The following is a 112,748-nucleotide window of genomic DNA, read 5'->3' as shown; positions in this document are numbered from 1 at the left end:
TAAGCACTGACTCCCCCTCGCCCAGCCCCAGCACCCACCAGCTACTTTCTGTCTCTATGGGTTTGACTCCTCCAGGGACCTCATATAAATGAAATCAGATAGTATTTGTCCTTCGGTGTGACTGACTTATTTCGTTAAGTATGACGCCCTCAAGCATCATCCGTGTAGCAGGCATCAGAACGTCCTTCCTTTTTAAGACTGAATGATACTCCGTTGTACGGATGGATCACGTCTTGTTCATTTGTTTACCTGTCAGTGGACGCTCCTGGCCGCTTCCACCTTGGGGGCGTTGTGAGCAACGGTGCCATGAACACGGGCATACACATATCCCTGCTTTCACTTCCGCAGAGTGTGGACCCAGAAGTGGCATTGCCGCGTCATACGGTCATGCTTGGTTTAACTTTTTGAGGAACTGCCACACTCTTCTTCACGGTGGCTATACCACTTGACCTTCCCACCAGCAACACACCGGCCTTGGGAGGTTTTTGAGTGGGGAATAGTCAGATCTGTGTCTCCAGAAGGGGGTGGCTCGCAAGGGACCAAGGAGAGATGACTGGGGCAGCGGACCCAGGGAGGGGAAGGAGGGACAAGGTCTGAGACATTCACAAGAAAATTTGCCAGAATCCAGAGTTTGATGCACACCGGGGGGCACGGCGCAGGGGACACCAAGGAGGACGAGGGCACCGTGGCATAGGTGACCAGGGAGGGGCCTCTTTGTCAAGATGGGACGTGGAGAAAGGAACAGGAGTGGGGGGTCATTCTGGGCTCTGTTCTGACCACGTTCAGTGTGAGGAGCTTGAGGGGCCGTCCGAAGGGAGATGGTGGAGGCTCTGGACCTTTGGGTTGGGGACTTAAGAGAGATTTGTGCTGGGACCAGTCAGAAGCACCAGGGCAGTGGTGGAGATTGATGACATGGGGATCGATGACGTTGTCCAGAGAGAGGCTGTGCCGAGCGAGAACAGCCCTGGGGCTCATGTATACACTGTCTTCTAGATACTTATCTGAAGCTCCCTTCCTCGCCTTGAAGGGGCCCAGGGACGGCTGGGGTGGGCCGAGCCCCCTAACAGTGACTCTGTGGGCTTGGAGAGCACTCCTCTTCCAGGCGGACCCAGGGCGAGCTGGAGTTGGGCCGGAGCTCCCCACCGTCCCCAGGTATATTGCTTTGCTGCGGCCACCATAACAAAGTACCACAGGCTGGGGGCCTTCAACACAGACCTTTGTTTCCCAGTTCTGGGGTCTTTGAAGTCAAAGATTAAGGTGCCAACATAGCTGGGTTCTGGGGAAGGACTTTTCTGGGTTCCAGGCTGCCGACTCCCTGTCGTACCCTCGTTTGGCAGAGAGAGGGTGAGAGATCTCTCTGGGGTTTCTCTTATAAGGGCACTCGCCAATCCCACTCGTGAGGACTCCACCCTCGTGACCTCCCAGAGACCCCATCTGATGCCATTACATTGGAGGTCACCACTTCAACATACAAATTGGAGCAGGGGACACAAACCTTCAGTCAGGGAGTCGAATGCTCTGTTGTGCCAATTCCCGGATTATGTGAAGGAGAGAGCTGTCTTTCCTGGGCTTTGGCTCACATGATTTTCCTACTGCTTCTGAAATTAATCATCACAAACTTGGTGCTGAAAGCCACACGTGTTTATTATTTTACAGTTCTGGAGTTCGTAAGTTCAAAATGGGTCTCTCTGAGCTAAAATCAAGGTGTCTGCGGGGCTGCATTCCTTCTGGAGGCCTTAGAGGAGAATCTGTTTTCTTGCCTTTCCATCTTCTGGGGGCACCTGCATTCCTTGGCTTGTGGCCGCATTGGAAGCCAGAGGTGGCTGGCTGCATCTTTCTTGTGTTGCATCACTCTGACCTCTGCTTCCAGTCTCCATCTCCTTCCCTGACTCTGACCCTCCTGCCTCCCTCCTGTAGAGACGCTTGTGATGACATTAGGCCCACGTGGGTAATCCAGGATCATCTCAAGATCCTCAGTGTAATCACTTCTGCAGAGTCCTTTTTGTCAGGTAGGGGGACATTCACAGGTTCTGGGGACTAGGGTGTAGGCATATTTGGAGGAGGCGGGCATTATTTTGCCCAAGCACACGGGCTGATCCGATAGAAGACCTTCAATAATTAGTCATTTTTGACATTCTGACTATTCGTATCTGGAACACCAGAGCCTCGAAGGTAGGGAACTTCATCTCCTGTACCCCATTGGGAACCTGGTCTCAGGGTGTCAGCACCATGGACAGCGAGAGAGCTGTCCCGGGTGCTGATAAGTCCCCCTGTCTCTACCTTCCCATCCAAGACCGTGACATCGCTGTCCTCAGCAAATCTCTAGGTTTTAAGAGGCACACTAAGCTGAAGATTCAGTCCAAGGTTGCCCCTTGTCAAAATCTCCATCCTAATGGCCTTTCCCTCCACCCTCACCCATGCTGTTCCAATTACACCAGCATTCTTTCTTTTTCTCAAACTCTCCTGCCTTCAAGCCCTCTGCTTTTCAGTCTTTGTGTAGCTGAATAAGTCTGTTCTCAAATATCACTCCTTCAGACTGTCTAAAGCTACTGTCTAAAGTAGCTTTCCCACCCCCGCCTGCCCCGTTTCCTGGCTTTTATTTATTTATTTTTTTAACGTTTATTCATTTTTGAGAGACAGAGACAGAGCATGAGCGGGGAAGGGGCAGAGAGAGAGGGAGACACAGAATCCGAAGCAGGCTCCAGGCTCTGAGCTGTCAGCACAGAGCCTGACGCAGGGCCTGAGCCCACGAACTGAGAGATCATGACCTGAGCCAAAGTTGGACGCTCAACCAACTGAGCCACCCAGGCGCCCCAAAATCACAATCTCTATCCACAGTTGTTTTACTTGTTTATTTAGTTGTGTATATCTGTCTGAATAAGACACGCTTGAATAGAAGTTCCATCACTGGGGAAACTTTGCATAAAAGAGCTCCTGGCTCATAGTAGCTGCTCAATAAGTGCTTGTTGAATGAACCCAAGTTCTGGAGATAAATCAAAGATGCTTGAGGTGTCTCCCACTCTGTTGGGAGTCTTGGCACCCCACCCTGAGACCACATAGTTTCCCCTTTCCTTTAAGCACAAATTAACACCATCAGCAGCAATAACAATAACAATGAGCTTATGGGAAAATTGCTATAGATCAGGCCTTGCACTGATGCATGCATGTTCTCTCTGAATTCCTACAGTAGCTCTATGGAGGGCGAGTTATTATCATCCCATTTTATAGGAGAGAAAACAAGCTTCTGAGGGGCTTAAGTTACACAGTTGTTAATAGATGTAGCCAGGATTCATATTCATAAGCTTACTCAGCACCCAATGTTATTTCCTCTGGAGGTAGACTTGTTGAGATTTCCATTTAAGGCTGCAATCCTGGGGGCAGCACTTAATCCTCAGGGAAGAAGTCCTCCATGGACCTAGAAGGAACTCCCTGATCACTAGAGCCTAAGATGCCCCAAGCCTCACCAACTTAGACTGGCATCAATCTTTCCTACTTTTTCTCACCGATCCTGGGCAGGATGGGACTGCTGGCACCTCGAAGCTGGAATGGAGCCTGCTATGGTCTGAATTGTGCCCCCCTCCCAAATGTATATGTTGAAATCCTAACCCTCAGGACAACAGAGTGAGACTCTATTTGGAGATAAGATTTTTAAAGAGATAATAAGCCAAAATTAATCAGTCATGACTAGTGTCCTTATAAAACGGGGACATTTGGACACTAGGACAGATATATAGAGGGAAGACAACGTGAAGACACAGGGAGAACATCAACTACAAAGCCAAGGAATGCCTGAGTCCACCAGAAGCTAGGAAAGCGGCATCGGACAGATGCTCCCTCACAGCCCTCAGAGGAACGAACCCTGTTAACTTGGATCTCCGACTTCTAGCCTCCAGAACTGGGAGACAATAAATTTCTGTTGTTTAAGCCACCCGCTCTGTGATCCTTCATTATGGAAGCCCTACCAAACTAATATAAAGCCCTCGGCTGGACCCAGGTACCATGATGTGGATGGGATGGTGTCTCTGCCAGGATAAATTAGAATATGCTGCTGTAAAAAATGACCCCAAAGTCTTGGGGGCCTAAAACCATACAAGATTAATTTTTTTGCTCTCAAGATGTATCTATTACAGATCATCTAGGGATTCTTTCCCATGTGCCTCACTCCTCACCCCACGTGATGAAACAGCCACTATCTGGAATGTTTCAGATCACTGTAGCGTAGGAAATCTCTGGGGGGTCTTGCATGGCAATTAGATACTCTGGCTGGGAAATGATACATTTCCACTCACTACTCATTGCTCAGAACAAGTCACATGGCCTTACTCAACCATGAGGGGGCAGGAAAGAACAGCTCTGCTGTGCACCAAAAAGAGAGAGCATTGGAAATCTTTGGAGAAATCATTCATCACTTAAGAGTTAGTGGGGCTTCCAATGGAGCTTCTTGGGCGGTCCAGACTACTTCTCCCTGGTTCTAGAGATTAAGGCTCAGCTAATGCTAAGAAATCTTGGGGTTCCAGTGAGGGCCTGGGTTCTGGATCAGGAGGTTTACCTGAAGCTCAGGAGCTGACCCAGTGGAGTGGGAGCAGAGGAGACCGATGGAACCAAGCTAACAAGAGGGTTTGCTTTACATGTTTCTGGCCAGCTCTCTGAAAATGGCCACATAGAGGTCAGAACCCCAGGACATCTGGAAAGCTGAGTTAAAGGGTCTCTCCTGTATGGAACGATCTCCTAGGATCTCTCCCTCCCCCAAAATAAAAACAGATGTCCACCAAAATCTTGTCCACAGAGGTTCATCTGAGCATTATTCATAATAGCCAATCAGATGCCCACCCACTGATGAACAAATGAACAACCTGTTATACCCACACAATGGAATATTATTTGGCCACAAAAAAGAAGTGAAGTACAGACACATGATACAATGTGGATGAAACCTGGAAACTTCATGCTAAATGAAAGAATGTAGGGGCACCTGGGTGGCTCAGTCGGTTGAGCATCCGACTTGGGCTCAGATCATGATCCACATTTAGCGAGTTCGAGCCCCGCGATGGGCTCACTGCTGTCAGCACAGAGCCCACTTCAGATCCTGTGTCCTCGCTTCTCTCTCTGCCCCTCCCCGACTCGCACCCATGTGCACCTGTGCATGCACACACACACACTCTCTCAAAAATAAATAAACGTTAAAAAAAGAAAGAATGTATAGTGTGATAACTTGATATACCCATACACTGTGAACGGATCCCCCACTGAGTTAATGAACATATCCATCACCTCACATGTTTACCATCCCCCTCTCTGGTGAGTACATTTAAGTTCTACTCTTGGCAAATTTCGGTTGTAAAATACAGTGTTATTAGCTATAGTCTTCATATTATATATCAGCTCCTCAGACCTTATTCATCTTAGAACTGAAAATTTGTGCCCTTTTACCAACCTTTCCCTATTTCCCCCCATCTCCCAGCCCCTGGCAACCACTTTTCTCTTCTCTGTTTCTATGAAGTCAACTTCCCCCTCCCCCACCCCAGGTTCCACATGTAAGTGATGCCTTGCAGTATTTGTCTTTCTCTGGCTTATTTTGCTTAGAATAATGCCCTGCCATTTCATTCATGTGGTTACAAATGACAGGATTTCTTTCTTCTTAAAGGACAAATCAAGTGGCTCAGTGGGTTAAGCATCTCACTTCTGTTCAGGTCATGATCTCGCAGTTTGTGAGTTTGAGCTTGAGCCCCGCGTCTGAGCTGACAGCTTGGAGCCTGGAGCCTGCTTCCGATTCTGTGTCTCCCCCTCTCTCTGCTTCTCTCTCTCTCTCCCAAAAATAAACATTAAAAAATAAAGGATATATAATATTCCATTGTATATATACACTATATCTTCTTTATCCATTCATCCATCCATGGACACTTGGGTTGTTTCCATACCTTGGACATTGCAAATAATGCTTCAGTGAACATGGGGGGGGGGTGCAGATATCTCTTTGAGATAGTGATTTCATGTTCTTTGGGTAGGTCCCTAGAAGTGGAGTTCCTGGGTCATAGGGTAGTTTTACTTTTAATTGTTTGAGGCAACTCCATCCTGTTTTCCATAGTGGCTGCATCACTGTACGTTTCCACCAAAGTGCACGAGGATTCCCTCTTCTCCACGTCCTGTGTTGGAAACGTTTTCGCGCTGATAGTGGTGATGGTTGCAGACCTCTATGAATACACTAAAGTCCACTGAATTGCTCACTTTCACCGGGTGAATTGCACGGTGTGTGAATTAGATCCACGGACTCAAGGGAGTGGAAACAGGGACCTGGATTTTCTCAGAGTTGAGGGAGCGTCTGCCCCTTGCCAGCCAGGTAACTCAGATTTCTCACCTGTGTCTTTTACCTAGTTTTAGTCCCTGACTCAGAGGGTTGCTTTATGATTAGAATAAAATGAAATACAGCTCCGCACAAGAGGGGACACATACACACGCACCCTGAACTGTCCTGGATCAGCTTCTTATTTCTCTGCCACCAGGGGGCAATCTTGCTGTGATATTTGGGTGTCGTGCCCCTGGGAGTGAAGACTTCAGGGGCGGGGCTTTCTTCTGCCGGCTGGGGGAGGTTCAGGGTGCAACAGTTGGCTAACTCCTTGCTTTTTTGGCCTTCGTGGTAAACGTTTCCTGGGGAGGGGACGCTTTTTCTCATCATAAAATGACTGCTGGTGTGTTTAAAATAAATTTAAAAAACAAATGAAGCATAAAAATAAAGGTACTATGTGTTCATCAAAATATGAAAGCACATAACCTTTGACCTGGCCACTCTCCATCCGACAAGGGAGCCCACAAACATATGTGCCTAATGATACGTGCGCTCATCACCGCCCAGCTTGCAATGATGCCATTGCCTGTAGAAGTGAAACGTGGCAGACCGTCTCCAAGACTGACAACAGGGGCATAGTTAGGCAAATTAGGGCACGGCATGCTATGGGAACGTTCTGCAGCCATTAAAAAGAATGAGACAGACCTATATTCACCGACATGGAAAAATCCCTGTGTACCTGCTCCATGGGAAAAGAAAAAGCCACGTAACGTTAACTATAGTATGATTGCATTGATGTTGGAGAACGTGGATGTATACAAGTGTGTCCGCGCATTAAACACCCTGAAAATCTCTTCCAAACAGTTGACAGTGGCTCCTTCTTATGAAGAAGAGGCAGGGTGAGAGTTTAAGGGGGGGGAGGGTGGATTTCTTTTCTGTTACTTGAGCCTTTTACAGTGAGATTGTGTTGTTTTGTTACTTTTTAAAGCCCCAGAAAATATCTTGTTAGATATTCTTTTAAAGCAGGACCCCTCCCCCTCTCCCCTGTCCCCCTCCACGGCTGCATAGTTATGCAACCTGGTCTTTCCTGCTGGGCGTTTAGGTTGGTTGCAACTTTTCACACTTTTACAGGAAATTGGGATGAATATCCATGTTTGTTCATCTCTGTGCCTCCGTGATGAACTCTTTATGTCTCTCCCAATTCATCAGTGAAGAAATGAATGAACGAGCACAGATTTATTGTTTCTCTGCTTGTGTTCTTAGAAAAACATCTCAGATGTGGAAATACTTGATCCAAAATATTGGTTTTGTTATAGTTCTTGATGCATTTTGACAAGTTGCCCTGGAGAAAGTAATATACATCCCTGGGAATGGGTGCAAAGTCTTGCCTCCTAGAACACTTGAAAACACCAGGCAGGATTGCAATTTTAGAATATCTATAGATGCAATTGAAGAGACACTAGCTCACATTCATGTAGTGGTATTATTGTGCCAGGTTCCATTCTAAGTGTTTCACATGTATTTTTTAATTTATTGTGTACAACAATCCTACTTTGCTCTTTGCTTTATTAGTAAACTGAGGCACAGGATGGAGTGACTTGGTTGATGGTCTGATTTTTTAAAAAATTTATTTATTTATTCTTGAGAGAGAGAGAGAGCAGGGGTGGGGCGGGGGAGGAGGAGCAGAGAGAGACAGACAGACAGAATCCCAAGCAGGTTCTGTGCTGTCAGGGTGGAGCTCAAACCCGGGAACCTTGAGATGAGCCAAAATCAAAAGTCAGACGCTCAACCGACTGAGCCACCCAGGTGTTCCAATGGTCTGACTTTTAAAAATTTTTTTTTAATGTTTATTTATTTTTGCGACAGAGAGAGACAGAGCATGAGCAGGGGAGGGGCAGAGAGAGAGGGAGACACAGAATCTGAAGCAGGCTCCAGGCTCTGAGCTGTCAGCACAGAGCCCGACACGGGGCTCGAACTAACGAACTGGGAGATCATGACCTGAGCCGGAGTTGGACGCTTAACCGACTGAGCCACCCAGGTGCCCCATCCAATGGTCTGACTTTTTAAATAAGAAGCCCAGGGGCACCTGAGTGGCTCGGTTGGTTAAGTGTCCAACTTTGGCTCAGGTCATGATCTCATGGTTTGTGAGTTCGAGCCCCATGTCGGGCTCTGGGCTGACAGCTCAGAGCCTGGAGCCCGCTTCATATTCTGTGTCTCCCTCTGTCTGCCCCTCTGCTGCTTGCACTGTTTTGTTTTGTTTTGAGATTTAAGTAGCCTCTACACTCAACATCCGGCTCGAACTCACATCCGGCTCGAACTCACATCCCGGAGACTAAGAGTCGCACGCTCCCTCCCCTCCCCCCGTTCCCCTGACTGAGTCAGCCAGGCACCCCTTAACTTTTCTATAAAGGGCCAGTCTTCATTGCTCTGCTCTGCTCTCGTAACTCAAAAGCAGTCAGACAACATGTAAGTCAGTGGGCGTGGCTGTGCTCCAGTAGAACTTTATTTATGGACACAGGGAATTTTGAATTGCATATAATTTTCAGGAATTGTCAAATATTCTTCTTTTGATTTTTAAAAATCAATTAAACGTTTATTGATTTTGAGAGAGAGAGAGAGAGAGAGAGAAAGAGACAGTGTGAATGGGGGGGGGGGTGGGCAGAAGGAGAGGAGAGAGAATCCCAAGCAGGCTCCACACTGTCAGCACAGAGCCCAGTGTGGGGCTCGGTCTCACAACCCGTGAGATCATGACCTGAGTCAAAATCAAGAGTCGGTCGCTTAATGGGCTGAGCCACCCAGGCACCCCGGATTTTAAAAATTATGTGAAAATGTCGGGAGGGGCCTGGGTGGCTCAGTCGGTGAAGCATCCGACTTCAGCCCAGGTCATGATCTCGTGGTTTGTGAGTTCCAGCCTCACATGGGGCCCTCTGCTGTCAACACGGAGCCTGCTTCAGATCCTCTGTCCCCCTCTCTCTCTGCCACTCCCCTGCTCGCATGCGCACTCTCTCCCTCTCTCAAAAATAAACATAAAAAATAATCAAAAAAATAAAAATTATTTTAAAATGTCAAAACCATTCTTAGCCTGCAAGCCATGCAAAAAAAAAAGCATTGAGTCATACTTTACCACCCCTGTTTTAGATATTTCCTATATACTAAAAATGTTCCACCCATTGTCAGTTACATTGCAAATATTTTCATTTTCATTTTCATTTATTATTTTAATAAATATTTTAGTAATATTTAATAATAAATTATTTTAAATTTTTAATGTTTATTTTTAAGAGAGAGAAAGAGCATGAGCAGGTGAGGGGCAGAGAGAGAGAGAGAGGGAGACACAGAATCTGAAGCAGGCTCCAGGCTCCGAGCTGTCAGCACAGAGCCTGACGAGGGGCTCGAACTCATGGACCACGAGATCATGACCTGAGCCAAAGTCAGATGCTTAACTAACTGAGACTCCCAGGTGCCCTTATTTTGAGTTACTTTTTATATATGGTGTGAGGTATGGATCTAGGTTTATTTATTTATATATATTTGCATATAGATGCATCGTTGTTTCCATACCATTTGTCAAAAAGACTATCCTTTTCTCATTGAGTTACCTTGACAGCTTTATCAAAATCAATTGATTATATTTGTGTGGGTCTATATTTTATGGGCTCTTTATTCCATTGATATATATGTTTACCTTATACCTGTAACTTTATATCTTGATACCAGGTAACTTAAATCCTGCAATTTCATTCTTTTTCTTTTTTTCTTTTTTAAAAGTTTATTTTGTTCTAAGCAGGCTCTGTCAATGCAGAGCCCTAGTGGGGCTTGAACCCACAAACATGAGATCATGACCTGAGCTGAAGTCAACAGTCTGATGCTTAACCTAGGCGCCCCCTCATTCTTTTTCAAATTGCTTAGGCTGTTCTAGGTCTTTCACAATTCTGTAATTTTAGAATGAGCTCAGTGACCTCTACAAAAAACAAAAACAAAAACAAAACCTTACTGAAATTTTGATTGGGATTGCATTGAAACTATGGATTATTTTAGGAAGAAATAACATATTACCAGCACTGAATTTTCTAATCCATGAATGTAGTATATTTCTATGTTTATTTTGGCTTTCTTTGATTTCTCTGAATAATGCTTTCTAGTTTTCAACATAAAGGTCTATGTTAAATTTATCCCTAAGTATTTCATATTTAAATTTTTTTAATGTTTATTTTTGATAGAGAGAGAAAGAGAGAGAGAGACAGAGCATGAACAGGGGAGGGGCAGAGAGAGAGAGGGAGACACAGAATCTGAAGCAGGCTCCAAGCTGTCAGCACAGAGCCCAATGGGGGACTCAAACTCACAAACTGTGAGATCATGACCTAAGCTGAAGTCAAATGCTTCACTGACTGAGCCACCCAGATGCCACTAAGTATTTCATGTTTTTGATGCTATTGAAAATAGTACTGATTTTTCAAATTTTCATCTTATTATCTATTTTAGTTTGTAGAGATGGAATTCATTTTATATATTGACCTTGTATCCTATAACTTTGCTAAACTCACAGTAGGTCTATTCTTTATGATTTTGTCCATTCTTTATGATTTTCTATGTAGATTATTGTATTTTACTTGTTTTCTTTCTTTCTGTTTATGTAGATTATCACATTTAACTTTTCTTCCCAATCTGTGCTTTGTTATTTCTTTTCTTGTCTTATGACACTGGCTATGACCTCCAACACAATGTTGAATAGAAGCCATAAGAGCTGACACCTTTGCCTTGTTCCCAGTCTTGGGGCAAAATACCCCAGCATTCACTATTAAATATATTGTTTTGGCTACAAGTTTTCATAGGTGCTTTTTAGCCCATAGAGGAAATCTCTTTTTATTCCTGGTTTGCTGAGAGGCATTTTCAATAGCGGGAATCCGTTTTGATTTTTGTCAAATAAGTTTTCTACATCTGTTAAGATGATGATTCTCATCTGATTTTTTCTTTTCTGATCTCTTGGTATGGCAAATTAGATTGATTTGATTTTCAAATGCTGAATCAACCTTCCATGCCTTAAATAAGCCACCATGTGATCATGATGTGTTTTCCTTTTTATAAGTTGCTGGACTCTATTTGCTAATATTTTGTTAAGGATTGTTTGTGTCAATAGTCATGAAAGATATTGGTCTGTGGTTTTCTTTTATTTTCTTTCTTTCTTTCTTTCTTTCTTTCTTTCTTTCTTTCTTCTTTTTTTCTAAGTAGGCTCCCCACCCAATGTGGAGCCCAATGAAGGGCTTGGGCTCACTACACTGAGATCAAGACCTGAGTTGAGGTCAGGAGTCAGACACTTAACTGACTGAGCCACTAGGCACCCCATTTTGTTGCTTTCTTTTCTTGTAATATCCTTATCTGGTTATGGTGCCAAGATAATACTACCCTTCTAGAATGAATTGGGAAATGCACCTTCCTATTTTCTGGAAGAACTTGTGTAGAATCAGTATTATGTCTTTTTTATATTTTTGTAGGATTCATCAATGAAGACATCTGGGCATGGAGTTTTCTTTGTGGGAAGGCTGTTTTTTTTTTAAAGTTTATTTTGAGAGAGAGAGAGAGAAAGAGAGAACGTGAGCAGGGGAGGGGCAGAGAGAGGGAGAGAATTCCAACCAGGCTCTGCACTCTCAGTGAGGAGCCCGATGTAGGGCTTGATCTCACAAACCATGAGATTGTGACCTGAGCCGAAATCAAGAGCCAAATGCTTAACTGACTGAGCCACCCAGGCACCCCTTCTTTGTAGGAAGGTTTTTAATCATAAATTTTATTTATTTATTTATTTACTTACTTACTTACTTACTTACTTAAAAATCACTCTTCTGACCATCTTTATTATTTTTTTATTTAAAATTTTTTTTGACATTTTTATTTATTTTTGAGAGACAGAGAGAGACAGAACATGAGCAGGGGAGGGGCAAAAAGAGAGGGAGACACAGAATACGAAGCAGGCTCCAGTCTCCAAGCTGTCAGCACAGAGCCCGACACAGAGCTTGAACCCACAAACTGTAAGATCATGACATGAGCCAAAGTCAGATGCTCAACCGACTGAGCCACCCAGGCGCCCCCCATCTTTATTATTTTTTAATTTTTATGTATTTATTTTTATGGGGAAGGGGCAGAGAGAGAGGGAGATAGAGAATCCCAAACTCTGCACTGTCAGCGCAGAGCCCCAAGCAGGGCTGGAACTCAAGAACCATGAGATCACGAGCTGAGCGGGAACCAAGAGTTGGACACTTAACCAAGTGAGCCGCCCAGGTGCCCTTCGAATTCCATTTTTAAACAGAGGACTATTTAAGTCATCCATTTCTTCCTAAGTAAGCATCTGCATTTCCAGGAAATTTGTCTATGCCATGTAAGTTCTCTGATTTGTTGACATAAAATTGTTCATAAATTTCCCTCACTATTCTTGTAAATGTCCGAGGACCTATAGCAATCTCCCGTCTTTTATTCCACTATGTAAGTACTTTTCAAGCCTCTGCTTCTGTCACCTATCCTATCACCCCATTGGCCAAAATAAGTCACAGGGCTAAGCCCTGACTCAGTGTGGGCGGGGATCCCCTGAATGGGTGGAGACAAGCAGATGTGAACAAATTGGGAGCCATAACTTCAACAGTCTGCCATAGACAAACCTCCTTGCGAAGGTTTTTGCCCCTAAGGAACAGATGTGTTCTTATGACTTGCTTGGCAACTTCGTGTGGCCAGTTTCATGCCCGCACGTTCAACAAGAGTGTTGAACATTCATTAAGACCACCTTGTCATATGGTCTCCCTGTCTATAATCCAGGCTACATCTCTCTCTCCCAGAGCGCTCACCACAACTGTAATTAAATAATTGTGTCTTTGGCTGTTCTGTGTCTTGTGTTCCCACAGGAACATAAGCTCCATGAGGACAGAGACAGCGTCTGTCTTCATCCAGGATGAATCCCCAGCTCCTGGCACATAGTAGGTGGCTGTATTAATCCATGTATTTGAAATGGAAACCTATCATCTGCAAGTTACCCCGCACATTGGCAATTAGGTTCGTGTCTGGGATATGTAATTTGCTAGGGAGGTTAAGAAAGGAGTCGGGGGGACAGTGACACAGACTCCACAAACAGGAGCTGAGGACCTACTGCGTGCATGATTCTGCCGGAAGAATAGATCTGGAGCCTCTAGTGCTGGAAGGAGCGGTTTTTCTCAGTAGTGAGCTCCCTTCCCACGGAAAGAATCAAAGATAGGCTGCACAAGAGGGGACAGAGATGCTGTAGAGGGAGCTTGTTTTAGCTTGGGGGGAAGGTTTGGACTAGCCGATGGTTACGGTTCTTTTCCTCTCCAATACCCTGCAATTCCACAGCAGGGATTGACTTGCAGAGAAAGCTAGGCTGTGGCAAAGGCATGCAAAGGGAGGCCTCCCGGAGGGGGAAGGATGGGGTCGTGGGGAAGAATAGCTTTGGGGAGCAGTTGGAGGGTGGTTGGAGACGCAGAGGGGTGGCAGAGGGAAGATTTTAGACGAAGTTTCCACTGCCTCTCATCTTCTTTGACTCTCTCCCTTGTACCTCCCACACACATACCCTTGAATCTGCCTTCCTCAAGGTCGTTGCCGGACTCTCTGTTCCTGTATCTACTGTGAACCCTCCAGCAGGCCCCAAACACCGGGGAGCACTCCCACCTTCCAGAAACCCCCACCCTCTGTTTTTCCTCTCCCAGATTCTGTCCTCAGCCTGGGTCTTGTTTTCCACGGGGGTTCAATTTCTGCCTTCCACGCGGACATCCCAGGTCCGGGCCACGATGACTCTTGAGAGCTCCCGAGCCAAAGGGTCTTGGCAGACGGCGGCATCATGGGACCCAAAGTTTATACGTGACTTGTTTTTTTTCCCAGTGTGTCCTTTGCTGTGCCCTCAGGGTTGGCAAGGGCCGGTGGGGCGCAGCAACGAGTTAGGGGGTGCTACGCAAGCTTCATCCGGGTTGAGTCCTCACAGGCTTCACCAATGTCAGAGAAGCAGCCAGAGCCCCCCTTCTGTCTCCACTTCTCCCTCTACCCTCCATCCCCTGCAATCACGTAGGTCTTCATGCTCTATACGTGCAAAGTGATGGCCTCACTCTGCCCAAAGACCGTCTCCTGCCAGAGGGAGAAAAAACAGAGACAAAGCGGACAGAAAATTTCTTCCCATCAACAACGTGCAAAACATAGAAGGCGTTCTAGAGATAATCTGTCTCCCTTGACCTACATCAGTACAGACTGTGTGTGTGTGTGTGTGTATTATAGACGATTTTAAAAAACAGTTTTGGGGGGAGGGGGGCACCTGGGTGGCTCTGTCGATTAAGCGATCGACTCTTGATTTCGGCTCAGGTCACGATCTCATGGTTTGTGAGGTTGAGCCCCGCATCAGGCTCCTTGCACTGACAGTGTGGAGCCTGCTCAGGACTCTCTCTCTCTCCCTCGCTCTCTGCCCCTCCCCCACTCGTGCTGTCTCTGTCTCTCCCTAACTAAAGAAATAAACATAAATGAAAAAATGAATAAAGAAATAAATAAAAATTAAAATCATGTAAAAAAGAAACAAACAGCTTGAAGTTCATGGCAAAATTGAGCAGAAAATATAGAGTTCCCAGAGAGCCCCTGCCATCACAGAAGCACAGCCTCTCCCACTATCGACATGAACCTGCACTGAGGTACCGTCATCACCCAGCCTCCATAGTCTATGTCAGGGATCCCTGTTGGTGTCATACATTCTGTGGGTTTTGACAAATGTGTAATGACAGGTGATCACAATTATAGTCTCCTAGGGAGTATTTTCATTGCCCTGAAACTCCTCTGTGCTCCGGCTTTTCATCCCTCCCGCCCCCACCAACCCCTTGGCAATCACTGATCCTTTTCCTGTCTCCACGGTTTCACCTTTCCCAGAATGCCCTAGAGTTGGGATCAGACCCTCTGGAGCCTTCTCAGATCGGCTTCTTTCACTTAGAACCAAGCATTTAAGACTCTCCCATGGCTTTTTGTGGTGTGAAAGCGCATTCTTTTCGAGAGCTGAATGATATTCCAGTGTCCCACTCGAGCGCAGTTTATGTATCTATTTACCCGCTGCGGGACATCTCGGAGCCTCCCAAGTCCCACTGCGTTTTTGTGTGAGAGGAGAGGGGCGGGGAAGGAGCGCAGAGGTTCGTGAACCTGTACACATCATGATGAGCGATGCCCCATGTGCCTAATCAAATGCACAGTGTTCCCCGAGGGGCCACGTCAGAAAAGCAGCCAACGTGATGGTTGCAGGGGATGCAGGTGACGAGAGAGGTGGAGGGAGAAGGGGGCTCTGCTCTTCTGGCCTCACCCCTCGGGGAGCACTGTGCATGGGATTAGGCCCGTGGGGCGTCCCCCATCACGATGTGTACCAGCCCGTGAACTTCCCCTCTCCTCCATGGCCCTCCGGGACCTGAAACTCCACCTGTCCAAGGCGAAACTCCTCACCCTCCCCTCCCTCGCCCAGCCTGGCCCCTCATCTCACGTTCCCATCTCAGCACATGACACCGCCATCTACCCAGTTGCGAAAGGCGAAAGGCGGCAGCAATCTGTGCATCTACCCCAAGCCCCTCCCTTCCCCTCTTCGCTTCCAGCCCCCATCGATCGGCAAGTCCCGTCGCCTTTCTCTCCCAAACACATTCTGAATCTTTCCGTTCTCTCCCGGCCCAGAGCCACACCCTAGGATGGGCCTTCCGAACGAAGCTGCCACAAACCAGCCGGCATCAGCAGGGTTGTTTTGGAGATAGCAGGCCCTTCATGGCAGACCTGGAACTCCCAAACACGCACGGGGCTTTCTGGACCACGTTTCCTGATTTGACTTCGTTGCCTGCGTACGTGCGTGCACGTGCGTGGTTTTCGATGGGAAAGTGATTTGACCTGCTGGGGCAATGTCTGGAGACATTGTTGCTTGTCATGGTCGGAGGGGGCTGCAAGTGACATCCAGTTGTGTAGAGGTCAGGGATGCTGCTGAACACCCTGCAATACACAGGCACCCCCCCCCCAAGAATAATCTGTCCCCAAAGGTCAACAGCGGTGAGGGTGAGGAACCCCTGTCTAGAACCACTCAAAACCTGCCACAGACCAGGGCCGGTCCCGAGCTGCTGACCACCGTCCAGATGAGAAAGTATAGAAAACAGTAAGTGTAGAGAAGCTTTATAGTAACTTGATAGAGTGATTTTGACCATTGGGTTCATGCTTTGCCTGTCTTTTAAATGTTTTAAAATCAGGCTTTAGAACAGGTTTAAGCAAAATTAAGAAAATAGCACAGTTTCCATAGACGCCCTTCTCCCAGCGCATGTGAGCGCGTGCACACACACACACACACACACACACGGTTTCCCTTTTTAGTAACATCTTAGACTAGTATGGGACGTTTGTTACAATTAGTGAACGAATTTTGATACATTAGTATCAACTAAAGCACATGCTTTATTCAGATTTCTCCAGCTTTACCAGAATGTACTTTTTGGGGGGTCCAGGATCCCACACGAGATTGAGTTGGCTCTCTTCCTTAGGCTCTTCCTGGCCGGGATGGTCTCTTGAGCTCTCCTCGTCTTTGACGACCTTGACAATCTTGAGGGGTATTGGTCAGGGATCCCAAAGGGTGCCTCTCTGTTGGAATTTTTCCGATCTTTTCCTCACGGTTAGGCTAGGGTTACGGGTTTGGAGAGGGAAGATCACAGAGGCAAAGTGCCATTTTCATTGCATTTTATCACGAGAGGACGTACTGTCCGCCTAATTATGACTGTTGATGGTGGCCTTGATCACCCAGCCAGCAGGTGACGTGGGTGTTTGTCACGAGACTTCTCCACTGAAAACTTACTCTTTTCTCCTCTCTTTCTACAACATCCTTCTTGGAAAGACATCACGCTGTGCAGCTGGACCTCTTTTGGGGGTGCAGCATGTTCATGAACGATTTGGAATTCTGCACATCAAGTTTGCCTCTTGTCCCTCAACCGTTAACGTATTTGATCATTTCTTTGCATCGGTGCGAACTCATGGATATTTACTTTATTCTTGGGGTTATAAGCCAATGTTACATTAATTTCGTTACTCAGATCGCTCCAGCTGTGGCCACTAGGGGCTCTTTCTTTCAGTGGGGCTTCTACGGCCTCTGACATACCCAATCCTTGCAGGTCGTTCCTTGCTTTCTGGCACTATGCGTGTGTTTTTCAACGTCATTTTTCTAGAAATTAATTTTCATTGCATTTTATGGATGGGGGGGAGGCGACTCGTTCCTCACTGGAGAGAATTTGAGAAGCACTTCAAAGAAGCTTTCTCTGCACGTCCCCTGCGGTGACCTTCCCTGAGGAGGCCAGGCTTGCACCTGCCCCAGGGCTCTTGCATTTCTCTGAGCCTGGAATGCTTTTCCTACAACTGTTCCTTTTTTTTTTTTTTTACTGTTTATTTATTTTTGAGGGTGGGGGAGGAGCAGAGAAAAAGGGAGACTGAGGATCCAAAGCAGGCTCTGCACTGACGGCAGAGAGCCTGATGCGAGGCTAGAACCCGGATCGGACGCTTAACAGACTAAGCCGCCCACCCACCACAACTATTCCTTTTCATTCTTCCTGTCTCTGTCCATCTGTCCCACCCACAGAGTCGCCTCCCCCTCCCAAGCTGAAGCAGCCCTCACCCCAGCTGCCTTCAGCACTCGCACTCTTGCTTTGTTTTATTATCGTCCCAATATTTTTTCCCCTGCTGAAGTCATCTCTTTGGCGTACTAACAATTGCTTCTAAATGCATGTGTCAGGGGGAGGCTGGGTGGCTCAGTCGACTTCGGTTCAGGTCATGATCTCAGTTTGTGAGTTTGAGCCCCGCGTCGGGCTCTGTGCTGACAGCTCAGAGCCTGGAGCCTGTTTCGGATTCTGTGTCTCCCTCTCTCTGCCCCCTGCCCTGCTTGCATTCTGCCCCTCTCTCTCTCTTAAAAATAAACTTAGAAAATAATAAAATAAAATGTTTATTTATTTATTTATTTTGAGAGAGAGAGGAGAGAGAACATGAGTTGGGAAGGTGCAGAGAGAGAGGGAGAGAGAGAATTCCAAGCAGGCTACACTGTTAGCACAGAGGTTGACGTGGGGCTCAATCTAATGAACCTCAAGATCATGACCTGAGCCGAAATTAAGAGTCAGTCGCTCAACTGACTGAGCCACCCAGGCGCCCCTGTATTTTTTTTTTTTAATTATTTTTAATCTCTATTTTTGAGAGAGAGAGAGACAGAGTGTGAGTGGGGGAGGGGCTCAGAGAGAGGGAGACACAGAATCCGAAGCAGGCTCCAGGCTCTGAGCTGTCAATACAGAGCCCGACGCGGGGCTCGAACTCATCAGCCGTGAGATCATGACCTGAGCTGAAGTCAGACTCAACCGACTGAGCCCCCCAGGCGCCCCTGTTTTGTTTTTGTTTTTGTTTTTTAATGTTATTTTGAAAGACTTCAGAATTGTCTCCCTGAGATCCCTGGATAGGGGGAGTCCGAGAATAATCTCCCTCTACTGAGGCCAAACTTCAGAAAGGCCGCCATGGGACACTGTGTGGGCAGGTAGACAAAATCAGTGGCCACACTTGAATTCCCATCACTATAGTTCACCGTGGGCGAGAGGTACTGAGGGGAGATCCCAACCTTCCTCTGCTCGGAGGCCCCCCAGCCTCGGGCTTCATCCAACCCCATCTGAGGGTGACGAACGATTAGGGAAGGTAGGCCAGCCTCAGAACGGAAAGGCAGCATGGTGGTTCAGTGGGTGAATCCAGGTGCCTTGGGCTCGAAGCTTCCTTCATTCTCGTAGCTGTGTCATTTTGGGGCCCTCGGCCTCAATTTTTCTGTGGGCAAAATGGGTCTAATACTTGTTATGCTCGGGATGTTGTAAGAATTAAATGAGATCGTGCTGGGTATAAAATAGCCTCAAAAACTGTTACCTGTTGACACGATCCCCAAAGTGCACACATATCCAGAATTTTGCGGGTGAGTTTTGGGGGCTTCATACACTTCCCCAAAACCTAGTCCTGAATTCCGACCTATGAACCTTCTAAGTCATCCCCACCTCCAGCTTCATAACCAGAGCCTGTCTGATGAGTTAGGAGGTGTGAGAACCAAAGGAAGCCCCAGGTGAGGGAGGAGGTGGCAGGCAAGGGCTTGGGGAGGGCCGGAGGGGGGTCTGAGGGGAGGAGGCCACCTGCTCACAGGGGAGCCAGTGTGTCTGGAGCTGCGTGGGCCCCAGGAACTGGCCCTCAGGGGCAGGTGGGACCTCGGTTCCAGCCGGCTGTGTGTGGGTGGGGCAGTCTAGCCCAGCCAGGAGTTCCAGTTGGCCCAGTGTGGGGGCTGGGCCTGAGGAGGCCCCTGGCGCCCGAGGGGGGGGCACCATGCCCAGTTCCTACTCTGACACCAGCAGACTCCCCCAGGCCCTCCAGTCCAGGACAGGCGAGGGCCTGCGGGTTCCCTCCCGGGGCGGGAACCTTGTGCATGTGTGTTTACAGAGCATCCCCAGGAGTGTGTCCCAGCTCGTGTTTGTCCTTGGGGTCCACAGAGGTCATGAGAACCTTCCCAGAAAAGCAAACACGCATGTGAGCCAGCGGGACGTGCCACGCTCATGGGAGTGGCACCCCGTGACAGTGTGCCCTTCCCTTCCCGGGCACCTCCCGATGCCAGGAGCCCCAGACCCCCCAGCAGTGCCACCGATGGGGAAACCAAGGCCCGGTGGGGAAAGGACGTGTCCAGGTCATTCAGGGGGCTTGGGACAGGAGCTGAGACACGTGCATCGCACATATCAACACCTGCACGAAAACACACACACACTGGCCCCTTTGTGCGCCCACACCCACTCCTGCACGGGCACATCCAGACAGGAGGGCCGACGCCCCAGCTCCCCTCCCTTGGGCACACCCACCCCTCTCCAGTCACACGCTCTGGACCATGAGACCCATGCCTCAAACACACCTGTGCAATGTATGTTAGGGGGCCCCAGGAATTTCTACAAAGAATAGGCTTTGGGGACCATCTGAGCCTGAGAGGGGGGCTGTCTCAGGAAACTGACTCGCTATTGTGCTTTTTACAGAGTCAAGAGCCCCCCGATTGCTGTGTGTGTGCATAGGTGTGTGTGTTGAATGAAACTCCCTCTATAGTTGTGAATGCAGAAACTCACATTTACATTCCCTTACATGGGATTCACCCACCCAGCCTCACTTATATATGGCACTCAATTGCATCTAGGTACACACACATACCCTTACACACTCACAGAGCCATTCAAAACCCAACTTCTTGGGGCGCCTGGGTGGCTCAGTCGGTTGAGCGTCTGACTTCAGCTCAGGTCATGATCTCGCGGTTCGTGGGTTCGAGCCCCGCGTCGGGCTCTGTGCTGACGGCTCAGAGCCCGGAGCCCGCTTCGGATTCTGTGTCTCTCCCTCTCTCTGCCCCTCCCATGCTCATGCTCTCTCAATAATAAATTTTAAAAAATGTGAAAAACCTAACTTATTGCGTGTGCATACCTACACGCACACTACAGTCTTAGATTTGCCACCAGGCGCACATGTACCTGCACGCAAAGAGAGAAGCTCAGACACTCAATTTACATTCAGAAAACAGATACCCATGTACACTCTGACACACTCATGCTTCCACACAGATCCGTGCAAACGTCCCAAACTTCAAATGTAAACACCAGCTTCACACAAAAACATGCAGAAAGTCATACATGTCAACACTCCCGTGAAAAGATAACATACAAACCCAGATACGTATGTGCACTTACTATACACATGTGATCACACCCGGCTATACACACCGCGGATATACAGGTCTGCAGAGACTTAACACGATTCTGCGTTCACAATTAGACACAGCTGAGAAGCACGTGGCAGATGTGTTGACACAAAAACACAATGGAATACACAGCAATTTAAAAAATTTTAAATATTTATTTATTTTTGAGAGAGAGAGAGAGAGAGAGAGCACAAGCAGGGGAGGGGCAGAGAGAGAAGGAGACACAGAATCCGAAGCAGGCTCCAGGCTCCGAGCCGTCAGCACAGAGCCGGACGCAGGGCCTGAACTCACGAACCCTGAGATCGTGACCTGAGCCAAAGTCAGAGCTTAACCAACTGAGCCACCCAGGCGCCCTGACACAAGCAAATATTAAACAAATATCCACAAAAAGGGCTCAGACATTTGCAAGTGTCCCCAGTAACTGCCATTAGCCCCATTCATAGGTATAAGTAAACACACTCCTGCATAAATACACCTGCTCTCAATTTCTCTCACGTGCTCCTTCATCGACACCCATCACATCCTTATACAAAACATCCTTAGATGCTCACAAACACGTACACTCGCAAATCCACTGACAAAACACAAATGCACACGCACACTCACCACCACTATATCCTCTGGACACAGACACCTACACCATACGATCCTTGCACACACATGAAAAACACGGACGCACACGCATACACACACACACAGGTGCTGTCACACGCCCACCCAGAGAGCACACGCAGACACCCTCAAATTCGCGCGTTCACCACCCGAATGCGTTCGGAGACGCACACACTGCTACAAACACACACACTCTCTACGCTCCCAACTCGCCATCGGACACAGGTGCAGCCACGCACGGACGCTCACGTTCACATCCAAGCGTACACACTCGGGCCAGCACACACATCCGCAAACAGAGGGTCCCTCGTCCTCCCCAGCGCACGCGCGCACACGCACACGCACACGCACTCCTCCGCAGCCTCCCGCCAACACCGCAGTCCGGGCCCGCCCCACCCGCTGCGGGCGGCCAGGCGAGGCCGGAGGGGGGCGGGGAGGACCGGGTCGGGGTCTGGGCCGGGGGCGGGGCGCACCTGGGCTCCGCCCCGGGGCGGGGCCGACGCTGCGTCGCGAGCGCGAGCGGCCGCACCTGGCTCGGCGGCGGCGGCGGCGGCGGCGGCGGGCCCGGCCCGGGTGCGAGCGCGGCGCAGCCCAGCCCGAGCGAGCGCGGAGCCGGCTCCCGCAGCCCCGGCGCCGCCATGGTGGAGGCGGCGCCCCCCGGGCCCGGGCCGCTGAGGAGGACCTTCCTGGTGCCCGAGATCAAGTCGCTGGACCAGTACGATTTCTCGCGGGCCAAGGCGGCGGCCAGCCTGGCGTGGGTGCTGCGGGCCGCGTTCGGGGGCGCAGGTACCGGGCCGGGGGCGGCAGGGGCGGCAGGTGCGGGGGGCGGGGCGCCGGGCCGCGGAGGCCGGGGCCGTGGGAACAATAGCGCCGGCCGCCGGGTGTGGGGGGGGGGCCTGGGCTCGGGCCCCGCCGCGCCGGGCCTCCGGGCTTCCTGCTCGGCCCGGGCGGTGGACTTTGCCCGCCCGGCTGCGGGAGCGCGGTGGGGGTGGGGCCGGCGGCCCAGATCCGCGCCGGGACCCCGGCGTCCGGGAGCCCAGGTGAGCGGGGCGGGGTCTCCCGGGCGGGCCTTGCACGCCCTACCCCCCCTTTACACATTCACATCACGCGCCCCCGAGGACCCCCCCCCCCACCGCCCCGCAGCCGAACCCACACCCCGCGTCAGCCCTCCCTGCGCTGCGGGCGGCGAGGCCAGCTCTGGGAGCCTCTTCTTTCGCCTCCATGGCCCCGGCCAGCGGCTGGCAGCTGTGACTTATTACCCCATTTTGCCTGGGAGCCCAGAAGGGAATTGGCTTGTCCGAGATCGGCGGGGGTGGGGGCGCAGGTGTAAGGCCTTCTCCCACCCGGGGCAGAGCCTCCAGCCCTCCCCTAGGGCCACGTGTGTGGGGAAGTCAGGCCACCCCAAGGGGGAGGGTGCGGGTGGGTCCCCGGGATTCAAGGGCGCGTGTGGGCAAAGTCAGGGCCCTAGGGCAGCCCCACCACCCAGGCCAGAGCTGGGAGCCAGGGCCTTCTGTGGGGCAGGCGGGGTTAATTAAGGTCTGGGCCTTCCCAGGCGTCCTAAGGGGGACGCCTGCTCTCCCACCCGCCTGGCCACTGGTCTTGGCACCTGCTGAGCACAGCCCATCCCCCCCTCCCCTTCAGTGGCCTTCCCAGATCAACCTGTTCTGGGTGTGGGGCTCGGGGACAGCTGCCCATCTCCTGGGTCCGCCCAAGCCTGTGTCTTTCTCCCAACACCCTCCCATGCAGGGTCCACTCTGGGGCCTGCCTTTCCCTGAGAATCTGCTTGAGGAAGAAAGGGGGCTGGTAGGCAGAGATCTGGGTCTGCCCCAGCCTCTCCTGTCCCGGGTTATGTGGCCTTGGTTAGAAGGCTCGACTTTGGGAATCAGAGTTGGGCTTAAGTCCCAGCTCCACCGGGTTATGGACAAATTATGTCAATTCTCTGAGCGTCTGTTTCCCCTGTGTGTAAGAAGGCATTTATGTTCACTCATTTATCCGTTTCACAAATGTCTGTGGGGCACCCACTAAGTGCCAGGGCAGTGCTCGGGCGGCTGGGATCCCGGCACCTTCCTCACAAGGTTGCTGGACAGCAGACCTCAGATTGGTTCTGGCGCACAGTGCCTGGTAAACAGCTACTCGCTGTCACTGCTGCTGTGACCCGTTGTGGCACTGTTATTAATAACATTAATATTATCATGGAGCAGAAAATGCCGTCCCATTTCATAGAAAGGAAAGGGAGGTCTCCTGAGGAGATGCCCCGACTCACCCAGTCCTGTTCTCCCTGACCCAGCTCCCTGCACTGTGCGATCTCCTCCCCGAGGGTGAGGGTCAGGGTGAGGGTCACGTTCAGTCGGCCTCGTACCCACCTTTTCTAAGCAGAGGGGGCTGAGGAAGGTGGGACGCCTGGCCCAGAGGGGGAAGTGGGCCACAGAGCTCTGCTTGATTCACGAACTCTGGGACTTTTTACCGATGCCTGTTGGGTGCCAGGCTGGTGCCGGGACAGAGCGATGGGGGTGGAGTTGGGAAAATGGGGGATGGGACACGAAACCAGGTCTCGGCTGCTTAGGGTGATAAGGTCTGTGTTGTAGAGGCGTGCAGTGGGGCTGGGGGAGGAAAGCCCCGAACTCTGCCGGGGAGGGGAGGGGAGGGAAGGGAAAGTTTGAACCTTGAGGGACGCATAGGAGTTTGCCAGGGGGAGGCCACATGTGAAAAGGCCTGGGGGTTGGCCCATCAGGGAGTTCTAAGAGAAAAATGTGCGGGGCCCAGTGGTGGGTTGGGGGCCCAGGGAGGGGGGAGATGAGAGAGGCTGGCGGGACAGGGGGCCTCTTGAACTGTGGCCGGGAGGCGGGGGGATGTGAGGGCGCTGGGGAGCCATGGACCGGGTTTGGGGACTGACAAAATGAGATCAGCTATGCAGTTGCCCCCTGGGGAATGGTGGGGGGGGGAGGTGGTTCTGGCAGCCTGGGGCACAGGTGTAAGGAGGCTGGGGACGAGTGCCGGCAGGTGGCCTCTGTGGGACCGAAGCTCAGAGATAAGAAAGGGTGCTATCTCTACCCTAAGAAAGGGTGTCTTAGGGAGACACCACCTAAGTCCCTTACGCCTGAACGTCACTCTGACCCACAGGGAAACTGGGTTCACGTCAGCTCGGATGTTTATTAGCGGTGTGATCCTGGGCGAGTTAGCTCTCTGGGCCTTGGTTTTCTCATCTGTACAGTGGGGATAAGAATAAGCGTCGTGAGGATTACACGAGCGAACGCATACGAGGTGGCCGTGTATGTCAGAGGCGCTGTAGAGCTGTGTGGTCCGGTCTGGTAGCCACGGCCACGCGTGGCCCGTGTTCATCGTGATGTGCTATGAATGTAAAAAACACACAGTGGCTTCTGAAGACTTGATACCAAAAAAAAAAAGTGAAATACCTCACTAATAATGTTTTTATGTCAATTGTTGAAACGATAGTATCATATATTGTGTTAAATATATACTAAGGTAATTATCCATTTCTTTTTTTTTTCAGTTTATTTATTTATTTTTGAGAGAGAGAAAGCGCGAGTTGGGGAGGGGCAGAGGGAGAGGGAGAGAATCCCAAGCAGGCCGTGCACTGTTAGCACAGAGCCCGATGCAGGGCTCTTATCCACGAACTGTGAGATCATGATGACCTGAGCCGAAGTCGATCGCTTCATCGACGGAGCCACCCAGGTGCCCCCCGTTTCTACCTTTTTAATGTGGCTCCTAGAAAGTTTAAAACTACATGTGTGGGTTGGGGCGCCTGAGTGGCTCTGTCGGTTGAGCGTCTGACTTGGGCTCAGGTCATGATCTCGTGGCTCATGAGTTTGAGCATGAGTTTGAGTTGCTGATAGCTCGGAGCCCGGAGCCTGCTTCGGATTCTGTGTCTCCCTCTCTCTCCGCCCCTCCCCTGCTCGTGCTCTGTTTCTCTCTCTCTCTCTTAAAAATGAATAAACATTAGAAAATAATTTGAAACTACATATGCGGGTCAAATTGTATTTCTGTCGGCCAGCACTATCCGATGGTAAATGATCGATAAACATTTTTAGTAGAGAGCGGTAGCTCTGAACCCCGGGGGTGGTTTTGCCTTCCAGGAGACCTTTGATAGTGTCTAGAGACCTTTTTGGTTGTCGCTGCTTGGGAAGGAGGGTGTTACTGGTGTTTTGTGACTAGAGACCAGGGACTCTGCTGACCATCCTGGAGCACCGGACAGCCTACCCCGCCCCCTGTGAGACACAAAGAATTATCCACCTCCAAGTGCCGGCCGTGTTGCGGTATAGAGGCATAGAGGAAGCGCTTGATAAACATGAGCTGTTGGGTAGCCCTAGCTCACGTGTTTTCATCTCGAAGGCCCTGACAAGTCCTGCAGGAAAGAAACTTGTTTAATTTTGCCAGTGGGAGCAGGAAATGAGCAGGGGCTGGGGAGACGGGGAACAGGGTGTGGGTTGGGGAGATGCCAGGAGAATGAAAGCAGAGGACCTTAGGTGTTGGAGGGGAAGGAGGGGGGAGGAGGGATGTTGATTTCTTACCTCCATTTCTCTCCGAGAGAGAAGGAGAAGGTTTGGAGCAAGGTACCGAGCATCATGGGAGATGCCCAGAGGGCAGTGGGACACACGGCCTGGGCTGCAGCAGGTGGCGGTGCTCAGATGGCCACGGAAGCTATCACTGGGCGGGCGGGCTGGCAGGCAGGGGTGGGGGGGTGCACGTATCCACTTACAGGGCTGTTCCGACCGAGCTGTCAGGAACCTGGCATTGAAGGGGCACGAGGGGAAGAGGCCTGGCTTGAGTGGTGGGACAGAGAAAAAGATGGAAAGCGGGGAGATGCCGGGGGAGGAAGGTTTCCGGAACAAGGAGGTGCTGGGCAGAGCGCCCAGGCAAGATACAGCCCACAGCCGTGCGTTGGAGGGCCGCTGCTGGCCTTGGGGAGGCTGGGAGCTGGGAGGGCAGGTTGGGGCGGGGGTCGGGTGGAAGGAGAAGTCTGTTCAGAGAGTGCACACAGCTCTCCACAGGGGTGGAGCATTACGTGGGAAGGTCAAGTGTGACTTCAGGGGGCGGGGTGGAGTGAAGGCAAGGAAGCCTGGGTCCTTATAGGTGAGGGCAGGGGGTCTCCGGGGAGCCTGGCTGTGAAGACAGGCGCGTGAGAAAGGCCTGGTGTGTTGTGTGCCGATGTTTTTAAGCGGTAGAAATCTGCCCCCTCCCGTTATTTCAGACACATAGAACCCCAATAGACAAAACAGCTGTTCTGGTTGGAATAAGAGTTAGGGCCTCCCTGAAAGACCCCCACGAGGGCAGGTCCCCTAGGCTGGCCTCAGTCACCTCCTCCTGGACCCTCCCAGAGAATCGTCCTGGTGACTTATTCTGGTCTTTCTGTTCCCCACCCATGGATCCTGCTTGGGGTTCCGTGCCCCCCCCCCACCCCCCACATGGGGCTTCCTCAAGCCTCTCCCTGCCCTGCCCGTCTCATTCAACGTCTTCAGGGGGTTTGTGGCCGCCTCTGCAAGGTGATCTCACCTCTCTCCAGAGCCCCGGCCCCTCATGCTCCGCTTTTGCTGCCTCACCGCCTGTACCCCCACCTTCCCACTCACACCTGATGGGGCCCTGGATGCCTCCTTGTCCCTCCCCTGCCTCCTCCCTTCAGTCGCCAGGTTCCGACCGTTCACCCCCCTCAGAAGGTCTGCAGTCTGGCCAGCTTTCCGGTACTCTGGCCCGCCTGCCAGACCCCCGACTCCACAGTTCATCCCACCCCTGCTTCCAAGCTGACAGAGGGTGCAGGGGGGTTGCTAAAGGCCTGAGTTTGAATCCCAGTGCCGGCACTGGCCAGCTGTGTGGCCTTAGGCAGGTTGCTTTCGTTCTCTGTGCCTCAGTTTCTGGAGTTACCACTTGTGCCCTGGCTGCTGCTTCCTAGGCCTGCAGGGCACCCGGGGAGTTAGGTGGATTAAGGGATCTTGTGGTCGTTGTTCTCCTCCTCGGAGGGCCTGCAAGACCACCGCCCTCCCAACAAGCCCCTGCGCGGTGGCCTCTCCCCTTCCAGAACTGCCCTTCCCCCACCCCCCAGGCACTGCCTGTCCCACCTCCTGGCCTTTGCCCCTCTGCCTGGAGCCCTTTCCTGTGGCGAACTCCCGCACACCCGTGCCCGGGTCCCCTAGCCTCCCCGTCCCGTGCCGTCCTCCGACGCATGCCTGGGCCCTGACCCGCCATCACCCCCCTCGCCCCGCAGAGCATGTGCCCTCGGAGCTGTGGGAGCCCTTCTACACCGACCAGTACGCACAGGAGCACGTGAAGCCCCCGGTGACACGGCTGCTGCTCTCGGCCGAGCTCTACTGCCGGGCCTGGCGCCAGGTGCTGCCGCAGCTCGAGACCCCCCCCAGTCCCTCCGCGCTGCTGGCCCTGCTGGCGCGGAGGGGCACGGTGCCCGCGCTGCCCGAGCGTCCCGTGCAGGAGGCCGACTTGAGGCACCAGCCTATCCTCATGGTAGGCCCCGCCCCGGTCCGTCAGGCCCCGCCCACCAGACGCGGCTCCTCCCCCAGGCTCCTCCCACCAGGCCTGGCTCCTCCCCAGAGACGCCACCCTGGTCCTTGAGGACGCACTTGAGGACAGGGCCCACCAGGAGTGGTTCTTCCCGGACCCCTGTCCTGGCTCCTTCCCCGAAGCCCCACCCACTAACCCTGGCTCATCCCCAAAGCCCCTCCTACTTCAGGCCCCTCCCCACACACCTTGAGGTTCTTCCTCTGGTTCTCCCTCAGAGGCGGCCAGGGAAACCCCCATCCCTCGCTGTGGTCTCACCCTTGAGCCCTTCCCTGCACAGGGAGCCCACCTAGCTGTCATTGACGCCCTCATGGTTGCCTTCGCCTTCGAGTGGACAAAGACACTGCCCGGTCCCTTGGCCCTGGCCAGCTTGGAGCACAAGCTCCTTTTCTGGGTGGACACGGTAGGTGGGGTCAGGCAGGCATGGGCTGGGGGCCGGCATTGCCCAGGGAGCACAGTGCTGACCTCTCCCTGCTCCCCAGACCATCCGGCGGTTGCAGGAGAAGACTGAGCAGGAAGCTGCCCAGAGAGCCTCTCCCGCGGCCCCTGCAGATGGGGTGGCCCCCGCACAGCCCTCGGTGAGACTAGGGCGACGGACGAATGGACGGACACGAGGACGGTCGGAGGGAGGGCTGGGTGGGAGGGGAAGGGCTGCACTGGGGGGGCCGGAGGTGACTCTCTCTCTCTTTCTGCCGTCTCCCCTGTGCCTCTCCCGCTGCTCTCCCCTCTGCCTCTTTGGCATCAGTGCCCCACACGCTGGTACTGGAAGCTGGTTCCTGTAAGTGGGGCTGTTCCTCCGCCCCGTCTGCCTGCCTCGCTTGTCGCTTGGTCTGTCTTGTCTGTTCTGCCTGCCTGTCCGCTCCCTCTCCTACCTCCTCCCAGCTGTGAGCAGAGGATATGGGACCCCGGCCCTGGGGGACAGAGGGAACCTCTCCGTAGACCAAGAGAAGAGAAGCGTGTTAACTGAGAAGGCAGATCACTCCCCAGTTACCTGACCGGGGAGGCGGGGGTGGGGGTGGGGGGGATGGGAGGGAATGAGCCTCTCCTCCCAGTAATCAAGAGGGCAGAGCTTCTGGGCTCGTTCATCTTTGCTGAGGCGGGAGACTTCCGGCACCCCTGAAGGGGGTCCCTAGCCCATCAGGCACGTGGATCCTGACCCCTTAGCCAAGAGGAAGGCCCCCAGACCCAGAAGAAGGTAGAAGAACCTTCCTAAGACTCCAGTTTCCCTGCGGACAAGCCAAGCTTGGGTGGGAGGGGGCGTCCATCCCTGAAACACAAGGGGCGAGTGGCCACTGCCAGTGGGGGCTTCGGGTGGACGGAGTCCCACCTCTGCTCACTCTGGAGCCTCCCTCCTTCCACTCTGTGGCCTGGGTTGGGGGCTCCTCTCCTTCTGCCTCCCCGCTTCCTCCGCAACCCCTCCCCGAGCTGAGGCCTGGGTCTTTTGTGGGGGGGGGAGTGATGATTCCCTGCATGGGAGGCTGGCTGTGTGGGGTCCCTCCAGGCTGGGAGGAGCTGGGGTCCCCAAAGCCGGCCAGAGCGCAGTCAGGGAGCTGGACGGCCAGGGCTCGTGACAGGAGTCAGGGCTCTCTCTCCCCTCCCCTGGAGGTGTGCTTGGGGGCCCAGCAAGTCAGCGCCCCTCCCGCCCCGCTGACGGCTGCTCCTCTCCCCCCAGCACGCAATTGCCTTCTGTTTGAAGGAGTCGGGGAGCAAACCCCCCATGGTAATGTATCCCCCGCCCCGGGGTCCCAGGAGTCCTGCCCCAGCCCTCGCTGCTGGCCTGGCTGCTCGCAGACACTTCCTTTGCCTCTTGCTGCTGCCCTTCCCCTGCTCCAGGCTGGCCCCACTCTGGCTCTGGGACCCCCAGCTTCACGCCCCCTCACGGCGGAAACCCCAGGCCTCCCCACCCAGCCTGCATGACCGCTGCCCCGGGGGCCGGCCTGACCTCTGACCTAACCCGGCTCCCACCCACAGATCCGATACCGCAAGGACCGAGCTGTGGCCCGACGCGCCCCCTGCTTTCCAACCGTGACCACCCTCCAGGATCTGGCAAGTGGGGCCGCGCTGGCCGCCACGATCCACTGCTATTGTCCCCAGCTCTTGCGACTCGAGGGTGAGTGAGTGGGCCTGGGCCGCACCTGTCCGTGGGAGCTCGACACCCAGGCATCTGCCCCAGAGTGCTGCGGTGATTAGGAGTGCAGCTTTCAGAACTGGCGGACCTGCGTTTGAACATTTCTTCCCCTCGTTAGCTGTGTGACCTTGCGCAAGTGTCTAAACTTCTCTGTGCTTCATAGAATTCACGCCTGCAGCAGATATTTATAGAATGCAAGCTGTGTGCCAGATCCCGTTTTAGGTGCCGGAGACCCAGGGTGCACAATACGGACATGCTCCTGACCTCAGGCAGCTCACATCCTGGTTGGGAGAGAGAGACAATAACTTCATCCAGAAAAACATTCTGGACGTTAGGTGCTCTGAGGGAGGGCGAGGTAGTTAGGAGAAGCTTTCTGACTTGAGTTCCTGGGGGACGAGTTCTCCCGGCAGCTGGGAATAGTTGCAGAGGCCGAGGAACAGCCCGTTGTAGTATCCGCTTTGTAAAGGGCACCTGGCCTGAGGCCCGGCCCGTAGGAGAGCCTCTGTGCGTGTCGCCTGCTGGGCCCTCGCTTCCCCAGGGCCCCGTCCTCCTCCGCATAGAGCTGGGGACCCAGGTATCCTGTCCCCACAGAGGTGTGCCTCAAGGACCCCATGTCTGTGGCGGACAGCCTCTACAACCTCCAGCTGGTGCAGGATTTCTGTGCCTCCCGCCTTCCTCGTGGCTGCCCACTGTCCCTCGAGGACCTGCTGTATGTCCCACCGCCCCTCAAGGTAAGGCCGTCTCGAGGCCTCGTGGGCCGAGGCTGGCGTCCGGGGCCGTGGGTCCCAGTGGCTGACCCCGCCTTCTGCCTCCAGATCAACCTGGTGGTGCTGCTCGCCGAGATGTTCATGTGCTTTGAGGTGCTGAAACCTGATTTCGTGCAGGCTAAGGACCTTCCTGATGGTCACGGTGAGGCCTGGCCCGGGGTGTGGGGCGGGGTAGGGAGGCCAGGCCTGCCTGACCCTCCTCTCTCTGCTGCAGCGGCCTCCCCCCGGGCCACGGAGGCCTCTTCCGCCCAGAACAGCAGTGGCTGCAGGTACGGTTTCCCCATTGGGTGAGTCTCCGTGGCCGTGGCCCTGTGACAGGGCTAGGGGATGCTCTCTGTTCTCGGCTCCTGGGAGAGGTGAGCAGGGGCGGGGCAGGGAGGGGCCCTTGGCTGACATGCATCTCTTGGCAGTTCTCCTGTCTTCAATTTCCGCCACCCACTCCTGTCACCCGGCGGCTCCCAGTCCCCACTCCGTGGATCCACAGGTGAGGGCAGGGGTACAGCTTGTCACTGGAGACCCCTACGCAGCCACTACCCCGGCTGACTTTGTCTCTCCTCCTGATCCTTCCACTGGGTCCCTCAGGCGCCTGAATGACCCAGTGGTGACACTCACCCCCACAGTGGCCCCCAGCTATCTGTCCACATAATGCCCATCAGTGACACCCCCCGGCAGACCCCACCCAGGGTGCCCAGCGCCGTAGTGGCCACTGAATGACCACTTACCACCCCTCCCCAGGCTCACTGAAGTCCTCCCCGTCCATGTCCCACATGGAGGCCCTCGGCAAGGCCTGGAACCGTCAGCTCAGGTGAGTGCGTCTCAGGGGCCTGGCCGGTGGAGCAGGCTGGGCAGGGGTGGGGCCGGGGCTTGTCCCAGGGGCTGACCCCTCCCTCCTGCCGCCCAGCCGTCCCCTCTCCCAGGCAGTGTCGTTCAGCACCCCCTTTGGCCTGGACAGCGACGTGGATGTCGTCATGGGAGACCCCGTCCTACTCCGCTCGGTCAGCTCAGACAGCCTGGGCCCCCCGCGCCCTGTGCCAGCCCGGACCCCCGTGCAGCCAGCCCCGGAGCCTGGCGACCTGCCTACCATCGAGGAGGCCCTGCAGATCATCCACAGTGCCGAGCCCCGGCTGCTCCCAGATGGGGCTGCCGACGGCAGCTTCTACCTCCACTCCCCCGAGGGGCCCTCCAAACTGCCGCTGGCTTCCTCCTACCCACTCGAGGGGGCCTCCAAAGCACCCGCCTACGTGCCCCACCCCGAGGCCCCCTTGAAACCGTCTCCCTGCACGGTGGCGGAGATGTCGAAACCGTCGGCCCTATCCGAGGGCTCCCCGAAGGCCGCGGCTTCGTCCCCAGCGGCCAACAACTCCGAAGTGAAGATGACCAGCTTTGCTGAACGCAAGAAGCAGCTGGTGAGGGCTGAGGCCGAGGCAGGGTCCCCGACGGCCACCCCCGCGGCACCAGAGGCCCTGAGCTCCGAGATGAGCGAGCTGGGAGCCCGGCTGGAGGAGAAACGGCGGGCCATAGAGGCTCAGAAGCGACGGATCGAGGCCATCTTTGCCAAGCACCGCCAGCGACTGGGCAAGAGCGCTTTCCTGCAGGTGCAGCCTCGGGAGGCCGGAGGGGAGGCGGAGGCAGAGGCGGAGCCAGGCCCAGTCCCCGGTGGGGAGCGGCCGGCGGGTGAGGGCCAGGGCGAGCCATCCCCGCGGCCCAAGGCAGTGACCTTCTCACCCGAACTGGGCCCAGTGCCCCCCGAGGGGCTGGGGGACTATAACCGGGCGGTCAGCAAGTTAAGCGCCGCGCTGAGCTCACTGCAGCGGGACATGCAGAGGCTCACGGACCAGCAGCAGCGGCTCCTGGCTCCGCCCGAGGCCCCCGGGCCTGCCCCGCCGCCCGCCGCGTGGGTCATCCCTGGTCCCACGGTGGGTCCCAAAGCCGCATCTCCCAGCCCTGCTCGGCGCGCCCCGGCTGCCCGGCGCAGCCCCGGGCCCGGCCCCAGCCCGACACCCCGAAGCCCGAAACACGCACGGCCGGCGGAGCTGCGGCTGGCTCCCCTGACGAGAGTGCTCACGCCTCCCCATGATGTAGACAGCCTCCCCCACCTGCGCAAGTTCTCGCCAAGCCAGGTGCCCGTGCAGACCCGTTCCTCTATCCTCCTGGCGGAGGGGTCGCCTCCAGAGGAGCCCGCGGCCCGGCCTGGCCTCATCGAGATCCCACTGGGCAGCCTGGAAGAGCCCACGGCCGAGGACGAGGGAGACGGGAGCCCCCCTGGTGCTGAGGATTCCTTAGAGGAGGAGGCGTCTTCGGAGGGAGAGCCCCGGGCCGGGCTGGGATTCTTCTACAAGGTGAGTCACCGAAGCAGGTTGGGGAAGGGGCGGGGTGGGTGGGCACAGGGGTGGAGGCGGAGAGCCAGGTGGGAGTGGGCAAGGACAAGGTGGGCGTGGCCAGATGGATAGATGGGTGGGTGGGTGGATAGACAGATGGACTGGGTGGGTGTGGGTGGACAGACGGGTGGGTGACAGACGGACAGGGGCGGGCGGATAAGCAGGGCTGGGGTCTTCCATTTCCTTCTGTCTCCTGCTCTCCTTCACGCTCTGCCCACCTCGGCCCTGCCGGTTCCCCTCCCTGCTCTCCCATGTCTGGTCCCTGTTCCCCATCCTCACGGCACCCCCAGCCTGGCCCGGTGCTCTCACCTGGACACCTGCACCCGCATCTTGAACGGCCTCTGCTGTCCACCCCACCCCTCCATCCTTGGCCATCTTCAACTGAGCAGCCAGAGAGATTTTTTTTTTTTTACTATGAACTGGACCTTGTCAATCCCGTTTAAACCCTTCGGTAGCTCCCCTTGCTCTTAGAATAAAAGTCCTTCCGTGGCCTTAGGCTCTGCCCACCTCTGACCCTCCCAGGCCACCCCCCACACACACACATCCCAGCCACACTGGCCTCCCCATTCCAGGCCTGCTAGGCTTGTTCTAGCCTCAGGGCTTTTGCATTTGCTGTTCCCTCTTGCCTGGGATACTCTTTACCTCTCGCCTTCTTGTCATTCTCTCTCCCTGGTCACCTTCTCCAAGAAGCCTTGCTTAGTGTCCCCAGGCTGGGATGGATCCCTCCCTGCCCTGTAGACTGGTAGCTGTTTTGTTTTAATATTTTTTAAGTTTTTCTTTATTTTGAGAGAGAGAAGGGAGAGTGAGGGAGGGGCAGAGAGAGCGCGAGAGAGAGAGAGAGAGAGAGAGAGAGAATGAATCCCAAGCAGGCTTCCCACTGTCAGTACAAAGCCTGATGCGGGGCTCAAACTCATGAACTGTGAGATCATGACCTGAGCCAGAACCAAGAATCAGATGCTTAACCCACTGAGCCTCCCAGGTGCCCCAGACTGGTAGCTGCTTCTGATGTATCAGGTCGTCTCCCGCCCTGGGTTAAGTGCTCTGTGCGAACAGCACCCGGGTCCACTCTGGTCCCTGTGCCGCACGTAGAACTCTGCACGAAGCAGGAGCCAAGGGGATGCCCTCAGCCCAATTACAAAATCGGAAGGGTGGGTGAGTGGTTGCCAGGCTGGGTTGATGGACGTACCAGGGGAGGGACGGCCAGCCGGACTCCGAGCCTGCCCCCAGGATGAAGACAAGCCCGAGGACGAGATGGCCCAAAAGCGGGCCAGCCTGCTGGAACGGCAGCAGCGGCGGGCGGAGGAGGCTCGGCGGCGGAAGCAGTGGCAGGAGGCCGAGAAGGAGCAGCGGAGGGAAGAGGCTGCCCGGTGAGTGGAGTGCTGCCCGGGCCCCCGGCCCCCCGCGAACCCGCGGCCTGTCTGACCGCTTGATAACTCTCGGTCTGCAGGCTGGCCCAGGAGGAGGCGGCCCCGGGCCCTCCAGCCCCCCCAGCTCCTGCAGCGACCCCGGCCCCTGCCGCCAGGGCCCCCGTCGAGGAGGAGGTGGGCCCCAGGAGGGGGGAGTTCACCCGGCTCGAGTATGAACGCCGGGCCCAGCTGAAGCTGATGGACGACCTTGACAAAGTGCTACGGCCACGGGCTGCGGGGACCGGGGGGCCGGGCCGGGGTGGGCGGAGGGGCCCCCGGCCGCGCTCCGGTTGCTGTGACGACTCGGCCCTGGCACGAAGCCCTGCCCGTGGCCTGCTGGGTAAGGAGCCCGTAGGGAGGGGTGGGGCGCAGGGATGGTGCCCGCTCAGTGCCCTTTTCCAGGGCTGTGGAGACCGCCCCCACCCCTGAGTATGTGGCAGAGGGGAGGACTGTGCGTGGGGTGACGGGGGCCTTGCCCATGCCCTTTAGACTTCCAGAGGGGTGTGGGGGCTACAGTGGGGGTAAGGCGTGTTGGGCAGAGCTGGCCCAGAGTTGTCTCCGGGGCTTCGTGGATGAGGCCCCCTCGGGTACGTTCAGGGGCAACAGCTTTCTAGTGGGGGTTTCCCCACAGCCCGCTGGGCACAGCTCCTGCCCCCGTGGGTAGGGGGAGGTCTCAGTTGGAAGGCACAGGGTGAGGGTCTTGGGAAAGGCTGACCCCACGTGCCCTCCACAGCCTACCAGGTAAGGTCCTCCCCCCAGGCATTTGGGGACACCAGGGGCTTTGGGTGGGGATGACTCCGTGCCATCTTCTCCCAGGCTCCCGGCTCAGCAAAGTCTACTCTCAGTCCACCCTGTCACTGTCAACCGTGGCCAACGAGGCCCCCAATAATCTTGGCGTGAAGAGGCCGACGTCTCGGTGAGTTTGGCCGGGGCGGGCAGGTGCCCGCGTCTCAGGTGCCCCAAGTCTGTGTGTTCTCTTCCGCCGAAGGGATTAGAGGACACGTTCGAGGCCGAGTGGGGCTCTGTCCTCTGCACTTGAGCAGGGCTCCGGCAGGTGCACCTGCCTCCCGTTGTGCGGTGTTCTGGGCTCGGCCCTTCCCCGGTCCCTCTGTGCGTGGGAAGGCTTCACCCACCACCGAGTGCATCCCCATCCCTTCCTGTCCCCCCACAGGGCTCCATCCCCATCCGGCCTCATGTCCCCGAGCCGCCTGCCTGGTAGCCGGGAACGCGACTGGGAGAACGGGAGCAACGCCTCGTCCCCGGCGTCGGTGCCCGAGTACACAGGTAGGTGGGGCCGGAGATCGCGAGCGCCCGGCCAGGCCCTGCCTGCCCCCCCCATCACCCCCGCTGACCACCCTGTCCGCCTCCCACCCCAGGTCCGCGGCTGTACAAGGAGCCCAGCGCCAAGTCCAACAAGTTCATCATCCACAATGCCCTGTCGCACTGCTGCCTCGCGGGCAAGGTAAACGAACCGCAGAAGAACCGCATTCTGGAGGTGAGCCCGTGCCCGGGGCTGGCAGTGGGGGCGGGCGGGCTGGGGCCCTGCCGCCCACCCCCCCCCACCCCCGGTGAACCGCTTCCACCACCCGACCAGGAAATTGAGAAGAGCAAGGCCAATCACTTCCTGATCCTCTTCCGCGACTCGAGCTGCCAGTTCCGGGCCCTCTACACGTTGTCCGGGGAGACAGAGGAGCTGACGCGGCTGGCCGGCTACGGCCCCCGCACAGTCACGCCCGCCATGGTCGAGGGCATCTACAAGTACAACTCGGACCGCAAGCGCTTTACCCAGATCCCTGCCAAGACCATGTCCATGAGTGTAGACGCCTTCACCATCCAGGGCCACCTCTGGCAGAGCAAGAAGCCCACCACCCCCAAGAAGGGCAGCAGCACCCCCAAGTAGCCTCGCCCCGCTGGTTCCCAGGGCAGAGGACAGCCTGGAGGACAATCAGTTGGCATTCCTGGGTCTCGTCTGTCCCCAACCTTGTCTGGGTAGGGCTGGAGTCCCTACCCCCTAACTTCTGTCCTGTCCTGCTGTGGGGGCTGAGCTGGGAGGTTCAGGGACTCAGGGCTCAGCTCAGTCCCCTGTCTGTCCTTCCCACCTTCTTGAATAAAATAATTTAGAAAGAGCTCGAGTGCTGGCATCTCCCTGAGGCTGGCTGGGGCATCCAGTGACCTCTCTGAGGGGGTTTTCCAGCCTCGCCCGCCATGTCCTGCTGCCTCAAGAGCCCTGATGCGGCTCATGCCAAGGCCCCTCGTGGCTGCTCCTTGGCTGCCTCTTGACCAGCCTCTCCCCGTGGCTTCCCCACCCACCGCTCACTGCACTTCCCTCCTCCGTGCGGATGTTACTGGCCTCTTCTGGCACTTGGTCTGTGGCCAGCTGCTAAGCTTGACCTTCTCTCCTCCAGCCGCCTGCCCCCATTTCGGCCTCTGGAAAGGATTCCCACGTTTCTCTCCTACGAGCCCCACACCCAAGGGTCCAGGTGTGCCCTTGGCATCGCTGGGGATGGCTCGGATGTAGGCCCTAGGCCATAAGCTCGAGCCTGCCTGAGCTGCTCGTCTGTGTGGCCCAGACACAGGACCGGCTTCCCCAACCCCACCCGACACTGCACAGTTCACCTAATGGCCGCTTCTGTCTCGCTAGCCTCTCTCCATCCCCATAACTGGCCCCCAGTCCAGGCCACCAACCCGGGCCTTCCCCCCCCCCCCCGGTCACCTCCCGCCACCAACCAATCCCCCACAGCCCACATGGCCTGTTCAGAGCACAAATCTGATTATGTCTCTTGATGCCTAAAATCCCTTAATAGTCCAGAGCCCACTAATGGCTTCCCAGAGCTTAGGCCTAAGGACCACGCCCTGGCCCTGGCCCAGGGCTGAGGTCTGGCTCCTGGCTGCTATCCAGGGTGAGAAGTACCTTGACAGGCTCTCAGACCAGTCTTCTGAGGGGAGGTCAGTGCCCTGGCCCAGAATGAAACAATCTGGAGAGGGAAGGCTGTGTATCTCTACCCGCTAATGTGGGAATGGGCCGGGAAGGCCCTCAAGGAGGCCTCAGGCGGCAGAGACGGGCCTCTGAGAACTGGCTCTGCAGCGGGAGGGTGGGGCATGTGCCCTGGCTGGAAGCCCAGCTGCCCCACCTCCCGCACCAGCCAATCTGGGGGCGGGGGGGGGGGGGGGGGGGTGCCAGGCCCAAGGCCAGGGCACTACCCAGCCGGCAGTCCCCATAGGCACCTGGGCAGCGGGAAGGGTGGGCAGGAAAGAGGCTCAGACCGCGTGTACAAACATAGATTCTATTGGGGGAGGAGGGGTGCGGAGGGGGGAGGAGGGGTGCAGGGCTGGGGTCAGTCCTCCTTCAGGCTCCCGAACACGGCAGCCGGCACCCTCTGCTGCTCCAACCGCACCTCTGGGAAAGGAGGGAGGCCACGGTCATTCCAGGAGGGGGGGCCCCACCCGCGCCTCCGCGAAAACACCCTGCCCACCTGGCTGGCCCCCTACCGTTGGGTTCCAGATCCATCTCGTCCTCGTCCTCGTCCCCCCCTAGCTCGATCTCCTCCGGGTTGGCTTGCTGGGCCAGCTCGGCCAGCTCCTCCCGGGATGCGTCGCTCCTGGGGGTGGGCAGGGGTGAGGGAGGGGGCAGGCAGGGATGAGGGAGGGAGGGGGCAGGCAGGGGGGAGGGAGGGAGGGGGCAGGCAGGGGGGAGGGAGGGAGGGAGGGACAGGGCAGGCAGGTGAGGGAGGGAAGGACGGAGGGAAGGACGGAGGGAAGGACGGAGAGAAGGAGGGACGGGGCAGGCAGGGGTGAGGGAGGGAGGGAGGGGGCAGGCGGGGGGGGGAGGGAGGGAGGGGGCAGGCGGGGGGGGGGGGAGGGAGGGGGCAGGCAGGGGGGAGGGAGGGAGGGGGCAGGCAGGGGGAGGGGAGAGGGAGGGAGGGGGCAGGCAGGGGGGAGGGAGGGAGGGAGGGACGGGGCAGGCGGGTGAGGGAGGGAAGGAGGGACAGGGCAGGCAGGGGGGAGGGAGGGAGGGAGGGACAGGGCAGGCGGGTGAGGGAGGGAAGGAGGGACAGGGCAGGCGGGTGAGGGAGGGAAGGATGGAGGGAAGGATGGAGGGAAGGACGGAGGGAAGGACGGAGGGAAGGAGGGACGGGGCAGGCAGGGGGGAGGCAGGGATGGGGCAGGCAGGGGAGAGGGAGGGGGATGCGTGCCGCTCGGCCTCCCCGCCACCCCTGCCCCCGCACCTCACAAACAGGATCTTGCTCTGGGCCCGCGGGGGCTGGTCCCGCTCGGCCTCGGCCGCCAGCTGCTCTGCCCGCTGCTCTAGCAGCTTCATGTCGTCCATGCCGCTCTGCCCGGGGGCGAGGTCGGACACTGGTGGGGGAGCGTGGGGGTCACACACCAGTCTGCCCAGGCCACACCCGCGCCGGCCCCCGCCACAGCCCACAGGCCGCTCTGCTCCTTACCAGGCACCCCACCCCCGTCCGTCCGAGGACCCAGCCCTCGAGGAGTTCCCAGGCTCGGCAGGGGGTGGGGAGGTGGACGCTCAACGCTCTCAGACCAGGAGGTCAAGGGCGGGCAGAGAGCAGGGGCCGGGCCCTTACGGCGGGTGCCCACAGCTGCTCACCGGTGCCCGTGGCGCTGCCCGACACCTTGAGCATCTGCGAGGCCATGAAGTTGACCTGAGTGTTGTACGTGGCCTGCACGCTGCGGCGGATCCGCAGCATCTCCCGGATGGTGTCCTCGTTGCCGTGCCGGACCTCGAAGTCCTTCCACGTCTGCCAGAAAGCCCCGGTGGTCTGCGCGGGGTGGGGCGCACGGGCGTGAGCGGCTGGCTCGGCTGCAGCCTCCGTCACTGCCCGCCTGCCCGCCCGGGCCCACGCCCTACCCGGGGGTCACAGATCTGGGAGCAGAAGCTGTAGATGGCCCGCGCCCGGTCGATCTCGCCGAGCTTGCACTCCATGTCCGCGAACCGCAGGCACATCTCCCGGGCGTGTTCGTCCGACAGCACCTGGGTGGCGGTGGCGAGGAGGGGGCAGGGCATGAGCGGGCTCCCCGTACCCCGGGCCCTCCGGAAGGCTCCCGGAGGTCCCATGCGTGGGGGCACGCTCAGAGCCTCTGGCCACCCCCGTTCCCCGCCCCGCCCCACAGGGCACCTCGATGGCCTTCTGGTAGATGCCGCGGGTGTGGGTGACCCCGTAGATCTCGGCCGCACGCTTGATGTAGATGTTGAACATGTCGTACTGCTGGGCGGGCTCCACGGCCCGGGTGGCGCGCTCGTACACTGCCATGGCGTGCCGGGCCAGGCCCCACTCTTCCTCCAGCTGGGCGTACAGCAGGTACAGTGCTGAGAGACGAGGCGGGGGGGGGGCGGGGGGGGGTCAGAGGCTGGTGCCCGGCCCCAGACAACCCCTCCCCTGCCCGGCCCGGCCGCCTCACTCTTCGCATATTTGGGAGGGCAGCCGTCCAGCGCCTGTTCGAAGAGGTCCCGCGCCCGCTCCAGCTTGCGGCCCCCGTAGCGGGCAATGAATTTGGTCAGGTAGGTGCTCCAGATGTCAGACACGTTGGGCCACTTGAACAGCGAGATGCCACGCTCGTACGCCTGCCCCGAGAGAGGGTGTCGTGTGTGGGAACCCAGGGCAGGAACACGTGGCGTCCAGCCTGCCAGGAGAGTCCCCACGTCTCCCTCGGGCTGGTCATGGCGGCCCCTTCCCCGTCCACCCTGCCCCACGATCACGGCGCGGTCAAGGGGGCCTGTACGCCACCCTCAATGGACCAGGACTAGGACCTACCAAGTCACCGGTAGGTAACCTTATGGGTGGGGGAGTCGGGGGGGGTCCTCAGTTCTGCGGACACTGGAGCCCATGGCCCTGGGAAGAGGTTCCCATGCCCAGGCCAGGGGCAGGGCCGGTGTCACTCAGGCGGGAGGTGGCACACGCGTATGTCATCTGGATACGTGCGGTCTCTGCCTAGAACCGAAACCTCTCAACAGAGAGGCAGGGCCTCCCAACACATGCACGTGCAGGACCTCACGTACCTACAAGCTGTCACACGAGCAGAGCAGGGACAGCCTGCACACACCCGCGGCCCAGAAACAAGACTCGGTGCCTGTTAAGAGGTGAACTGTGTCCCCCAAATTCCCGTTGAAGCCACAACCCCAGGACCTCAGAATGTAACTGGACTTAGAAACGAGGCCTTTAAAGAGGAAATGAAGGGGAGTCGTTACAGTGGGCCCTAATCCGAGATGACCGGAGTCCCTGTGGGATTAAGACACATACACACACTGGTGGGAGGACAGCCGCCCACTAGCCAAGGACAGAGGCCTTGGGAGAGACCAGCCCCGCCAGCACCACAGTCTGAGATTTCCAGCCCCCAGGACGAGGACGGTACGTCTCTGCTGTCTGAGTTCCCTGCTCTGCGACGCCTTGTTAGGGCCACCGGAGCACACGGACACAGCGGCCGGGGCCCCGGGACGGGAGACCCCGCTGTCCGGGACCTCCAGATCAGCCCCCCTCACCTTGAAGCTCTCCTCGAAGTACTTGTGCTCCTCCAAGAACATGGCGTAGTTGATGACAATCTGGGGCGTGGCGATACGCAGATCCAGGATGCGGTCGTAGACGGCCTTGGTGGACTGCGGGGCAGCAGCAGGTCGGGGCACGTCCGGGGCAGAGACCGCGGCCCTGCCCCCGGCTCCACGCCGCCACGGGCCCTCGGCCCCCCGACTCACCTGGAAGGTGCCCAGGCTCTCCTCCAGGTCGGCGAGCATCGACCACACCTTCAGGGACTTGTACACGCGGTTCTGCACGGGCTCCGAGCCGTCGAAGTACTCGGCCCGGCGGGCAGGCAGCGCGGTGGCCTTCTGGAGGGAGCAGGCAGCAGGGCGGGGGCTTGGGGACAGCCGGACACGGCCACACAGCACACCACGCCCCCGCCCTAACGTGGGCTCGCGTTTACCCGCAGCAGCCGCAAAGCCTGGTCGTAGTTCTCGTGCCGGAGCTCCAGCTCGCCACACTCACACCACACGCTGGCCAGGTCGTCCACCTGCTTGAAGCTCACCTTGGTGGCCTTCTCCAGGATGATGCGGGCCTGCAGGGGTGGGCAGAGGACAGGTTGGGACCCTGCCTCTCTGGCCCCAACCCCCCCCCGCCCCCGCGAGAGTGTCTGTGCCTCCTGGGTCCTCTGGCCAAGCACACGCCTCTACTCACACACGCGCAAACCCACACACGCAGGGCACTCACGTCGTCCAGCTGCCCGTTGTCCTCGTAAAACTTGGCAAACGCAACCCACAGTGTGTGGGGCTTGCCTGTAGCCTTGAAAGGGTCCACCGTCTGCACGGCCTCCGTGTACGTGTTGATGATCTGGGTGGGAAGGACGGAGTCAGGCCGGACGGTGGGGGCCCGGCAGGCAGGGGAAGGGGGGTGGGGCGGGGCCGTCACACACCTCCCGGGGGCGGCCCTGGTGCAGGGCCACGCGCTTGTGCCACTCGTGCACGTGGTGTGGGTTCTGGCGCAGCAAGACACTGTTGAGGAGCAGGGGCCGCCGGCCGATGAGCTGCTCGAAGCGGGCCAGGCGCAGCTCCAGGTCCACGTCATCTGCGCTCGAGATGGGGGCGGGGCCTCAGCACAGCGGCCCCGCCCCCACCTCTGCACCACCAGAGCCCGCCGACGACTGTCCGGGGCCTGGCGGACTCACTCCACTGGCCACTCCGGCCAGAGATGCAGCGCAAGTCCCGGCTACTCACCAAAGTTCCACCCACACCCGCCTCCCTCTGTCGTGCAGACGCACCTCCCCCGTCGCTGTCCCTTGGGGCTCTCAGAGCCCTGCCGGCCGGCCCAGCCCTCTCCCCTCACCGGCCCAGGCCTGCCTCACCTTCCTCCTCCCGCCCCAGTTCTGAGGCCGTCTCCATCTTGGCTGCGATCATGCTCTCCTCAAACTGCGCGTAGCTGTCGAACACCTGGGTGAAGTCGCGCACGGTCATCACAGTCCGGATGGCCTCCTCGTACACGTCTCGAGCCTGTGGGCACGGGCGGGGTAACAGGAAAGTGCTGGCTGGGGGGACGCGAGGGCCTGCCCGTGTGGACGCAGGGGACCTGGCTGCACTGCCGGGAGCACCAACACCCAGCAGAGCCACAGCCTCCCCCTGCCTCCCAGAGTGCAGGCCCCCAGCTCCTCCCCAGTAAACGGTGACGGTCCCCGTGCAGAGTGACTATGAAGCTTGAGGGAGACACGTGTGAGGCGGCCGACGCCCAGTTAAGACTCGAGAGGTGACCGACCCCGACGCCCCCACCGGTCCCCACTGCGGGGACCCCGGACTTGGCCATGGAGGGCCCCACCCCACTTCTGAAGCTCATGTTCTCCCGGTCACTCCCGCCCCTAAGCTTGGGCCCCATCCCTCTACCCCTGTTCCTGGCCAGTCATGCTCCACTGTCCGCCCCCCCGCCCCCCGGCCGGTGGCTCCGCCCGCCTCCTGACCGGTCCCCTGCTGCCAGCCTCAGCCTGTGGTGGCCTGAAGGGCTTCTGTGAAGCGTGCAGCCGGCCCTGCCTCCGTCCTGCTCACGCCTGGCCGGCGGCGCCCCTCAGCAGGGCACGGCCAACCCCCCAGCCCGCAGGGCGCTCCCTCCCGTAGCCCATCAGCAGCCCCTTCTCTGCTCCCCAGCCAGCAACTCTGGGGACCCGTCCGCCCCACGCAACCCCCTACTCCACTGCCTGACAAGCCAGCTAACGTGGACACTGACGAGAACACGGACACCTCGGGAGCGACCGCTGTGTCAGGCCCCCGCGTGGCACCCGCCCCCTCTCCCCTCGTCGCCTCCCGTGCCTGCGCACCTTCTCGAAGTGGCCGCTGCGGATGTAGTAGTCAGCCAGCGAGCACCAGAGCTTGCCCAGCTGGTCGGTGAAGCGGGTGAGGCCCCCGCGGATGATGGCGTCCACATTGAGTGACTGCACCTTGTCTGGGTTCTGGGAGATGAGGTCACAGAGCTCGTGCCACAGCTGCAGACCCAGGAGGAGGAGTCTCAGCCCTGTGCCCCATGGGGCGGGGGGAGGGCAAGCCTTCCTGCCAACCCCACCCCCCCACAGGCCCACCTGGTAGTTGGACTTGCCAGCCTTGGACACAAAGCGCTCGTCGTTCACCACGGTGGCCAGGCGCTGCGCAGCTTCATCCAGCCGGTCACTGGACTTGAGGTACTCGATGTACTCCTCTGCACTCTCGGGGCTCAGCTGGGCAGCGGGCGGCCCCACCAGCAGTCAGCGGGGCCGCAGAGCCACCCCGCCGTCCCCCCCCCCGCTCCCACTCGGCAGCTCCGGGTCAGCCACGCACCGCTGCCCTGACCCGGCGCCAGCCCTGCCGACCCAGCCTTAGCCACACGTGTCCCACCCGGGCCCCACCAGTCCGGCCTCAGCCCCACGGGGGCAGCCTTGACCGGCGGTCCAGCCGAGGCCCCGCCAATCCGGTCTGGGCCCCTCTGGTGCAGCCCCAGCCCTGATCGGTCTGGCTTAGACAACAAAGGCACAGTCGGCACAGTCCGGGCCCGGCCTTTACCCCAAGTCCCCCAGCCAGACAGCGCCGTGCCGAGTTTCACAACGTACAACAGCTGTTAGAAGCGTGAGGGGGCGGCACCCCCCCCCCATGCTGTTTCCGCCTGGAAACGTTCCCACAGCCGTTTGTCTCCCGCTCCCTGCCCTCCCACGGTTGTGGTTTTACTGGTTTAAAAGATGTGACCAGGAGGGGCGCCTGAGTGGCTCAGTCGGTTGAGCGTCCGACTTTGGCTCAGAGTCTGTGAGTTCGAGCCCCATGTCGGGCTCTGTGCTGACAGCTCAGAGCCTGGAGCCTGCTTCGGATTCTGTGGCTTCCCCTCTCTCTGCCCCTCCCCTGCTCACGCTGTCTCAAAAATAAATAAAAAACCATTAAAAGAAATTTTGGGCGCCTGGGTGGCTCAGTCGGTTGAGCATCCAACTTCAGCCTAGGTCATGATCTTGCAATTTGTGAGTTTGAGCCCCACGTCGGAGCCTGGAGCCTGCTTCGGACTCTGTGTCTCCCTCTCTCTTTGCCCCTCCCCTGCTCATGCTGTGTCTCTGTCTCAAAAATAAATAAAAACATTTAAAAAAAATTAAAAATAATAAAGAAGCAGAAGCGGGGGATGCTTGGGTGGCTCAGTCAGTTGAGCATCCGACTTCCACTCAGGTCATGATCTCATGGTTCAGTTCGTGAGTTCGAGCCTCGTGTCGGGCTCTGGGCTCACAGCTCGGAGCCCGGAGCCCGCTTTGGGTCCCGTGTCCCCCTCTGTCTGCCCCTCTGCTGCTTGTGCTCTGTCTCTCGCATTGTCTCAGAAATAAACGTGAAAAAAACAATTTTTAAAGATGTGACCAGGAGACGTGGTCAGCTCGTGGGCACCTGTCTATCCAGTTAGATCAAAAGCTCTGTGCAGGCAGGGGCTGTCTTTGTCACACGCTGTCCCGGCACTTGTCTCAATACGAGACATGCAGCAGGTGCTGGCAAATTATTTGGAGGGAAAACAAATCGCCAACGAGAGCCTTTCCCCGCTTCCCGTCTGTCGGGTGACACGCCTCGAGGGGCTAGTGTCCCAGTAAGCCGGCGCTGGGAACCTCGTGAAGCGGCCGCTCGGTCCCGCCACCCCCACAGGCGTACCTTGAGGAAGCGCCGGTAGCCCCGCACGGCCGTCTCAGGTAGTGGGTGTGAGCGCAGGAAGCGCAGGTACAGGGGCCAGATGCGAGAGTGCTGCGTGATGGGCAGTGCCCGGAGAGCGCGGTCGAAAGTGCGGCGGGTGTGTGTGATTCGGCCCTGGTCCATCAGGAACTGGCAATAGTCTAGCCACAGCCGTGGCATCTGGAGGCGTGGGGGACGGGCAGGGTCTGAACCGCTGGCGCCACGGCTCGACCACAGAGACGGCACGTGTCCTATGGCCAAAAATGCAGCAAGACCCGGGACCCTGTCCTCTAGGGCTAATCTAGCTCAACCTCGGGCACACCGAGGCGACAGGACTCCAATCCCCCGGTCCCCGTCCACTTGCACCTCCCCCTCGGCCCTCGCCCGGCCTCTGCCCCCCCCCACACGCTCCCACCTTGTGCATGAACACAAAGGCCCTCTCGTGGCAGTTGTTGACATCTTCGTAGGCCGGGTCGGTCACGCAGCGATGCTTCACCTGTGCCCGGCGCGCCTTCAGGTATCGGTACCAGAGTTTGTAGCTGGGAGGGGCAGACAACGACCGGTCAGCCTCACACACCCCCGGAACCCTCTGCCCTGCGCTGGGAAGTGACTGCAGGGCAAAGGGGCCTGGGGAAGGACGGCAAGTCTCAGCACTGGGGGGCACGGGCCAGGACACCAGGGAAGGTGTGCTGAGCCGTCAGGGGACATACACTTAGTGCCCGAATGACAGCTATCACCTGGGACCTACTGGCCAGTTCCGTTACGGCAAGATTAGGTGGGGTGGGGTGGGGTGGGGTGGGGGCCGGGCAGGGCGGCTGGGACTGTTCCCACCTGCAGGGCAGCAGCTTCAGGGCCCGCTCGTACAGCTGATTGAGCCTTGGCTTCGGGGCACCCTGCTTGAACTCAATGTAGCGGAGCCAGCATTTGACGGAGAACTGGTTCCGCATGATTTCCTCCTCATAGGGGAGGTCCTCTTCCTCCTGCGGAAGCCAGGGAACGGGGAAAAGAGAGACCTGAGCTCAGAGCCAGGGCACCAGACAGCCACATACCAGGACTCAGGTTTGGATTTCACTCCTCGAAATCTTACTGCCCACAGTCTGACCCGGGTCACCAGACTCCTCAACCACAGGGTTCCGGGCCAGACTTGAGACTGTCATCCAGACACCACTCTTTTGGCCCTCCCAGTCAAGCCACCTACTCTCTGGCCCAGGTCACCAGATTTCTCAGACTGCCCGTCCACTGCCAGGTCTCTCTGGACCTGGACGCCAAGATTTAACTCCGCACAACATGCCTCTTCCTAAACACCAGGCCTTCAGCATCTCAGGCTCCCACTATCCAGAACTACTCAGCTGTCCCAGAACTCAGAAAGTGAACACGGAAACCTTATTTGACATGAAATCAGGAAGCCCTGAAGGGGGCACTCCCATGCCTACCATCTCTTTGTCAATTGCAGACCCCCCCCCCCCCCCCCCCCCCCCCGGCAGGAAGAAGGGCACCTTGCGTTCCCAACAGAAAGAAGCTTACTTTACTACCCCAGCAAGATTTTCTCCTTGCCCGGCAACAGCCCAGCCAATGAGAAACTGCCACAACTCAGCCAATGAGAAGCCATCACCACCCTGAACTATCACTTTCACCTAACAGATTTTCCTTCAAACCGGCCCCTCCTAGTTTACTCCTTTTTCTCTATAAAGTGACGTTACTTGGGCACCCAGGTGGCTCCGTTAAGCGTCCAACTTCGGCTCAGGTCATAATCTCACGGTTTGTAAGCTGGAATGCTGCATCAGGCTCCGTGCTGACAGCAAAGAGCCTGCTTGGGATTCTTTTCCTCACTTTGCCCCTTCGGCACGTGCACGTGCTCTCTCAAAATAAACAAGTCTTAAAATAAAGTGATGCTCCTCTCCTTTGTTCTCCAGACTTGCCTTCGGTTTTGCCATAGCTTGCATATCCTGAATTAAAATTCCTCTGCCGTTCCTAAATAAACCCACTCTGCTGATAAAATCACTGGCAGTTTTATCTTCCAAGTCGACAGAAGCTAGACCTTTACATCAGAAGGAGAGGTATGGACCAAACCCCAAGCCTCCCCAGTACGAAACACCAAACACCTGTGAAGATGCTAGGCCTCTATAGACACACCTCACGCACACTGCTGGTTCAGCCCCAGGCCACCACAATAAACATCACCATACAGCAAGTCAAATGAATTTTCCGGTTTCCCGACACACGTAAAAGTTATGTTTACACTGCAGTCTATTAAATTTGCATTGGCGTTATGTCTAAAAAGTGTTATAACTTGATTAAAAGATACTTCCTTGCAAAAAAAGTGCTAACCACTACTTGAGGTTTCAATGGGTTGTAATCTTTTTTGCTGGTGGAGGGTCTTGCCTCAAGGGTGATGGCTGCTGACTGATCAGGGTGGTGGCTGCTGAAGGTTGGGGTGGCTGTGGCAATTTCCTAAAACAAAATAAAGCCTGCCACATCAACTGAATCCTGCCGCCACGAACAACTTCTCTGTAGTATGTGACTCGGTTTTTGACAGCACTTGAAAAAAATTGTTTTTATGTTTATTTCTGAGAGTGAGAGAGACAGAGCACAAGCGGGGGAGGGGCAGAGGGAGAGGGAGACACAGAATCCGAAGCAGGCTCCAGGCTCCGAGCTGTCAGCACAGAGCCCGACGCGGGGCTCGAACTCAGAACTGAACTGCGAGATCACGACCTGAGCCGAGGTCGGGCGCCCAACGGAGCCACCCAGGTGCCCCATCAGTTTGACAGCATTTTACCTACAGCAGGCCTTCTTTCCAAATTGGAATCCTCTCCAACCCTGCTGCTGCTTTGTCAACTAAGTGTGTGTCATATTCCCTCTCTGTCTTCTCCGCACTGGGAGCAGCTCTCTGGCCACAGCCCCTCATCCTCTGAAAACGTCCGCCTGTGCAAAGTTCGTCTCCGCCCCCTCCTTGGTCAGGAGCACCTGTCAGCTGTTGAGCCGATCACTGTCTGCAGTGGCATTAAAACCCCCAGAGACACTGACAGATGAGAGCCTCAGCAGCTGGGCAGCCCCACGTCCCCTAACCTCACTTATTCCTAGCCGCAGTTTCCAAACCAGTGTTGCTTCAAGGGACATCGACAGAGCAGCCAAGTTCATTGGGACTAGGGCTGCCACAGTTGGGGTGGCTGGCTCTGGGGCTGGAATCGGGACTGTGTCTGGGAGCCTCATCACTGGTTATGCCAGGAAGCCCTCTCTGAAGCAACAGCTCTTCTCCTCCACCATTCTGGGCTTTGCCCTCCCAGAAGCCACGAGGCTCTTCTGCCTGATGGCGGCCTTTTGTATCCTCATTGCCATGTGAAGGAGCCATCTCCACCTCCCATAAGTTTTTCTCCTGTGTTTCGTCTGCCCTGTGTGTTCCTTTTCCTATACTTCCCCAGGCAGCCTGGGGAAAGTGGTTGGCTCAGGGTTTGACAGAGGAAAGACAAATAAATACTGTACTAACAAGAACAAAATAGTTTATGTCACATTCTAGAAGCTCTGTTGCCATTTCAACAATCTTCACAGCATCATAACCAGTAGATTCCATCTTGAGAAACCCCTTTTTTTTGCTCATCCATAAGAAGCAACTCCTGGCTGGGATGCCTGGGTGGCTCAGTCCGTTGGGCGTCTGACTTCGGCTCAGGTCATGATCTCGCAGTCTGTGAGTTCAAGCCTTGCGTCATGATCTCGCAGTCTGTGAGTTCAAGCCTCGCGTTGGGCTCTGTGCTAACAGCTCAGAGCCTGGAGCCTGTTTTGGATTCTGCATCTCCCTCTCTCTCTGCCCCTCCCCTGCTCACACACTGTTTTTCTCTGTCTCTCAAAAATAAATAAACATTAAGAAAAAAAAAAAGCAACTCCTCATCCTCATTTTATAATGAGATTGCAGCAAATCGGTCCTATTTTCAGATTCCACTTCTAATTCTGGTTCTCTTGCTGTTTCCATGTTTCCACCACATCTGTAGTTACTTCCTCCAGTGAAGTCTTGAACCCCTCAAAGTCATACAGGAGAGTTGGAATCAACTTCTTCCAAGATCTTGTTAATGCTGTTATCCTTACCTCTTCTCATGAATCAGAATGTTCTTAATGGCATTTAGAGTGGTGAATCTTTTCCAGGAGGTTTTTAATTTGCTTTTCCCAGATCTATCAGAGTAATTACTATCTAGAACTGTAACCTTATGAAACGTATTTCTTGGAGTGCCTGGGTGGCTCAGTCGGTTGAGCGTCCAACTTCGGCTCAGGTCATGATCTCATAGCTTGTGAGTTCAAGCCCCACATCGGGCTCTGTGCTGACAGCTCAGAGCCTGGAACCTGCTTCGGATTCTGTGTCTCCCTCTCTCTCTGCCCCTAACCCACTCACATTCTGTCTGTGTCTCTCTCAAAAATAAATAAACGTTAAAAAAATTTTTTTTAATGAAACATATTTTTTTTATGTTTTTTAAAAATTTATTTATTATTGAGAGAGACACACAGAGCATGAGCAGGGGAGGGGCAGACACAGAATCCGAAGCAGGCTCCAGGCTCTGAGTTGTCAGCACAGAGCCCGATGTGGGGCTCGAACTCACGAACTGTGAGATCGTGACCTGAGCCGAAGTTGGTCGCCTAACCAACTGAGCCACCCAGGCGCCCCTAAGATTTAGCTTAATTCTTAAGGGCCCTAGGCTTTTCAGAATGGTAAAGGAGCACTGGCTTCCACTTCAAGCCACCAGCTGCATTAGCCGGACAACAGAGTCAGCCTGTGCTTTGAAATGCTAAAGCCAGGCAGTGACTCCTCCTCTCCAGCAATGAAAGTCCTAGAAGGTCTCTTCTCCCAACAGAAGGCTTTCCCATTTCTATTAAAAGTCTGTTCGGTCTGTGCCGTCACTTCATTAACTATCTTAATGAGATCTTGCGATCGACTTGCCACAAATGGCTACATCAGCACTCGCTCCTTCATTTGCACTTTTGTTATGGAGACGGCTTCTTTCCAAAAACCTCAAGAGCCAACCTCTGTTAGCTTCCAAGTTGTGTTCTTCAGCTTCCTTACTTCTCTCAGCCTTCGCAGAACCGAAGGGTTAGGCTTTGGCTGAATGAGACTTTGGCTTAAGGGGATGCTGTGGCTGGTGTGATCTTCTATCTAGACCACTGAAACTTTCTTTGTAACAGCAAAGGGCTGTTTCGCTTTTTTTTTTTTTTTTTTTTTATCATTCATGTGTCCGTCACTTCTAATCTTCTCCAAGAACTTTCCGTTTGCATTCACAATTTGGCTATTGGTGCCAAAGGCCTAGCTTTCAGCCCCTCTCAGCTTGCAACGTGCCTTCCTCATTAAGCTTAATCATTTCTAGCTTCTGATTTCAGGTGAGACGGATGACCCTTCCATTCACTTAAACACTTAGAGGCCACTGTAAGCTTAGTAATTTCAAAGTGGTTATGTCTCAGGGAGTAGGGTGGCCCAAGGAATAGCCTATGAAGCCATCCCAACACACACAACAATTATTAACTTCCCAGTTTTACATGGGTGTGGCTCTTGACGCCCCAAAAGTCATGAAAAAGTATGAAATACTGTGAGATTACCAAAACGTGACACAGAGACATGAAGTGAGCAAACGCTGTCGGAAAATGGTGCCAACACACTTACTTCATGTAGTGTTGCCACAAACCTTCAATTTGTGTTTAAGAAAGAAAGAAAAGAAGAAAAAACCCCACAGTAGCTACAAAGTGCAATGAAAGGTCGTATGTCTGTGCTCCAGATACCAAGTCTTGGGACTCTTCAGAATCCCAATGGCCACTGCCTGACCACAGTTGACTCCACAGTTCTCCTAATCCAGACAACAAACCTTCGTTCCACAAACTACAACGCTCAGGACTTGACCTAGGCCGTTACTCCGAGCACCAAGACTTTACCACAGAAACCAGAACCCCGGCCCGATCACTATGCCTTAACTCCAGACTCCGGACTTCTACAAGATTTCGCCATGCGATTCCCCTCCCCCACTCCCGCGCGCTCCTATTTCCACCAAAGGTCCGGTCGCCAGGCCCTGAACCTCGACTGCAACTCTTAACTCAGACCACTTGGACTCCACTGCCAGACTTTTACTCCTGGCCACCCTGGTCCGTAGGTCCTGCCCTCGGGCGGACAGAGCTTTGGCCCAGACACCCCAGGCGGCCAGGCCCCGAACCCCTGAAGTATCTAATTGCAGGTTCTCCCACGCGGGCCACCCCCGGCCCCGCCGCGGACTCACGAAAACAAGGTCCGGCCGCTCCGGCCGGGAAAGACGCGCCATCACCACCATTTTCCTGGCTCTCCAGACACGGGCAGAAGTCGCGTTATAATGACGTCTCCCGCTTAAGGCCCGCCCTCCAGGGCCAGACCAATTTCCTATTGGTTGAACCTTTTCCGATCGAGCGGACGACGTTTGTTGACTTTCGCGTGGACGGCTCCAGGGACCGGAAGCAGAGAAGAGGCTCCCGAAGATGACGTCATCTTGAAAACTCCTCGACCAATCAGCTTCAGTAGTGGAGCCCGCGAACGCCCAATGAGCTGCTGTCTTGCTGGAGGGTTGACCTTGGGCGGAAGCGGCTTTGTAGCCTAGGAGAAGCGAGATGGGGGTGAAGCTGGAGGTGTTTCGGGTCAGTGATCTTTGGAGCGGATGGGTGGCTGGGTTCTTCCCGGATCTGACGAGGAGGCTCTAAAAAGCGGGGATTCCAAGAGAGAGGGAAATCTGAGGAGACAGCTTCTGAGTTTTGAGAGGGGTCTTTAGGGTCGGAAGCCTAGAGGAGGGGGCGCCGGGTTAGGGGGCTCTGGGAGGGTTGGTGGGAGGAAGGACCTCTGAGAGGAGTGATCTGAGGAAGAGGTTCCAAGAAGGAAGGCTCCAGACACTTGGGAAGCTCATGGGGCTCTGGGTGGCATGTGTGTTTCTGATAGGGAGACGCCTATGTTTAGAGAAATAGATCAAATGTAAATAGTGAGGCCTCCTGGGTTTGGAGGTGTTTCAGAGATCCGACGAACGGGTGGGTAATGAGGCCTCGGGCAGATGCTTTTGATTGTAGTACGAGCTTTTGTATTCTGAGTCGGGTGCGTGTGCGTGTATGTGTCTTTCTCTGAGAAGGAGTCTCCCAGACTCAGAGGGGGCTTTGAGGTCCCTTAAATTATTATTATTATTATTATTATTATTGTTATTATTAATAGGGGCCTCGGCTTTTAGGTGTGAGGCTTCTGTACCCTTGGTGGGAGTTCTGGGGTCCTTGGGGGTCCCGAGGAGGCACTCCTGGCTCTGCGGGAGGATGGTCCTCCAGGCTCTGAGCAGCCTGTGCACACTGCGGAAGGGGTTTAATCCCTGGCTCTGTTCATTTACCCCCTGCCCTTCTAGATGACACTCTACCTCACCTTCCCTGTGGCTATGTTCTGGATTGCCAATCAGGCCGAGTGGTTTGAGGATTATGTCATACAGCGCAAGGTGGGCATGGAGGAGAATATTCACGGCTCATTCCAGGGGGTGGGGAGAGCGTGGGGCACCAACCTGCTGGGGAGCCATGTTTGCCTTCTACGAACCGACCCTGCCCTGGGTGGGGGGTCTCCGGAAGCTCCTGGCTCCTGCTTCCAGCTGTTACTTTGTCCCCACAGAGGGAGCTGTGGCCACCTGAGAAGGAGGACCAGGTAAGTAACATACTCTTCTGCCTCCTGAAGGGATGGGGGTGCCTGGGTCCCTGTGACCATAATGTGTTTGAGTGAAAATTTTACCCCCAGTCATGAAGAAGGAGAATTGAGAGCAGAGGGGCGTATGGTTTCCTTAGTGCCCTCTTCCTGGATGAAACCGATCCCACTTAGACCCTGGTTGTAGTTGGCACAGGGCTTCCAGTGTAGATGATGAACTCTGAAGCTGTGGCCTAGGGGAGTAGGGGGCAGGCTGGGTGGTGGGATCAGGGTCCAGGCCCCTGAGGTGTGTGCCCTCTTCACCCTTCCTTCCCGTTCCACCCCCAGCGCCGAGAGCTAGAAGAATTCAAAGAGAGGATACGGAAGCAGCGGGAGGAGAAACTCCTTCGTGCCGCCCAGCAGAGCTCCTGAGTCCTAGCCCCTCCACCCACGAAATAACACACACGCGGTTCCTTGTTTCTCGTGGAAGTGTTTTATTGTCTGCTTTTAGGGGCCAAGTAGGGCCCAGGACGTGTCAGGCCCTCAGGGGGCTTGGGTCTGGGGCTGGGGGCTGCTGTTCCGACGGAAGCTGAGAGCAGTCGGATCTTGAGGGGTGAGGAGGGGTTGGGGGCTGAGCGTCCCGGCTCGTTTCTGCATTCCGTCCTGCGGATGAAGAGGGCTCAGCGAGAGGGAGGAACTTTTCAAGTTTACTTACTTATTTTACAGGAAAGACAGACAGTGCAAGTTGGGGAGGGCAGAGAAGAGGGGTCAGAGAGAGAGAGAATCCCAAGCAGTTTCCACACTGTCTGCGCAGAGGCCGATTCGGGGCACAAACCCATGAACCGCAAGATGATGACCGGAGCCAAAATCAAGAGTCAGATGCCTAACCGACTGAGCCGCCTAGGCGCCCCGTTTTTTAACCTTTAAAAAAAGTGTACATGTGTGCATGCCAGCGGAGGGGGGGCAGAGGGAGAGGGAGAATCTTAATCAGGCTCCCACGCCCAGCGCAGAGCCCAATGGGCTCGATCTCATCACTGTGAGATCATGACCTGAGCTGAAGTCAAGAGTCGGGGGCTTATGGAGGCTCTGAAAAGGGGGGATCCCAAGAGAGAGGGAAATGACCGGCTAAGCATCCGACCTTGGCTCGGGTCATCTCCCAGTTCGTGAGTCACAGCCCCACACCGGGCTCTGTGCCAACAGCTCAGAGTCTGGAGCCTGCTTGGGATTCTGTGTCTCTCTCTCTGCCCCTCCCCCGCTCGTGTTCTGTCTCTCTCCAAAATAAATAAACATTAAAAAAAAATAGTGAGTCAAGGACTTAAACGACTGAACCACCCAGGCACCCCCATCTCCCAGCCTCTGGGCACCTTAGTTACTCAACACTTAGGATGGTATTTGGGGTTTTGATCAGAACCCAGACTACTGTGATTTTGTGTGTCATAGACACACAGGAGTGTATGGATGCGTGTGTCCTTGGTATGAGCGCCTGTGCCCTCTTCCTTGGAGGGAACTTCCCCAGGGAGGGGGGCTGTTCATTGTTCTCTCGGACACCCTGAGACATGGAGGCAGGAGTCACGAGTTCCAGCCATGGCTCTGACATTAACGTGCCCCCGGCCTGACCTTGGGCCCCTCCCAGCCCCATCCGGGAGAGCCTTTGTCATCCCACCTGAAGCTGGGTATTGGATTGACCAGGGTCCTGTGACTGGCAGGGACACAGGGTGGCACTCTTACCAGGCACTCATCCCTAGGGGGCAAGTCATGGGTAGGTGAGGGTGAGGCCCCATTTCCTCCTGGCTGGGAGGTGGGAGGCAGGGTCTCGGCTCAGCCCCAGCAGGAGGTCACCTACCTTGGGTCCTATGGGCTGGAAGCCAGGCAGGGTGCTGACTGTTACACGCTGGTCATCCATACGGCGGCCCTGGGTACTGGCCAGCATGTCCATGAGACTGTCCATCTCGGGTGCGGGGCCACTCTCTGTGTTAAGCAGAGGCATGTGGGGATGAACGTATGCACAGACTGCAGGGGATGCGGCCCAGCTGAAGCCCCCAACCTGCCTCTTCACCCCCACTCGTGCTCTCTAGGAAACACGCTCGTCTCTCCCCCCCCCCCCCCGCCCCGTCCCTTGCCCTGGGTTCCCAGGTGCTGTTGCAGATTCTTGCCCACGGGCCCCCTGGATGGCCACTTCCCCGTACTCCTACGGCCTGCCCCGTTCCTGCCCCCCCAGACATCACACCGCTCCCATGCACCCCCTGCCAGCTCTCACGGCTCTCGGAGGCCGGGCCCGGCCCCGCCTGCAGTGAGCACCGCTGCTCCTCCATCCGGTCGCCCTGCACGTGGGTCAGCAGGTTGAAGAAGCCCTCCTGGTCTGGAGAGCCAGCCTGGGGGACAGACACGCTCAGTCCAGCCGGCCTCTCAGCTGGGAACCCCTCCCCTCCCCTCCCCGGCTCTCGGCTCTCACCATGGTCCTGCCGACGTGCTGCTCTGCAGAGCTGCTCAGAATGAGACCTGAGCCTCCTTCCCGAGCCCGGCCCCCGCCCCAGGGGCCCGGCCAGCGGGGCCACTTCACGTGGTGCCGCCTCAAGGGAGAGGCTGCGGTGCCAGCATCCTGACGTCCTAAATTGGGGCCTGATGGCAGGGGAGCCTGGGGGCTGGGACGTGGGCCAGGGAAACATACGAGGGGCTGCCCCCAAATCTGCATCTCCCACCTCACAGGGGTCGGCACTGAGAGCCCCGACCCCTGCCCTGGGGCTGAACTAGGCACGTGGACCCTCGTGCCCACCAGCACTTCCTCGGACCGTGGCAACTGGGTCAGGGGTCTCAGGAGACCTGCCTGCTAATTAGGTGCCCTACAAACTAATTAGTCTTGTCATTCACAGGCCCTTGAGTTGGGGGTGTGTGGGGGTGTGCTTACCTTGACGCAGGGGCCCGAGCTCCCGTCCACCTTCTCTTCCTGGTCCATCACGGTCCCCGCTCCCCTCCCCTGGGTTTCCCTCTCTGCTGGCCTCTAACCCGGCCCTGTGCCAGAGAAGGCTTTTTAAAAGATTGTGACGTGGGGAGAGCGGATACCCAGCCCCAAATCCCCAGCTCACGCCCCATCTGCTCCCACCCAGGCTTAAGCCCCATAAAGATGATCCAGATCATTGTTTTTGCAAAAGGATGCCGGTGCTGCTGTGGGGGTAGGAGGCAGGGGGACCCGGGTTTGGACCTCGCCCAGCAGGATTCACTGGGCCGCAGGGACTCTCAGGTGGGGCTCAACAGCAAGCCAGAGCAGCGTCCCCATGGTGGGGAGCGGGGGCTGGCTGGCCCCATCGGGAGAGCACGGGCCACCAGGGCGGCTCGGGCAGGATGTGGAGCCCCCCCAGTGGGAAGCAGTGAAGGATGGCATCAGCCTGCTGGAGGGGCAGTTGTCATCTGCAGGTGCTGGGGGAAGAAGCTGGACCCCAGGACCACTGAGGTGCCGCCAGGCAGACTGGCTCCTTCTGTATCTCCAGGCCACGCCTCCTGGTCACTGGCCCTGTGTCCGACTGCCCACCACAGGCCCTGAGACAAGAAGGTCTGGGATTTCCTGTCCTGTCGCCAGTGTCAGGTTGAGCTGTCTCCTGTGATCTGTCATCTCAGTGCCTGGGGACCGGAGGCAAGGAGGAAAGTCCCTGCTCCCTCCCCCAAGCAGCTATGGCTTTCTTTCAGTGCCCTGGGAGAGGATGCCACTGGGAGGGTATCACTGGCATCCCATCCCCTCCCCAAGATGTCTTTCTGGAAACCAGTTAAGATTTCTTCTTGGAATAAATGGGCCACACCGTCCCCACGCCTCCCTAAGCGCGAAGCTTGGTCCTCCTCCCCAGGCAGCGACCCCCCCACCCAGGGCCCACGTCTACACCGCCTCCACAGCCCCAAGTCCTCGATGCCAACAGGATGCCCTGCTCCTCCGCGGATGTACTGGTCTCCTGGAGCTGCCTTGACAAAGTCACAAACTGGATGGCCGAGAGCAACAGACATTGTTGTACAGCCTGAAGTTGAGGTGTGGCAGCACCATGCTCTGAAACCTGTGTGTGTGTGTGTGTGTGTGTGTGTGTGTGTGTGTGTGTGTCCTTCCTTTCCTCTCCCCGGGTTCTGGTGGTCGCAGGCAGCCCTTGGTGTTCCCAGGCTGGGAGCTGCAGGACTTCAAAGTCTGCCTCTGTCATCACACGACATTCCTTGTCTGCACAAGGCCGTCATAAGACAGGACACCAGTCACATTGCATAAAGGCCCACCCCTACTGCAGTGTGGCCTCCTCTTAACTAATTGCATGCGCAACGACTCCATTTCCAAATAAGGTCACAATCTGAGGAACTAGAGGTTAGGGCTTCAACCTTTTTTGGTGGCGGAGGGTGGACAGGATGTCATGCAGCCCATAAACAGCCGAGCACCCTGGTCACTCTCACAGTGTATAGCAGGGGGTGGTAGGCCCTACAGACTTTCACCCCCAGGGGACAGGCTGAGAGGCTGGGGTGGGGGGTCTCCCGGTCTCCCAACAACTCCCTTTGCCCCTGCAATCCATCCTTCCCCTCCGGAGCTGCAGGGGCGCCCTCCTTCCCCTGCTCAGAACTCAACCTTGGCCTCCATTGTCCTCAGGAGACAACTCAAACACCTCCGAGTAATGGAATGTTCCAAAATCGGGGGTGGGTGCGCATCTCTGCGTCTGCTACAAGGCATTGAATTGTCCGGTCTCAGTGAGTGACGTGTGTGGTAGGTGAATGATCGCTCAATAAAGCTTTGAAGGAAAGAAAAAGAGAACAGAGAAGGGAGGAACAGAGGGAGGAAAAAATGGAAGAAAGCCCCAAAGCCCCACGTAGAGTAACCAGCCATCCCGGTTTGCCTGAGACCGTCCCAGTTTTAGGGGTGGAAGTCCTGTGTCCGGGGAACCTCTCAATCCCAGGCAAATCGGACTGGCTTAGTCCTATCTTGTCCCACGACAAGTGACAAGTCGAGCCCTCTGCAGTCCCTCCAAGCTCACCTCCCTCCCTCTGCCCCTCGAGACACACCCCCTGCTTCTCTCTGCCTGGACCGCTGCAGAGCTGCTTCGTGATGTCGTTCAGGTTAAATCTAAAGGCCACACTGTCAGGGTACCCCTCTGGTGGAGAGTTATTTTCTCTCGCCCTTCCATTCAACTTTAAGCGCCACCTGGCAGACCCGAGAGTCATTCACTGCCACCTTTCCCGTGTAAGTGGCAAAGGGCCAGGCGCCAGACCAAGCCTCGAGAAACACGGCCAAATGAAGGACCCAGTTCTGGACTCTGCGTTCACACACGTGCATCACGCTTGACGCCCGGGACCTCTTTTGCACGGGTGCTGCTGCCTGTGCCCTCAGTGTGACAAGGTGGCCGCCCTTTGCTGGCGCACAGCGGAGCAGGCCACGAAATTTCAGGTCACATGTGAATCGCGTGTGTGTGTGTCAGCATGCAAGGGGTTGAGCGTGCCTCCAAACCCACGAAGTCATCAGCCGATGAATGCGACGAGCAGCCTATGAGGGTGTGAGTGCCCCTGGTGAGGGCCAGGCTATGTGACAGGCAGTCCTCCTGGGACAGAGTCCTGGGGTTCAGATCCCAGCGGGCCTGTTCGTCACGTGGCCTTGGGCAAGGGCCCTGCTGAGCCGCAGCTTCACCGTCTATACCGCACTCCCCCCCCACCCCCCCGTCAGGGTTTCTGAGGGGACTGGGTGAGACTCTGGCACGGGCCCTTGGCACACAGTAGGTGCTGGCTTAGCCTCAAGCCTCCCTCCGGGCCTCCTCCTGACTTTATCAAATGCTGTCCAGCCGGCTGCTGCACTCTGGGGGACGGAAGGCAAGTGGGTCACAGGCGTATGGCCCCCGCGGCGCCGGCTGGACACACAGCATCCGTCAACCACGGAGAAACTTCTGGCAGGGTGGTGGCTGTGTCTGGGGAGGATTAAAGCGTTGCTCCCCGGCGATCCCGCGCTCTCGCCGCACACGAGCAGGGAAGGTGCGTCTGAGCTCACGTCGGTGAGCGTCGTCGGGGTGTGCCCCTCGAGGGACTTCACACGCGTCTGCGGGGGACACACCTACCGGCTCGGCGAGGTACACACCTTCCTCCCCGAGGACCGAGGGGGGGCGGGGCCGGCCCAGCAGGGCGGGGTCCACGTGGGTGACGCGCGGGGCCACGCCCCCACCTTGGGACAGACCCGGAAGCGGCCGTGGCGCCCCTGGGGGAAGATGGCGCCCTCGGGGCTGAAGGCGGTGGTGGGGGAAAGTGAGTGCGTCTCCCGGGGGGCGGGGGCCAGGGGCGCACGAACCCTGGGACTCGGGCGGCGGGGACCCGGCGGCCGGGCTGGGCGTCGAGCACCTGATCCTCGAGGGGGCGGGCGGGACCTTGGTCCTGCGGGGCGTCTCCGCTCTCCGGTGCCGGAGCGGAACAAAGTTGGGAGGCTGGACTCCGGGGGCTCAAGGGGACCGGGCTAGGGGTGGCCGTAGACAGGCACCAGGGCTCGCACTCCTGGACCCCCTAGGGTGCCGGCAGGGAGAGGGCACAACTGGACGCCCAGACTGCCGCGTCTCTGAGCCTGGCAAAGTCCGGGGGGCTGGACTCTTGGACGGGCCGGGCTGGGTGCGCTGGTCGACGACCCCAGGTGGTGTGAGAGCTCAGGGGACGTGGTCAGGCCGATGCCCAGGCCCAGGGGTGAGGGACCCCGGGTCCCCCACGATCCTCATGCGGCGTGGGGACTCGGGCGACTGGGCCGCGTGGGTCTGGGATCTTGGGAGAGGGGTGGAGGTCGTCCCCTCCCCCACCTCGGGTAGTTCCGGCCTCAGCACCTCCTTCCTGCTCCTTCCGCCCTGTTGGTCCTGATAACAGTGGACATGACCCTGTGGGCAGGCGGGGCCGCCCTGTCCCTTCTCCCTCCTCCCCCCCGCTAGGCAGGGCCAACTGTGGCTCAAACCCCAGCACCCCAAGCAACAATCGGAGCCTTCTGCACAGGGGTAATGCGGAGAGGGGAAACCATTGGTTCCATTTTACAGATGAGGGAACTGAGGCTGGAGGTCGGGCGATGGGGTGACCGCAGCTAGGCCCGTCTCAGAGCAGGGAGCCAGGGGTTTTTCAGGGAAACCGATGGAGGTGGGGCGGGGGTCTGGCTGCAACGTCCCCACCCAGAGAACGCGAGGTTGTCGATGGGGAGGCGAGATCCCGGCTCTGGAGGGAGGTGGACCGTATGTGAGCGCTGGCTTCTCAGTTATTTGTTCATCTGACGGGTATTTATCGAGTGGCCACTTAGCCACTTGGGGCTGCGGGTGCTTAGACTAGTCACTTGTTCTCTCAACGTGTTTCCCTGCCTGTAAACCGGGGGTGACACCAGGGGTGACCTCACAAGACTGAGGACAGAAGTAAACAGGAGTGGAGGTGGAGGCCCAGCCCCGACGCCCAGAAGGCTCGGGGGCTTGTCGGGGCCAGAGAACCCAGCATCCTGAGCCCACCCTACTTCCCCTGCAGAAATTCTGAGCGGAGTCATCCGGAGTGTCAAAAAGGATGGCGAGTGGAAGGTGCGGGGTTGGCAGAATGCCTTGTCCAGGCCTCTGTGGGGGGCCCTGACTGTGGGACCCACAAGAACTCCGGGAGGAGGCTGCTGGTCCCTGGGGTGGGGGTGGGGGGAGGGTCTGGGACAGGGTGGGGTTGGGTGGGGGGTCCTGGGTCCTCCCATCCAGCCAGCTCGTGTAGCCGCCGGCCCTGCTCACACTACCCCAGCCCCACCGCAGCCTCTCCTGCCCGCTCCTCTGTCCATCAGTCCGTCTGTCCATCCGTCCGGACAGGTACTCATCATGGACCACCCGAGCATGCGTATCCTGTCTTCTTGCTGCAAGATGTCAGACATCCTGGCTGAGGGCATTACTAGTGAGTGGACACCCCCACCCCAATGCTGCCCAGATGGGACCTAAAGTATTGGATCCCCTAAAATTGTTCAGAACTCCCAAGTGTGCAGCACCCTGCATAGACAGCCCTTCCCCCTCCTCGGTGTGGGAGCCTGTGGCAGGCGGACCTCCAGTGCAGGACTCCCCAGCTGCGACTCCTAAGGGGTCAGCCTCCCTGACTCTGCACCCCCTGTGTGTGGAACCCCGTGTAGGACCCCAGGGTGAACTCAGTGTGAGCCTCTTGGTGCGTGTAACTTTCTGTGGGGGATCCCTGGGAGCCTGGCCGTGAACTGAGACGTGCAGAACCCTGCCCAGTAACTCTTAGCTGTGTGACCCACGGGCAGGTACCTCCCCTTTAGGTGCCCGAGGGAGTACAGCATCCCCTGCCCTAGCACCCAGCTCTCTTGCCCATGTGTCCAACTCTCCCGAGTCCAAGACGCTCCGTGAACCCTGGCCCCAATGCCAATGTCCCTTTCTCTGTTCTACTAGTTGTCGAAGACATTAACAAACGGCGAGAACCCGTCCCCAGTTTGGAGGCCATTTATTTGCTCAGCCCCACAGAGAAGGTGCCTATGCGAGCTAGTGTGTGTGTGTGTGTGTGTACACATGCCTCTGTGCGTGTGTGCGCATGTGTTGGGGGACAGGCAGTGGCTGGGGGGCCGGGGCAGGGGTCTGGAGGGGGGGCAGGGCCAGGCTTGGACAATGTCCTGCCTTCCCCAGTCAGTGCAGGCCCTGATAGCAGACTTCCGGGGGACCCCGACCTTCACCTACAAAGCAGCACACGTCTTCTTCACTGACAGTGAGTGCCGCGGGCTGGGGGCGGGGGGGGGGGGTGTCGGGGCGTAGAGGCCGCTCTGGCCTGATGCCCCCGCTCGCTCACCCCAGCCTGCCCGGAGCCCCTGTTCAGTGAGCTGGGCCGCTCCCGCCTAGCAAAGGTGGTGAAGACACTGAAGGAGATCGACCTGGCCTTCCTCCCCTACGAGGCCCAGGTACAGCCCAAGCTAGTCCAGGGCTGGGGGTGTGGGGAGGGGGGTAGTCCTTGATCAAATGTCCTGGGTTCCCTCAGAAACGGACCCTGAAACAAGGAAAGGGGACATCAGGTCACAAAGGAAACCAACTGAGTTCCTACCACCATGGGCTGCCAAGGGGCAGCATAGAGCACACCTCCGAGGGGTCCTGCCCATGGGGGAGGGGGCTGGGTATGTCTCCGCCTCCTGCCGGCTTTAGTTGGAAGCTGCCCCGGGCCTGTCCCCCGCCCACCCCCCTCCCACCAGGGCAGAGCAGAGCAGGGAGAGCAGGGAAGCCGCAGGGGGCGGCGGGTGCTGGAGGCTGTGAGCTGGCCAGGTGTGTGCCCACAGCGGCGGCCCTGGCACCTGTGCCCTCGCAGGTGTTCTCCCTGGACGCCCCCCACAGCACCTACAACCTCTACTGCCCCTTCCGCGCGGGGGAGCGGGCGCGGCAGATCGAGGCCCTGGCCCAGCAGATCGCCACACTGTGCGCCACGCTGCAGGAGTACCCGGCCATCCGCTACCGCAAGTGGGGACCCCAGCCCGAGGCCACCCCCGGCCCTGACCCCATCCCGCGTGCAGCCTTGAACCTCACTTTCGACCCCCGTCCCGGTCCTCACCCTCACCCGACTCCCATCCCTAATCCCATCCTTGACCTCCAGCATGTGCCCCGCCCTCCCCAAGCCTAAGCCCCCTTGTCTGCCCACCCCACCCCCAGGGGCCCAGAGGACACAGCTCAGCTGGCCCAGGCTGTCCTGGCCAAGCTGAATGCCTTCAAGGCGGACACTCCCAGTCTGGGCGAGGTGAGGGGGCATGCTGGGGAGGTGGGGGTGAAGCCCCAGCCAAGGGCGACGGGGTCAGTGTCCTCATCCCTGCCAAACCCCCTTCCCAGGGCCCTGAAAAAACCCGCTCACAGCTACTAATCGTGGACCGGGCGGCGGACCCTGTGTCCCCTCTGCTGCATGAGCTGACGTTCCAGGCCATGGCCTATGACCTGCTGGACATCCAACAGGACACGTACAGGTGGGCGGACCCCAGAAACACCGTCTGCCCATCACCACCTGGGTCCCTGGCCCTCAGCGAGCCGCCCTGACCCTCTGTGTCCCGCAGGTACGAGACCACAGGGCTGAGTGAGGCCCGCGAGAAAGCCGTGCTGCTGGACGAGGACGATGACCTGTGGGTAGAGCTTCGGCACATGCACATCGCCGACGTGTCCAAGTGCGTGCACGCGGCGGGCGCCGAGGGTGCGGCCGCTCTGTCCTGTGCTCCCCGCCCATGTCCCCACTCCCGTCCCCTCCTCCCCGTCGTGGGCCAGGTGCGTGGCCTTTGGCTCTGGGTGAGCCCCCCCACTGCGAGCCACTGCTCTCAACCGGGCTCCTCAACGTGGGCTGGCACATGGCCTGGTACAGGGACGCGTGTCCCTTGGCTCCCATCCCCCCGGGCTGTGTGACCCCCCCCCCCCAAACTGCCGTCAAACCACAGCCTTGGCGCCAGCCCTCAACCTCATCCCTGCCCGCTGTCACCGCCAGGAGGGTCACGGAGCTCCTGAAGACGTTCTGTGAGAGCAAGAGGCTGACCACTGACAAGGTAGGGGCAGGCCTGCGTCGGGATGGGCAGGACGGTGCCCTGCCCCCACAGAGAGGGGCGGGGCCCCAATCTGTTTGCGGGGTCTGGAGTGGGATCTGGGGTGGGCAGGGCGGGGCCTCACGGCCTCCCTGTCCCCAGGCCAACATCAAAGACCTGTCCCACATCCTGAAAAAGATGCCTCAATACCAGAAGGAGCTGAACAAGGTGAGCGCGGGGGCGGGAGAACCTGGCCCCTCCCCCTCTGCCGCCAGACTCCTGGCTGGGTCTCAGTGCCTGTTACCCCCAACTCCCACATCCCCACCCTCCACCCCGCAGTATTCTACGCACCTGCATTTGGCCGACGACTGCATGAAGCACTTCAAGGGTTCGGTGGAGAAGCTGTGCGCTGTGGAGCAGGTGGGCGTGGGCCTGGGGCAGGGGGCGGGGCCTCGGGGAGGCGGGCCTGTTGTGAGGGGGCCGGGTCTGCAGGGGAGGAGCCTTGTAGGGGTGTGGCCTGCGAGAGGGGTGGATCCCGTGCAGAGGCCGGCCTGGCACATGGGTGTGGGCAGGCGCAAAGAGAGGTAGGACCCGGGGTTGGGGCCTGTGGAGAGGTGGGGCCTTGTGAGGGGCGGGACCTGTTGATGGACAGGGATGAAATCTTCGGAGACCCGGTAGTAGGATGAAGCGGGTCCCCAGGGTGCTGCCGAGAACCCTGCGGGTGTCCCAGCCCTGGCCCCGCCCCCGGCCCGCAGGACTTGGCCATGGGCTCAGATGCAGAGGGTGAGAAGATCAAGGACGCCATGAAGCTGATCGTGCCCGTGCTGCTGGACGCGGCGGTGCCAGCCTATGACAAGATCCGGGCCCTGTTGCTCTACATCCTTCTGCGGAACGGTGGGCTGGGGAGGGCCCCTGGACACCCCCGTCCACTGGGGTCTGTAATGATCCTGGGATTGTCTCTACCCCATAATTTCCTTGACCTTGGGCCGCCTCCACTCCCCAAGCACACTGGACCCCGCAGATACCCCTCTCGACCCTGGGAACCCCCCTCCGTTAACCTAGGGGAACTTTGATCGACACGAGGGCTCCACTGACACAGGAACCCCCACATCTATGACTCCTCCGAACTTAGCCCCCTCAACTAATTCCAGAGGTTCCCCCATCTGTCCTCTCTGGGATCTCCATCCAGAATTCTGGGATCCTCCTAGCACCTGCCCCAGTGGCTCCCTCGGTCCTGAGGACCACCCCCCACCCCACCCCAAATGCAGGATGCCCCCATCACAGTCTGGGGACCTCCTTCCGCCACCACCCAGGAGCCCCATGGCCACCTTCTGTCCCCCCCGCCCTCCCCAAGCCGGCCCCCCTCGTGAGAATCCCATCTACAGGAGCCCCTCCCTCCCCCGTCCTCTTCCGCCAGGTGTGAGTGAGGAGAATCTGGCCAAGCTGATCCAGCATGCCAACGTGCAGGCACACAGCAGCCTCATCCGGAACCTAGAGCTGCTGGGGGGCACGGTCACCAACCCCGGGGTATGCCGGGAGCAGGCTGTGGGTCAGAGACTGGGCAGGAAGCAAATGTGGGTATGGGGAGGGGGGGTGCCCGTGAGAGTCAGAACCTGGGTCCCGGGGGGCGGAGGGCACATCATCGGGGCCAGGGCACAGGGTTTGGTGTGGCTCTTGGAGGACAGAGAGGTCTGTGCAAGATCAGGTCTGGGACCGGCGGGCCCCACAGCTGTCATCAGTCTTGGGTCGCATGATAAGCAGGGCAGCGAGGTGTAGTCAGAACCTTGGCCCCGGTCATGGTGTGGGGTGGGGTGTGTGGCCTGAGGCCCTGGTGGGCGGACAGCAGGGTCTCGAGCATTGGGATCAGGGCCCACGGTCGACCCCGGTCTCTTGGAGTTCTTGGACGACCTCCCACCCAAAACACACACTCAGCAGCCTCCTGCGCCCAGCTGCCTGCCCAGCCGCTCCTGTCTCCCTCTGGCCCTGTGTGTCCCCACCTCCCTGACCCTGCCTCCACTGCCGGGGAGGCTCTCGTGTCCCCCTCGCCTGTCCCTCATCCCCCTCCCAGCCCCTGTCTGTCGCCCTGTGCCCACCTCCTGGCTCCCGTTTTCTCATCCCCACCTCCTCTCCTTGTCTTTCTCTCTGCCCCATCGCTTGGTCTCATTTCATCCGTATTTCTCTCTCTCTCTCATTTTCTCTCCTCTCCCTCCCTCCCTTTTCCTTCCCTCTTTCTCCCTCTCCCTGCCCCTTTCTCCTTCTCTCTTTTTCTTCCCTGTCTCTCTGCTCCTCTGTTCCATTTCTCCATCTTTTTCTCCAGCCCTTCCCCCAAGCCAGACGAGCCCCAGCCCCATCTGTGACCCGCCTCCTTCTCCCCCATCCTCCCACTGTCCCACCACTCCCCCCTCCATCCCACCACCACCTGTAGGGCTCTGGGACCTCAAGTCGGCTAGAACGGAGGGAGCGCCTGGAGCCCACCTATCAGTTATCCCGCTGGACCCCAGTCATCAAGGACGTGATGGAGGTAGCACTGGTGGGGCCTGACCTCCCCCTGTGCCCCCCCACCCCCGCCAAGTCCTGCCCTTGACTAGGTGGGGGCTCAGTCCTCTTCATGTCATGGTGCTAAGCCTCAGGGCTTAAGGGAATATCCCTCATTACGGGCATCCCTCTGGCATCCGATCTGCTCTGCCAGGGGAGTGTCCCAAGCTGACATGCAAGTAATTGGGACCAGATGGGCACCTCGTGGGGGAGCCCCATTTCCTGTCCAACCGCTGGCTCCTTCCTGTGTCCCCCTCTATTCTCTTCCCCTGCTGCCCCCACCAAAAGTCCCCTTGCTCCCCCTTAACCCTCCCCACCACCTGGCCCTGCCCATCCTGGGGGTGCAAAACAGCAACAACAAAAAGGACCAGGCCAAGGGGCCTGCCTCCTGCCTGCTGTTCCTCTGGAACCTGGTACCTCTCCCCACTCAGGGGCCCAGCAGGCCTCCCCCTCCCATCCCTATGGACTCTGGAGCCTGGACTCCTGGGTCCCCAAGGAACTGCAGATACAGACTTCTGGGTCCCCAAAGGCTAGAGATACAGATGGGGGCTCCTGTCTGCCAGGATCTTGGTCCCTGAACAAACCCGGGGGAGGGGGGCTCCAGACCCCAGGCCCCATCACCTGAGGCTCCCTCTGTGGCCCCCAGGATGTCGTGGAGGACCGGCTGGACAGAAAGCTGTGGCCCTTTGTGTCCGACCCCGCCCCCACCTCCAGCTCCCAGGCTGCAGTCAGGTGAGGGCCCCAGGGGACACCCCCCCACCCCCGCCCATGTTAGCTGAGGGTTGTGAGGGCGGGCGGAGAGTCTCCTGCCCGGAGACTGACCTCTGCCCTCCTCCCCCTGCACAGTGCCCGCTTCGGCCACTGGCACAAGAACAAGGCCGGTTTGGAGGCACGGGCGGGGCCCCGGCTCATCATCTATGTCATGGGCGGCGTGGCCATGTCAGAGATGAGGGCCGCCTATGAGGTGACCAGGGCCACCGATGGCAAGTGGGAGGTGCTCATTGGTGAGCAGCCGGGACTGGGGTCCCTGGGTGCTGGGGCTGGTCTCCTAGGTGCCTTGGAGGAAGGCTGGGGGGGCTGACAGCTGGACTCCCAGCTGGGTCCCCAAAGCCTGGAGCCCACGCAGGGCTTGAATCTGCCTGTATCCTGAGCTTCCCCGGGGGCTGGCGCCGGGGCTGGGCCTCCCAGGGAGGGGGTCACCTGCGGGCCAGACCCCCGTGTTTCTAAGGACCCCTGTGTCCTCAGAATCAGAGGCTGCTTTCCCAAGGACCTCAGCTGGGGGTCCTGAGACTGCCTCCCCCCCCACCCCAACCCTCCCTTACTGTCCAGGCTCGTCACACATCCTCACTCCAACCCGCTTCCTGGATGACCTCAAGACGCTGGACCAGAAGCTGGAGGACATTGCCCTGCCCTGACCCGCTCCCCCTCCCCCTCCCCTTCCAGAGAAATAAAATCCTCCCTTCTGTCTGCCAGCCAGTGCCCACCTCGCCTTCTTTCCGAGGGAGCCGTATTGGGCCAGCCTCCCGTGGGCCCACCTCCCTGACCTGTGTCTCAGGACCCAGGACCCAGGACTCATCCCGCCAGATGGCATCTTAAGCCGGGGCCAAGGTTAAGGATTGGGCTCGGTTTGAACACTGGCTCCTTGGCCGACCCGCTGGCTTCTCCGTGCATCCAAAAATCGGGGCCAGTGACGGCAGCAGCTTTGCAGAGGAGATAAGGGATGGTGCCAGAAAGCTGATAGCAAAACAGTGTGACAGCTGCTGTTCCTCCACTGTCACTAGAGTTATCTTGGTGGCTCTGATGGGACTCTTAGTGTTATTAAGCAGAACGGACCCTGCATCCTGCCCCCCCACCCCCCGCCTCCTGGGAACTGTCTTCCTGAGACCTGGAGCCGTACAAGGCTTGGGGGCTTCTCCAGCTCCTGGGATCAGAGTCGTCTTCGGTGGGAGGACAGGCACACAGCAAACCGTGCCCGCTTCCCACCCCAGAGTTAGAACTCTGCTCATCGTCCTCCCCCCGCCCGGGGTGTTCAGAGGGTACACGAGTGTGACAGGGCCACCATACCCAAGTACCACATTCTGGGTGACTTAAACACCAGAAATGTATTCTCTCGCGGTTCTGGAGGCTGGAAGTCCGAGGTCAAGGTGGCGGCTGAGGCCTCGCACCTTGACAAGTAGACACCTAGATGTCATCTTCTCCCTGTGTCTTCACATGGTTATTCACCTGCTTGTCTGTGTCCTAATCTCTTATAAGGACACCAGTCATACTGGATTAAGGCCCACCCTAATGACCTCATTTTAACCTAATTATCCCGTAAAAGACTCTGTCTCCAAATGCAGTCACATTCTGAGGTTCTGGGGGTTAGGACTTCAACATGAAGTTTGGGCGGATACAGTTCAGCCCGTAACACTCAGCCGAAAGGAGAAACGGGTCTCACAGCGTGAATAGGACACATGGTGACCGTTCTCTCTGGGGCACAGATGCAGAGCCAGGTGGACAGCAAGCAGAGGGGGCTGTGGGAGCCCAGAGGATACCCTAATCCACCCAGTCTGGGGGCAGTCAAGAGGGGCTTCCTGGAGGAAGGGGAAGTCTGAGTTGAGAATGGAAGGAGGAGTCAGGAGCACCTGGGTGGCTCAGTCAGTTCAGTGTCTGACTTCGGCTCAGGTTGTGATCTCGCGGGTCGTGGGTTTGAGCCCTGCATCGGGCTCTCTGCTGTCAGTGCGGAGCCCGCTTGGGATCCTCTGTCCAGCCCCCCCCCCCCGCCCCTCCCCTACTCACACTTTCAAAAGTAAACACACACACAAAAAAAAAGGAGTCAGGGAAGGGAGGGAGGGAGGGCACCTGGACACAAAGGCAAGAGATTGAGACGGAGCAAAAGAGATATTAAGGGGTAATAAAATCTGAGAGCCACACGGGGCCTCTGGGGGCCCAGGGTGAGGATCTGGCCTCTGCTGGCGCAGTGGGAAACCACAGAAGGGATGTGAGCCAGGACAGGTGGGGACCGCATCTAATGCTGGTGAAGAGGTTCCGCTGGGAGGGGTGCCAGGGGAGGGAGTCTGGGTGGGTGGGTACAGCGCCCCCCAGTGGAGCGTTGCTTATTTCCATTCTATCACCTCGGGATGTGGCCCGTCCAAGACTGGGACCGGGAAGGCATGGGCAGAGGCAGGACGCACAGGAAGCTTCCTTACCAGTCCTGGAGGACGTGGCCCTGGTTTAAGCCCCCCTATCCTTTTGAGAATTCGGGGAAATCTAAGGACATTTTTTTTCCCCAGAAAAAATCGCACACGCAGTTTTTCAGGTGGGGCCTTGGAGAAGCGCTGAACACTCTGACCCCGCAATTCTACTTCTAGGATTTACACGAAACTCCCAACAGGGCGGGAAGATGCACAGGGTCCGTCGAGGGCGTGGGGTGCGGGGTGGCGGTGAGACGCCCGCCCTGGAGGCCCGGATCCCCGCCAGGCCTCGGCAGGGAAGCCTTTTAACTGGCCGAGCCGGAGTGGGAGGGAGATAGTTTCACAGTTTAATATTTAAACTCGCTTTCCGTGGGGGATGTCGCTTAAGCAGGTGAGCGCTGCGAGCACCAGGGGGCGCTGTGGCCCAATTTTTCGGTTTCTTCACACTTTCCAGTCTGCGCCTGGAGTTTGGGTGGCCCTGGCTGGAAACGACAAGAAGTAAGCCAGCGGTGACTCCGTGCTTCCCCGCAGCAACAAAATTGGTGCTTACACCGGCCTCTGCCCCTTATTTGTACCTGGGAGATGTTGGAACGTCTCCGACTTAAGGACGCTGCTTCTTCGTGACCCTATGCAACTTTTTCCTTAGCGTCTGTCCCCACCATCCCCACCGTGCGGTTTCCTCGGTCAACAGGTGGTTAGCACCATAGCCTAGATCAGCTTAAGCTGTAGACGAGAATCCTCTCTCCCTTGTACCTTCTCAGGGGATCCATAATGTCATGATGGTTCAATTGATCTGTGGGTTGGGGGAGTGGGGCATATGCCCCCTTGTCCCCACCAGTTCTCCCCATAAAGGTGTTAGCTGCTATCAAGTCTCAACGCCTGGACCCATGATTTCTTGAGGCTTATTTCCAACCTTATTAATCCTTCCACTGGAATTAGCTGGGATCCTTCTCAAATGACCTTTCCCTCCGCAACTAGTTGGACATAGAAAGCCACAGAAAGCAACAACCTGATACATTGTCTTCGGTATTCTCCCCAGGAGCCCCAGGAGGCAGCAGGATCTGAGTTTATCAGGGAGGTCTGGGGTGGAGACCATGTGATGGACGGCCACATTGTAAGCAACTAGGAAGAATCCAGGAAACTCTGGCTGTGGTAATGATGATCATCATCATAATACATTATTGATACAATATTATTATTATTTAACACTCTAATGGGGACCAGCCCTGCGCAGGCTAAGAAGGAGGGCCCCACAAAGGGAGCAAAAAAGGATTTCTCAGGCTAACATCAGCGCCTTGGAGGGTCCGAGGGCCCGCCCCAGAAGAAGTGAGGACTAAGGTTCTCAGCATCAGGAATGCACCGAGTGGGAGTTCTCCACCTTTGCCGTGCCCTGGGGCCTCTTCTAGAATAATACCTCATCCAAGTCATACAAGGAGGGGAAAGGTTTGTGGTCTCGAACTTGCTCAATTTACAGCAAACGTGAGGCTCCAGGGCTCGCTGGAGCTGCCAGCTGGGCAGGAGGGGTGGTGGCCACATGGGGACAGGCAGGACCCCCGCAGAGGAAGGGGCAGAGGAAGGAGTGCCCCACGCCTTCACCTTCCTTAGTAGGAAGGGGCTCCGTGGCCCCAGCACAGGAACGGGAAGTGAGTGTGACTCAGTGAGCCAAGGAAACCTCCAGACAGGGAGGAACATCAAAGGAGAATGTCTGTTCCACGGGAGCCCAGACAGCGAGGAGGCGAGGCGAGCTTCCCTTTTCTGTTGTTCTAAAGTTACTCAAAATCTTAAAACGCAAGTTAACCAACAGCTGCCAAGAATATTGTGAAAAGGCATCGAGAGTGAAGAAATTGTCTTGTGAGTGGGAAGTTTCTGCTCCAGCGGGGGCCAGAGACGGACGGAGTCATCGGGGCTGGGGTGCCGGTGGGGACAGGACAGGACGGGGAGGTCCCGGCTGGGGCTCTGCCCCACCCCCCACCCCCTGCCTCTAGTGACCACAGTGCTTTTTGAGAGCACTCAGAGCCTCAATCCCTGTCGGCGGCTGGGGAAATTCTGGGAAAATAATGGAATAATGGTAAGGGAAGGCAACACGTACGAAGCAGTCACTCTGTGTGGTGCCCCATTCTGGATGGTTCTGCAGATCCATGTGAAGCCTCGTTTAGCGAGTCAGAAGGAGCAAGACAAACACTGTATGGTTTCCCTCGTGTGGACTCTCTCTCCCTCCAACTTTACTGAAATGTAATTGACATATAACACGGTATAAATGTAAGGTGTACAAGGTAGTGATTTGATATATGGATGTATTGCAAAATGATTTCTGTAATAGGTTACTTAACACATCCAACCCCACACATAGTTACCGTGTGTGAATGTGTGTGTGTGCGTGTGTGCGCGTGTGTGGTGAGAACTTTTACAAATCTATTCTCTTATAAGGCAGTTTGCAGCACTGAGACTGCTTGGGATTCTCTCTCTCCCTCTCTCCGCCCCTCCCCCCTCAGAAAAAATAAACAAACTTAAAAGAATACATATACAATACAGTAATGTTAGCTGTAGTCCCCAGAATTCATTCATCTTCTAGATGGACGTTTGGACCTTTTGACAACCTTCACCTTCACCCCTCCCCCGAACCGCCTTGACAACCACCTATCTGTTCTTTTTTCTATGAGGTTTTTTTTTTTTTTTTTTTTTTTTTTTTTAAGATTGTTGTATGGGGGACACGTGGGTGGCTCAGTCGGTTAAGCATCTGACTTCGGCTCAGGGCATGATCTCACAGGTTCGCGAGTTCGAGTCTCGCCCTGGGCTCTCTGCTGTCAGCACAGAGCCCACTCCGGATCCTCTGTTCCCCCTCTCGAAAATAAACAAACATTAAAAAAAAAAAAACAAACACCTTCCTAGAGAATGGGACACTATTTACTGCACTTTATTACCCTCCTCTGTTTACTTTGGTAAACTGTCCACCGTCCAGATGAGCGTATGACATTTATGCAAGATAGCGGGAGGCGTTTTCCACAGCCATAGGGTGCCAGGAAAAGGTAAAATGGTTTAGGACTTTCTATGACCTGATTACAGCTGTCAAGGAATTTTCTGTATTTTTAGGACTTTTGGAGGACCTTGCGAAACGATCATGTTTCACAGCCCCAGAGCCGAGTCGATGAGCATAATGAAACTAACATTTCAGCTGCTTTTCCTTATAAGAGCTATTTTAGGGACGCCTGGGCGGTTCAGTCCGTGAAGCGTCTGACTTCAGCTCAGGTCATGATCTTGTGGTTCATGGGTTCAAGCCCCGCATTGGGATCTCAGCTGTCAGCGCTGAGCCTGCTTCAGATCCTCTGTCTCCCTCTTTCTGCCACTCCCCCACTCTCTCTCAGTCTCTGTCTCTCTGTCAAAAATAAATAAGCACTAAAAAAAAAAAAAAAAGATTGAAGGGCGCCTGGGGTGCTCAGTTGGTTAAGCATTCAACTTTGGCTCAGGTCATGATCTCACGGTCTGTGAGTTCGAGCCCCATGTCAGGTTCTGTGCTGACCGCTCAGAGCCTGGAGCCCGCTTCGGATTCTGTGTCTCCCTCTCTCCCTGCCCCTCCCCTGCTCTGTCTCTCTCTCTCTCTCTCTCTCTCTCAAAAATAAATAAATATTAAAAACAATTAAAAAAAATTAATATGTGAAATCTAAAAAAGCCAGGCTGGATGGAGGCAGTTTCTACAAAACTCTTTCTACCCCCCTGACTTTGCTCTCCATGCACCCCCTCCCTGGTCCATGTACCACGCTCCCCATGGTTGGGGTGGGAACATGCCTTAGTTAAAAGGGAAGATTTTGGCATTGGGCAAATCTGAGCCTGAAATCTCCCCTTTGAAAGTGATCGACTTCACCCAGGTGAGTTTTCCCATTTTGGAAAACTGCACATGGCTGCTTGGAGAACTGGAAAGGCGGTCGTAGGGAGCGTGGGAGGCCGTGGTGGAGGCGGGGTGTGGAGGCTCCGGCCAGATGAGACCTCCCCTCTATCCCCTTATATTCATATTCCTCAGCTGAAGGGGGGGGGTGCAGGTTGCTCTGTAATCGCCCCATTTTTTGATTACTCTGCATGAGTAGGAATATGGGGGACATTTATTTTATAAACTTCTGTATTCTTGGAATTCCTTTTATTTTTTTTAATTTTTTAATTCCAAAAAATTTTTCATTTTTATTTTTGAGACAGGGAGAGACAGAGCATGAGCGGGGGTGGGGCAGAGAGAGAGGGAGACACAGAATCCGAAGCAGGCTCTGGGCTCTGAGCTGTCAGCACAGAGCCCGACGCGGGGCTCAATCTCACGACCCTGAGATCATGACCTGAGCCAAAATCAAGAGTCAGACACTTAACCGACTGAGCCGCCCAGAGGCCCCTACCCTTCTTTTTATTTTTTTAAGGAAAGTGGGGACAACTTGCTGTGTGACCTCAGGCAAATCACTTAGCCTCTCTGAGCCTCAACAACCCCTTTTGTCGAGATAATAACCTCATCTACCTGACAGGATGGTGGTCACATGTGTAAATTTCTCCACAAACAGTAGATGGGATCACCTCAGAGCTCCCTGAGGAGCCTCCACGATGGAAAATATTCCGCAAGGAGGCAACAGGCCCAAGGAACCGAGCCAGGGACGCTGAGAGGCGGGAGTAGGTCTCTGCAAAGGAAAATCTCAGGGAGTTAACACTGGAAAACTCCACGATCTTTACCACCCGGCCTCCAGACTCTCTCTGTTCCTTGCCCCAGGGGACAGCCTGGCCTGGTCAGCTCCTGCCAGAGCCCACAGCTTATCGTCTCCAAACCTGTGCTGTTTGCTGGCTGCTGCTTAGACTCCCCCTTCTGCCCTGCAGACTCCCCGCCCGCCCCACCCCTCCCCCACCAGGTCAGAAGTGTTTATAAATGAAGCCAGGCTCGCCAGCTCTCGCTTAAAGAAATCGGGCAGCGTTCCGAGGCTTTTACTTTCCTGTCATTCATGCGGGACAGGAAGCAAGTGTCAATGATTCTTTCCTGATTTGGCTCAGCCACCTGTCAGCTCAGCTCTGTCACCAGAACAGCAAGCTGTCTGTTGCCCAGGGAGGCGAGAAACCAACCGGAAGCTCATGTTGCTTCTAGAGGTCAGTTCCCCAGGCTCCGTGCCTGCAAAGCAATCCTTCAAGGGCACATGTACAGTAACCGAGGCGAACACAAGCCGCTAACAGTTGTGAATATTTCCAGGATCTGCTGCACCACACAGGAGAACCAGTTGTACGGGGCACAAAAATCCTCTCTGTCTGCAGTAGACTTCAGGACACAGGTTTCCTTCAGATTGTTGGGAAACTCCTTTTTTTCCAACCATCATTTAAGTTAGAAGACTTTGGTGTTGGGGGCGCCTGGGTGGCTTAGTCGGTTAAGCGTCCGACTTCAGCTCGGGTCATGATCTCATGGTTTGTGAGTTCGAGCCCCACATCGGGCTCTGGGCTGACAGCTCGGAGCCCGGAGCCTGCTTCGGATTCTGTGTCTCCCTCTCTCTCTGCCCCTCCCCTGCTCACGCTCTGTCTCTGTCTCTCTCTCAACAATAAATATTAAAAGAAAAAAGCATTTGGTATTGATAATCACACAGCTCTATGCGTTTGTGGAAACTCATAGACCTCAGTAAAAAGGATGAATTTTACTTCATGTAAATTACACCTTATTTTTCAAAGAGACAATACTTGGGAAAAACAAAACATTCGTGCTGCCTGCAGGTATATATGTTTGTCAAAATGCATCCAACTGAATGCTTAAGATAGATGTGGTTTATTTAACGAAAATCATCCCTCAATAAAGTGTGTGATTGCCATACTATACATTTTAAAGGCCTGGCTCTGGAATTTTATTTGATAGCATTTGATGCAAAATCGAGGCCACTAGAACTCAGTTTCATTGATAGAAATCTGGGGGGCGGGTAAAAAGGGGTGGCTTGGTCGCTTAAGTGTCTGACTCTTGGTTTGGGCTCTCTCCTCCTCTCTCTCTGCCCCTCCCCCTCTTGAGTTCTCTCTGTCGCTCCCTATCAAAATAAATAGATAAACTTAAAAAAAAGAAGTCAGGGATAATGAAAACATTTTCTCTTTTTTTTAAGATTTTTTTTAACGTTTATTTTTGAGAGACAGAGAGACAGCGTGAGTGTTTGTGTGTGGGCGGGGGGGGGGGGGCGCAGAGAGAGAGGGAGACACAGAATCCGAAGCAGGCTCTGGGCTCTAAGCTGTCAGCCCAGAGCCCGACGCGAGCCTGACACGTGGCTTGAACTCACAGACCCAGAGATCATGACCTGAGCTGAAGTCAGACACTTAACCAACTGAGTCACCCAGGCACTTCTATTTTCTTTCTTTCTTTCTTTTCTAATATTTATTTATTTTGAGAGGGAGAGAGAGAGAGAAAGAGAGCCCATGCATGAGTTGGGGAGGGGTGGGGAGAGAGGAAGAATCCCAAGCATGCTCCGTGCTATTAGCATAGAGTCTGGTGAGGGACTCATCCCATGAACCTTGAGATCACGACCTGAGCCTAAACCAAGAGTCAGATGCTCAGTCCACCGAGCCACCCAGGTGCCCCTTTTCTTTTTCTTTTCTTTTTTTTTTTTTAACTTTGCCTTTTTGTAGTAATCTCTACACCCCACGTGGGGCTGGAACTCACAGCCCAGAGATCAAAAGTCGAATGCTCTTCTGACTGAGCCAGCCAAGCATCCCGAAAATATTTTATTTTTCTTTAAAGACAATGAAAAGGCCTGTGGCCCTTTCCTGTTACTTAACTAAGGGTTTTCAAACTAAGATTCCAAGGAATCCTAGGGGTTCCTCATACTCCCCTGCTTTTCACCCAACCTGAAGTCAGAGCTGCTACTTCTGTGCCCCTCAAAAGCTTTTACCCGAAAAGTTCTGAGACCAAAGGGTTTGAAGAGCCAGAACTCTCAAACGATGACTTTTGCTGCCTCCTGAGTCACCCTTGTGCCCAAGCTGTGTCTGTCCCTTCAAGGAAGGGAGGCTGTGACATTGCTTATCCCAGCCAGGCTCTCTGCCTTCCTGCCCCCCTAGTTTTCTTTCAGTTCCTCAAAGCTGGTGCATCCTGTCCTTCCCCAGGGCCTTGGGACATGCTGTTCCTTCCACCCAGAAAGCCCTCTCTCACTGGTTCTTTTGCTTAACTTGTCTCATCCTCTGATTTCTTCTCAGCCATCTCTTCCTCCACAAACCCTCCCTGGATTCTTCCACTGGGGAAGAATGTTCTTCTTCTTTTTTTTTAAGTTTATTTATTTTGAAAGGGGGAGAGGAGGGGCAGAGGGAGGGAGAGCGAATCCTGCATTGTCAGTGCCGAGTCCGATGCGGGGCTCGAACCCATGAACCGTGGCATCATGACCTGAGCCGATATCAAGAGTCAGACGTTCAACCAGCTGAGCCACCCAGGCGTCCCTTGGGTGGGACATTCTAATGTCAGAAGTTCTCCCAGAACCGGGTTCCTGTCCTTCAGGGCACAAGTGACTGGTGGGCGTTGAGGCTGGCTGAGCACTCTCTTGGTGTCTGTCTTCTTCCGACAGGGCAAAGTGCAGGGCGGGGTGGGGGGGGAGGGGTGTCCCCTTGCTCCCCACCACACACACGTGCATAGCGTCACATCTGGCACATAGTAGGTGCTCAATAAGCATTGCCTATACTTTGGCTCGTGTACACGGCTGTTTTTACACAGGGATTTCACACACACCTATCACTTTCACCAAAATACGACATACAGAAAGACACGGGTGCGGATCTGAGCGTAAGCTCAAATTTTTCACTCCGTTCCCAGAAACCCTCCATCTGCCCTTTTCTCATCAGACTCCCCAGGAAACTTCCATCCTCCAACAGCATAGATTCGTTGTGCTTTTTTTTTTCCTTTCTTCTTTTTTTGGTCCTTTTGTTTTTTTTTAATGTATATTTTTCAAATTTATTTTTTTAATTTTTTTAATGTTTATTTATTTCTGAGACAGAGATAGAGCATGAGTGGGGGAGGGGCAGAGACAGAGGGAGGCACAGGATCCGAAGCAGGCTCCAGGCTCCGAGCTGTCAGCACAGAGCCGGGCGCGGGGCTCGAACTCACAAACAGTGAGATCATGCCCTGAGCCGAAGTCGGTCGCTCAACTGGCTGAGCCACCCAGGCGCCCCTCAAATTTATATTTGAGAGAGATCATGTGAACAGGGGAGGGACAAAGAGAGAGGGAGACAGAGAATCCCAAGCAGGCTCCGTGCTGTTAGCACAGAGCCCCACTCGGGGCTTACACCCACGAACCGTGAAATTTTGACCTGAGCCAAAACCAAGAGTTGGACACTCAACCAACTAAGCCACCCAGGCACCCAGTTTTGGTCCTTTTTAGTATATGAATTTGTGTGGTATATTCTTTTTTGGGTCTGGATTGTTTTTACTTTTTACTTTTTTTTAAAATGTTTATTTTTGAGAGACAGAACATGAGCGGGGGAGGGGCAGAGACAGAGGGAGACACAGAATCTGAAACAGGCTCCAGGCTCTGAGCTGTCAGCACAGAGCAAGGCTTGAACCCATGGGCTGTGAGATCATGACCTGAGCTGAAGTCGAATGCTTACTTAACCAGCTGAGCCACCCAGGCACCCCTGGCCTAGATTCTTTTGCTCACAATTATAATGGTGAGAATCTTCCAGACTATTGCATATAGCTGCAAATGATACAGTGTGATCTCTCATTCATACTCATTTCTGTTGACCGGGGTGGGCAATTTTTTTTTTTTTCCTGTAAAGGACCAGATATAGCCAGGTTCACCTCTGTAGGCCATATAGTCAGTCTCTGTCACAATTTTTCATCTCTGCCACTGACCTAGGAAAAGCAGCCTCAGATAATCTATAAAATAGTGGCCATGGCCACGTTCCAAGAATGCTTTATTTATGGGCGCTGGGATTTGAATTTCATGTACGTTTCATATGTCACTAAGGATTACATTTTTTTCCCCCAACGATTTAAAAATGTAAAAACTCTTTGGCAGCTCCCCAAAGAGTTAAACATAGAATTGCCATATGATCCAGCAATCCCACTCCGGGGTATATACCCAAGAAACCTGAAAGCAGGGATTCAGAGATGTTTGTACACCGATGATTACAGAGGCATCATTCCCGACACCCAATAGGTGGAAACAATGCACACGACAACTAACAGAAGAATGGATAAACACAAGGTGGCCTGTCCATACAGAGGAATATTAGCCATAAAAAGGAATGAGGTTCTGGGGCGCCTGGGTGGCTCGATCAGTTAAGCGTCCGACTTCAGCTCAGGTTATAATCTCACGGTTCGTGAGTTCGAGCGCCCAGTCGGGCTCTGTGCTGACAGCTCAGAGCCTGGAGCCTGCTTCGAATTCTGTGTCTCTCTCTCTTTGTTCCTACGCTCACGCTCTGTCTCTCTCGCCCTGAAAAAATAATAATTAAAAAAAAAATGCAAAAAACCCCAAAACGTAAAACCATGCTTAACTCCTGGGCTGCACAGAAATAGACAGTGGGCCAGATTTGTCCCATGGGCTGTCGTTTGTCACCATCTGTTGCGGATCGTTCCATTGAAGGAAAATAAACCATGAATGTATCCATTCCATTGTTGATGGGCATCCGGGTATGAACCTCCTATGCAGTTCACACACGGGGAGGTTATTTTGGCCTCGCCTGCACTCCCCACCCCTGCATGCAAACTCCCAGCGTCTGGAACCAGGGCTTCTGGAATCATGCCCCAGGCACTACCTCCTGGACCAGCCCCAGCCCGGATGTGACAAGGGGGGGGGCTCTTGAATGGGGAAACTGTGGCAGGGGGGAGGGGGGCAGGGCTTCCCACCCCTAGGCCCCTGGAGTCTGGCCTGGGGGCTTCCTCTTGGCCCCGGATGTGGGATGGGAGGGTCAGGGGGCCAAGAAACTTTGCCAAGACAGGAAGCTCCACATTCAGAAGCTTTAAAGAGGGACATGTGTCAGGGGCACGAAATCAGTGTCCGAGATTTGGCCTGCTGAGTCCATCCAGAGGGTAAGTGACGGCTGCCCAGAGCCCAGCCCTGGCTCAGCCCTGAGCCCCAGCCCGAGGGGGCCATGGCAAAGCAGGGACTCCAGCCGCGTCCCCCACAGGGACCCAGGGTTCCATATCCCTCCTGCTCTGTAGGCCCCATCCTCCCCGGACCCAGCTGTGGGTGTCTTGGTCCCCTCTTGCAGTGCCTGCGGAATGAAGGCTCTTCCCCTCCTCCTCCTCCCTGTCCTGGGGCTGCTGGTGTGTGGCAGGTCTCTGTGTCCAGTGGAGGAAGCCATCAATGAGAAGATCCAGGACGGCACCCGCTCAAGTGAGGACCCTCAGCAGGGGCCTCAGAAACCCCTCTAACTCCTGACATAGAGCCACGATGAAGCCAGCCCCAACCAGAACCAAACCTCACCCCCAGACCCGACCCAACCGCAGCCCCCATGCAGCTCGGCCTTCAGCAGAAGCCCCAAATCCTCCTTCCTCTAAAACACTCATGGGAGCCTGGGAGGCGGTGAGCTGCCCGCCCACGGCTCTCGCTCTCCACCAGGGCCCCGACCACCTGGGCCCTCCTCCAAAGCGCTTTCCAGACCCCTTGGGCGGGTCTCCAAACCACCCCGGCAGCATGAAAGTGGGGCAGGGGCAGCTTGGTCTCATTCGGTCCCTTCTTCTCCCACAGTCCTTGAGACAATAAGGACCATCGGCCTGAGCTGCCGAACGGTCACCTCCAGGGGTGACTTGGCCACCTGCCCCTTAGGTGAGTACAGAAGTCCTTTGTCCAGGCTCTCAGTTATATTCCCAGTACCCCGTACCCCCTCCCCCTAAGACCAGCCTCTATTTCTTTCCCTTTAAAGGTTTCTTTATTTTGAGAGAGACAGAGGAAGGGAGGGGCAGAGAGAGAGGGAGACAGAGGATCCCAAGCAGGCTCCAGGCTCAGCAGGAGCCCAACGCGAAGCTCGATCCCACAACCCTGGGATCCCGAGCTGAGTCCGAGGTTTAACCAGCTGAGCCCCCCAGGCGCCCCCAGCCTCGGTTGCTCGAGTCCGCTTCCCTGGAGTCCTGGTCTGCAGCCCCAGCCCTCCCCGCAGGAGGGGCTGGCCCCCGCTCCGGGACCGCATTTCCTTAGGACACTGGAGAGTCCAGGCCCCCCAGCCGCCGGCCTCCCTGCCGCAAGCACTGCGGCCCCCATTCCCAGGTGTTGGAGCCTCCAGCCCCCTCCGACCCCCAGGCCCGTAGCCTCCGGCTCGGGGCCAAGCTCCCTCCCCTCTCGCCCGCAGGCTTCGCCGTCACCGCCTGCACTTGTGGCTCCGCCTGCGGCTCGTGGGACGTGCGCGCCGAGACCACCTGCCACTGCCAGTGCGCGGGCATGGACTGGACGGGGGCTCGCTGCTGTCGCGTGCAGGCCCCCGCCTGAGGTCGCCCGAGCGCGGCTCGGGCTGGGGGGCGTGGCCAGGCCTCAGAGGGGCGGGGACGGGCCTCAGATGGGGCGAGGCCAGGCCTCGGAGGGGCGGGGCTGGAAATAAACCCTGAGAAGACGACGGCGAGGGTCTGGGCGCCGCGCTGTCTTGCTGGGGTTTGGGGGAGAGAGCTGGCGTCTCCGAAAAGAGCGGGGCACGTAGACGCTGGAGGGAGGCGATGGCCGGGGGGCGGCGCCCGTGGCTTTCTTCTGGCCATCCCCCTCTTGCCATGTTTGCCCCCACCTCTGCCTCGGAGAAGAGGGCCTCAACTTCCTCTAAGGACACTCACACCCAAGGAGCATCGCCTCCTTCAGGAGGGGAAGTGGGTGTTACCTTTGAGGCCACTTTGACGATCACCCTCGGGTCTCTGGCCTTCCAGGAAGGCGCTGGTTCATTCTGCCCCAGCCCCCACAACGAGGCTTCATCAGGGGTCTAGGTCTGGACGGCACGGGGACCCCCGCCCCCCCCCCATCCCTCATACCCTCCAGGCCCCCCAAGCCCCCAGTAGCCCCAGGGTCAAGGTGGACCCCTGAATCACCTCTCAGCCCAGAGTCCTGAGCCCCCGTCCCTCACTCCCCAACCTCACTGAGAGTCCCTCAAGGCACAGGCAAAGCCAGGCCGTGGACAGGGAGGACTCTCCACCGGAGCCGGCTGAGGACGCTTACCTGAGGCCACGAACCGCGAGTTCACGTTTTCACACTTGCAGGCGCCGTTTCGAGGAGTTAACAACCCGCGGCAGATACACCCTCACGGACACTTGAATATGAAAACAGAGTGCAGGGTAGTTGTCCGCTCTTTGGTGTATCCCTGGCGCTTCAAAGAGAGCATGTCACATAGTAGGCACTCAGGAAATGTCTGTTAAATAAATAACCGCATACGCACGTGGATACCCCACGCAGGTGCACACCCTCCATGTCCGGACACAGTTACACACGGCCATGTGCACACAGTACACAACCTAGTTACTATGGTCACACAGGGATACACCATGCCTACACACGCATACACACACACACACACACACACACACACACACACGTAGGCACAAGGAGGCACCCCTGAATCACAAAGGTGTGCCCGTGGAAAGAGGAGAATAGACACATAGACATATTTAAGCCCTGGACAGAGTCCCCATCCCAGCCTGGAATGACCGCGATCTCAGTCTGAATTCTGACCCAGAAGATGAGTCACGTGCGACCCCTGCACAGCTTCCTGGGGGCACAAATCTGGTGATTCAGAGTCCAGTTCCCTGGGACTCCTAATCCTAATTTATTATTATTATTATTGTTATTATTATCAAATAATAATCCTATTAGTTAAGATAGTTTTAAATTATCTTAAAACCCAGTCCCTTGAAAGACACAGACTCAGACTTCAGAACACTTGGTGCCCAGTCTTGAAAGGGACCCCAGCCTCAAATGTCACAGTCCCCAGCAGCACGCTCCAGGGACTTGGGAATGGGCAATGGGGTGGGATCCTGGTTTTCAAGATGTTTTGGACTCTCCTTCCACCGCCACCCACCTCCTACGATGCCACAGCCTCCTGTCTGCTCCTGGTGGCCATAAGCTGACATCACAAACACTCCTGTTGCCCCTGGAGCCCACCCAGACCCCAATCCAGAGGTTCCTCTCCTAGGTCCTCCCTCCTAACCCCACGGCGGCCATGGGGTTGAGGTGGGACCACTGAGTCAGAAGTGTGTTGAGGAGGAGAGAAGTTGAGTCTAGTACCTGGCCTGTCCCGCCCCCTCACTGATGTGGAGGGGGGTGCCCTCCTTTGTCCCCAGATTCTGATCAGAATGTGTCTTTACCTCCAAGTCCCACTCAATTGTCCCCCTGTATCTGGACCCCAAGAGGGTACTCTTCAGAGCCTTCACTTCCAACACAGTCATTCTCTGTCCCACAGTGCACACTTGGACAGGCAAGCTCCTTTCTTAAGCCTCCATTTCCTCATTTGCCAACTGCCCAGCCCCCTGAGGCAGCCAAGATTGGTCTAGTTGCAAGTGCCACAAATGCCACTTCAAACTAGTGTGAGCAAAAGTAAAAGGAAATTTCTGGGTTATGTAACTGAGAGGCTCAGGGTAGAACAATGGATTCAGGTATGGCTGGATCCAGGTATCAAATGATGCCTCCAGGACCCGACTGCCTCTCCGGTCTGCTTTCCTCAGTGCTGGCTTCTCTCTCAGTAGGTCCTTCCCCATCACAGCTCCAGGCTTACATCTTCCCAGTCTCTGAGAGTCCCAGTGGAGAGGAGAAAAAGACGAAATGCCTTTTTTTCCTGGTAAATGCAACAAAAGTCCCGGGCCTGAGCTTCATTGGCTGACTCTGGCTCATTTGCCCACCCCTGTGTCGAATCTTAGACTCTGATTGGCTGGGCCTGGATCATGTGCCCACTCTAAACCAACCTCTGGTTTACGGTCGGTTGGACTTGAGACACATATTCTTTCTTAAGAGAAAACTGAGACCATTACTCCATGGCAGGGGCTGGTCAGGGAACCCCACAGAGCCCTCTCATGACTGCTTGTGGGCCTCCATTTTCACAGCTACCATTTTGCCAGAGGGCTGGAGTCTGGTCTTGGCTTCAACTGACCTTCCTTAATGTGAGGTGCTGCGGCCCCACCCCCTGCACCTGTCCATCACAGCAGAGCCAGCTGCCCATTGGTCCAGCTCCCCCGTGGCTGTTACATCAGGAAAGGGAGTTGAATTCCTCAGTTGCTGACTTCTTTCTAAGGTCAGAGGGAGGAGCTCCCATCTAATCACTATTATTTTAATTTATTTTAACGTCTATGTATTTTTTGAGAGACAGAGCATGAGCTGGGAAGGGGACAGAGAGAGAGGGGGAGTCGCAGATTCCGAAGCAGGCTCCAGGCTCCGAGCTCTCAGCACAGAACCCGACGCGGGGCTCGAACCCATGAACCATGAGATCATGACCTGAGCCGAAGTTGGCCGGCCCAACCGACTGAGGCACCCAGGCGCCCCTGCCATCGAATCACTATTAAACCAATCTCTGAGCAGACAAGGTTGGCAATAGTTTAGAGAACAGTTTAATCGCACATTTAAGAGCTAAAACATACTTCTCCCACATAAAAGTCTTTTAAATTCTCTTTTACTTATTTTTCCAAAGGGAGGAAACTAGGATAGCTGATGAGGGAGGCCGAGGCAGGCTGAGCACAAACTAGCACCCCACCCTACCCCACCCCCCTCGCCTGGGTGGGATCTGTGTGATATTCCTTGGACACTCCCAGCTACCCAAGAACAGAGGAAAGGGGTTTAAGTGCTTGCCGTGGTGATGTGGGAAACTAAGGCAAAAGAAAAATCAAATCTGCTTACTGCCTACAGCCCATTGACAAGTCCTTGTGACCAGCAGTGACGTCCCTCTAGGAGCTCAGCTGCCTCAAGGATGACACTTTCCTGGGGGCAAAAAAACCTTAGCTTAACACGATCCCTACCTCAAGGATCCTGTAAATCAACTTCCTTTATCTCAACTGCCCCAAGATATATGCTGGCAACCATCCTCCCAGCTTCTGGCCCCTCCCCCATATACATCTGAAGGGTCTCGTGACTGAGGTTTTATCAAACAGTAACAAATGGTGTTTCCCTAGCAACAGCCAACCCCGCAAGGTCCTGGAACCTCTGCTTCCAAAATTCCTTAGAGACTTACTCCACCCCTGACCCCCTCCCAAATGAGGGCATATTTGAGTTACCTGTCACAACTCCAGCACAGCTCTTTTTGCGCAGGCGTCCTGTCCCCATGCTTTAATAAAATCACCTTTTTTGCTCCAAGACATCTTTAAGAATTCTTTCTTGGCCGTTGGCTCTGGACCCATCGCCCCAAAACTTCATCAATAGTCTAGACCAGCGCTGTCCAGTAGGGCAGCCATCAAATACTTGAAATGTGCCTTAAGTGTAAACACAAGACACGTTTGTTTTCAAGGATTTAGTACCAAAAAAAGGTCTCAAAGCCAAAACCGAAAGGTCTCAAAACCAAAAACCAAAAACATCTCAATAATTTTTTAGTCTCGTCTACATGCTGAAGTGATAATTGTACTATGCTAAGTACAATACATTATTAAAATTAACAGTCTGTCTTTTTGTTATCTTTTTAATGCGGCTGCTAGAAAATTTTAAGATGATTTAAAAAAATTTTTTTTTAACGTTTATTTATTTTTGAGACAGAGACAGAGCATGAATGGGGGAGGGAGGGAGAGAGAGGGAGACACAGAATCTGAAGCAGGCTCCAGGCTCTGAGCCATCAGCCCAGAGCCCAATGCGGGGCTCGAACTCACGGACCGCGAGATCGTGACCTGAGTTGAAGTCGGACGCTCAACCGACTGAGCCACCCAGGCGCCCCCAGAAAATTTTAAACTGGAGATGTGGTTTACATTACATTTCTACCAGAAGGCACTGTTCTAAAGTTAAAGAGAAAATTCCCTGTACACGTTGTCTCATTTTTATCTCCAGTCTTCAAGGTCACAGACAAAGAGAGCTCTAAGACATCTAGACAGAGTGCCACAGAGTGAATGCATGAATATGGATATTTCTCTAGGGCAAGCACATGTAGAGGCATGCCAATGAGCAAGCCATGTGACTATGTGAGCAGATGTGTAAGGGTATTTGGGAGTGTGTGTGAGTGTGGGTAGGTGAGCAGATGTGTGGATGAGAGTGAGTGTTTCCAGTTAGTCTCTGTCTGGGGACCCGGGGAGAGGGGACACCACATCCAGGGTTAGGTCAAGGCGTGGGTCTGGCCTCAGTCCCAGATGTGGGTGGGGCTCCAGTAATTGGTCCTCTTGCCTTACATCCGTTCCTTTCCTCCCATGGGGCCTTAAAGAAGCAGAATTCTTGGGGTGGAGCTGAGAGGTGGGACTGGGGCCGCGGGGGGGGGGGGGGTGGGGGGGAGGGGGGGGGAGAAAGACAGGGCAGGCTCAGGAATCCTGCTTCCAAGCCCGGCTGCCTCAAACCTGAAAGGTGGGGATCCCAGGTGCCCCAGGTTTTCTCCCGAGAGGGGCAGGGGACAAAGTTCATTTGGGGAGACACACACACAGCTTCCTGTAAAGTTCCTGATCATCCTTTAAATTCTTTTGAATTTATTTACATTGAGCATAATTGACATGTGACATTGTGTAAGTCTGATGTATACAAGTGTTGATTCAATACATTTGTATATTGCAACAGGATGACCGCCACGGGTTCCTGACTGTTCTGTCCTGTCTCTGGGTCCATGGGCTTCTCTGCTTGACCCTCCGTGAGACCTCTGGACTCCTAAGACCCTCTGGATCTGGGAGGGAGGAGAGGATGCCCCAGGGTCGGAGGGTCCCAGATCACTGAAAAGAGGAGGCTGACCTCTCCTCCCCCCACCCTCAACCCAGAGATTTCCTCATCTGCCGTGACACCTTCCGGTGGGTGGGGTGTGTGTGGGCAAATTGGCAGACTGGGAACCATGGGGTCTGAGGAAATCTGCATGAATCAAGAGGTCAAGATGCAAGCAGCAGCCTTCAAAGACAAGAAACAGAGGGCCCCAGCCCATAAGGAAGGTTAGGTACCTCAAGGTGGGGAGGGGAGATGACAGGAGGGAGAGGTTGGGATGGGAGAGGTAAGGGGCTGAAAGCTGGGTCACAGGGCTCCCTCCCCTACCCCAAAAGGCACGTGTGTACGTGTACCCCCCAAACACTCACGCACGCCCTCTCCACCTAACCAAGAAGCAGATCTTGTTTCCCCATTCCTTCTCTTTTATCCCCAGAAATCTGTTATCTGCAGGGGTTTGGTTGAGCCAAGATCTCTGAGCCCCCCTCCGACCCCCACCCCAGCCCCAGAGCTCCAGGCAGGTTTCCAGTCTCACTGACCCACCCACAGGTGCAGACCCTGACTATGAGAATATCACCTTGACCTTCAGAAACCAGGAGCAACCAAGGGGCAGCCATTCACCACCCAAGAATAGAGGCAAGCAGCCACCTGCCAGCCCGAACCTCACAGCCTCGGGAGGGGCCCCTGGTAGGACATCACGGGAACAAGGGCACTGTGAGGAGGCCTGGGGCAATGGTGTGGGGCGTGGTGGCCTCAGGGCTTGTGAGTTACAGTCGAGGGGGTAGCTCCGCAGGTGGCGATGATGACGCGAGTGGTGCTGGTGTTGGTGGGAGTATTGGTGACAGTGTGGGTAATGTTGATGGTGAGGTGATCGTGCAGTGGATCAGGAAGGAACCACCTAGACAAGAGCTGATGAGACTTGTTGCTGGGGACAGTGCTGATAACGACAGGCACTGAGGTGGATGGGCGTCAGTGACAGCTGCTGCTGATGTTGTGAGTGCTGGTAACGGGGATGGCAAGGGGGAGACCTGATGGTGACAGCGTTACGGACAACTACTGGTGGCTGTGGGCAGGGTGCATGCTGGTGGTCGCAGTGGCTGTATCGGCAGGAGTGGGAGCAGGTGAGACAGCTCTGAGTCAGAGCTCAGTGTAGAGTCAGTGCCGACGGTCTAAGCGGCAGTGTTGGGCCCTGGAGGTCACCTCTCCTGCCTCTGCTCCAGTCCCAGCCTGGTCGAGGCCGGCCCCAGACTCTGCCCAGGTCCCTCGTTGGCTGCACAGGGCCACCCTGAGCCTGTACATCCTCCTTGCCCTGTTCTGCATCGTTCTCTTGGCCTTGGTCCTGGTGAAGAGTGAGTAGGGTCTTCGGTTTCACTTTCCTTTTTGTCGTTCTTTGGTGGGTGGGGAGGGGGCTGGGGCGGCGTAAAGGGGGGCCTCGGGAGGTGGGGGAGGCCCCGTGTTCCCACCCTGTCTCCCTTCTCCCTCGTTGCTCTCCCTTCCCCCACCCTTGTTCCCAGGACAGCCCAACTGGGGGCGCTTCAAGGGTTTTCCTGCCTCCCTCGCCCCTCCTCCTGAACAGATTCTGAGGTGTCCCAGGAGCTGCGGGTCGTGAAAAGGGAGCTCCAGAATGGTAAGGGTGGGACCTGGGGGAGGCCCATGGGGTCGGGGTGGGCAGCGGTGGGTGATTCAGACGTGTCTGTTTCTTGCCTCAGTCTCCATCTCGGGACAACAGTGTCAGGAGGAACAGAAACAGGGCTGGAGCAGCATCCAGCAGCTCGTCACAGAGGCCAGGCAGGTCATTGACGTGATCAAGACAAATGTCCACATCGGGAATGAGAAAGTGAAGACACTGTCAACAGGTGCCCTTGCAGACCCTTACTGGCGGGCTTTGTCTCATGCTGGGCACTGGGGGATTGGGGGAGGCGGCAGTAGGGGTCTGCCCTCCCAGTGCTCAGGGTTTAGCGGGTGCTGGATGTCACCCTCTGGGCGGGGATACTTAAAAAGGGAAGGCCAAGTACATGGGCTCTGCAACACCCAGGCTGGGGGGGTGGGGGGGTGGGCAGGGAAGAGGCTTCCAGTAAAGGTGAGGGCCTTGTCTGAGGCCCAGACCAGCTTTCTCCTGTCCCCCTGCCCCCAGACTTAAGCCAAATCAAGACTAAATTACATGAAATCTCCAAGGTACTAGAGAAGAAGCCGCAGCCACGTAAGTTGGGCTAGGGAGGTGGAGGAGGAGGGAGCCACATCTCTGGCCCTGGTTTCTCTTTGGGGGGGGGGGGGGAAGGGATCTGCCTGACCTTGGGTCTTCATCCTGCTCAGAGCCCACAGCTCAATAAATGAGAAGACACTGACACCCTGGCTGCAGCTTGGAGGACGGGGCTGCACTTCCCCGTGAAGACGGCCGCATGTGTGCCTCATGGTGTCATGAGGGCGATAACACATGACACAGTGGGCGGCTGTGTCAGCAAGGACCGCAGAAGTGTGTCAGCCTGAGCGCGGGTGTTGGTAACACGTGTTGCACTGTGAACACGTGTGAATGTCCTGTGGTATGTTGTGTGTGAATGTCATGGAGCTGTGTGTGTGTGTGTGTGTGTGTGTGTGTGTGTGCGTGTGTAGCACCCCGTACATCACTGTAACTGCGGGTGTTGAGTGTGTACCCTGTCGCTACCTGTGTTGTGTGAACAGGTGGGTGTCAGTGTGTGACTGATTATGTCACCGAGGGTGTGCAGAGCGGGTACATTTGTGCGTTCACTTGTTTCTGCACTCACGTTTTGTGATTTGTGACGATAAAGGCCAATGGGAAAGAATGTGGCTTTCAGATCTGTTCCTGGGAGCATCTGGGGGTGGGGGGTGGGGACCCGGTGGCGAAGGGTCTGCAAGTATTAAGGGATGAGGAAAGTCACACAGCAAGCACGCGGACGTGATAACCAGGAGCCCTGGGGGCACGAGCGTGTGTGAGCACGAATGCCCTAAATGGGTCCTTTTGTGCCCATGAACTTGTACCCAGCGAGTAACAGTCTCGGTGCCTGAGACTGTGTGCCCAGTAGGGTTTGTGGCCCGAGATATACACTGTTTCCCTAAGTGGGGCGCCTGGGTGGCTCAGTCGGTTAAGCGTCCGACTTGGGCTCAGGTCATGATTTCCCAGTTCGTGGGTTCGGGCCCCGCGTCCGGCTCTGTGCTGACAGCTCGGAGCCTGGAACCTGCTTCGGATTCTGTGTCTCCCTCTCTCTCTCTGCCCCTCCCGCACTCGCGTTCTCTCTCTCTCTCTCTCTCTCTCTCAAAAATAAACATTAAAAAAAAATTTAACAATGTCTCCCTAAGTGTAGGGGGACCCACAGATACATCTGAACCCCTAAGCATGTCCCCACGGGTATAACTATTTCTGAGTGTATATGCCCACTGAGCATGTATTCATGAGTGCGCATGCCCCTAAGTGCCCCTGGCTCGTGGACGTAGGTCCCCTAAGAGAACATGTGTCCACAGGCAAACGTCTGTCCCTAAGACAAATGGACATGTGCACACGGGCAGACGTGTGTCCCTGAGAGAACATGTGCCCAAGGATATACACGTGTCCCTAAGACCAGAGACTGTGTCCCCAAGGCATAGGTGTGCTCCCAGGCCAAATAGACGTATGCCCAAGGGCACACATGTGCCCCTGAGACCGAGACATGGGCCCATCGTCAACTGTGTGCCCTTGAGCCGGTAGCCATCCGTGCAGTTTGCCTGAGCGCTTGGCACCCCACGCCAGCCCGGCCCTTGGCCTCAGGGCCACACCCCTCCGTCGGGTGCCCCGGACACGCGCGCCCCCAGGCGGCCGCTCTCTGGAATCTCCGTGAGCGCGCGCGCCCCGCCCACGAGCCCGTCCGCCGCAGCGCCTGCGCACTTAAGGCCTTTTACGGCGCCGTAAAGCTGCTCGGCCGAACCGAAGGCCTCAGTACCCTGGTGAGACCCCGCCCGCCCGCGACCCCTACCCGCGTCGGGTCTCGCCCGTTCTCGGACCCTGCCGCGCCCGGTGGGCCTGGGGATCCCGGGCTAAGGTCTCGGCGCCCGCGATCCCCGGTCCGTCCGCTTCGGCCCACGCAAGGGGGGGGTCCTTGAGGAGGGTGGGCTCCCTCCCCGGCCCTCTGCCCGGTTCACGCCGGCGTGGGGGGCTTGGGGCCCCCGCCTCTCCGGGGCTTAGCTTACTGGCCCCCATCACAGCCCGGTGGAGGGGTCTCAACCCTCCCCCCTCCCCCCCCCCCCCCCCCCGTCTCACGCTCTGGGCCCTCCTGTAGTCGGCTGCGCACCTGGGGGGCGTCTTGGAGCCCCTGGACCCCCTCCCCCGCTGGCCTTCCTCCCCCCCCCCCCCCCAGACTTCGTTGGGGCAGGCCCACCCTCCCCAGACCCCGCCGGCCTCTGGCTCCTTCCCTGGTAGTGGGAAGGGGGTTCTCCGCTTCTCCTCTCGACCCCACCCTTGGTAGAGGCTTCACACTTGAATGGGCGAGGACTGGGGGCCTGGAGGGAGGGTGTCTCCGCGCCCTTGGGATTCCCCCCAGCAGCTCCTGTCCCCCACATCCCCACCGAAGATCCGCTCCGCGGAGATCTTAGCGCCCCCTCTGGGCTTTTCCGGGTCTCTTCCCCCACTGACCACTGGCTTGGGGCGCTAGGATGGGAGGATCACAGCGCCCCCTCCTGGGCCCCCCAAACTTCGGGTCTCACAGTCGGCTTCGGCCTCCTCCACCTTGTCCTCCACTGTCCAGCTACATTTCTGGAGGGCGCGGAGATGGAGGGGTTCCCAACGCCTTCTGTGCTCCCCCCCTGCAGTCTTCCTTACAAACGCAGGCCCGCCCACGTCTCAAGGAGGCGTGCGTCGTGCCTGACACATGGGCGCTGCCAGAGCCGGTTCCTCCTAGCTTGCCCCTCGCATCTCCTCTGTTCGTCCCCCAAACCGCAGCCCCCTCCCCCCCCGCCCCCCCTCCCCCGCCATGGGTCTTGACGCACCCTACTGCCTTCTCCCGTTTCTCTGGCTTTCCGCAGGGGAGAGGCGGGGATGTTCTCTTCATCTGCAGAAGTCAGCGCTGTTTTTGCTGGAGCGCTTGCAGGGGACAGTACCCGGGTCTTCTCACGGCTCCCCATCCTTGTCCCCTCCCTGCCCTATTCTGACGCGGCCCTCCCCTCCCCCCATGCACTAGTTCTCTAGTCGCTCCCACAGGTGGCAGAGGGGGCACGGCACAGAGGGCCTTTCCACGTAGGAAACTTAAGGCGTAGGAATCGCCTGGAACTTAAGAGTGGTTTCCAGCGCCCCCTTCCCCTCCCCCTCTTGTGTCTTCCCACCTCCCCCCTTCCCCCAAAGGGGCAAACCTGCCTCTTTCCCCGTCTTCCTTCACGGGCTTAGGCTTCATGGAGGGGGCGTGCTTTACGCGCAGGCGGACGCCCCCCTTTCTTTCCCCCTCTTCTTTTCCTACACGGGAGGTCAGCAGTGGAGCACACGGACCGGGTGGCGCGTTCCCCGCACCCCCTCCCCGCCCTCCGCCGCCCCGCACACGTTTCCTTGTGTCCCCGCAGGGCGGCGGCAGGATGGAGGCGCGCTTCACGCGCGGGAAGTCGGCGCTGCTGGAGCGCGCGCTGGTGCGGCCGCGCACCGAGGTGAGCCTGAGCGCCTTCGCGCTGCTCTTCTCCGAGCTGGTACAGCACTGCCAGAGCCGCGTCTTCTCCGTGGCCGAGCTGCAGGCGCGCCTGGCCGCGCTGGGCCGCCAGGTGGGCGCGCGCGTTCTGGACGCCCTGGTGGCCCGCGAAAAGGGGGCCCGGCGCGAGACCAAGGTGCTGGGCGCCCTGCTCTTCGTCAAGGGCGCCGTGTGGAAGGCGCTCTTCGGCAAGGAGGCCGACAAGCTGGAGCAGGCCAACGACGACGCGCGAACCTTCTACATCATAGAGCGGGAGCCGCTCATCAACACCTACATCTCCGTGCCCAAGGAGAACAGCACGCTCAACTGCGCCAGCTTCACGGCGGGCATCGTGGAGGCGGTGCTCACGCACAGCGGCTTTCCTGCTAAGGTCACGGCGCACTGGCACAAGGGCACCACGCTCATGATCAAGTTTGAGGAGGCCGTCATAGCCCGAGACCGGGCGCTGGAGGGCCGCTGACCCCGCGGGAGATAAAGATGCAGAGAGCCCCCTTCCCAAGTGTGTCTTGTGTCTTGTGGGGGGGCCTCAGAGATCTGCTCAACGCCTCGACCCAGGTCCCTGCCTCAGGCTGGTGAGGGAGGCCGGGACCCAAGCCTGTTTGGGATGTCGTGGGGCTGCGGTGGGGGTGGGCTTCCAGACGGGGCCGGGGGGAAGGCTGGGGGGGGGGGGGGGGAGGGCAGTGTGGAGAGAAGTCTGCAGAAGGAGCTGCTGGCGTGGCTGGAGGCAGGAGGATGCTGACCCTCTCTGGAATCACGATTGGAGGCCAGGCCGGAGAGGTGGGGGGTGGAGGGATCAGGCGGAGAGAGGCTCCATCAGGCGGGCACACTTCTTCTGTAAAGGACCAGATAGGAGTTTATGCTTAGAAGTCTCTGTCCAGCCACTCTGCTCTGTGGTGTAGACAGCAAGATTGGGTGCGGCTGTGTGTCTAGAAAACAGGCGGAGGGGGATCCTTTGCTGACCCCTGCTTTAGAGCCTTGCCTCTCAAAGTGTGGTCCACGACAGGCAGCCTCCGTTTCTCCTGGGAGGTTGTCAGAAATGCGGACTCTCGGGCCCCCCCGAAGGCCTACTAACGGCGTGTCATTCGGCAAGATCCCCAGGGGATTCCTGTGTACCCTATTTTGAGAAGCGGTGCTCTAGGGCACAGAGTATGTTCCAACTGGGGTGGCCGGGCCCCACCCCCAGAGTTTCCGATTCTGCAGATCTGAGTGGGCTGAGCATTTGCATTTCTGGAAGTTCCCAGGAACTGGCTGATGCTCCGGGGGGGGGGGGGCGCATTTTAAGAATTACCCCCCCGGAGACCTGGGGAAATGGATGGGCTCACTTCCGAAATCTCGGGGTGCCTACCGTATTTTGAAGTTGATATCGATGATACATGAACATATCCTTGCTGTGTTTTTTTACGATTTTACTTTTAAGTAACGTCTACACCCAACACGGGGCTCGAGCTCACAACCCTGATCAGGATCAAGAGTTGCATACCGTACCTACTGAGCTAGCCAGGTGCCCCGTGTGTGCCTTGTTTAAAAAGTAAAATCTGACGCCTAAGGCAACCCTGCCTTTCCCTTCTGCCCACCACCCTCGCAGGGTTCCTGAGAGCTCCTCCTCCCCAGGGTCCATCCTGCCAGACTTTTGGGGGGAAACTTTTCAAATGTCTCTTCCTCCCTCCCCCTCCCCCTCCCCCTGGATTTCAATGAGCCTGATGTGAAGGAGAACTTGGCGGTGCCCTGGGCTGGGTCCCTTCACCATTGATGGAGGGTTTAAGGCCAGGACGGATGCAGCTTTTCCATTGCATTTTTGGGGTGTATGGTGGAGGCGGGCATGAGGTGGGGAGACCCGAGGCGCCGGGTTTGGTCAGGGGGCAGTTTCGGAAATTCCAACCAGGGTGATGGGGGGGGGGGGCGTCGGCACATCTCGAAGATACGTGGTCTATAAATGGAACTTGGGGGCGCCTCCCGTGTATAGCACAGGGATGGCCATGGTCAGGAAATAGCTGTTGCCTGGGGAAGGGGGTGGTCACAGTGGCAGTCTGAATCGGGGGCAAGAGGTCAATGTCTAGGAAGCCAAGGAGGATTGGAGGTCTGGAGTCCAGGAGGCAGGTCCAGGAGTCAGCACAGTGGCGGGAGCCGCCCGTCTGGGTGGAGTGGGCAGGGCACCTGGTGCCTGGGAAGCCGGATTTTCCGGGGGAGCTGCGGGAGGCTTTGGGCTTAGCAGCCTCAGGTCCCCCGGGGACCCTGGTGAGCTTGGCCTGCAGGGCCTGCTGGGTGAGGGGCAGGTTGCGGGAGGCAGGGATGGCCCAGCCTGCTGCATCCAGAGGCCTGGCAGTGAAGTTTGCCAGAGAGAAAGGGCAGGGGGAGGAAGAGATGGGCTGGTCCCCGAGGGCGGGATGCGGGGCGGGGGGTTGTGAGCTGCAAATAAAGTCCCTGCTGAAGTCCTGAAGCCCCCAGACAGGTTGGCGGGGGCCCGGGGGTAGGGGGTGAGGAGGAGGAACCCAGCACCAGCCCTCGGCGAGCCAGCCAGACATGAGGCTCCCCCTCGTTGAACAGACCACAAAGTGGGTTCTGCGAGAAGAGGTCATTTGCCCATGGACACACATTGATTATCCAACAGCTATTTATTGAACACCTACTCTGTGTCAGCTGCTGGGGTCACAGCTGAGAGCAAGACCAATGCTCCTGCCCTCCTGAAGCTCACATGCTAGCCCTGGGCGTCGGGGGGGGGGGGGGGCAGCGAGCACACACAGATCCGTGAGTGACAAGTTTGGTTGGAAGGGGAAATGTTCTGTGGTGAGAAAGATCCAAGGTAAAAGGGAGCCGGAGTCAGGGGTGTCATTTTAAACAGGAAGGATGGGGAGCCCAGGATAGCCCTCACTGAAGAGCTAGCAGGGGAGGGGGCATATGCAAAGGTCCTGAGGCAAAGAGCAAGCCTGTATGTGTAAGGGCCAGTGAGGAGGCTGGTGTAGGTGCTGGGGTTGGGGGAGGGCAGAGAGGAGGTGAAGCTGGGGAGACAAGGCAAGCTGCAGGGATTCTGCAATTGCAAAGCACCCTGTAAGATTGTGGGGGTTTTTTCCTCTGAGCCAGAAGGAAACTTCTGGAAGGTCTGGGACAGTGAAGAAGAGATTGAGGCAAGCTAGGGCAGGGGCTATACCAAGGCAGTTGCTGGAGGGGTGAGAAGTGGACAGATTCTGCACATGGCTTTCCCTGAGGATTTGGAGGGTTCAGTGAGGGAAACCAGTGATGACTGTCATCCCAACATTGGCCTGGGTGACCTGCAGAGTGGGGCTGGGAGTCCCCTTTGCCGAGCTCAGGTAGGTAGTTGTGCTCTGGCCTGGGGGCTGGGAGGGGTCTGGAGGAGGCAGAAATTGGTGGTGGTGGGGGGGGTGGGAGGGACAATGGCTTGGTAACAGGTGACCTAGGACGAGCTCTATCCCTGCCCTTTCCCGGCCCCAGGTCTCCTGGGTGCCACTGTAGGGCCCTTCCCAGCCGCCTAGGCCCGGGCCCCTGACTCCCAGGTCCAAGGTGGTCCAGTGTGGTCCTCCCCCGACGGATTCCCCTCCAGGAGGCTTGAGAATCACGTGAGCCATCTGGTTCTTCCTTTTCTTTTTTTAATGTTGATTTATTTTTAGAAAGAGAGAGAGTGCAAGCAGGGGAGGGGCAGAGAGAGAGAGAGAGACAGAGACAGAATCGGAAGCAGGCTCCAGGCTCCGCCCTCAGCACAAACCGATGCGGGGCTTGAACCTGCGAACTGTGAGGTCATGACCTGAGCCGAAGCCAGACCCTTCACCAAGTGAGCCACCCAGGCACCCCTGGTTCTTTCTTCCTAGGCCGGGAGCTGGGGGTGGGGTGAGTAGGCGAGGAGTTTAACGAGGGGTGTCCTGCGATCCTGGCCCGCCTCCCTCCTCAGCCTCTGGTGCAGGGCTGGTGCCACCTGTTTCTTTCAAAACCTGTGTCAGAGTCATACCAGCACCTTTGGACCTGGGTGGCCAGGCCACCCTGGGCCTGCTAGCATTTACTGAGTGCCTTCTGTATACCAGGTCCATTCAGCACTTCCCATGCGTGAGCTTGTGCCCTCCTGCCAGCAGCCTAGGCGGGAGGACCAGCCCACTGCCCTGCCCTGTGGTATTTTTAGGCATCTAGGGTGTTCTCTGCTCCGTTAGATCCCAGAGTCTTTGTCTCCAGCCCTGCCTAGTACATGCTTCTTGTAATAAAGTAGAGGGGAAACGGTGGAGAGATACAATTGCTGCTTCAGCTGTTCTGGATACTCAGAGACGGACTCAGGCACCAGGTTCTGGAACTCCCGGCTCCCACACCTGGAGGCTTCTGAGATGGGGCCATCTTCGCCCCCATTTTATTGACATGGGCTGGGGGCAAGGGGACTGGCTGCCTGAGCCGGGGACCTCTCCCTGGGGTGCTAAGACACGGGGGCTGCATCTGGGGAGGCCAGGGGTGGGGTGGGGGTGTGGTCCTGACTCCAGCAGACTGCGGGGCGGCCGACAGAGGAAGCTCACAAGGGTCTGAGGCTCTCTGGAGAGTTCTCGAGGTGGGTACTCTGAGCCCTTAAAGGCAGGGACATGGTGACAGCCTGCTGGGCTGAGGAGTAAGGGACAGGCCCTCAGGGGCATTGGCAGGAGCCGGGGAGGGGTCAACAGCCCTTCTTCCTCTTGGGCAGGAGAAAGGGATGCTGGGGCCTTAGCCACAAAACAGGCATCCAGGCCGAGGCTGCGGGCCCCGCCGTGGGCCCGGCTGCTCCTGTGTCTGAGCTGGGGGAGCAACGCAGGGGTGCACCTGGCAGGTGGGCAGGGGGCCATCAGGGTCTGCGTCTCCCAGGACCTCCCGGGGAACCCCAGGGAGGGGGCCGAGGTGGCGGGGGAGGGGCGGTCAGCATGTGGCCAGCCGGTCACACACCCAGCCGTCCAGCCGGCTGCCACAGAAGGCATCGTTCCACTGCCCGGAGCCCTGCATCATCACGCAGTCCTCGCCCTGGCCCTGGTTGTTGGGTTCCCCCGGCCGCCAGTTGCTGGAGCAGAAGACTTCAGGTCAGAGGATGGGATCCGGGGCAGGAGCCCTACTGCCTTCGGCCAGACGCATCCCTCAGGGTCTGGGCCCCTCCCCGCATCCCTGGATCCCCACTCCCCACGCCCTGCAGCCCAGGGACACCGGCTGCCCACATCCCCTCCCCTCAACCCGACCACTGCGGACAGGCACCCCCCCCCCCCGTCGGAGTCTGGGCCTCACCTGTAGTTCAGGGGGTTCTCATCCATCCAGATAAACTCCCCCTCTATGTCCAGGTCCCGAAGGCCAATCCAGGTGCCCTTCCTGTTGGCGCGTTTGGCCAGGAAGTCCTGGGGAGCAGGACGGGGCTGGAGGGGCCGCGGGGTTGTGCCTGGGGTCCCCACCCCCACCGCACAAGAGATCGCGGTGGGATCCCCGCCCCCTGCTGGCCACGCCCTCTGCAGAGCCCCGCCCACCTGCTCCTCTTGGCTGTGGATGCTGACCAGCCGCCCTTGCAGTTTGCTGCAGGCAAACCGGGCCTGGATCCACTTCTTGGCGCCCTCGCCGAAGTAGTAGCATTTCCTCTGGAAGTTGACCCAGTTCTCGGGGCACGTGTTACACGTAGAGCCTGGGGCGGAGGAGAGGCTCAGGGGTGCGGCCGTGGTGGGCACCGTGGAGGGCGCCGTGGCGGGCGCTGTGGCCGGCGCCGTGGCGGACGTGGCCAGCACCGTGGCGGGCGCTGTGGCCGGCGCGGTGGCGGACGTTGTGGCCGGTGCCGTGGCGGGCTCTGTGGCCGGCGCCGTGGCGGGCTCTGTGGCCGGCGCCGTGGCGGGCGCTGTGGCCGGCGCGGTGGCGGACGTTGTGGCCGGCGCCGTGGCGGGCTCTGTGGCCGGCGCCGTGGCGGGCGCTGTGGCCGGCGCGGTGGCGGACGTTGTGGCCGGCGCCGTGGCGGGCGCTGTGGCCGGCGCCGTGGCCGGCACCGTGGGGACAATAGGCAGGGTGGGTGGCAGCGTCTCTCCTGGGGTCACTCTTGGGGTCCGGGCTGAAAGCAGACCAACTTGCAGGTTGCCCCTCTTCCCGGCCAGACCAGCCGCCCGGCGGGAACACCTCGGCTGCCGGCACCGTTGCCACAAATATCGCCCCTCCCCCCCCCCAATGCCTGTCACCGACACCGTCATCGTAGACACCTCTTGGCCAGCAACTCTTTGGCCTCTGCCAGCATCAGCCCCACAAAGAGACCCGCGGCATCACCACGTCACCAGTTCTGTGGCCCGTGGCCCCTCGACCACCGACGCCATCACCACAAACACGTTCGCGGTCAGAAGCGTGTCAACCACCAGCACCATGGCCACCAACCCCACCGCTCTCAGCGGCACCTTCAGTCCCACCGCCATCCCCGGGGGGACCCAGGATCGCCAGCAACCTCTCTCCACTGCCACCAGCACGGCCAACACCGTCTTCACACCAGCCATGGCTTAATCACCAGGGCCGACCTGGCGAGGCCACGGTTGCCAGCATCATGGTCCCCTTGTATTGTCCCCACCAACAGCTCCAGTGACAACCCTGGTGGCCATTGCTACCGACACCCCCAAAACCAGCCTTGTTGACCAGATTTGGGGAAAATGTGACGATTTCTGTCTAGTTGGAGGGACCGAGCAGGAGAGCTTAGGGAGGGCTGGGTCCTCATGGCCTTGACCTGGGGCCACCTTGGTCTCTGTCTCCTCTTGTCCACATCCCGGAGAAACTCTTAGGCACTGTCACCACACCTCCCACCCAGGACTCCCAGATGGGGGGTTAAACCCACTGTTACTGGGTTGACTCACTCTTGATTGAAAACAGCTTTTCTTGGAATGATGTGCAGAGAGGGCTCCAGAGCTTTGGAGGAATTTTTAAAAGAGACCTGGGGTCCCCAACCTCTGGGGGATCAAAGCTGGATGTGTTTCTCACACATGGGCCAGTAACCAGTATGTGGCCACTGGTGCAGGGGGGTGGGGAACATTAAAACCGGAAGGGGGTATCCCTGGGCACTTGAAGAAAACCTGGAGGGAGGTACCCTGCCTGTGTCCCCATCAAGAGACAGCCCTGGAGCTGGCCTCAGCCCCCAGGTCACCCCAGGGACCGGGTAGGAACTGGGAGGTCATCCATCCACATGAACGTGGCCCAGAGCCCTCCCCAGAGGGACCACTTCCGGGTTTCTGGCTGGGATTCCCACAGCCACGGCATGTCCCGGGGGGCTGCACTCCACACCAAGCACAGAACCTTCCTCTTCTCTTCGCCAACTAGGGCAGCAGGGGCTTCCCAGGGGTGGAAAGTCAAAAATCAAGGGTGGGGGTGGGGAGCGCCCGGGTTCCTGTCCCAGGTTGAAGGCACGCTGACGGGACTTCTGCTCTTCCTGAAGCCTGCCGGGGCCACCCCTCACCCCAAGCCTTGTCACCACCAGCATTGCCCCGTCTCTGCAGAGGGGACCCACCCCCTTGAGCCCCGTGGCTGGTCAGACAATCTTCTGGGAGGGCTGTGGCTGAGGGCGTCCTACTGATGACCCTCTTCTGAGCCACGAGGGGCAGAGGAAGGAGAAGCAAAGTGAACCCAGAGATGGTGACACACAGGGAAGCTTCGACCTGAAGGAGGGAAAAAAGCGTGCGAGCTCGCCCCCCCCCCCCCCCGCTCCAGTTCCGTGGAGAGAGGCGGCTGGACTCAGAGAGAAACTGCCGCGTGTCCCCCATGGACTCTGCCGCACACATAAGGCCACACCCGTCCACGCTGTCACGTGCAGCCCTCTAGCACACATCCCCCCACACCCGTCCCGTCGCTCGCACGCCCCGGCACACCACAGGCCCAGACTCACAAGCGCACTCACCGTTGGACACGTGGAGCTCAATCCACAGCTTTACCACCTCCTGCTGGAGCCTTTCCAATGAGTGCAAGGCTGTGCGCCTCTCGTTCAAGCCTCGGGTGATCGGGTGGGGGACGGTGGTCAGAGACGAGCTTGGAGCGCGCCCCCCGCCCCCCCCTCCACCCTCTACCCCCTCCCCTCCCAAGGCTCACTCTGGGACTTGAGGTTGCTCAGGTCCGAACGAAGTCCATCCAGGTTCCGGGAGAGCTCAGAGTCTGACGGGGCCGGGCTGGGGTCAGGGCTGGGAGTCCCCGAGCCCGGCCCCCAGCCTCACGGTCCCTCCCAGCTCTAGGACCCCTGTCCCCAGCAGCCTCTCACCCTGAGCTTTCATTCTTTTCTGTTCAGCTTGGATTTCCTCCATGTTCTGTGACACCTGGGCAGCTGGGTGCAGGGGAGGGGGCTCAGTGGTAAGCAGGTCCTCAGGGCCGCCCCTGCCCCCCCCTCAGCTCCCCCGCTGGCCCCTTTGTCCTTCTCGCCTCTGTCTTCGGGGTCCCCTGCTCACTTTGCCATTCACAGGTGGCCTAGAGCACTCTGTCCACATGTTAATCCAGGCTCCCCCACCCCCACCCCACTCCTCCTCCTCGACCTGAGCTGACATCACTCACCCTGGGATTTCTGGGCCATCTCATCCCCTCTGTGTCTTTCCAAGTCCTTGGCAACCTGAGAGACTGGGACCGCAGGAAAGACGATGTGTCCTCAGGAACCAGGAAGGCACGTCCTCAAATCCTTCCCCTCCCTGGCCCCGAGTGCAGGGTCCCCTCACATTTTCATTTTGGGGACAAGGTACCGAGGAAGACGCAGGCAAGAATAGGATGAACACGTGTACCCTCCCCCCACCCAGAACGCAACGTAAAAGCAGCCAGCGTTTCCTGAAAGCTCACTGGAGGCAGGTCTAAATGCTTCACCAAGTCTCAGCTCGTTTCTGCCTCGATACCCTGAAATGATGCCCACTTTACAGGTGAGGGAACCGAGGCCTGGAGCCATTAACGTAACAGCCCATCAGACACCTCGTAGAGCCCCCGTCTCTCCCAGAGGCTCTGGGTTTTCACCCCAAGGGGAGGGGGCAATGCAGGCTGACCCCCACTTCCTGGCAGGGGATACTGGAGCCCAGTCCTTCTCCCACGTCCCACAGTGGCCAGTGGCCGAAGCAGGACGAGAACCCCCCTCCCTGCCTCCTCTCCCCCCGCCCCTCCCCCCCTACCGTTCTGGGCAGCGGTTTCTTCCAGCTGTTTCAGATTCTGTACAGCGTCCCAGTCTGGGGAGGGGAGAAGAGGAGGGGCGAAGACGTTTTCAAGAACCCCGACCACACCCTCCCCCCCACCTGTCAGCTGGGGAGGGAGGCCTTGGGTATATACCACTCGGGAGGCACAGAAAGGATGGGAAACAGAGACGCTGGACGGGGTGGGGAGCTCTCGGGTGGGGGGGGGCAGAGGGCCTCGGGAGGGGGCCGCTGGGGACAAGGTGGGAGGCACGATGGGGAAATTGGACTCGGAGAGGCGTGACGTCCCAGCATCTAAAAGTGGGGTTCTGGGAGAGAGCACAAGAGAGGGGCCGCATGGGGCTGGGGGTGTCCTCACGCCAGAAGAGAAGCAGGGTCAGCAGCCCGGCCCACAGCATGACGGTCACCAGCCCCAACAGTGCCATCTGGGTCCCTTGCCCACAGCACCGCCGCCGCCTTCCGGGAAGGTTTGGGAACTCTGCCGGGCGTTGAGGGGGGAGCGCCAGGGGGTGCAGTGTGAGACGGGGCTTGGCTCTGCCTGTCTCCCCGTCACCCACGGCCCCTAAGTCCTGGGAGACTGTCCAGAGCCCACACTAAAGCCGTGGGTCTCAGTGGACCCCCAGCCTGCTCCGCACATCTTCCCCACATGCCGCCTTCATGCCCCACCGGTGCCCCCCCCCCCCGACTCCATCCATCTCTGCGTCTGTGCATCTCTGAATCTGTCCCTCCGCCCGTCCAGCCCTTCCGCCCACACGCCAGTGGTCAGCAAGCCTGACTTGGGGCCAGGGCACCGTCCAGAAAGGCAGCCCGGGGTGGGGGGCCGGGAGCTGAGACCCTCCCTCCGTGGTCCCCCATCGGGTGGCCGACTGCCACCCAGCTCTCGCTGTGACCCTCTTCCCTTACGCCCTCACACACCAACGCTCGAGCTCCAGCCTCATGCCCAGGAAGCTGGGTCCTCCTTCCGCTTGGACCTCCTGCCCTCACCCTGTGGCTGTCCTCCACCCCGCACCCCTTCTCTAAACCCAGGACGCTGGGTCTGTGTTCTTCCTCCATATCCAAGCCCTTCCCCAGCCTTTTCCCCGGATGTCAGACCCCCCGGAGCCTCACCACAATCCCTGGGGCCCCCAGGACTCTACCTTGACTCCCCACCGTGGGTCCGGGCCCCCTGCCCTCACCCTGACCGTGAGGATTCATCGTGCTGGATTCTGCTTGCTCTGAGTCCCCGTCCTACTTCCAAATCTATCGGGCTCCCAGCACCCGAGCTAGAGCCGATTTTTTTTGTTGGAGGGCGTTGAGTCAGGGCAGGGAGGGGCCTGCGGCTTCCCCCTCCTGCTTGGCTCTGTGCCCAGAAGGCCAGTCGGGGCTCACCTCCCCCTCACCCCTTGCTGGGCCTTCTCCCCAGAGAGAGACCCAGGAACCCCTCTCCTCTCCTGGGTGGAAGGCAGGAGGCCGGGTGCTCGGTTTTGCCAGGGTCAGCTCCAGAGAGCCCTCTCACCTGAGTAGACATGTTCCTCCATGGCCGCCCTGCTTGGATTCTCCCAGTGACAGGCTGCTCACCACCTCCCAAGGCAGCCCACTTAGCGGGTGTAGTCGTGGCTCTGGCCGGGATCCGGGTTCTGAGGAGCATTAAGGTTAGACGTCAGGCTCTGGTTACGGGCGCGGGACAGCGTCTGGGACTCGAGGAGCTCGGTGACCATTGGCTGATTTTGTTTCGTCCATGACCAGGAGTCAGCGCGGCATTTCACTGGGAGACACAGGCCTGAGACCAGAGGTGGGCGCCCCAGAGCCGACGCGGGCCGGGTACACGGCAGGTGCCTCATAAATGCAGCGAGTGACCGAACCTCAAAACCAACCGCCTCATCCATAAAACGCCAATAACACCCGCACCACAGGGTGGTGATGTGCCCTTCACGGATGTGTCAGGTGCTTCGATCAAGGGCTGGTCCATCGCCCCACAAATATCATCATCAGCTTGCTGTTGTCACTGCCGGTTGCCAACGTGGCTTGGGACTCAACCTTCCCGAGTGTCAGTGTCCCCTCTATAGAATGGGAGGGATGCTCGTACCCAACTCACGAGGTCGAGGTAGGATCAAATGAGATGACAACGTAGGTGAGTGTCTCGGCAAGATGCCGTGCGTGCACAGTGGGTCTTCAGATCCTAAACACTTATCAGGCACCTGCTGTGAGCCAGGCCTTGCTGGGCGGTGCAGAAACTCCGTCACCAGACCTCAGCTTCCTCTTCTGCAATGTGCCCAAGGCATCTTTAAAGTCTCTTGACTTTTTAAAAAAAATGTTTTTAAGTTTATTTGTTTATTTTGAGAGAGAGAGAGGGAGTGAGCAGGGAGGGGCAGAGAGAGAGAGGGAGAGAGGGAGAGAGAGAATCCCCAGCAGGCTCCACACTGCCAGCGCAGAGCCTGATGCGGGGCTCGAGCCCATGAACCGTGAGATCATGACCTGAGCCGAAATCAGGAGTCAGAGGCTTAACCGAGGGAGCCACCCAGGCGCCCCAAAGTCTTTCGAGCATCTATTTTGTGCCAAAGAGGGCGGGTTTGGTTACAGGCTGCCTCTCTTGCCGTAGGACTATGGGCAATATGATTCCCCTCTCTGAGCCCCGGGGAGGTGGATGTGGGGAGTGACCAGGCTCTGATTAACGGCAGCTCCAGCTGGCCCTTGTGCCACCATGGAAGAGGCCAGAGGCGTGACCATCCTGCAGCCAAACATGCCTGAGCCCAAGCTGGACAGACTGGGGGCTGAGTCCCGGCTTCTCCCAGGACGATCGACTTAAGTTTGCTCATCTGTCAACGAGGGGTGACCGTGCCAAGCCCACTGGATGAAGCACGATGGGCGTGGCACGCAGCAGGCGCTCGGTTAACCTGCTGGTGGGGAGCTGGGGAAACTGAGGCCCCGAGGAGGTAAGTAATTTGTCCATGCCACACGATGGTAGAACGGGGACTTGAACCCAGGACAGGTGACATCGGAGCCTATTCGCTCAACCACCTGGGGACACGGCCTCCTGATGAGTGTCTGCCAGTAAGTGCCAGGGGGCAGGGTCCTGATGCCGGGCCGTCTTTCTGACTTAGGAGCTCCCAGCCCTGCGGACGGCTTTCCGCGGCCCTCCGGGGTTTGCACAATCAGCCCCCGGTGCACCCACCAAGCTCATCTGTTTTTCTCGGTCATGCCAGGCGCTGGCTTCAACTGCCCCAACCCAGGATCCCTCGCGACTGCCGATTCTGTCCACGCTGCCCGCTGCCCACCGCCCTTCTGTCCCTTGAGACCCAGCCCCGAGGCCGCTCCTTCCAAGGAACCTTCAACGTCCACGTCCCACTGCCGGCCCCAACGCACACGCACACGCACAGAGGGTCACACGCGTGCTCCCACATTCACACGCAGACACGCAGTCGCACGCCCACCCACTCACACGTATCTCGCACTCACATTCGCTGCGAACGGCGTCGCCGTCCTGGTCCGCTGGGGCGGGTTGGAGGGGCCGGCGGGGCCGCGGGCGGTGGTGAGGACCTTGGCCTGGGGAGACAGTTTTCTTCTGAAAGCAGGCCCACCCACGGCTTCTATTTTCACAGGCCTAATTATGGGCTTGCCACCTGGTTACCCATATTACACGCATGGCCGCCCCTGAGGCTCCCCACCACCGGGTAAAGTCCGTCCTATTATTATCTCCATTAGGCAGGTGAGCAAAACTGAGGTCCAGAGAGGCTAAGCCACATTCCCAGAGTGCTGGAGGAAGGAAGTGGGAGAGCCAGGACTGAACTAATGTGGCTAAGTCATTATACCACTGTGGCAGGGAAGAGGGAAGAAAAGGAGAGAGAAAGAGAGAGGGATGAGCCAGGAGGGAGCCCGGAGGTAGGGGAGAAACAGAAAGATCCATGAGATAACATTCTGGTCAAATAGTAACAATTTTGTTACACGGTTGAATTTAATACCAGTGTGGGCCAGGGAGTTGGGGGGGGGGGGGACAGTTCCCGGTGTCCCAGGTGCATCGAAACATTTAACGTTCGCTCGTTATGAGGTAGATGCTTTTGTTCCTAATGCTGCCTTCTTGGTGAAGAATGTGGGGGCGCAGAGAGGTTAGGTAACTTGTCCAAAGTTGCACAGCTCATAAGTGGCAATGCCGGGATTTGAACCCAGGCAGCACAGGCCCCAAGTCAGCAGCCCTAACCCCCGTGCCCCTAGCCTTGGATTTATGGGGACTTCTTCTTTTTTTTTAATATTTTTATTTTATTTTTGAGAGACAGAGAGAGACAGCAGGAGTGGGGGAGGAGCAGAGAGAGAGGGAGACACAGAATCGGAAGCAGCCTCCGGGCTCCGAGCTGTCAGCACAGAGCCCGACGTGGGGCTTGAACCCACGAACCGTGGGATCATGACCTGAGCCAAAGTCGGACGCCTGACCGACTGAGCCACTTCTTATGGGGACTTCTGCACACCTCACACCCTGCCCTTCCTCCCTAAACTGTGTCCTCTGATCCTTAACCCTCTTCCCATTCTTGATTGGGGGACACCCCAGGCCAATCCCCACGCCGGGAAGGGCTGCCTCCGTCCTCCAGGCTTGATGCTCTGCCTCTCACTCTGGAAGATGCCCACTTGGGCCCCTGTGTCCCACTTTCCCACCGGGACCCATCTGGGCCAACCACCAGATGGGGAGGGGCCTGGCCCGACATGTCCCCTGGACTTTGCACTCCAGGACAGCAGGCACGAAGCTGCCTCATGTGTCACACTGTGTTTCCAGCATGGAGGGGTGGCCCTCAGTACATGTGTACTGCCTGAATGACTGTTGGGTTGAGGCTGTTCATTCAGGGCCCCGACTGTCCCTCTCAACTCGATCTGGGCTACTTGCGGGGACTTGAACCCACGGCGTGTTTTGCCAAGGGACAGGGGATGGTCATTGTAGGGAAGAGAGTGGTCAGGTGGGCACCAGAGAGAGGTCACTGGGGCTGCTGGGTGGACAGGAGGCAGCAGGAGCCCTGGCAGCGGGGAGGGGGGGAACCTGAGTGTCATCATGGGGCCAGGTGGGGGTGGGGACACTGGGGAGCTGTCACCAGGTCCAGGCACCAGAGGAGGTGTCTGGGGCAGTGGCTGTGGGAATGACCGGACGGGTTTGAGAAGAGACGGGCTTTGGTGATGGGTGAGGATGGAGTGGGGGGGGGGGCACCCGGAAGATGCTGTAACAATTGACTGGGCCTCAGTCGCAGTCTCTGGTAGACAGCGGGGCTGTCCTAGTGCTGAGGACACAGGAAGGAAGAGGAGAAAGTTTGGGAAGAAGCCTCGCTGGGTGGCAGTGAAGACACAGGACGGGGTAGGAGGTGTCGAATCGAGGATGGGGTGGGGATGCGGTTTGGTGTTCCTGAGCCTCTGAGAGCTCTGCAGCCCAGGTGCCCAGCCCCCGTCCACACTGGTGCCCACCGTCTCCACCGTGTCCTTCCGGAGGGTCCCACGGCTCCTGAGAAGCTGGGTCCCTGCCAAGACTGAACTTAGACAAGAGGATGCTTTGGGGGTGAAATCTCAACCCCCCCCTACTCAGGGCTGCAGTAAACCCTGTCACGCGACTGACCCCTCCCTCTTCCCTTCTGCGGTATCGACCCAGGGCTCTGTTCACTTCAAGGGAAAAACAGGAAACCGTGCGGATGTGGGCCCCCATCGAGGGTGTCAGTTCTTCTTTCACGTTTGGGATCCTTGAGCCCGGGGCAGCCCCCCCCCTCGTCCCCCCTGCCCCGGCCCCCGCTCGGCACAGACCTGGATCTGGACGCAGGAGGAACGAGTCAGGGGTCCTGCAACAACCACAAACGATCCCCGGGCGGGTCCCCACCCTGGCCCCGGCCCGACGCTATTCAACCCCAACTCACCCCCAAGGGTGTTCGGATCCCCAACCCTCTCACCTGTGCTCTGTGCGGAGAGGAGCCTCAACCTCTAAATTTAGAACCTCAGCACCTAGGACAGGGCCCCGCGTTCTATTCCAATGTGATGAAGGAACATCCACGCTGACCCCAACCCCACCCTGGTGGCCCAGCCCCCGGCTCTCCCCACCTGATCGGTCCCTCCTGGTGTTGCAAAAGGGAGAAAGGAAGGAGGGGGTGTGTGGGGCGGGAGGGAAGTGGGTGTGTCAAATCCCAAAGGGCTTGCAGGAGGAGGTGGCTTTAAAACCGGGTTTCTCATTCTCAGTTCTGTTGGCACTGGGGCCGGATGATTCCTTGTTGTTGGGGTGGGGGGCTGTCCTGTAGATTGCAGGGTCTTTGGCAACATCCCCGGCCTCTAGCCTCTGGCTGCCAGTAGTAGTCCCCCCTTCTACCTAGTCACGACCGCCAAAAATGTCTCCAGACATCGCCGAATGCCTCCTGAGGGGCAGAATCACCCCTAGTTGAGAACCACTGCTTTGAAGCATGATTTACAGACAAAGAGAAGGTGCTGGCTTCGGGCTTGAACACGCTTTCTCTGTGTCTCTGTCTGTCCCTCCATCTGCTGGGGACAGATGACCTCTCCTCTTTAATTTACTCAACAACCATTATTTGGGCACCTACTGAGTGCCAGGTTCGGAGAACAAAGGCCCAGTTCTTGCGAGGGAGGTTTTGGTTTTTCATCGTGATAAAATATACAGAACACAAAATTTACCATTTGAATCATTTGCAGTGGCATTAAGCACACTCACATCGCGCCACCATCCCCACCCTCAGTCTCTAGAACTTTCCATCTTGCCAAACTGAGACTCCGTCCCCCCGAAACACCAACTCGCCCTGCCCTCGCCCAGCCCCTGGCTCCCGCCATCTACTTCCTGTCTCTGGGGAGGGGACTCCTCTAGGGACGGCATCTAACTGGGATCCTACAGGGTCTGTGCTTTGGTGTTTAGTCCCTTTCACTTAGCATGACACCCTCACGGTTTGTCCACGATGCAGCATAAAAACCAAGTTTAAAATTCACAAATCCGCAGGACAGTCTTAGGTGCTGGAAAAGCAGGGTCTTGGGGGGGTGGTGGGGGAGAAGGGCTAGTTTAGACTGGAGGGTTCTGAACCTGAGGGACGTGAAGTGAGGTCTGAGCAGACCCCTCAGGAAGGCTGGATTTTCCTTCTGTTTCACGCTGGCTGCCGGAGGCCCTCTCCCGGGGCTTTGCAACCTCAAAGCCTTGAGCTGGTGCCCTGCCCCCTCCCAGACAGGGGAAATCCATTCAGTCTTTTCCCAGAGGCCCCAGGTCCCAGAGAGGGGCTTGCCCTGCGGCCTCCCACAGCTTGGCCACGTGGCTTCCACAGCCTCTGCCCTCTTTGGGTCTCAGTTTCCCCGACGGAGGAGGGCACCGGGCTTTGGGTCCTGGCCCGCACCTGCCTGACAGGCACGGAAGCCTTGTCACCTCCTGCAGGAAGGACCCCAGTGTTCTGGGAAAGTGGAAATTCTGCAGGACTGGGGTCGGGCTCACGTGAGAGCCGAGTGAGGGGTACAGGTGGGGGCCCCCAACACGCAGGCACACATAGGCACGCACACACACGGGGTGACGTGACGCCGTCATCGGCAGAGGCACGCAGGTACAGAGAGACTGACGGTCCCTACGCGGCTTAACCGCAGACACACGCACGACGAATCGCAGGAGGCGTACGCACAGGTAGGCGCGGGGGTACGGACACACACACAGGTCCAAATGTGGCCACCCCACAGACACAAGATAGACACACCCCATGTGCACAGAGACACAAGTAACACAATCGCACGTACCAACACAACCCCCCCCCCGCCCCCGCCCATAAACGCACGGAAACATACAAAGAAACAAAACACACAGACACGCGGAGAATGTTCCAGGCCCACGGACACGTGCAGACAGACACAGACATACACGGTCACACAGACACGCACGAGGGTCCCCTTTGCTGTTCCAGAGGAGAGGCTGATGGGGAAAAAGTAGCTCTCCTCCACTAACAGCCCTCCCGTTTGCCTCTGCTCTCCTCCCCTCCCCCATGCATGCCTCAGTTTCCCCTCAGGGACTTCTCTCTGCCTCTCCATGACCCCCCCTCGGCTTCAATCACCCCCAACCCCTGCTGACTTCCTACGTCTCCATCTTCTGCCCAGCCCCCTCCCCTGACCTTCATTTGGTCCTGAACTCACTCCTCACTCACTCACAGGCTCAGAGGCCTCCCCCCCCCCCAACAGCCCTCTGCACTCCCCTCTCCCCAGCCCTGAGCTCCTACATTAAATGGGCACCTTCCCCAGGACTGGGAGCTGCGAGGCCAGAGGGCTAGCCCCAGCTCCCAGCCACACACACCCCCCCACTCACTCACACCCCTCCTTGCTCCCCCCCCCACCCCTACCCCTGCAGTGACCTTGTCAACAGGAAGAGGGAAGGCCAATGTGGGACAGGAGAAGGCTGGATTTGCATTTTCATCTTCCTGGAGCCTTGGGGTCTGGAGCCCAGCTGGTTTTGTCCCTGTGTGTTGCTGGGATGGAGGGAGAGGTTGGAGGGGGGCTCAGGATGAGGGGGTCCAGAAGTCGGCTTGTCCACATCCTTTCTTCAGAAGGCCTTCCGGGGCCCACTGCCCGCACCTCCACACCACCCCCCAGATCCCAGCATATCCCCAATGACTGGGGGGCTGAGCCAGCTCATCCCAGGAATCCTGAGAACATTCCAGGCCCACACTGGGAGATTCGGGGATTTCTTTCTGACAATGTCCACGGTTCTTTGAGGGGACAGGGTACCGTGTGGGGACCAGGCTGAAGGATGGCTCCCAGCCCCTCAGGGATTCAGAAATCCAGGCCCCAGGTCCCCGGCCCCTCAAAGAACCAGGCCCCCAGCCCCGTAAGACTTTGGTCTAGATCGTTTGCTTTTTCTACTCCATCGGGCCCTTTTGCGCGAAGGTTCTCCAGCTGGGCGGGCACAGGAGGCGTGTGCCCCCTGCTGGACACATCTGGTCACTGCCCCCCACTGGGCGACCCCCCACTGGGTGGGCAGAGGCGAGGGCGGGTGGCGTTCCAGCTCTACCCCCTTTCCCTGCAGGCTGACTGTATCCTCTCGGGCCTCAGTTTCCCCATCTGTAAAGTGGGAATAAGCACAATCCTCCTACCTAGGGCCTCGTGCTCCTAAAGCTTTCCACGGGTGCCGAACGGAGACAAGCCCCTGGGGAGCGCTGGAGTCTCTCCCGTGAGTAACCCCTACACCCCACCCCGCGAAGGCCCCTCCAAGGAAGCCCCGGCCCCCCGCAGCCAGCCGGGCCCTGTGTGGCTGGCGCCTTCTCCTGCACGGTTGCCCCTTTGCTGCAGCCACACCCACAGGCTTCTCTGGGTTTCCAGGCCTCTCCGTGGCCCTTCTTCGTCCTCCACGTGTCTGCTCTCTGAGGGAGGTGACAGTCACCCCTGGGACGGTCTCTATGACCTACCTCCTGTGTGTGGACGCGTGTGGTTTGTTTGTTACCGGTACCCGCTGGAAGGTGCGCTCCTCCGGGAGTGGGAGGGGCAGGACTGTCACCGCGTCCCCAGCCCAGTGCTCGGCACACGGCACGCCGTAGCTGCGCCACGAGGCGTCACAGCCGTGTGAGCGTCCTAGGACTGCGCTAAGGAAGTACCAGCCGCTGACTTGGCGGCTTTAAACAACATAAGTTTATTATCTCACAGAGCTGGAGGTCAGAAGTCCCAGTACAGGCCTCACTGGGCTAAAATCAAGGCGTCCACAGGGCTGTGCTCCTGGAAAGTCAAGAGGAGAATCGGTTTCCTTGCTGTTCTTTCCGCTTCTACAGGGGCCCACACCTCTTGGCTCGTGGCCCCTTCCTCCAGCTTTGAAGTCGGCAGCGGAGAACTTGTGATCTCTCTCCGACTCTGCTGCTGTTGTCACATCTCCTTCTCAGACTCTGATCTTCCTGCCTCCCTCTTCGGTTTTTAACTTATTTATTTATTTTGAGAGAGCGAGAGAGAGCAGGAAAGAGGCAGAGAGAGAGAGAGAGAGAGAGAGAGGATCCCAAGCAGGCTCTGCACCCTCAGCACAGAGCCCAACGCGGGGCTCAAACTCACGAACAGTGAGATCATGACCTGAACCGAAATCAAGAGCCAGATGCTTAACCCACTGAGCCACCCAGGCGCCCCCTGATTGCCTCCCTCTTATAAGGACTCGTGATGCTGACATTGGGCCCACCCGGATAATCCGGGATGGCCTCCACCTCCAGATCCTTGAATTAACGAATCCCGTCTGTAAAGTCCCTTTCACCATGTAAGGCCACATCATCACAGGTTCCGGGGACTGGGACAGGGACACCTTTTGGGAGCCATTATTCGGCCGATCGCAATACTCGAAAATGCTGTTGCTGTTGCCATCCCATTTGATGGATGCAAAACCAAAGGCACAGAGGAGGAAAGTCACGTGCCCAGCCTCACCCAGTGTGTAAGTGGCAAGCACAGATTTTGGTTCGGACTCTGGGCTTTCTGTTGACATCTGCCAGACTAACCCACCGGAGCCATCTGTGTCTGGAGCCAGGGATGGGATGGGGGTGGGGGTTTGAGGCAGATGGGGAAGGGGCTAGCAAGGGCTTGAGGAGAGTGTGTCCTGCCCACCTTGGGGGACTCCCCAGACACCTCAGCCAACCTGGTAAGAGGCCTTGGGATCTCAGGGGGTTTCCTAGGATGGGGGGAGGGCAGTCGGAGTTTGGAAAGAACAGTCTATTCTGTCACAAGGTCATTTCCTGGGAAAGTGGGGTGATGGGTGGGGCCGGTCTGTCCAGGAAACCTGGCTGGGCTTCAGGGTCACCACTGACTTGCTGACTCAGCCCCAGAAAGTGTGGTCGTGTGTCATTCAGGGGGCTGTTGGTGGGGACACCCACTGGGAAAGGGTCAGAGGGCACCGGGGGTACCCTCCATGCCCCTACTCCCTGCTTCCCAGCACAAGACCCCTTGGCCCCTCGGAGACAGACCCTCATTTCCCTCCCCTGCCTTCCCCCCTCAGACTAGAAGTGCAGGGTATGGGGTGTTGCTTTTCCAGAGCCTTCCACCTGCAACCTTATCATGTGAGCATACCATGTTCTATCCCTCCTCATCACCTGCCCCTCTGCCCACCAGACTGGGAGCCCCAGAAAGGCACCAACCACAACCTGAACCCCAACATTGTGTTATGACAATTTTCAAGCATACAGAAAAAGTGAGTTTAAGAATGAGAAACCCACGCCTAGACTGCATAATTGGTACATTACACATCAATGCATCCCTCTGCCCCTCAATCCCCATCTTAAATTTTTCTGCATTTTTCAAAGTAAGTTGCAGACATCAGCTCATTTCCCCCTAAAACTCTAGCCCACAAAACACCAACTAGAGTCCAATATCTGCCATTCTGACTTTTTTTCCTTTTGAGTAAAACAATAAAACGTGCAAATCCCGAGTGCGTTTTCTTCGACCTTTGACCAATGCACTCGCCTGTGGAACCCAAATCCCTGTTAAGACATATCCATTCCTTTGGAAAGTTCTTTCATGGCTCTCCCTAAGCAACCCCTGCCTCTGCTCCCACACAGCTACAGTCCTCACGTCTCCTTTACCCCAGAGTAGTTTTGCCTGTTTCGATAATTTCATATAAACGGGCTCGTAAAGTCTATAAGATTTCACAAATGGCTGCTTCCGCTCTGCCTGTTTTTTTCGGATTCCTCTGTGGCCAGAGACCCTGACCTCTTGTTCTCCATTGGAATCCCTGTGCCTGGCATATCATAAATGCTGAGAAGTGTTTATGGGTAGGGAAATAATTGCACTGGGTGAATGAATGAATGAATGAATGAAATTGCTCCTTGCTCACAAGAGAGTTGATCTGACTCCTGCTCTCCAACTTTGCTCACCAACCTCCTCCTTGGTCTTGGTTCAGGGGCTGTAATACCAAATAGCAGAGACCCCCCACCCCCCACCTCCTGCTTCCCGGTCCCCAGGCTTATCTTCCCATGAGAACACGGATTATCAGGCACATGTTACCACCAGCTTCCTGCTTTCCCCCTTTATCTGCCTCAACCTCCA

General features: G+C 57.2%; 10 protein-coding genes and 1 long non-coding RNA gene across 33 annotated transcripts; 7 read left to right on the top strand and 4 right to left on the bottom strand.

Annotated features, from left to right (window-relative positions):
• The first annotated feature begins 22,228 nt into the window (after positions 1-22,228).
• CAMSAP3 (calmodulin regulated spectrin associated protein family member 3) lies at positions 22,229-36,983 on the top strand. 4 transcript variants are annotated; one of them, XM_042978052.1, is made up of 19 exons: positions 22,229-22,439; positions 27,871-28,124; positions 28,459-28,581; positions 28,661-28,756; positions 28,924-28,956; positions 29,851-29,898; positions 30,150-30,288; positions 30,898-31,037; positions 31,122-31,215; positions 31,288-31,342; positions 31,484-31,557; positions 31,809-31,878; positions 31,975-33,412; positions 34,679-34,818; positions 34,899-35,197; positions 35,674-35,773; positions 36,029-36,141; positions 36,234-36,352; positions 36,452-36,983. In XM_042978052.1, exons 1-19 carry the CDS (start codon positions 22,292-22,294, stop codon positions 36,755-36,757), a joined length of 3,789 nt encoding a protein of 1,262 aa, XP_042833986.1. In that variant the 5' UTR covers positions 22,229-22,291; the 3' UTR covers positions 36,758-36,983. The 4 variants fall into 4 exon arrangements, with proteins under 4 accessions (XP_042833986.1, XP_042833987.1, XP_042833988.1 ...); XM_042978053.1 differs by lacking the exon at positions 28,924-28,956; XM_042978054.1 differs by lacking the exon at positions 29,851-29,898.
• Positions 36,984-38,122: 1,139 nt separating this feature from the next.
• On the bottom strand, positions 38,123-51,840 carry XAB2 (XPA binding protein 2). Its single transcript, XM_042978044.1, has 19 exons — positions 51,745-51,840; positions 46,337-46,485; positions 45,921-46,044; positions 45,488-45,685; positions 43,924-44,058; positions 43,666-43,830; positions 42,709-42,853; positions 42,280-42,431; positions 42,078-42,197; positions 41,794-41,925; positions 41,567-41,698; positions 41,357-41,470; positions 40,279-40,441; positions 39,996-40,186; positions 39,728-39,850; positions 39,467-39,638; positions 39,084-39,213; positions 38,347-38,456; positions 38,123-38,254 (listed from the first exon to the last, which is right to left on the bottom strand). The coding sequence occupies exons 1-19, from the start codon at positions 51,793-51,795 to the stop codon at positions 38,193-38,195; spliced, it is 2,568 nt and encodes an 855-aa protein (XP_042833978.1). The 5' UTR covers positions 51,796-51,840; the 3' UTR covers positions 38,123-38,192.
• Positions 47,565-49,139, top strand: LOC102969973 (ATP synthase F(0) complex subunit C2, mitochondrial-like). The gene is made up of 2 exons (XM_042977235.1): positions 47,565-47,589; positions 48,346-49,139. Exons 1-2 carry the CDS (start codon positions 47,565-47,567, stop codon positions 48,843-48,845), a joined length of 525 nt encoding a protein of 174 aa, XP_042833169.1. The 3' UTR covers positions 48,846-49,139.
• A 196-nt stretch (positions 51,841-52,036) lies between the features above and the next one.
• LOC102966587 (protein PET100 homolog, mitochondrial) lies at positions 52,037-53,614 on the top strand. The gene is made up of 4 exons (XM_007090671.2): positions 52,037-52,132; positions 52,873-52,959; positions 53,127-53,159; positions 53,484-53,614. The coding sequence occupies exons 1-4, from the start codon at positions 52,106-52,108 to the stop codon at positions 53,565-53,567; spliced, it is 231 nt and encodes a 76-aa protein (XP_007090733.1). The 5' UTR covers positions 52,037-52,105; the 3' UTR covers positions 53,568-53,614.
• Positions 53,615-53,670: 56 nt separating this feature from the next.
• On the bottom strand, positions 53,671-59,899 carry PCP2 (Purkinje cell protein 2). Of its 4 annotated transcripts, none has more exons than XM_042978049.1 (5): positions 59,469-59,899; positions 56,041-56,144; positions 55,393-55,507; positions 54,979-55,103; positions 53,671-53,798 (listed from the first exon to the last, which is right to left on the bottom strand). In XM_042978049.1, the coding sequence occupies exons 2-5, from the start codon at positions 56,086-56,088 to the stop codon at positions 53,679-53,681; spliced, it is 408 nt and encodes a 135-aa protein (XP_042833983.1). In that variant the 5' UTR covers positions 56,089-56,144; positions 59,469-59,899; the 3' UTR covers positions 53,671-53,678. The 4 variants fall into 4 exon arrangements, with proteins under 4 accessions (XP_042833983.1, XP_042833984.1, XP_007090732.2 ...); XM_042978050.1 differs by lacking the exon at positions 59,469-59,899 and adding an exon at positions 58,152-58,766; XM_007090670.3 differs by lacking the exon at positions 59,469-59,899 and having other exon boundaries at positions 56,041-56,557.
• On the top strand, positions 59,293-67,601 carry STXBP2 (syntaxin binding protein 2). 3 transcript variants are annotated; one of them, XM_042978045.1, is made up of 19 exons: positions 59,293-59,375; positions 60,609-60,658; positions 60,926-61,007; positions 61,514-61,590; positions 61,745-61,823; positions 61,910-62,013; positions 62,412-62,560; positions 62,750-62,834; positions 62,924-63,054; positions 63,142-63,249; positions 63,561-63,618; positions 63,757-63,822; positions 63,934-64,014; positions 64,350-64,488; positions 65,012-65,121; positions 66,020-66,115; positions 66,776-66,861; positions 66,976-67,133; positions 67,459-67,601. In XM_042978045.1, exons 1-19 carry the CDS (start codon positions 59,339-59,341, stop codon positions 67,542-67,544), a joined length of 1,782 nt encoding a protein of 593 aa, XP_042833979.1. In that variant the 5' UTR covers positions 59,293-59,338; the 3' UTR covers positions 67,545-67,601. The 3 variants fall into 3 exon arrangements, with proteins under 3 accessions (XP_042833979.1, XP_042833982.1, XP_042833980.1); XM_042978046.1 differs by having other exon boundaries at positions 59,345-59,379; XM_042978048.1 differs by lacking the exon at positions 66,976-67,133.
• A 1,840-nt stretch (positions 67,602-69,441) lies between these two features.
• Positions 69,442-83,290, bottom strand: LOC122236564. 6 transcript variants are annotated; one of them, XR_006214618.1, is made up of 5 exons: positions 82,540-83,290; positions 81,398-81,587; positions 71,392-71,527; positions 70,312-70,449; positions 69,442-69,784 (listed from the first exon to the last, which is right to left on the bottom strand). It is a non-coding gene; the product is annotated as an uncharacterized LOC122236564 (long non-coding RNA). The 6 variants fall into 6 exon arrangements; XR_006214621.1 differs by having other exon boundaries at positions 70,312-70,445; XR_006214617.1 differs by having other exon boundaries at positions 70,312-70,424.
• On the top strand, positions 79,206-80,689 carry RETN (resistin). Of its 2 annotated transcripts, none has more exons than XM_042978042.1 (4): positions 79,206-79,293; positions 79,476-79,600; positions 79,955-80,032; positions 80,553-80,689. In XM_042978042.1, exons 2-4 carry the CDS (start codon positions 79,486-79,488, stop codon positions 80,687-80,689), a joined length of 330 nt encoding a protein of 109 aa, XP_042833976.1. In that variant the 5' UTR covers positions 79,206-79,293; positions 79,476-79,485. The 2 variants fall into 2 exon arrangements, with proteins under 2 accessions (XP_042833976.1, XP_042833977.1); XM_042978043.1 differs by having other exon boundaries at positions 79,244-79,293; positions 79,426-79,600.
• Positions 83,291-85,771: 2,481 nt separating the features above from the next.
• Positions 85,772-88,830, top strand: MCEMP1 (mast cell expressed membrane protein 1). 2 transcript variants are annotated; one of them, XM_015541354.2, is made up of 7 exons: positions 85,772-86,259; positions 86,579-86,716; positions 87,250-87,378; positions 87,606-87,656; positions 87,739-87,885; positions 88,205-88,229; positions 88,343-88,830. In XM_015541354.2, exons 1-7 carry the CDS (start codon positions 86,166-86,168, stop codon positions 88,416-88,418), a joined length of 660 nt encoding a protein of 219 aa, XP_015396840.1. In that variant the 5' UTR covers positions 85,772-86,165; the 3' UTR covers positions 88,419-88,830. The 2 variants fall into 2 exon arrangements, with proteins under 2 accessions (XP_015396840.1, XP_042833971.1); XM_042978037.1 differs by having other exon boundaries at positions 85,778-86,259; positions 88,164-88,229.
• Positions 88,831-89,895: 1,065 nt separating this feature from the next.
• TRAPPC5 (trafficking protein particle complex subunit 5) lies at positions 89,896-92,180 on the top strand. 3 transcript variants are annotated; one of them, XM_042978038.1, is made up of 2 exons: positions 89,896-89,965; positions 91,568-92,180. In XM_042978038.1, exon 2 carries the CDS (start codon positions 91,580-91,582, stop codon positions 92,144-92,146), a length of 567 nt encoding a protein of 188 aa, XP_042833972.1. In that variant the 5' UTR covers positions 89,896-89,965; positions 91,568-91,579; the 3' UTR covers positions 92,147-92,180. The 3 variants fall into 3 exon arrangements, with proteins under 3 accessions (XP_042833972.1, XP_042833973.1, XP_042833974.1); XM_042978039.1 differs by lacking the exon at positions 89,896-89,965 and adding an exon at positions 89,972-90,082; XM_042978040.1 differs by lacking the exon at positions 89,896-89,965 and adding an exon at positions 89,993-90,060.
• A 3,285-nt stretch (positions 92,181-95,465) lies between these two features.
• On the bottom strand, positions 95,466-106,870 carry FCER2 (Fc fragment of IgE receptor II). Of its 6 annotated transcripts, XM_042978033.1 has the most exons (13): positions 106,824-106,861; positions 106,676-106,727; positions 104,223-104,309; positions 102,283-102,403; positions 101,146-101,265; positions 100,770-100,823; positions 100,174-100,236; positions 99,887-99,949; positions 99,721-99,783; positions 99,533-99,622; positions 97,152-97,303; positions 96,919-97,025; positions 95,466-96,700 (listed from the first exon to the last, which is right to left on the bottom strand). In XM_042978033.1, the coding sequence occupies exons 4-13, from the start codon at positions 102,302-102,304 to the stop codon at positions 96,562-96,564; spliced, it is 873 nt and encodes a 290-aa protein (XP_042833967.1). In that variant the 5' UTR covers positions 102,305-102,403; positions 104,223-104,309; positions 106,676-106,727; positions 106,824-106,861; the 3' UTR covers positions 95,466-96,561. The 6 variants fall into 6 exon arrangements, with proteins under 6 accessions (XP_042833967.1, XP_042833965.1, XP_042833968.1 ...); XM_042978031.1 differs by having other exon boundaries at positions 106,676-106,870; XM_042978034.1 differs by lacking the exon at positions 104,223-104,309 and having other exon boundaries at positions 106,676-106,870.
• Positions 106,871-112,748: the final 5,878 nt, after the last annotated feature.

The sequence above is a fragment of the Panthera tigris genome, chromosome A2 (assembly GCF_018350195.1).
Source record: "Panthera tigris isolate Pti1 chromosome A2, P.tigris_Pti1_mat1.1, whole genome shotgun sequence".
NCBI lineage: Eukaryota > Metazoa > Chordata > Mammalia > Carnivora > Felidae > Panthera > Panthera tigris.
This window is presented reverse-complemented; position numbering and strand designations above follow the sequence as displayed.

Bases quoted from the DNA above. Each gene is read 5' to 3' on its own strand.
- XAB2 (XM_042978044.1), bottom strand. From the start codon at position 51,795: ATGGTGGTGATGGCGCGTCTTTCCCGGCCGGAGCGGCCGGACCTTGTT. The intron at 46,486-51,744 runs GTGAGTCCGCGG...TGGCTTCCGCAG, and splicing joins AGCGGCCGGACCTTGTTTTC to GAGGAAGAGGACCTCCCCTA. The intron at 42,854-43,665 runs GTGCGCAGGCAC...CCGTGCCCACAG, and splicing joins GCAGCGGCCACTTCGAGAAG to GCTCGAGACGTGTACGAGGA.
- CAMSAP3 (XM_042978052.1), top strand. From the start codon at position 22,292: ATGGTGGAGGCGGCGCCCCCCGGGCCCGGGCCGCTGAGGAGGACCTTC. The intron at 22,440-27,870 runs GTACCGGGCCGG...CTCGCCCCGCAG, and splicing joins GGCCGCGTTCGGGGGCGCAG to AGCATGTGCCCTCGGAGCTG. The intron at 30,289-30,897 runs GTGAGTGAGTGG...CTGTCCCCACAG, and splicing joins CCAGCTCTTGCGACTCGAGG to AGGTGTGCCTCAAGGACCCC.
- MCEMP1 (XM_015541354.2), top strand. From the start codon at position 86,166: ATGGGGTCTGAGGAAATCTGCATGAATCAAGAGGTCAAGATGCAAGCA. The intron at 86,260-86,578 runs GTTAGGTACCTC...ACCCACCCACAG, and splicing joins GGCCCCAGCCCATAAGGAAG to GTGCAGACCCTGACTATGAG. The intron at 86,717-87,249 runs GTAGGACATCAC...CCTCTGCTCCAG, and splicing joins AGCCTCGGGAGGGGCCCCTG to TCCCAGCCTGGTCGAGGCCG.
- STXBP2 (XM_042978045.1), top strand. From the start codon at position 59,339: ATGGCGCCCTCGGGGCTGAAGGCGGTGGTGGGGGAAA. The intron at 62,561-62,749 runs GTGGGGACCCCA...CCCCACCCCCAG, and splicing joins CCGGCCATCCGCTACCGCAA to GGGCCCAGAGGACACAGCTC. The intron at 66,862-66,975 runs GTGAGGGCCCCA...CCCCCTGCACAG, and splicing joins AGCTCCCAGGCTGCAGTCAG to TGCCCGCTTCGGCCACTGGC.
- LOC102966587 (XM_007090671.2), top strand. From the start codon at position 52,106: ATGGGGGTGAAGCTGGAGGTGTTTCGG. The intron at 52,133-52,872 runs GTCAGTGATCTT...CTGCCCTTCTAG, and splicing joins TGAAGCTGGAGGTGTTTCGG to ATGACACTCTACCTCACCTT. The intron at 53,160-53,483 runs GTAAGTAACATA...TTCCACCCCCAG, and splicing joins CACCTGAGAAGGAGGACCAG to CGCCGAGAGCTAGAAGAATT.
- PCP2 (XM_042978049.1), bottom strand. From the start codon at position 56,088: ATGGACCAGGAAGAGAAGGTGGACGGGAGCTCGGGCCCCTGCGTCAAG. The intron at 55,508-56,040 runs GTAAGCACACCC...TCTGTCCCCCAG, and splicing joins GCTCGGGCCCCTGCGTCAAG to GCTGGCTCTCCAGACCAGGA. The intron at 55,104-55,392 runs GTGAGAGCTGGC...TGCTTAACACAG, and splicing joins GGGCCCGGCCTCCGAGAGCC to AGAGTGGCCCCGCACCCGAG.
- RETN (XM_042978042.1), top strand. From the start codon at position 79,486: ATGAAGGCTCTTCCCCTCCTCCTCCTCCCTGTCCTGGGGCTGCTGGTG. The intron at 79,601-79,954 runs GTGAGGACCCTC...CTTCTCCCACAG, and splicing joins CCAGGACGGCACCCGCTCAA to TCCTTGAGACAATAAGGACC. The intron at 80,033-80,552 runs GTGAGTACAGAA...TCTCGCCCGCAG, and splicing joins CTTGGCCACCTGCCCCTTAG to GCTTCGCCGTCACCGCCTGC.
- LOC102969973 (XM_042977235.1), top strand. From the start codon at position 47,565: ATGGACCAAACCCCAAGCCTCCCCA. The intron at 47,590-48,345 runs GTACGAAACACC...TTGTCAACTAAG, and splicing joins CCAAACCCCAAGCCTCCCCA to TGTGTGTCATATTCCCTCTC.
- TRAPPC5 (XM_042978038.1), top strand. From the start codon at position 91,580: ATGGAGGCGCGCTTCACGCGCGGGAAGTCGGCGCTGCTGGAGCGCGCG.
- FCER2 (XM_042978030.1), bottom strand. From the start codon at position 101,981: ATGAATCCTCACGGTCAGGGTGAGGGCAGGGGGCCCGGACCCACGGTG. The intron at 100,237-100,769 runs GTAGGGGGGGAG...CTGCGGTCCCAG, and splicing joins AGAAACCGCTGCCCAGAACG to TCTCTCAGGTTGCCAAGGAC. The intron at 97,304-99,532 runs GTGAGTGCGCTT...CCTCCGCCCCAG, and splicing joins TGAGCTCCACGTGTCCAACG to GCTCTACGTGTAACACGTGC.